The 143,758-nt window shown below is 42.1% G+C and overlaps 5 protein-coding genes and 1 long non-coding RNA gene across 23 annotated transcripts; 2 read left to right on the plus strand and 4 right to left on the minus strand.

Moving 5' to 3' along the window:
• Positions 1–13,405: 13,405 nt before the first annotated feature.
• SPA17 (sperm autoantigenic protein 17) lies at positions 13,406–29,520 on the minus strand. 2 transcript variants are annotated; one of them, XM_081535165.1, is made up of 5 exons: positions 29,463–29,520; positions 28,160–28,340; positions 19,263–19,333; positions 17,391–17,465; positions 13,406–13,728 (listed from the first exon to the last, which is right to left on the minus strand). In XM_081535165.1, exons 2-5 carry the CDS (start codon positions 28,311–28,313, stop codon positions 13,585–13,587), a joined length of 444 nt encoding a protein of 147 aa, XP_081391291.1. In that variant the 5' UTR covers positions 28,314–28,340; positions 29,463–29,520; the 3' UTR covers positions 13,406–13,584. The 2 variants fall into 2 exon arrangements, with proteins under 2 accessions (XP_081391291.1, XP_081391292.1); XM_081535166.1 differs by having other exon boundaries at positions 29,401–29,520.
• A 160-nt stretch (positions 29,521–29,680) lies between these two features.
• SIAE (sialic acid acetylesterase) lies at positions 29,681–65,617 on the plus strand. Of its 17 annotated transcripts, none has more exons than XM_081535094.1 (12): positions 29,681–29,899; positions 31,613–31,703; positions 32,718–32,753; positions 33,711–33,872; positions 42,631–42,806; positions 51,191–51,251; positions 55,086–55,263; positions 56,906–57,015; positions 57,759–57,892; positions 61,675–61,832; positions 62,815–63,007; positions 64,951–65,617. In XM_081535094.1, the coding sequence occupies exons 4-12, from the start codon at positions 33,848–33,850 to the stop codon at positions 65,200–65,202; spliced, it is 1,287 nt and encodes a 428-aa protein (XP_081391220.1). In that variant the 5' UTR covers positions 29,681–29,899; positions 31,613–31,703; positions 32,718–32,753; positions 33,711–33,847; the 3' UTR covers positions 65,203–65,617. The 17 variants fall into 17 exon arrangements, 15 of the variants coding, with proteins under 15 accessions (XP_081391220.1, XP_081391215.1, XP_081391219.1 ...); XM_081535089.1 differs by having other exon boundaries at positions 29,681–29,795; positions 30,815–31,703; positions 51,113–51,251; XM_081535086.1 differs by lacking the exons at positions 29,681–29,899; positions 31,613–31,703 and adding exons at positions 32,507–32,630; positions 62,087–62,212 and having other exon boundaries at positions 51,113–51,251.
• Positions 34,772–36,242, plus strand: LOC145523913 (uncharacterized). Its single transcript, XR_014066959.1, has 3 exons — positions 34,772–34,864; positions 35,384–35,438; positions 35,959–36,242. It is a non-coding gene; the product is annotated as an uncharacterized LOC145523913 (long non-coding RNA).
• Positions 65,618–68,986: 3,369 nt separating the features above from the next.
• On the minus strand, positions 68,987–79,899 carry TBRG1 (transforming growth factor beta regulator 1). The gene is made up of 9 exons (XM_081535129.1): positions 79,546–79,899; positions 77,858–77,928; positions 77,010–77,242; positions 76,289–76,425; positions 75,850–75,996; positions 72,179–72,276; positions 71,837–71,947; positions 71,314–71,456; positions 68,987–69,350 (listed from the first exon to the last, which is right to left on the minus strand). Exons 1-9 carry the CDS (start codon positions 79,693–79,695, stop codon positions 69,205–69,207), a joined length of 1,236 nt encoding a protein of 411 aa, XP_081391255.1. The 5' UTR covers positions 79,696–79,899; the 3' UTR covers positions 68,987–69,204.
• Positions 79,900–80,255: 356 nt separating this feature from the next.
• On the minus strand, positions 80,256–92,679 carry PANX3 (pannexin 3). The gene is made up of 4 exons (XM_081535145.1): positions 92,499–92,679; positions 91,224–91,366; positions 88,230–88,444; positions 80,256–83,775 (listed from the first exon to the last, which is right to left on the minus strand). Exons 1-4 carry the CDS (start codon positions 92,677–92,679, stop codon positions 83,136–83,138), a joined length of 1,179 nt encoding a protein of 392 aa, XP_081391271.1. The 3' UTR covers positions 80,256–83,135.
• A 30,942-nt stretch (positions 92,680–123,621) lies between these two features.
• LOC145522402 (olfactory receptor 8A1) lies at positions 123,622–124,551 on the minus strand. Its single transcript, XM_081531144.1, has one exon. The coding sequence runs from the start codon at positions 124,549–124,551 to the stop codon at positions 123,622–123,624; it is 930 nt and encodes a 309-aa protein (XP_081387270.1).
• Between the last annotated feature and the right edge of the window lie 19,207 nt (positions 124,552–143,758).

Consider the following 143,758-nt stretch of genomic DNA (forward strand, 5'->3'; position numbering starts at 1 on the left):
GGGCAGAGAAGTCCCAGCAAGATGGTAGGAGGGGTGAAATCATGTTTAGAATCAAATCCCATATCCGCCAGAGATGCTCAGAGACCTCAAACATACCTTGTGGGCTCCAGGACCCAGAGACCCCACAGAGAGTGGAACAGAACTGTGTCTGAGTGTCTCCTGAGGAGGGACGGGTCAGCAGTGGGCTGTAGCAGGGGCAGGGGCTCTGGGTGCAGCAGACTTGGGTATGGCATAAGACCTCTTGGAGGAGGTCGCCATTATCCCTGCCATAGAGCCACCGGAATTTACACAGGACTTGGAAACAGACTCTTGAAGGGCACAAACAGAACCTTGTGTGCACCAGGACCCAGGAGAAAGGAGCAGTGACCGAAGAACTGACCCAGACTTTCTCGTGCGTGTCCAGGAGTCTTCGGCAGAGGTATGGGTCAGTGGTGGCCTGCTGCAGGGTTGGGGGCACTGAGTGTAGAGGTGCGTGCATGGGATCTTTTGAAGGAGGTTGCCATTTTCTTCATTACCTCTACCATAGTTTGGCCTCAGGTCAAATAACAGGGAGGGAACACAGCCCCGTCCTTCAACAGAAAATTGGAGTAAAGATTTACTGAGCATGGCTCTACCCAACAGAACAAGATCCAGTTTCCCCCAGAGTCAGTCTCTCCCATCAAGAAGCTTCCACAAGCCTCTTTATCCTTATCCATCAGAGGGCACACAGATTGAAAACCACAACCACAGAAAACTAACCAGTCTGATTACATGGGCCACAGCCTTGTCTAATTCAATGAAACTATGAGCCATCCCTTGTAGGGCCACCCAAGATGGACATGTCATGGTGGAGAGTTCTGACAAAACATGGTCCACTGGAGAAGGGAATAGCAAGCCACTTCAGTATTCTTGCCTTGAGAACCCCATGAACAGTATGAAAAGGCAAAAAGATAGGACTCTGAAAGATTAACTCCCCAGGTTGGTAGGTGCCCAATATGCTACTGGAGATCAGTGGAGAAATGACTCCAGAAAGAATGAAGAGATGGAGCCAAAACAAAAACAGGAGATGGTAAGAGTAAACATCGACATTTTAGGAATCAGTGAACTAAAATGGACTGGAATGGGTAAATTTAACTCAGATGACCATTAATATCTACTACTGTGGGCAAGAATCCCTTAGAAGAAATGGAGTAGCCATCACAGTAAACAAAAGAGTCTGAAATGCAGTACTTGGATACAATCTCAAAAACAACAGAATGATCTTTGTTCGTTTCCAAGGCAAACCATTCAGTATCACAGTAATCCAAGTCTATGCCCCGACCAATAATGCTGAAGAAGCTGAAATTGAATGGTTCTATGAAGACCTACAAGACCTTCTAGAATTAACACCCAAAATAGAAGTCCTTTTCATTATAGGGGACTGGAATGCAAAAGTAGGTAGCCAAGAAATACCTGGAGTAACAGGCAAATTTGGCCTTGGCGGACAGAATGAAGCAGAGCAAAGGCTAATAGAGTTTTGCCAAGAGAACACACTGGTCATAGCAAACACCCTCTTCCAACAGCACAAGAGAAGACTCTACACATGGACATCACCAGATGGTCAATACTGAAATCAGACTGATTATATTCTTTGCAGCCAAAGATGGAGAAGCTCTATACAGTCAGCAAAAACAAGACTGGGAGCTGACTGTGGCTCAGATCATGAACTCCTTATTGCCAAATCCAGACTTAAATTGAAGAAAGTAGGGAAAACCACTAGACCATTCAGGTATGACCTAAATCAAATCCCTTATGATTATACAGTGGAAGTGACAAATAGATTCAAGGGATTAGATCTGATAGAGTGCCTGAAGAACTATGGATGGAGATTTGTGACATTGTACAAGAGGCAGTGATCAAGACCATCCCCAAGAAAAAGAAATGCAAAAAGGCAAAATGGTTGTCTGAGGAGGCCTTACAAAAAGCTATGAAAAGAAGAAAAGCAAAAGGCAAAGGAGAAAAGGAAAGATATACCCATTTGAATGCAGAGTTCCAAAGAATAGCAAGGAGAGATAAGAAAGCCTTCCTCAGTGATCAATGAAAATAAACAGAGGAAAACAATAGATCAGGAAACACTAGAGATGTCTTCAAGAAAATTAGAGATATCAAGGGAATGGACAGAGGTTTGTGACATTGTACAGGAGACAGGGAGCAAGACCATCCCCAAGAAAAAGAAATGCAAAAAAGCAAAATGGCTGTCTGAGGAGGCCTTACAAATAGCTGTGAAAAGAAGAGAAGTGAAAAGCAAAGGAGGAAAGAAAAGATATACCTATTTGAATGCAGAGTTCCAAAGAATAACAAGGTAAGATAAGAAAGCCTTCCTTAGTGATCAGTACAAAGAAATAGAGGAAAATAATAGAATGGGAAAGACTAGGGATCTCTTTAAGAAAATTAGAGATACCAAGGGAACATTTCATGCAAAGATGGGTTCAATAAAGGACAGAAATGGTATGGACCTAACAGAAGCAGAAGGTATTAAGAAGAGGTGGTAAGAATACATAGAACTGTAAAAAAAAGATCTTCAAGACCCAGATAATCATGATGGTGTGATCACTCACCTAGAGCCAGACATCCTGGAATCTGAAGTCAAGTGGGCCTTAGGAAGCATCACTACAAACAAAGCTAGTGGAGGTGATGGAATTCCAGTTGAGCTATTGCAAATCCTAAAAGATGATGCTGTGAAAGTGCTGCACTCAATATACCAGCAAATTTGGAAAACTCAGCAGTGGCCACAGGACTGGAAAAGTTCAGTTTTCATTTCAATCTCAAAGAAAGGCAATGCCAAAGAATGCTCAAACTACTGCACAATTGCACTCATCTCACATGCTAGCCAAGGAATGCTCAAAATTCTCCAAGCCAGGCTTCAGCAATACATGAACCATGAACTTCCAGATGTTCAAGCTGGGTTTAGAAAAGGCAGAGGAACCAGAGATCAAATTGCCAACATCCACTGGATCATCGAAAAAGAGAGTTCCAGAAAAATATCTATTTCTGCTTTATTGACTATGCCAAAGTCTTTGACTGTGTGGATCACAATAAACTGTGGAAAATTATGAAAGAGATGGGAATACCAGACCATCTGACCTGCCTCTTGAGATACCTGTATGCAGATCAGGAAGCAAGAGTTAGAACTGGACATGGAACAACAGACTGGTTCCAAATAGGAAAAGGAGTACGTCAAGGCTGTATATTTTCACCTTGCTTATTTAACTTCTATGCGGAGTACATCATGAGAAATGCTGGGCTGGAGGAAGCACAAGCTCGAATCAAGATAGCCGGGAGAAATATCAATAACCACAGATATGCAGATGACACCACCCTTATGGCAGAAAGTGAAGAAGAACTAAAGAGCCTCTTGATGAAAGTGAGAGAGGAGAGTGAAAAAGTTGGCTTAAAGCTCAACATTCAGAAAACTAGGATCATGGCATCTGGTCCCATCACTTCACGGCAAATAGATGGAGAAACAGTGAGAGACTTTATTTTTTTTGGTCTCCAAAATCACTACAGATGGTAATTGCAGCCATGAAATTAAAAGACACTTGCTCCTTGAAAGGAAAGTTACGACAACCTTGACAGCATATTAAAAAGCAGAGACATTACTTTGTCAACAATGGTCCGTCTAGTCAAGGCTATGGTTTTTCCAGTGGTCATGTATGGATGTGAGAGTTGGACTATAAAGAAAGCTGAATGCTGAAGAATTGATGCTTTTGAACTGTGGTTTTGGAGAAGACTCTTGAGAGTCCTTTGGACTGCAATGAGACCCAACCAGTCCATCCTAAAGGAGATCAGTCACGGGTATTCATTGGAAGGACTGATGTTGAAGCTGAAACTCCAATACTTCGGCCACCTGATGTGAAGAGCTGACTCATTTGAAAAGACCCTGATGCTGGGAAAGAGTGAGGGCAGGAGGAGAAGGGGATGACAGAGGATGAGATGATTGGATGGCATCACTGACTCAATGGACAGGAGTTTGGATAAGCTCTGGAGTTGGTGATGGACACGGAGGCCTGTTGTGCTATAGTCCATGGGGTTGCAAAGAGTCAGACATGACTGAGCGACTGAACTGACTGATATGAAACATACAGATTAGGATAGAGGATCTGCTGTTGTTGTTCAGTCACTAGGTCATGTCTAACTCTGTGACCTCTGCATCACACCAGGCTTCCCTGTTCTTCATCATGTCCTGGAGTTTGCTCAAACTCAGGTCCATTGTGTTGGTGATGCTGTCCAACCATCTCATCCTCTGTCACCCTCTTCTCTTACTGCCCTCAGTCTTTCCCAGCATTAGAGTCTTTTCCAGTGAGTTGGGTTTTCGTGTCAGGGGCCAAATGATGAAGCTTCAGTTAGCATCCATCCTTCCAATGAATACCCAGAGTTCACTTCCTTTGGGATTGACTGGTTTGATCTCTTTGCTGTCCAAGGGACTCTCATGCGTCTTCTATACCACCACAATTCAAAAGCATCAATTATTCCATGCTCAGCCTTCTTTATGGTCTAACTCTCACATCTGCACATGAGTACTGGAAAAAGCATAGCTTTGAATAGAAGATAATATTAAAAAATACTCTCATGTTTCCCTCACCCAGCTTCATTAAATTGTTGTATTGGTTTTCATTCATTGTCTTAATTTGCTTCAGATTAAAGAAAACAGACAAACACAGTGAACGCTCTGTATCCATGGAGGGTGCTGCAACCAATCCCCCATGGCTCCCAAGGGATGACTATACACTCTTGAGATCCCTTTCGTTCCCTTTTCTGTTCTTACTCTTCTCTGATCCTTCCACAGTCATCTCTATCACGGATTTAGTGTTTACCATTCTCACGTACAGCTTTTATACTGAGTAGGAGTTATATTCTGGATACTAATCTTTTGTTAATTTTATGCATTTTGAATTGCAAATATCTCCTCTCGTTCTGCGCTGTGTTTTTCACTTTGCTTATGGTGTTTTTTTTGATATTTGAAAGTTTTAAATTTTAATGTGATCATATTTATCAGCTGTTTCCTTTATGGTTTGTGCTTTTTGTGTCATATTTTAAAAAAATCCTTTCTCTTATCTTTCCTGTACTCATTTTTGGTGGATGTTTTATTTTATTTCCTTGATGAATGTCTGTGGTTCCTTGAGGAAAGACAGAATCATGATTATGTAGGTGTTTCATCCTCTACAATGTTAATAATTCCAGTGACGCCCAAATGGTAGGTGGGAAAGACCAGACTGGTGGACAGTTGCTTGTTGTCTTTCTCTGCAGATCGGGCTGTGGCTGCTGTTCTCTTTAGTAGCTATCTTAGGTTCTTTCCTCTCTTTCCCTTTTTTTCATATCTACATTTCTCCTTCCCATTCTTTTACACAGTACTCAAAAGTTTAGAAGTACATCAGTTGCAGCTGAAAACTACTAAAAATAAAGGGGATTTACCACAAATAGTAAATGCTAGAGAGGGTGTGGAGAGAAGGGAACCCTCCTACACTGTTGAAGGGAATGTAAAGTGGTACAGCCACTATGAAGGACAGTATGGAGGTTCCTTAAAAAACTAAAAATAGAGCTATCATATGACCCTGCAGTCCCACTCCTGGGCATGTATCTGGAGAAAAACATGGTCCCAAAGGACACATGTGCCCTAATGTTCATTGCAGCGCTGTTTACAATAGCCAAGACACAGAGGCAACTTAAATGTCCATTGACAGAGGAATGGATAAAGAAGATGTGGTACATATATACAATGAACTATTAGTCAGACATTAAAAAGAATGAAATAATGCCATTTGCAGCAACATGGATGGACCTAGAGACTGTCATATTGAGTGAACTGAGTCAGACAGAGAAGGAGAAATATCCTATAACATCCCTTATATGCAGAGTCTAAAAAGAAATGATACAAATGAACTTATTTACAAAACAGAAATAGACTCAAAGAATGAACTTACGGTGGCCAGGGGGATGGATGGGGGGAAAGGATAGTTAGGGATTTTGGGTGTTGGGATGGGCATGTACACACTGCATTATTCAAAATGGATAACTAACAAATACCGACTGTAGAGCACAGGGAACTCTTCTCACTGTTATGTGGAAGCCTGGATAGGAGGGGAGTTTGAGGGAGAATGGATACATGTCAATATGTGGCTGAGTCCCTTTGCTGTCCACCTGAAACTATCACAACACTGTTAATCAGCTATAAAGTGAAAGTCGCTAGGTTGTGTCCAGCTCTTTGTGACCCTGTGGACTATACGGTCCATGGAATTCCGGACTGTATACTGGAGTGGGTAGTCGTTCCCTTCTCCAGGGGATCTTCCCAACCCAGGGATCAAACCCAGGTATCCCGCATTGCAGGTGGATTCTTTACCAGCTGAGCCATCAAGGAAGCCCTAATCAGCTATACCTCAATGTAAAATAAAAAGTTTAAAATGGAATAAAAAAGTAAAGGGGATTAATTGGCTCAAACAAATAGAAAGTCCCTGGAGTTCAGCTTTGATTCAGCAGGTCATTGACGTAACACCACCAGTAAAGGAACAGATACCGTGTTTTTCCACCTTTTTGCTCTACTTCCTACTGGGTCAGTTTTATTCTAAACTTGTTTTCCCTCTCAAGTGCATGACATTTTTAATGCCTAATTTAGAATTTCTTGAACTTGACACTAGTGACATTTGGGTTGTCTAATTTGGGGATATGAGGGTCTGTCTTGAACACTGTAGGATGGTAAGAAGTGTGTGGAGAGAGGAGCCTGGTGGGCTACAGTCCATGGGGTCGCAAAGAGTCAGACACGACTGAGCGACTAACTCTAACACTAACAAGAAGCATTCTGGGCTCTACCCACTAGGTACGAACAGCAGAAATCCTCCCCACCCTGAGCTGTGACAACCAAATGTCTCCAGACATTGTCCGATGTCTCCTGGGGTGAAATCACCCCTGGTTGAGAGCTTCTCTCCTAATTAGATAGGCTTAAATCGCATCACAGGTCTGGTCTTGGAATAATCAGAGTTGCCTGAAGGGATGAAGGTGCTAATTGGCTTAAGCAGATCTGGATTTATTTCTAGAGCAGGCTCAGCCTTTGGTCTGTGTTGATGACAGGTAGACACTGAAAAGAAGATCTAGGTGAGAGTAGAAAGGAGGATGGTGGAGATGATACTGAACCGTTAAGAAACGGCTTCCCCCCAAAATCTGATATGAAGCCCAAAGTGACAGCTGAGCGACATTTGCTACTCTTTCCCACTTTAATATAATATTCAATTGTCAGTTAAAGGTAAGCCTTCACCATTAGCTCTTCCAATGCAATAGAAAGAGAGGGAAGATGGATGGATAGAGAAACTGGTGTATACATACAATGGAATATTATTCAGCCTCAGGATTTTCAGAAGGAAATTTGCAACAGCATGGGTAAATCTGGAGGACATTATGCGAAGTGAAATAAGGCAATCACAGAAGGAAAAATACTACATTATTCCACTGGTATGAGGTATTAATAATAACTAAACTTATAGAGCAGAGAATGCAATAGTCATTGCCAGGGGCTGGGAGAAGGGGATAAACCAGAAGTTGTTTAACTGTTATAAAATTTCCATTAAGCTAGATGCGCAAGTTTGAGGGATCTGCTCTACACCACAGTGCCTACAGTTAGCAGTACAGTACTGTGCATGCCAAAATTTAAAAGGGTAAATCTCATGTTAAGTGGTATTACACAAGTAAATAAGAAATAAATTTTTTTTAAGAGACATAAGAAAACTCTGGAAGGTGTTGGTTATGTCTATCACTGTGGTTGTGATGATGGTGCCTCAGGTGTTTGCATATGTCCAAACTATTCAAATAGTACGTGTTAAATATGTACAGGTATTTATATATCAATTGGATGTCAATAAAGCTGCTTATAGCTATATATCTGTATAAATCCATGGTTCAAGAAAGAGAGGGAGGGTTGAAAGGAGGGAGAGAGAGATATCTGGAGTTACTTTTGATAAAAGTACTAATTCCATCATGAGGTAAACCCTTCATTACCTCATCTAAACATAATTATCTCCCAAAAGCCCCAAGTAAATCACATTGCCTGTTAGGGCTTCGACATATGAATTTTGGAGGGGATACAATTCAGTACATAGTGTTAGTGTTTGGAATTTCGGTACTTAGAATTCATTTAGATAATAGATAGAAACGTAGGTTCTTCTGTTACAGATTAGCCTCTGATCAGCAGGTGTGTGCCCATCATAGAATTTTTTAACAGTTAAAGAAGAAGTTTTATTTATTTTTAAAATTAATCTTTGTTGGTGTATAGTTGACTTACAATGTTATGTTAGTTTCTACTGTACAGCAAAGTCAATTGGCCATACGTATACATATATCCACTCTTTCTTGGATTTCTTTCCCATCTAGGTCACCACAGAGCACTGAGTAGAGTTCCTTGTACTTTACAGTAGGTTCTCACTATTATCTGTTTCATACATAGCATCAATAGTGTATACATGTCGATCCCAATCTCCCATTTCATCCCACCCCCATCACTGAATTTTGATACAGATGACATTAGAGGAAGAAAAGACTTTTGAAATGTGCAGATATATCAGAGATTTTCACCTTACAGGTTAGGTGCGCTGGGAATGGTTTTTGAGACCAAACTGTTTGGAGAGGTGGCGTGGAGGGGATTTACAGGAGAGTACATTCAGGACTGATATCTGTTAGGATGGTAGGGACGCAGGACTGGATAGGACTGTGATAAAATTGCAACTCAAGCTCAGTCGAGACTGTGACTGAGAGCTGGGATGGCCCTGCAGGGTTGCCTCATTTTGAGGCAAAAGGCCTAGCCCTTGTACCACTGCAGTGACGAGTCAGTAGATGCAAGCTGCCTTGAGGGAGGGTGTAACCTGGACTGAAGTAGCTCCATACCACTGAGGGCTTAAGTTAGCGAAGCAATCTAAAAGCAAGCAATCTAAACTCACTATCAGGAATTGTACTGTAGTTACTGTGTTTCTTTAACAATTGCTTGTTAGGTCTCCAGGCAAGCATGCTATTGTCTTAAAAGCAAGTTTTCTGATAGCTTCCAAAATTGGTTTAATGCCTGATTTATCAACCTGAGCCCTACTTTTTTAAAAAATAATTTTTATTTATATATTTTTGGCTGTGCTGGGTTTTCGTTGCTCCATGGGCTTTTTTCTAAGTTGCAGTGAGTGGGGGCTACTCTTTCTTGCTGTGCGGGGGCTTCTATTGCGGTGGCTTCTTTTATTGCAGCGCACCGGCTCTAGGGCACATGGGCTTCAGTAGTTGCAGCTCCGTCTCTAGAGCGCGGGTTCAATAGCTGTGGCTCTTTGGCTTCGTTGCTTCACTGCTTGTGAGATTTTCCTGGACCAGAAATCGAACCTGTGTCTCCTGCATTTGCAGGCAGATCTTTTACCACTGAACCACCAGGGAAGCCCTAAGCCCTACTTCTTAGTAATATCATTTCAATGGAATAAAATGCCTTAGTTCTTGGTCAGAATCCTCTGAGACAGAAGCCTTCAGGGGGAGAATGATGGCCAATGTTGACACCTTCTCCTTAAATATGACCCCCTTCGGGTTGTGTTGATATACTTACTCTGGTGATCTCTTGGTTTTGAAGTGTTGACCATCCTTTGCCAAGGTGTGTGGTAATGAGTATGGTGGCTGTCCAGATTTTAGTTACTATGACATCACCACCTGGCAGGCGTTTGCTTTTTTTGCTCCACACAACAGAGACTGGTTGCTCCCAAGCACGGTTCATTCATGAAAATAATCTCACGTTGTGAAATACTGTATTTTGCATGTTAAGTCTCTTCTGAGAGCCTCACGGGCATAAATAACTGTCAATCCCAGTAGCTATATTTGTCTAAAGTACTTCAGATTTGAAATGTTTATCAACATCATAAATTGATACAAATTGGGTCATCATTATATGCTCCTTAGAGACAGATGGGAAAAACAGGATTAAAAATGAAGAGTGAAAGTGCTTGTCCTATGTTTGTAAATTGCGCTTTAGAAATATCCTCATGTCAAGAGAGCTGCATGTGGGAAATGAGTAGCTGGCTCCTGTATGGCCTCTCCTCCTTCCCATAAAATAAGATCATGGGAAAATTTCACAGGAGAAAACCCACAGTTTGAAGAAAATATGGGATCTGCTGAAATGTTTTCAAATGTTAAGAAACTCAAACTCAAGTTGTATTGAGATACAGAGAGGAATGATTGGGTGAATTTTATTGAGAAATTAGGGAAGTGTTTGTTTTGCTTTAGAAAAATGACAAAAGTGAATGATATTGAGTATGGAAAATTATTAAACATTGAAAGAAATGTTGGTTTAATTAGCAAATTTTGACATTGATGCATGTTCTAAAATATTTTTTTAAATGCAGCACTTTAAAATGAAGATTATTTTAAACTAAATTGTTCTGGGAAATTCCCTGGAGGTCTAATGGTTAAGACTACAGGCTTCCACTACAGGGGGCACAAACTCAATCCCTGGTTTGGGAACTAACATCCTGAATGCCATGGCAGGGCCAAATTTTTGTTTTTAATTTAAAATTTAAAAAATTAAAGTATCTTGGACTAGAATAACTGTATGAAAAAGGGAAACATATTTTGTTACAGAAAATCTAATCTGACTTAAAAAAAATGAATGATACCTGTTTAGAGGCAGAATCATAGCAACAATCAGATTCTTAATCTGGGCCTCATTTCTTACAGAAACACTGATCGAGCTACGTACACAGCGCAACAGAGAACATGTCCCTCCAGATGATACTGGACTTGCATTTACTGAAAAGGACGGACTGATGATCTTGACAGAAGACTCTTTTTCTTTAGATACAGTGTTCACATGAAACGTTCATATGAACGTTTTATGAAAAATGCATGATCACAGACTCTCACACGCAGCCTCCCACAGAGCAACATTTTGCATGTGTTTTAAAAAAAAGTTTCCGTTTTTTCTCTCTCACATGATCTTCATCTTCTCCTAGAATCCAAAGCTCTTTCTTTTGGAAGTTTCCCCTGTCTGCATCGCACAGCTCCAAGGAACACCCATTCAGACTGCAATTTCTGTGGCAGGAGATTTAAATCTCTGCAGGTCTGTGTTTGTTAAGCCCTCATTCACTGCTTTAACTATTTCCTTTTTTTCTTGATACTTCCCCAGGCTTTGGTTGTGACAGAAGATTTAATAGGCAGTGCAGTGTAGTGAGAAGCCCTGTGGATTCAAATATTGTGAAGGGTATTTGTTGTTTGCTGCCCAGCATCCACTATTCTTTTCCCCTGACAATATTACACTATTTCCTGTAAGGGACTTCAAACTGCCTTGACTTTCAGCCAGGTGAACCCTTACTCCAGGGAAGTGTTATGAGCAAAAGCCTGGAATATTCTCCTCTGTTGGCTTTTCCTGCTTGTGCTTCTGTGACCACCAAGAGAAGAACATGCCCCAGGTAGTGTTTCCAGCCTAGGCTCTGAATAGGAGACGTGAAACAAAGGGACTGCAGATGACTCTTGGGCTCACCGCCTGAAGCAGACCTTCTACAGCCAACCCACAAAGCCTTAGCCTAGAGCAGACCTGAACCTGCTCTTGAGCCTGAAGTCCAGCCAAGCTCGCTTCCCAGGTGGCTCTAGAGGTAAAGAATCCGCCTGCCAGCGCAGGAGATGTGAGAGACATGGGTTCCATCCCTGGGTCAGGAAGATCCCCTGGAGGAGGGCATGGCAACCCACTCCAGTATTCTTACTTGGAGAATCCCATGGACAGAGGAGCCTGGCAGCCTACAGTCCATGGGGTCACGAAGAGTTGGACACGCCTGAGCATGAGAAAAAAATGTTTGAAATCATTGAATTTGGAGCGGGTTGTACAGCATTAGTGTGTCAATGACCAAGATAGAGGGAACTGCGATGCTTCATGAGAGAGATGACGGGAACTAGAACCAGGGTGGCAACAACAGAAATGGTTAGATACCGGGTAATTTTAGTCATAGAGCCTACAGATTTTGCTGATAGATTGCAAACAAGGACTCCTGTGCCACAACTAAGACCTGATGCAGCCATGAATAAGTAAATAATATACTAAAAAAAAAAAATAAAGCCAAGACTGGATGGGATCCACAACTAAGTGTGATCACTTGAAAAGAGGTCCAAGGACTAAGGCTGGGGGCATTTTGTATTTGGTGGTTGAGGGGTTGAAGGATTAGCAGCAAAGAAGATTGAAAAGGAGCAGCCAGAGAGATAAGAAGAAAATCAAACACATGCTAATAAAGTGTTAATTCATATGCCTTGTCCTAACACCGCCACGATTTCTTTCTTTTGTTCCTTCACCAAAAATATTACCATCCCTAGATGTGTCTGCGTGTACACTGACTATATGGAAGACAGTTTTAATAACTTCCCATGTATAACAGAATTATTGAAAAAGTTAACTGGCATCTTTTTTTTAAAAATAAATTTATTTATTTTAGTTGGGGGCTAATTACTTTACAATATTGTAGTGGTTTTTGCCATACATTGACATGAATCAGCCATGGGTTTACATGTGTTCCCCATCCTGAATAACTGGCATCTTATTTTGCCCTGTTAAATATTCACTAGGGAAAAAGTCTTTGTCTCTTAAAGCAGGCAGAACATTACCTTAGTCTGCTGGTAGATGGCAACAGCACTAATTAAAAGATAAGACTCCATTTTCTCTCCATTTTATTCTGGGAAGGGAACTGCATCTTTTGGCTTAAGACATGAACCCTGCAGTCTTTTTGATATTCAAGGGTGGGGAAGCCTCAAAAAAGGAAAACTAAACTTTCCAAAAATAAGGCACTGAGAGCCTTAGTGGTTCACTGAAAAATAAAAGGCATAGGCTTCTGAGTTTGTGAAACATGTATTATCATTTTACAATTTAAAGAAACTTGGAAAATTTTAGCTAAAGAACAGGGCATCTATGACGTTATGATAGGTCTTGTTTTTTTGCAAATATTATGTATTAGTCTTGTTCTGTGCAGTTCTGGAGAGCAAGACAAAAGAAAAATAACAACAACAAACCGCCAGCTGCATGAGTGTAAGAGCAGATGTTTACTACTGAATCCCAGACCATGAATTGTGCTCAATACATTTTTTCAATAAAAGATTGTCTGCATGCACGACAAATGAAAACCAATGAGTGAAACTTTCAGGGAGACAGGTTTTTGACTCAGTTTATCTTTCTAATAAGTTTGAGTGACTCAAAAACTAAATGGACTATTCTAGAAAGGCAGTGAAATTCTCTACTACTCAGAGTGAAACAAGAGACAAAGGACTATTTTTCAGGGATGTGGCAGAGAATATTTACTCATTAGATAATGGTTAGGTCAGACACTCTAAATCCAGCTTTGTAACTCTAAATCCAAGGGTCTCTAGACATACACTTGGGAGAAGTATAAATAAGACTCATGATATCAGAGAAATCTTCAAGAGGCCTGTGTTCAATGGCATGTTTATTAAACAAATGCTCACGACAGATTTTTCACAACAGCAACAAATGTTATTCCACTACATCAAATCTCACTTACTAAGAAAAAAAGACAATCACAAGGTTGATGGATTTGGATTTTTTTCTTGTTTTCTGTGGGGGTAAAGCCAGTCTCCTCACTCGTTTTCCTCTGTTTTCTCTGCTTCAAGATCACTCGATTTCATTTTCTTTACCTCCTCTCTGGCTAAGTGTCCCCGGAAGGCTGCCTGGATTTTGAGAGCAGCATTCTCCTCCGTGTCCTTGTCTTCTTCAGGAGATTCCTTCCAGGAAAGGAGAACAAGTAAGAGACTTTTAAACATCCCCCATATTTTGATGCCAAAAAAAGGAATGCCTAAATTTAATAAATTTAGGGATGTAACAATCGAGATGGATTGCTTCCTGAGGGAATGTTACATATCATCACATTGTATATGTACCAAATGTTGTCGTTGTTTCGTCACTAAGTTGTGTCCGACTCCTTGCGACCCCATGGACTGTAGCCCTACAGGATCCTCTGTCCACAGGATTTCCTAGGCAAGAATACTGGAGTGGGTTGCTATTTCCTTCTCCAGGGGATCTTCCCAACTTAGGGACTGAACCCTTGTCTCCTGCATTGGCAGGCAGATTCTTCACTGCTGAGCCACCTGGGAAGCCCCTATGTACCAAACAGTGAATGCCGAGATAGTAGGCATTTTGTTTTGTCATTCTTTGATGTGTCTCTGCAATAAAAGATCACTGTCAATTTCTTACCCCCTGAAATAGCTCCTATTTAACAGCTTCTTATTCAACATTTTTTTGGGGGGAAATAACTCAGAATCCTTGAAGCAAGGTAAAAATGCCAAGAAAAATAGTAAGTGTGCTGTTCAAAAGAATGGCAATGACACAAAATGGATTAAAGTATTCTTAAATTCTCAATGATTAGCTAATCAGAACCATACATTTAAAATGAAATGCCACAGAGGAATCCATTTAATTAGACAAAATCAGTTTTAACATGATTAGTTGAATTTTTGTACATAGTTTCTTTCTTTAAAAAAACACAGATATAATTTACAGATAGTGAAATGCACACATCTTAAGTGTACAGGTCAATAGACATATAGCTTTTACTATATTTTTTAAATTTTAAAAATGATACATATACATTTAAAAACTTAAGTACAGTGGTTCAGTTCAGTTCAGTTGCTCAGTTGTGTCCAACTCTGTGACCTCATGAACCGCAGCACAGCAGGCCTCCCTGTCCATCACCAACTGCCAGAGTCCACCCAAACCCATGTCCATTGAGTCGGTGATGCCATCCAACCATCTCATCCTCTGTCATCCCCTTCTTTTCCTGCCCCCAATCCTTCCCAGCATCAGGGTCTTTTCAAATGAGTCAGCTCTTCGCATGAGGTGGCCAAAGTATTGGAATTTCAGCTTCAACATCAGTCCTTCCAATGAACACCCAGGACTGATCTCCTTTAGGATAGATTGGTTGGATCTCCTTGCAGTCCAAGGGACTCTCAAGAGTCTTCTCCAACACCACAGTTCAAAAGCATCAATTCTTCGGCCTTCAGCTTTCTTTGTTGTCCAACTCTCACATTCATACATGACCACTGGAAAAACCATAGCCTTGACTAGATGGACCTTTGTTAACAAAGTAATGATCTGGTCAACAAAGACCAGTGTTACTGGTCGGGGCAAAGACTTGGATTACCATGATATTGAATGGTTTGCCTTGGAAATGAACAGCGATCATCCTGTCGTTTTTGAGATTGCATCCAAGTACTGCATTTCGGACTCCTTTGTTGACTATGATGGCTACTCCATTTCTTCTAAGGCATTCCTGCCCACAGTAGTAGATATAATAGTCATCTGAGTTAAATTCACCCATTCCCGTCCATCTTAGTTCGCTGATTCCTAGCATGTCGATGTTCACTCTTGTCATCTCCTGTTTGACCACTTCCAATTTGCCTTGATTCATGGACCTAACATTCCAGGTTCCTATGCAGTATTGCTCTTTACAGCATCGGAACTTGCTTCTATCACCAGTCCCATCCACAACTGGGTGTTGGTTTTGTTTTGGCTCCATCCCTTCATCCTTCATGGAGTTATTTCTCCACTGTTCTCCAGTAGCATACTGAGCACCTACCGACCTGGGGAGTTCATCTTTCAGTGTCCTATCTTTTTGCCTTTTCATACTGTTCATGGGGTTCTCAAGGCAAGAATACTGAAGTGGTTTGCCATGCCCTTCTCCAGTGGACCACATTCTGTCAGACCTCTCCACCATGACCCATCTGTCTTGGATGGCCCCACATGGCATGGCTTAGTTTCATTGAGTTAGACAAGGTTGTGATCCGTTTGATCAGATTGGCTAGTTAGTACAGTGGTAATGAAGGTTTTCTCTGTCTTACAAAGTTCTATACCTAAGAGGTAACCATTATTATAGATGAAGTATATATAACCTTATAAAATTCTCTATATATCAAATTCTCTATATATCTATATATCTCTATATACACCCATTGACATATGGGTATATATTTGCCTTTTTATTTAAAGAAATGAGATCATGCTAATCACAATGTTTTGCAACTACTTTTTCCATGTGACAATGAATCTTAGCTATCTTTTTCCATGTTATTTACTACATAATTCTGCCCACTTTTTAATGCCACCATTGTATTCCATTGCGTTGATGTACTTTAATTTACTCCTTTTCCTACTAATGGACCTTTGGGTTATTTAAACCCCTTCTCCCCCACATGACAAAGAGGCAAATCCAGCTCTTGAACTTTATTAAAATACAAACAGATTGGTATAAAATTCTCTGAGATGATAGCCTAACATGGGCAAATGAATTATGCTGAAGTCAGAAATCAATGGGACCAAAATTCAAAGTCAAAAAACCTGTGTAAGGGCATCTATTAGAGATGTAAGGAAAGGACACTCCCTGCCTTATTTCCTGACCTCCCAGTGTACCTTATGCTCATGTTAAGCAGATGGAGTTGCTCTGAAATGAATTATAAAGGTTATAAGGAAAAGTCATACCCCACTGGGGAGGGGGATGCCCATTTTGGGTGCCAGTTATTGGGTAATTAACTGGGACATTAATATATGAAAAGAAACTCAGAAGTCTGGCCTTCAACACTAGACAGTGAGTTCTTCTCACTAGGCTTGGTCCTCTTGGATCTGGATGATGAAGCATATAGACAGTGATATGTTTATAGTAAATGTTTAACAACTGGCTCTTCAGGAAAAAACAGTCCCGATCTGTAATATTTATGATGATCTTAATACTCTCACTATAGCTGATTTCAAATATCAAAATGATATTTGGGGTGGTGTAGATATGTGCACAATTGTCTCTTAAGAGCTAGCTTTAGCACATCACTGAATATAAGCCTTTTGAGGGTGGACGGAGCCTAACCCATCATTGCTTGGATGTAGGCCGTCAGGCAGAAAGTCATTTTTGTAGAGTGAAATGCATGGCAGATGAGTAGGGGTCACTGAGTGAAGCCATTTAATTTGACTTGTAATAAGTAATTCCGCATGAGAATAATTTCCCCATAACAAATTTCCTTTGTTATGTCTCAACCTTTGCCACTGTGTGGTGGGGACAGCCTCGATTAGTAAAAAGTTCCCCAACTGGAAGTGGAATCTGAAGGATCAAGGCTGAGACTGTGATTTCGGTCTGTTCTCCTTGGGGAAATTTTCCCCATCTGTTGACAGTCTTGGAAAATAAGATTTTCTTTATAAGCGGAAGAATGAGTTTTCTTTATAAGGGGCAGGGCTAAAAATGATCCAGCAGTTAGTACATCACTGTTGTTAATTATATAGAAAGCAAAATCATTATTTTAGCAATATGGATAAGAGATTGGATTCATATTTGGAGTATAATTTTAAATTGAGTGAAGCCATTTCTTTTGTAGGAACCCAACAGTGCATGGAAAATATAACTTACTAAGGCTGTCTTCTCTTTCATAGATGTCTGAGAATTTTCTTTTCCAGGCTCATGTTTTTCAGGTGATTCTTGCTCCTGGAGAGAGGGGAGAGGTCCAAATAGGTAATGTTTCCAAAACAATAAAGTCTTGGATCAAACTGTTTAAAGGTGATTAAAGATGAAATTATTGATAAGCACTAGAAATTAAATACATATTATTTTTAAACAAGGAAAGTTGGTTGGATAAAAAAAGAAAACTCTCAAGGGAATAGCATAAACAAATATTAAAGACCAAGGAACTAGTTAAAAAAAGTTTGACCTTCTGCTTTTGGAATGTGTGTAATATTGTTTTATATTAAAAACAAACCATTGTCTTACATTAAAACTTGATATGATGCTGTAATGAACCTTGAACAAAGAATGAAAAAGAGATGCCAATAGTTCCTCAAATAGGAATGAAATAAACCCTATTTTGTTCCATAATGTGAGGTCAAGTTGACTTTTTAATGAAGTTTGTAAATTAAAAACTAAGTCAAAGAAGTAAGTTTTGCTGTGGGGAAGGATTTAAATGGAAAAAAAGGAAACCAGTTCTATCTGGACATGGTTACTGAAATCTTCCTCCACAAGACTGTTAATTCACAACCTATGGGAAGAGCTTCTTTAATTCATAAAACATAAATTTAAGGACTTATAAGCTAATCAAATAAAGCCTTTAGAATTCAAAAGAGAAGGAAAAAACACTCTAAAAATGCTACGTGACTTAAGATTTAAAAATTTTCAACATTATTCCTTTGCTTTCAATAAAACAGGAACACAGAGAATCTAGTTAGATGGAAATAAACAGAACACCCCTATATCTGGCAGGCACAAATGAATGGAACTTCACTTTTGAATTCACAGAATAAGTCTCAGTGGGATTTGCCCAGAAAATCGCCCAAATCTACTCTGTAACATCCTCAAAATTTGACTTCTGTTAACTGATTCTAGTACCTGCTGATGCTTCATGGCTAATGTATCATTATGGTTGTCTAAAGTAGTGCTTCTCAGACTACATCCAGACTCTGGTGTACCTACAAGTTACTTTGTGGATCTTTTTAAAATTTAACTTCTGATTTGGTAGACCTGGGGTAGAGCTTGAGATTGAATTTCCACCAAGTTCCAAGTTGGTGCCAAAGATGCTGGATCACACATGGCCTTTCTCAACCAGTGTTCCTCATTGGAGTCACAGAACATAGAATGCTTTAAGTGATTATTTTCTCAATTCTCCCAAGGATGGTACATAAACATAATCATTCTTGATACAAAGGAGAGACATTGATTCCTTCCATTTAAGCCTTAGGGCTTAATTATTTCGAGGAGCTTTGGTTGAGAAAGGCTGGTTCTGAGAATGCTACTGAGAAGAAGATGAGTTCAGAATCTGAACAGATTGGCTTAGTAGAGAAGGCTCTATACCATCTTTAATTCTAATCAGTCTTTTGTAAGATATCAACAATAATGAATAATTGTCTTATTTTATGTGTTTTGTTTTATTTAAAATAATTGTTTTATTTTATGAAATAGCAATAATTAATTCAACCACTGTTTATTGCACATCTGCTATTGATAAGCACTGTGATACTCAATAACATTTGAACAATAAGTGAAAGTAATTATTCTAACTCTTTCAAGTACATTCTTCCTGTTGATCATCTGTGAATTTAAGCTAAGTATGGTACACGATTCAGATACCTTACAAAAGAATTTCTTTCCAGAAAGAATAACACAATTAAAAAGACTTCATAAGATATTTGTAATGCCTTTCACAACATTCATGATTATGGGTGATCCCAAGGATCTCTGTATTGGAGACAGGGAGAGGTATTAACCAAATCCAAAAGCTTATCGGGACCGTACCTTGAATGCATGGTTGTTATAGAAGCGGTCATCAACCTTAGCCCCCCATTCTGCTGGATCAAAGCTGGTTTCTAAATAACAAAAATATAATTCCAGACTTACTTTGAAGTTCATTAAGGTAAATGCAGACTAGTAACATAAAATGCTTTCTTTTTCAAATTATAGGTCCTTTACTGATCCTTGAAAACTTTATTGACATTGTACAGAGCCTAGTTCTGTGGATATAACCAGTGATGATGATGAATTAAATATCAGATGAACCCTTGAGGATATTTAGAAAGGCAGTTAAAAAACCTACTTGGTGCCTTCATAGAGGTTATAATAAAATGGGAGTGGTAGAGAACAAATGCCAATACTTAAATATCAGTAGAGAAATATATTATTATATACTTATAGAAACTTATTATGTATTAGTAAACACAAGAAAAAATGTATAAAAATAAATGCTGAATAGTGAGGAAATTCGGAAAAATGAAAGATGGGAGAAGTTTTTTCTTAAAAAAAAAGTGGGCATATTATGTAGTCAGGTATACAGAAGCATTTATATTTAAATAGAATTTTTCTTTAACTTTTCATTATGAAGTATTTCAGACTTAGAAAGTAGAGAGAATAATATAACAAATTTCCAAGTGCACATTACTCAGATTCAATAATTACAAGCTCATGATTGATCTTATTTGTAACTTCATTCATTTTCCTGCCCTTTATTCTGATTATTTTCAAGCCAACCCCAAGCATCTTACTATTTCATCTATAAATACTTGCATCGGTATGCATCTCTGAGATATAAAGCCATGCCATTATCACGCCTAAAAATAATAGCAATAATCCCTTAATATCATCAACTATCCGAACTCCTCCCATTATCTAGTATTGTTTGTGCTCAGTTGCTCAGTCGTATCCCACTCTTTGCGACCCCACTGACTGTAGCCTGTTGGGCTCCTCTGTCCAGGGATTTTCCAGCCAAGACCACTGGAATGGGTTGCCACTTCCTACTCTAGGGGATCTTCCTGACCCAGGGATCAAACCCATATCTCTTGCATCTCCTGCATGGGCAGTCATATTCTTTACTAATGAGCCACCTAGGAAGCTCCATTATCTAGGGTATTTTTATTCATTTATTTTTACTGTTGATTTGTTCAAATCAGGACGCAAACACACAACCTTTTGTAAGGTCTTAAATCCCTTTTAATTGAAACCTCCCTATCTCCCACCCCACATTTTTTCCTTGCCATTTATTTATTGAGGAAATTAAGTCATTTTTCCTTTGGAGTTTTCCACAGTTTGGATATTTCTGATTCCATTCCCATTATGATTTTTTAACAAGTTCCTCTGCCTTTGAATTTCCTGTATATTTCCGGTTAGATCTACAGGTTTGATCTGATTCAGGTTTGATTTTTTTTTTCCCCAAGAATACTTTATAGGTAGCATGGTATAATTCTCTTAGGAAATGTATATCTGGTTGTTTCTCTTTTTCACAGTTTTTATGGGCCCATTGATAATGAATTGCTTAGATAATTTCTTTAGGATTACAAAATGGCAATGTCCTAATTTGATTATTACTTCTCTATTTCTGGAGTATGCAACAAAAAATACTTTACCTATTTGGCTACCCTGAAATACAGTTCTTACAGTAAAGGCAGGTTAGAGGTTTGACTATTTACCAATTATTAGATTAATAAGTAAGTTCCTTAGGATCCTCTCAATGAGTTTTTTGTTGTTGTTTGTTTTGCTTTTCAGTAAATAATTATGAACTAATGAACATTTAAGAAATGGAATGAATTTCAATCCCCTGCATTTATTCATCTTACTGATGTTCTAATTGTCCAAAATTGGCCAGTATGAGCTTATTCAGGTGTTCAGATGTTCCTGAGTCCTATGGAAACAACTGTAATAATCTTTGATAGTTTTCTTACTTTCTGGTACAACAAGGTGATGAGGCTAATCTTGATTACTTTCTGCCCAGTCCATGGGATTGGTTAGTTCTCCGGGAAGCCCTGGTTTTTGGAAAATGGTAGTTAGAGGCCACAGTCTAGGGACCAAGGGCTCACTGGTACTGGGCTGGTCATTGTTTTGAGGCATTTACAAAAGTGTATAGAGCTAGAAAATAATACTCTCACTTTTTAAAGAGAAAATACACCATGAAGTCACACTGACACTTTTCAATTCAAATTTAGAATTATGGGACTTTATTAACTTCTTTCATTTTTATATTTTGTATGTACTTTTTCTTAAACTAAAAATCCTATTTCTAATACCAATAGGATAGTTAATTATTTGCTATGTCTTACAACGTATAAAAAACTTCAAAATAACTATACTGTAATATTATTAACAGGGATAAATGAAAACAATTTAAGATTTTTTTTAAACTTCATTTTGTTTTTAGGCTATATCCATCAGTTCAGTTCAGTTGCGCAATTGTGTCCGATTCTTTGCAACCCCATGAACTGCAGCACGCCAGGCCTCCCTGTCCATCACAAACTCCCGGAGTCCACCCAAACCCACGTCCATTGAGTTGATGATGCCATCCAACCATCTCATCCTCTGTGGTACCCTTCTCCTCCTGCCCTCAATCTTTCCCAGAATCAGGGTCTTTTCAGATGAGTCAGCTCTTCACATCAGGTGGCCAAAGTATTGGAGTTTCAGCTTCAACATCAGTCCCTCCAGTGAACACCCAGGACTGATCTTCTTTAGGATGGACTGGTTGGATCTCCTTGCAGTCCAAGGGACTCTCAAGAGTCTTCTCTAATACCACAGTTCAAAAGCATCAATTTTTCGGTGCTCAGCTTTCTTTATAGTCCAACTCTCACATCCATACATGACCACTGGAAAAACCATAGCCTTGACGAGATGGACCTTTGTTGGCAAAGTAATGTCTCTGCTTTTTAATATGCTGTCTAGGATGGGCATAACTTTCCTTCCAAGCAGTAAGCGTCTTTTAATTTCATGGCTGCAGTCACCATCTGCAGTGATTTTGGAGCCCAGAAAAATAAAGTCAGCCATTGTTTCCACTGCTTCTCCATCTATTTGTCATGAAGTGATGGGACAGGATACCATGATCTTACTTTTCTGAATGTTGAGCTTTAAGCCAACTTTTTCACTCTCCTCTCTCACTTTCATCAAGAGGCTCTTTAGTTCTTCTTCACTTTCTGCCATAAGGGTGGTGTCATCTGCATATCTGAGGTTATTGATATTTCTCCTGGTAATCTTGATTCCGGCTTGTGCTTCCTCCAGCCCAGCCTTTCTCATGATGTACTCTGCAGAGAAGTTAAATAAGCAGAGTGACAATATACAGCCTCGATGTACTCCTTTCCCTATTTAGAACCAGTTTGTTGTTCCATGGCCAGTTCTAACTGTTGCTTCCTGACCTGCATACAGTTATCTCAAGAGGCAGGTCAGGTGGTCTGGTATTCCCATCTCTTTCAGAATTTTCCACAGTTTATTGTGATCCACACAGTCAAAGGCTTTGGCATAGTCAATAAAGCAGAAATAGATGTTTTTCTGGAACTCTCTTGCTTTTTCGATGATCCAGCAGATGTTGGCAATTTGATCTCTGGTTCCTCTGCCTTTTCTAAGCCCACCTTGAACATCTGGAAGTTCACGGTTCACATATTGCTGAAGCCTGGCTTGGAAAATTTTAAGCATTCCTTGGTTAGCCTGTGAAATGAGTGCAATTGTGTGGTAGTTTGAGCATTCTTTGGCATTGCCTTTTTTTGGGCCTGGAATGAAAACTGAACTTTTCCAGTCCTGTGGCCACTGCTGAGTTTTCCAAATTTGCTGGCACATTGAGTGTAGCACTTTCACAGCATCATCTTTCAGGATTTGAAACAGCTCAACTGGAATTCCATCACCTCCACTAGCTTTGTTTGTAGTGATGCTTCCTAAGGCCCACTTGACTTCACATTCCAGGATGTCTGGCTCTAGGTATCTGGGTCATGATGATCTTTTTTGTACAGTTCTTCTGTGTATTCTTGCCACCTCTTCTTAATATCTTCTGCTTCTGTTAGGTCTCTACCATTTCTGTCCTTTATTGAGCCCATCTTTGCATAAAATGTTCCCTTGGTAGCTCTAATTTGCTTGAAGAGATCTCTAGTCTTTCTCATTCTATTGTTTTCCTCTATTTCTTTCCATTGATCACTGAAGAAGGCTTTTTTATCTCTCCTTGCTATTCTTGGGAACTCTGCATTAAAATGGGTATTATCTTTCCTTTTCTCCTTTGCTTTTTGCTTCTCTTCTTTTCACAGCTATTTGTAAGGCCTCCTCAGACAGCCATTTTGCTTTTTGCATTTCTTTTCCATGGGGATGGTCTTGATCCCTGTCTCCTGTACAATGTCACGAACCTCTGTCCATAGTTCATCAGGCACTCTATCAGATCTAGTCCCTTAAATCTATTCCTAACTTCCACTGTATAATCATAAGGGATTTGATTTAGGTCATACCTGAATGGTCTAGTGGTTTTCCCTACTTTCTTCAATTTAAGTCTGGATTTGGCAATAAGGAGTTCATGATCTGAGCCACAGTCAGCTCCCGGTCTTGTTTTTGCTGACTGTATATAGTTTCTCCATCTTTGGCTGCAAAGAATATAATCAATCTGATTTCTGTGTCGACCATCTGGTGATGTCCATGTGTAGAGTCTTCTCTTGTGCTGTTGGAAGAGGGTGTTTGCTATGACCAGTGCGTTCTCTTGGCAGAACTCTATTAGCCTTTGCCCTGCTTCATCCTGTACTCCAAGGCCAAATTTGCCTGTTATTCCAGGTGTTTCTTGACTTCCTACTTGGACATTTTTTTTGAGTGTTCATTCTAGAAGGTCTTGTAGGTCTTCATAGAACTGTGCAACTTCAGCTTCTTCAGCGTTACTGGTCGGGGCAGACTTGGATTACCATGATATTGAATGGTTTGCCTTGGAAATGAACAGAGATCATTCTGTCGTTTTTGAGATTGCATCCAAGTACTGCATTTCGGACTCTTTTGTTGGCTATGATGGCTACTCCATTTCTTCTAAGGGATTCCTGCCCACAGTAGTAGATATAATGGTCATCTGAGTTAAATTCACCCATTCCCGTCCATCTTAGTTAGCTGATTCCTAGAATGTCGGTATTCACTCTTGTCATCTCCTGTTTGGCCACTTGCAATTTGCCTTGATTCATAGACCTAACATTCCAGGTTCCTATGCAATATTGCTCTTTATAGCATCGAAACTTGCTTCTATCACCAGTCCCATCCACACCTGGGTGTTGGTTTTGTTTTGGCTCCATCCCTTCATTCATTCTAGAGTTATTTCTCCACTGTTCTCCAGTAGCATACTGGGCACCTACCGACCTGGGGAGTTCACCTTTCAGTGTCCTATCTTTTTGCCTTTTCATACTGTTCATGGGGTTCTCAAGGCAAGAATACTGAAGTGGTTTGCCATTCCCTTGTCCAGTGGACCACATTCTGTCAGACCTCTCCACCATGACCCGTCCATCTTAAGTGGCCCCACACGGCATGGCTTAGTTTCACTGAGTTAGACAAGGCTGTGGTCCATGTAATCAGATTGGCTAGTTGTATGTGATTGTGGTTTCAGGCTTTCTGCCCTCTGATCCCCTCTCTCAGTGCCCTCCGTCTTACTTGGTTTTCTCTTACCTTGGATGTGGAGTATCTCTGCATGGCATCAGGAATGCACAAAGCACTGTGTTATAAAGTAACATGACATAATTCTTTTTTCTGTGGTCATGTTACCCATTTAATACTAGTTAGGTTCATTTATTTCATTTTACTTCTAAATTTAGAAATTTGCTGAAATTTCCTAAATTTAGAAATTGCTGAACAATTTTAATTCTATTTTTATAACTACCTTCAACATACATGATTTGATTTAAGATACAGTCAGAGAAGTCTAGCTTCTATGCTTTTCCTTCCACACTGTTCCTTCTCCTGGCAGGGGTAAAAAATAATTTTTATAAAGATTTATTCTCCATTTAAAAATATAAGTGAACAGTTATGTATTCATATCAATAGCCCTGTTAGATAATTGGTAGCATACTAAACATGTTTTCTTCTACCTTACTTTCTTCAATTAATATGCCCTGAAGATCACTCTATAGCATCATAGAGATCTTCCTCATTTCATTTTTGTTTGTCACAGCTGCACATTTATCAGTAGTGCAGACTTACTCAAGTTTATTTAAAAAAATCCCCTATGATGAATATTTGCGTTGCTTCCTAAGTAACAATACAATGAAGTGAATAAAATATGGGTCAAAGGTAAAAATAGATATAATCTGGTAGATATTGCTAAGTCCCCTCCTTGGGATTGTTATCATTTTGCATCTCCTCCAAGCAATGTATATGAGTGCTTATTTCCTCTCTAGTGTTGCCTACAATAAACTGGCACACTTCTGACTTTTTGTTAACTTGATGAGTGGAGTCCTGTTGGCAGGTGGTAGAACTTCATTGTAGTTTTGGTTTGGGCTTCTGTTATTCTGTTATCAAGGATTATTTTGAGTACATTTTCATATGTTAAGGGTGAGTCATTTGCACTTATTTTTGTGCAACTTGTCTGCTCATGTCACTTGCCCAATTTTTAATATACGGTTGTTGTTTTCTTTTCATGATTTTGACAAGCTTTTTATTCAGTACATTTATTAACCCACTGTAATAGAATTTGCAAATATTTTTTTCCATCATTTGTAGTTTTATTTTCCATGTGGTGATTTTTGTAGAAGTAAAAATCTATTTCTATGTTGCCAATTTTATCAATATTTTCTTTAATTGCTTTTGGATTCTTAAAGTATACTAACTTAGCTAGCAAAAATTTTTCCTCTTCTATGTTACAGAGAAATTCATCCATGCTTTCTTCCAGTATTTGTATGGTTTCATTTTTTTAAATATTTAAATCTCTGATCAATTTGGAACTTTATCCTGGTATATGATGTAAGAAATAGATCCAATTTAATCTTTTAACATCTTTATCTCAAGATCATTTAATAAAAGCCCATCTTTTCCCTAGAGCTTTGATACCACTTTATGTCATATACTAAAACATTTCCTGTCACAAAAAAATCTTCAAGATAAAGAAGAGTAATTACCTATGAGGAATGCTGGCAAGGGAATTCTTGCACTCTGTGAGAGACTAGGCTAGAGGACTCTTTTCTGTCTTTTTGGAAAGACTAAATTCTGATCCTTGTATCACCTCGTTTACATGAGTAGAAATGGGTGTGGTACTTACATTTTTCCAAATGGTTTTACCCATTTTTTATCAGTTAGAAAATTTGTATTCTGAGACCATTAATCTGAATCACCAGTTACTTTAATTATCATGATCTGGTGACAAATGACTCACATGTTTTTGTAATGGGATGTTTTTGAGGTCTAAAATCAAATAAACAAAGACTTTTTAGTCATGAGTTTGTAAAATTAATGTTATAATAAGAAAATTAATGTTCATTGTAATTCACCCCTTAATCTAAAGGATTTCTCTTAATAGTTTTTTTAGTGGCATTTAAGTTTCAGATTGGGTAACAAATATTCACACTGACCGGAAATGGAAAAGACCAGCAATTCAGAAAATTGGCAGAGATTCTGAGCTTGGTTAGGGTAGAGCAAAGAGCAGAAGGAGGTGGAGCTACGTAGTGTGTATGGGCGTTGTTTCACTTCAAGCCTCATGGTAGGTTTCCTCCCTCTGTGAAACGATTAAAATGGAATGTTTGTTTATGACTATTTCTTGTTTCTTGTTGCTTAGTCACTAAGTTGTGTCTCTTTGCGACCCCATGAACTGTAGCCTGCCAGACTCCTCTGTCCAAAGGATTTCCCAGGCAATAATACTGGAGTGGGTGCCATTTCCTTCTCCAGGTGATCTTCCTGATCAAACTGAGGATCAGTTTGATCCTCCAGTGAGGATCAAACTGGCATCTCCTGCATCAGCATGTGGATTCTTTGCCTTTGAGCCACACCAGGGGCACCTTTACTACTCTGTTGGAATACTGTTATCAAAAGTAACGATAACAGCTTAAACAAAATGGTTGTTCTAGTCAGGGTTTTTAATAGAAACTTATAGCTGAGAATTTGGAAATTCTATTTATGGAAGTGAAGAAACTCTGCTTTGGCTCTCAGCCAAAAAGTTAGCATGATCTTAGTCTTTGGACAGGATGGGACCTTGGAAATACAGAAAAAGAATGTAAATTACTTTCCCAAGCTGGAAGTTCACTTTTCAAAGCAGTTTTTCTCTGTACCTTTATTGAGGAAGTTTCACACACCCCTATGAATACTAACTTATTTAATCTAAGGAGTATAAATTTTTTTTTTTTTACAACACTTAATAATACTTTCAAGTAAGGAGAGTCAAAATATGAAGAAAACCACAAACCCTCCTCCCAGGAAGAAGAGACAGTCAACCACCTGGGAGGCAAAGGAACAGTATGCAGGAAAAGAGCTAGGCTGGGTATTCTCCTGAGCTCCCGTTCCACCCCATGTGTCCATGAGAAATATAAAGAAGGTCTGGGTGATAAACTGGTAATCTTCAATAATGTGAAATAATGTGATTCAAGGCACCTGCGTGTGTTCTAAGCCGCTTCAGTCCTGTCAGACTCTTTGCGACCCCATGGACTGTAGCCTGCCAGGTTCCTCTGTCCATGGGATACTCCGGGCAAGAATACTAGAGTGGGTTGCCATGCCCTCCTCCAGGGGATCTTCCCAACTCAGGGATCAAACCCATGTCTTTTAACTCTCCTGTATTACCGGTTGGGTACTTTATCACTAGTGAAACCCCAAAGGCTGTTTCAAATAACAAGAACTGTTAGTTGAAAGCTTCCTGCCTCATAAAGGATTTGTGTGGAATGACGTTGATCTTAAGCAAGTCTCACCATAATCAAACGTCTGGTCTCTCTTTTTTAAACGTCTATTTTTAAAAAGCTTACTCTCTCTTTTCTCTAGAAGATTCTCAAAATATGCTGCGGCAAAAGCTGGTATATTGTCCGGTTGCTCCCTCAGAATCTCGCGTGTGAGCCCTTCAAGAAGATTTCCAAATCCTTGTGGAATTCGGTAGTGGGTGTTGGAAAATGGAATCGACATCTCCTTGGGAGGAACTGTCGACTGTACCTAGAGATTCATGAAAGAGTACTGTTTTTAAATCTGTCTCATTTCACTCAGATAATCACAACTAAGACCACAAATTATTTCTGAGACCCCAAATTTCTGGACTTCAATCCTTTTCCCTCCAATACAACCCAAGTCCGTCCATTTCTTACAAAGAGTTTTGAAATTTTCCATTATTAGAACATAAAAAATATTTAATAGGTGAAACCATTTTCAAAAATTACAAAAATCACAGATTTTCACTATGATACTAAGTACTTTCTCTTCTCTCCCTTTCTGTCTTTAAGAGGGTAATTTCTCCTATCCCACAGGAATTTAGAGAATGATTGCTAAAAATTCATCTTAAATTGCCGAAAAAACCCTGTTTAAGGTTTTTTTTTTTTAAAAAAAGAACTAAGTCATTGAAACTACTCTAACTTGTTGAATGAGTATGTTTCAGACTCAGTCCTTCTCCTGTCTTCCACTTCTGAAGGATGGCCTAGGATGCCTCGTCGAAGCATCTCTATACTTGTGGAAGAGGCGGTGGGGCGAGAGAGCTGGGGGCAAGGTCACGACATTGCAATTCCAGCCTCAAAAGGTTTGGGATTGTTACTTTTTTTGTTTGTTTGCTTGTTTGTTTTGTTTTCTCTCTTAGCATACAAGGGCCTGATAAAGGTAGCTTCTAAGCAGCGGGTTGGGCTACTGAGTCTGCAAACAACACTCAGGGACCTGGCCTGTTTGTGACAGCGTCACTGCCGAATAAGGCCGGAAGTCGTGGTAGGGGTCTCGGTGGGGGTCTAGAAGGCCTAAAGAGGCCGAGTCTGTGGGCTTTCTTCTCCTTTTTTTTTGACGGAACAGGAGGTGAGGCATTGAATCATTGGTTGTGAAGAGGAAGAAACCCTGGACCGATGTGGGGAGTGGAGGGCGGTCGGAGAGGGACCATAGGTATCCTGGGGGGGGGGGGGTGTGGGGGTGGGGGGGGCGGGACGTCGAGCATCTGGGATTTCAGACTCGCAGAATGGGCTACTGGGTTCCCAGCCCGACCTCGGCTTCCCAGATTGCGGGTGGGATTCTGAGAAAATACCAGAGACGAAGGGAGAAGGCGAGGTCTCTATTTCGGAGAGGAAATGGGGTAAACCGCCTCACCTCACGATTCTCTCAGAGCTGGAGCCGATGGTTCCGGTTGTTTTTTCTCGTTGCCGGGAAACCGTTTTCCTCCCCGCCCCCACGCTCCCTCATTCAACTACGGTGGCCGAAGAGAGGAACGGGCCCGCCCGGCGGCCGCGGACGGCTTCGCAGACTGACTGGCCTGGGAAGGGCGGAGTCAGGCCGTTTCCGCCCCGCCCCGCGGCCCCGCCCTCGCTGGCGCCCATGCCTGCAGGCCTCCGTGGCGGGGACGGTTTCTTGCCAACATGATTGCGTCGCAGTTTGTCTTGGGTCTGGTGCTGCGGTTATTCTTGCAGGCCCACGTAAGTGCAGGTGAGGCGGCCGCGCTCGGCCCGACCCCTGCCCGTCCGTCGGCCTGCGCGGACTCCGAGATTTCGCGTCCTCCGCAGGACCGCCCCCGGCGCCTCCTTCTTTAGGTCTGCGAAGGATCCGCGGGCAGGAGCCGGGTTCTGCCGCCCGGGCCTAGGTTGCAGGTGTCTGCTGGGCCGGAACCCCGGCCTGTCTGCTTCCTCCACTCCTTTCTACCGCCCTTATGACGCCTCGCGTGGGGCAGCGAGAGAGTTGGGTTTATCTCAGGAGGGGAGGCCCAGGTGTGCCCAGACCGAGGCTCTCAGGGTCTTTAAAGAACCGCGGGTAAACTCGAAGGGGAGGGGGCGAAGCTAGTTAGATAATATTTGGAAACGGGTGACTGAGTCATCCAAAACGTTTCAGTGCTGCCCCCTCAGTGGTACCCTTGGGGAGGGTTTGCCCCGGGCTGGATTCCTTGGGGGAATTAACTTTTACTAGTTTAAGTGGTGATGATGGCTAAGACAGACAGCCCCCTCACCAGCTCGGATATTTAAGACTCAACTTTGATTCCTGCTCGCGGGCATTGATAGTGGGATAATAGGCGTTTTCTTGGGGAGGAGGATGACTCATTTTGACTATTGTCCTGGTCTTAACATGTCGTTTGACCCTGGGCTGGACGCTGGGTCACAAGAAGGTTGAAGTGGGGAACAGACGGCGTGCAGAAAAAGGACTGTAGCTCTATGTATGTAGCTCTATGTCTGAACTGTACACAGTTGCAGACAAACTGCAGCTCATAAGTGGTTTTCAGGGTTTAACAAAGGCATAAACTAGCACTCGGTGTATCATTTCCTGATTCATCCGCACACAGTGACCTCTGAGTCCAGTCTGTGAAGTGGGGAGAAGGGAAAGAGGGCCATTATTAGTTTTTATGTTAAAGGCTGTTAACTTGAACATCAGTATTTTATTTATCTTTGCCTTTGGGTCATATTGTTACATAACCTTCATTAACAATGACCTTATTTTTTTTTTCATTGATGCTCTAGATTTTCTTTCCTTGGTATTTGGTTGCATATCCTGACTTCTCCAAATCATTCCCTCTCTTCCTATGTTTATCATGTAATATTTGAAATGTCCATGAATATATGTAGCAGTGAAGCAATACAATGAACACCCAAGGGCTTTACACACAATTTAAGAGCTAGACTCTTGCAGTTTTATTGAGACTCCAAGGATATTCCTCCCCAAAGGAGCTACTAGTTCTTCACCAGAAGTAACCACTGCCCTCATGTTGTCAGTCTACTTTTAATGACCACTTTTAACTTCCGGAACACTAATTCCTGTTTTTCTACTCTGACACTCAAATGAAGAAAAAATTGAAGCCCTAAAACAAAAAATTCAAATGTTAAGTGTCTTGTTGTTGACAAAAACAACGACCAGTCCCGCCACCTTTCTCGTTCTGTTTTGTCCGTTGCTCCATTCCTTAGTAATGTCTACTGTTGTCAGCTTGGAATGTGAGCTTTATAACGACAAGGAATGTGACTTTGCTTTGCTTTACCACCAGTATCTAACTGTGGCAGAGTAGTGATTGCAGCAATCTTGGAATCAGGTGGCTTGAGTTCTTGTCTTGTCCTGAACTACCTGTGTGATTTGGGGCCAAAGAAGTTTAAGATCTGTCATGTGTGTAGTTCTCTGCCTGCCACAGTTAAGCTCCCCCATAGAATGTAAGCTTCCTGCTGGCAAGGAATTTTGTTTGCCTTCCCACCCTCCCCCCACCACCCGTTCCCACCCCTGCTTCTTTCCCTGTTATCTCCTCGGTGCCTAAAATTGTGCCTGGCTCATAGAGCATGCTAAGTCACTTCAGTCGTTGTCTGACTCTTTGCGACTCCGTGGGACCGTAGCCCGTCAGGCTCCTCTGTCCATAGGATTCTCCAGGTAAGAATACTGGAGTGGGTTGCTATTTCCTTCTCCATGGCACGTAGTGGGCATCTTTAAATGTTTGTTGAAATAAATAATATACAAACTATTTAAAATAACTACCTAATCTACTTGGGTCTCAGTCTGTCGATCAGTAAATAACATGATTCTACCCTAGGGTGTAAAAGATCCTTTCCATCTCTAAAATTCTGTAACTCAGAATAGAGTCATGCACGAAGAGATTCAACGAATGTATGTGGTCAAAAACAGTCTAACCGAGGGGGTGGGGGAAGGTATTTCCCCCCAACGTTTGAGAAGGTGGCTGCACACACCCAGAACCCCCCATTTGCATGGTCTCATGCCTGCAGCCAGCCCCCTCCAGTATTCTTGTCTGGGAAATTCTATGGACAGAGGAGCCTGGTGGGCTACAGTCTAGAGGGTCACAAAAGAGTCTGACACGACTTACTGACTAAACAACAACAATGCCTGCAGCAGCCAGTTTTCGTCAATCCCTTCCCTACCCCATCCTCTTTCTGCTTACCTGTTAGGCCTTGGATTTTCAGGTTTTGTTCCATTTGAAGCACTTACCCAAGACTAGGCCTTCCCACGCATGCACCTCTTCCCTTCCTTCCAGCAGGCTGCCAAAAGTGCTTATGCAATTCTAGACTGCTGTAGTCTCCTCTTAGAGCTTTTTGCTCCTGGTAGCTGTGCATCTCCAGCCCAGTGGGTCTTCTGGATGATCTTTGATTGTCATGTAGATTTTATGATGGAACAAACTCCTAAGAGAGAGCTGAGGATGTCTAGGGACTGGGCTGTTATTTGAAGTGCAGGACAAATAGGCCACCAAGTCTGTGTAGGAGATCCATTAGTGATGCTGCCCTGTTAAGTATAGCCTGAGGGGCTGTCATCATTTGGAGCTTCCTGGGAGGAAAAAATGTCAACTTTGTTAGTTCTGATTCTCTTTCCTGCCTATCATTTTTGTTTAAAACACTTGAAAAAAAAATCTTAATTTTGTTAATTATTTTCTTCTAGGGGGTTTTGGTCTGTTTTCTTCAGATAAAGTGGGATGTAAGTGAAAAAGTTTTTTTTTTCCTTCTCTTATAAGTTTTGATGAGGAATTCACTGAGATAATTTGGATAGATACTTGTTATTAATAAAATACTTCGATATAGGCTGGAGGTTAAAAATAGGAATGATCTCGTTAAAGTGAATTCTTATTCAGCCTTGTTAGTGACTGTCTAGAATAGAATCCACAGTTTCAAGGGCTCTTTCTCTTTTCGTATAATTTAGCTTGCAAAATGGGCGAATTTCAAGGAAAGACCTTTGGTTCCGACACTTTGATCTTCTCTCTCTCACTGACCTTATTTTTTGCATCTTAATTGATTTGAATTTACCTTAGAAGGAGTCAGGCTTGTCACATATACTCATAAAGGTTTATTTAGAATTTTCAGTGGGTTGTCAAAAAACACAATAAGGAGAGTTATTTGAGGGAAATTGACACTGAGAAAATGGAGGAGGGGAGATAAAGAGTGGAGGGGAAAAATTAGAAAGGGCTGTGATGGAGAGAGGCAGCTCCTTTATTCCCAGCTATGAGGAGTGGGAGTGGTAATGGAAAGTAGGGAAAGGAAGTAGTTTATTTTTCTCATAAACACCATCTGTGAGATGCATAAAAAGAGCGTTTTGGTGATTTTGGGGGGAGGGAGTCAAGCTTTAGGGCCAGGCCTGAGAGCAAAGGAACAGGAGGAGCTTTGAAGGGGAGGAGGCACGTATTAAATGGGTTGCCCCAGGCTCTTTGAATTTTCCTTACTGGTCATCTTGTTCTATGATGCATACTGCTGGAAACTGTCCTTGTAATGCTGCTTACCTAACTAGGAGGAATAAGATCTGGTTTTAGAAAATTGAAAGGACAGGGTAACTTGGAATTCTCACGTATTAAGACTGCGTGTTCCTCGCTGTTTCACCAGATTCAATCTGGCACTGAGTCTCTCCAATGATGCTCTTCTAAATGTTTGCTGAATTTTTCAGATGTTGATTTTCGCTTTGCTTCCTACATCGATGACTACGTGGTGCTGCAGAGGGAGCCTGCAGGGGCAGTGATCTGGGGTTATGGCGCACCCAGAGCCACAGTGACAGTGACGCTGTGCCGAGATCAGGAACCCATCATGAAGAAAGTGACCAGTGTGAAAGGTAAGACAAATCAGCCTCTGTTCAGCTTTTGTCTTCTTCTGCCACCTGCTGGATGATGTGAAAATGAATGCTAATAGTCCAGCTCAGGTTATTCATCCATCCATCCATCCATTCATCCAAGTTACCTGAATATTTACCATGTGCAGTGAGGATACAAAGAAAAATAAGACCAAATCAAAGCCCCTGTCCTCCAGGATCTCGTGCAGTAATGGGAATAGATACCAAGCCATATAGTGAGTGTGGTCAGTGCTGATGGGAGGTGGATGTGGAGTGTCATGGGATGCAGAAGAGAAACACCTCACTCAGGTTGGATGGTAAGGGAAGATTTCCATTGGAAGTGACATTTGAACTGAATCATGTGTAAAGGAGAGGTCGTCGTACAGAGAGGGTTAAGAACCTAAGCCCTGGGATTCACCGTTCCCATTCAGATCCTAACTATTTCTTAATGGCTATATGCCCTTGGACATTTTATTTAACATCTCTGCGTCACAATTTCTTTATTTTAAAACAGTGATAAAAATAATATTTAGGATTATTTTGAGGATTAAATGAATTAACACATATCAAGTACTTCGAACAGTGACTGGTGCATAATAAGTAGTGAATAAGTGTTAGCTATTGTTATTTCTGGGCTTCCCACTGGCTCAGTGATAAAGAATCTGCCTGCCACTGCAGGAGATGCAGGTTTGATCCCTGGGTCAAGAAGATCCCCTGGAGAAGGAAATGGCAACCCACTCCTGTATTCTTGCCTAGGAAAGCCCATGGACAGAGGAGCCTGGCAGGCTACAGTCCATGAGGTCACAAAGAGTCAGACATAACCTAGTGACTAAACAACAACAACATTGTTGTTGCTGTCATTATTATTATTAAGTTCTTTAGTCAGTCACTTGGTTATTTATTGAGTTGATACTAACTGTCAGATACAGGGTTAGGTATTGGTCATCCAGTGATGAGCAAAACAGATGTGGTCTCTCCCTTAATGAAGCTTGGAGGTTAGGGGAGGAAACAAAAATAATAATCAATTACAGTGAAGCGTGATGCCACAGTGGGAAAGTATAGATTGCTGTGGGATTGCTTAGGAGGAATAGTTAACTTAGTCTAAGGCTTGTTTCGGAGAAGGAAACGGCAACGCACTCCAGTGTTCTTGCCTGGAGAATCCCATGGATAGAGGAGCCTGGTGGGCTACAGTCCATGGGATCGCAAGAGTTGGACGTGACTTAGCGACTAAACTACCACCACCACCAAGGCTTGTTTTGAAAGATGAGCAGGGCAAACCAAATAGAGGGAGCAACCTGGGCAAAGGCATGGAGGTGTGAGTGAGCCTGGGTTACTGGATAAGTGACAAGTAGGTTGATTTGTCTGGATCGCTAGGGTGTGTGACTGATGGTGGATGGCAGGAGCTAAGGCTGGAAATGTAGGGAGGCTTGTTTGTCATTGCCGGGGAGTATATACACTACTTTGAATAGATGGCTTTTAAGCAGCAAAAGAACACAAGCAGATCTGTATTTTAGAAAGATTACTCTGGCTCCAGTGGGGAAGAAGAATTGGAGATGGATGAAACGAGAGGTAGGTGGGACCTGTTAGTAGGCTGTTATGATATTCAGGAGATAGACAGGGAAGGCCTGACCCCAAGTAGTGGCCGTGAGGATGTTCAACAAGGTGAGAATTAGCAGTTAGCAGACTTCGTGAGCAGAGAGGTCATACAGAGGAGTCTCTGCCTAGAAGAGATAGGATGTATTAGGTAGTGTGCGGAGGAGCTCAAAGTTCCAGCATGCTGGAAGGTGGGCTCAGGGCTGGGTCAAGGAAACCTGGTTGTATTACATCTCAGGTAGAAGTCACTATACAGCTATGGGATGTTGAGGTGAGAGTCAGACAGGTGAGGAGGCTTCTCTAGGGTGGGTGGTGTTAATGTGGGGGTTGGTGGCTTGAGAAGGGACTTGAATATACATGTGACAGCAAAGCTTGTGAAAATTTTATTGGCCCCTGAAAACAAAGATCACCTGATTGGTTTTGTCAATGTACAGGACCAATATTCAATCCAGAGTGATGCAGACGCTGGTGTAGACTTTTAATAATTCATTTCCAGGGCCTTCCCTGGTGGCTCAGTGGTAAAGAATCGCCTGTCGATGCAGGAGACACGGGTTCAATCCCTGAGCAGAGGAGATCCCACATGCAATGGAGCAACTAAGCCTGCACACCACAACTATTGAGCCTGTGCCCTAGAGCCCGTGCTCTGCAACAAGAGAAGCCACCATAATGAAAAGCCCATGCACCACAACTGGAGAGTAGCCTCCATTTGCCGTAACTAGAGAAAGCCCTCAGCAACGAAGACATAGGACAGCCAAAAATAAAAAAATTAATTCGTTTCTTTAATAATGAATTATTATTAATTATTAATAATAATAAAATAATTCTTCATACATAAAAAAATATGTACTAAGTACTAGGCATAGATGCGAGATAAGTGCTTCTGGTTCTTGGATTTTAACAAGACTTTTTAGCAGAAGAAGCTTATTGGGTGAAATTCAGAGAGCTGAAAGGGAGACTTAAGCTGATTGAGTTGTTCTCTGTCGGATATAAATGCTATTGGTGACTTGCACGATATACTGAAAATGAAGAATTTGGGAGACTAGTAGTGCTTTCTTTTTGTGTTGTGTCATCTCAGAAATAAGCAATATGGAGTACAGGCAGTGGTACTCTCAGTAAAATGATGTTGACTTAAAGATCTAAAGAATTGATATAGTTTAATTAAGTTTTGGCTTCCCAGGTGCTTCAGTGGTAAAGAATCCACCTGCCAGTACAGGAGATGCAGGAGATGCAGGTTTGATCCCTGGGTCAGGATTATTTTTAATTAGTCTTAATTATTCTTTTAAAAAATTATTTAAATTTTTTTGACCATGCCCCACAGCATGTGGGATCTTAGTTCCCCAACCAGGGACTGAACCTTCACACCCCCCAACCGCCTCCCCAACCCCGCAGTGGAAGCACAGAGTCTTAACTGCTGGACCCCCAGGGAAGTCCCAAGAATTGATGTAGTTTAAAAATAAGAAATAGGATTTCTTTGGTGCTAATAATTAACATTACCAGTTAATACTTCGGAGACAGAGATTGCACACTGCTGTAGAAATAGAGAAAGCACATAATATGTAGCATTTCAGTCTTAAAAATGTTTTCATGCATTATTTTTAATTTTTTTAGCCATTCATGGCTGTTGCAGGACCAATGTTTGGAGTGGCCAGAGACAAGGCAGGAGAGTAGGTGGTGACAAGAAAAAATAAAAGCTGATAATTGGGAGATGAGCCCCTCTCCTTCTTTAGTGAACTTGTTCACGTATCTTGAGTTCAATTCTGTAAACGTCAACTGAGGGCTCATTATTTGCGATTAGCTAGAAACCCCAGAGGATACAAAGAAGAATGTAAGTAGCGTCCACCCTCCAGGAACTCGCTCGCTCTTGCTGTCCTTTCCTTTCCCGTTTAGCAGTTTAGGTTCAGCTTCAGTTGTATCACTGAAAAGTGATGCATCATTTGGAGTTTGGATGTGCAGCAGCAACTGAAGGGAACCAAGTCGTTCATGGACTATTGATGGGAATTTCACAGGAAAAGAGATTGTTGTTGTTGATGGGCTCGGGAAGGTGGCAGATCTATTTGTTAGGCTCTCCACACTGGCCTGGTAGAAAAGAAAGGTACAGTAGTTTATACAGATCCATAAAATAACTTCAATGGACAGCTTGCTCTGTCCTGCCCATGAAGCAACATAGATAAAGTGTTATTTGGAATAAAAAAGATAGACATGTAGGCTATTTCACTGGGCAGCGGAGAAAATGTGTCTCAAAGGAGACACTGTGGGGCATTTTGAAGGATTGACTCCTATTTAGATTCTGATGGTGACCCTGGGATTTTCAGCCAGATTACCTCATGTGGCCACTCTGTCCATCTCTGTTAATATTTAACTTATTACCTGTAACTGCCGAAGTGCCCACAACAAAGCGGAATTTAATGACATAAAGGGTTTTGTCCAGTAGACTGACACTTGAGCTTTGGGAAAATTGAGACCTGAGGGATGGCTGGGAATATGGTAACGTTCTGGGCCTGTTCAAGGTATGTTGTCAGGTGATGCATAATGCTTCTTTCAGACACAAGGAGTAAAGAGTCTGTATCCTCTCACTCTGACACGCGTCGGGGATGCACCAGCAGGTGATAAAAGGAAGGTGTATCTGCTGGAATTTGTCATCATGATTGAGGTAAACAGGAAAACACAAGAAGCCTAAACCTCTCAGAAAATCAAAAATCTCCTGCACTAGTTTTCTGTGTCCCGTAGTAAGTTACCGCCAACTTAGGTGCTTAAAACAACATACTTTTACTATCTCTGTAGATCTGAAACTTGGCCATCGTTTAGCTGGGTTCTCTATTCAGAGTTTCAGAAGGTTGAAATCAAGGTGCTGGCTAGGCTGAGTTCTCATCTGGAGGCTCAACTAGGGAATGATTAGCTTCCAGACTCTGTTAGGTTGCTGGCGGAATCCTGTCCTTGTGCCTGTAGAATTCATGGCCCCATCTCTGAAGCTTCACATCTCTGACCTCTAGACCCTACTTAAAGGGCTCACCTTCTTTAGGTCAGGCCCACCCAGGACAGTCTCCCTTTGAGTTAACTTCAAGTCAACTGATGAGGGATTTTTCATTATACCTGCAAACACCCTTCATCCTTTCCAGGTAGCATAACCTAATCATGAGGATGGCGTCTAATCCCCTCTGCCATTTTCTGTTGATTGGAAGCAAATCATGAATTCTTCTAGCACTTGAGGAACTCCGCAAGGGTCATCTTTGGCTGTGTCTGCCATAGCAGGCTATAGATTGAGGAACTTACAGGAACAGTTTTATTGATAGAAAAATATTTAAGCTTTTTTTTTTTTTTCATTCATGGTGGTGGTAGAGATGAACTTTATACAGAATAATGCAGGTCTGGAAGGGGTAGTTCGGGCTGTAAGGCCTCCTTTACCTCCAGGTCACTTCCACAAACCAGTGAGCCTGTCTGCGGTTGGTGGGGGAACAGTGACTGGGGGCTTCTTCCCGATCTAGATTTTTCCTCTTGAAAAGGGAAGGGTTGTTGGATAATTTTCCTTTTTCTCTTCTTGGCTACTGAGATTTGGCACAATAACCTGAAAAATAATTAACATCTGATGTGAATGGCAAAGAGGAAAAAAGCAAGATGTGCTTTATGACTAATCATGTCTCTAGACCCATTATTTTCTTTTTTTTCTTGCCTTTGATTTGTTGATTCTTCCCATTTTGAGATGGGGGCTGGTCTGGGGATGGAGGAAACATGGAGAGAGTTCTTTTCTTATGCCTGTGGCTGGAAAATGAAGAGAAGAGGGACAGTGAGAAACAGGCCACCAGGTATGCTAGTGGTTAGGCAGGAAACACAGAGCCCCAGTCAGTTTGCGTGGCTTTCTTGTCAGAATAACCTGGCACTGGGGTTTGCGCCCTGCCCTTACTTGGTGATGCTCCTGGCACATGGTGAGCACAATGAAGTAAGGAACAGATATCCTCCTGGATGGAAGAAGAAAGAATGGAGGAAGCAGATGTTTGATCGCAGCAAAAACGAGCATTTACAGAAACCTGGGCCTGAATTGGTAAGAGATATTACAAGACAGCAAGTGATAGGGGCCTAGAGGAAGGACCCAGAACAGCTGTTGTTCAGAAAGCCCATTGGGTTCAGCAAAAGCTGGCTGAATAGTGAGCTTCAACTCTTGGTGGTCGATCACTCAATTTTATCCCTTGGACTCAACCTAATGGACTTGGAGGGTCAGTGGTTTCTGCAATCTACAGCTGGACTTCCGTGGCCTATGGTCAGCTCCACTTTAAACAGCCAGTCCTAAATGGGTGGGCCAAGGCCGAATCAGTGCTCCTTGTGGACTGTCCCACCCTTGCTTTCAGTCTAAGAAACAGTCTTCACAGGGGCTGCCCTCCTTTGTATATACTTTGTTGTTCAGGTGCTAAGTCATGTCTAACTCTGTGACCCCATGGACTGCAGCATGCAAGGCTTCCCAGTCCTTCACTGTCTCCCAGAATTTGCTCAAACGTATGTCCATTGAGTCAGTGATGTCATCCAACCTTTTCATTTTCTGTCGCCCCCTTGTCCTCCTGCCTTCAGTATTTCCCAGCATCAGAGTCTTTTCCAGTGAGTCAGTTCTTGGCATCAGGTGGCCAAAGCATTGGAGCTTCAGCTTCAGCATCAGTCCTTCCAATGAATATTCAGGGTTAATTTCCTTTAGGAGTGACCCGTTTGATCTCCTTGCAGTCCAAGGGACTCTCAAGAGTCTTCTCCCGCCCATGGAAGTAAATCTGCATTGTTTTAAACTGATTGTTTCTGAGTTAGTTTGACCATTAATAACCTCTCTGTAGTGGAGCTGGTTTCTCCTGGCTTGTGTGGCAGTTAACTTTACTTGACCCTCATTGTGTCAGAGTTTTTCTTTTATGAAGTGGGAGAGGAAAAGAGCTAAAAGAACTCGGGGACTAGAACAGAAGGAAGTTCTCAAGGTCTTTGAGGAAGTTGAGAGGTTTCCTAGTGGGAGTGGTTCTGGAGAACAAGGCTCAGATCTTGATGCCTGGTTCTCTTCAGACGCTTTGGGCTCTAGAGGAGTGCCTCCTCTGGCTGAGGTAGGTGGGTGGTGCTGTGTTTTGCCCAACTTCCTCCCCCTTTCCTTCTTTGCCTTTTTATTGCTGGGCAGCAGAGCTTTTCAGAAGCTCTGGTGAAGGTGGTTTTCCATGCCAGCCATATTGCTTGGATGGAGACTAAGTGTAAACACCTAATTAATAGCAGTGACTCAGAATAGCACGTACCGTAATAGAAGGCTCAAAAAATAGCCCTGTCCTAGGTTTTCCAGGGATTGACCGCATCATCACAAATGAGTAACATCGATGGCAAGAGGACAGAGCTTCGATAAGAAGCTTGGGAAGACCTTGGCAAGGCTGTGGTTGGGACAGATTGGAGAGTCTGCCTGCTCAGATGAGAGCGCCATACGGATCACCTCACACCTGTGCGGTGCAATCTGTGCTCGCTGCCCACTGTTTCCAAAACAGTGGTTTTTGTGCTTTAGGTGCATTGTACATTTAATGTGTTGATGTCTGTGGCTATTGGTGGTGTAAAAAAACAACAACAGACATTCAGTCCTGGGCTCAGTTGACCTCTCACGGGTGGGAGTGGCAGACTCAGTCGGCTCTGCTTGTAAGAGGAGTGACCATGAGCCCTTTCACTGTTGCCTCAGGGTTTTGGATATTCCTCCCAGACTCTCAGTAATCCTTTACCGTTTCAGCCTTTACCCATCTCCTGCCACGTGTCTGGACTTCTCCCCTTAGCTCTTACTGACTAGGAGGACCTTAGCATGTGGTACAGAGTAGGCACTTGGCTCGTATTTTTGTTTTTAAGTATTTTTATAATTGATATTTTTTTTCTGGTTGGTACAATAACCTTGGCTTCCCAGGTGGCTCAGATGGTAAAGAATCCTCCTGCCAAGCAGGAGACGTGGGTTCAATCCCTGGGTCAGGAAGATCCCCTGAGGAGGAATGGCAAGAGAAGGCATGGCGACCCACTCCAGTATTCTTGCCTGGAGAATTCCATGGACATAGGAGCCTGGCGGGTCTATGGGGTCGCAAAAGGGTTGGCCATGACTTAGTGGACTCAACAACAATAACCTTAGGATGCCTCATTTGCAGTTCTTGCCATTCCTTCCCTTTGAATTGACATTGATCTGATGGGCACAAATTATCAATCAGTCCATATTTGTCAACATTATGCCAAGAATATTTCTTTTAAAATGATCATCTCTCTATTTTATCTATTTTCTCCTTCCACTTCTTCAACTTTGTTCGTGTGGTTTGGTTCTCCTAGGCATAATTTTGCCACTTGGAAGATATTCTTCTTAAGTTTCCGAGTATGATGTTGGCAGTGGTGGTGGTATGAGTGGGTGAGAGGTGGGAAGGTGGTAGGGGGGTGGTTCCTAAGGAAAATGCTATGAATTTCTGAAATAGGGCCTTGGATGGCTTTTCGTCTCCTTAATTGAGTCCGAAAACATTAAGACTGGTAAATAACTCTGTGAAAATAATTAATTGGGCAAGTCTAAATGTCTTCTTCAAAGAGAGATGAATTTATTTGCCTCCTACTACTTCTTTGTGTCCGTTTCTCCACTCACCTGTTTAACTGTAGATAGAGGAGCCCAGAACCACTGGTGTTTTTAATCCCCAAGAGCAACACGGTGGGGAGGTGGGGGTGTTGATGACAAGGATGGTGCCATCAAGTAAGTTTCAGATGATGAATGGTTTTCTCTAACCTGTAGTCACATTTGATTGGATAGTTACAAGTTAGTCTGGGGCACTGTAAATCTATTAGATTATGATTATGTTGATTTTGACAGTTTGGTGGTATAGTAAGAATTTCCATCTTGTGTTTTTATATTAAACTCCCTTGCATTTAATATCTGTATTTTTGTCTGTCTTCGCTTAGGATTATAACTGAGTGATTTATTTTTCTTATAAATGCTTCAGTTAAGAGTAAGGAGGGATTGGTACAGATTAAAGAGAGCCACGCTGCTGGTTTTGTTATTTCTGTTGACATGTCTAAAATTTGGCCGGTCTTCATAGCTTTGGGTCCCGTTCAGCACAGAAGAGGGGAGTTGCCACAGATAAGTCTGATGCATGACTCTGAGCTTCAGTTTCATTTTGGTGGATTGATTCATTAATTCCTTGGAGCCTTGCTATTATTTCAGCAGACTCTAACACCTGGATGGTGGTACTGGATCCTATGAAGCCTGGTGGACCTTATGAAGTGATGGCACAGCAGACTCTTGGGAAGATAAACTTCACCCTGAGAGTGCATGATGTCTTGTTTGGAGACGTCTGGCTTTGCAGTGGACAAAGTAACATGAAGATGACAGTTTCACAGGTAATTTGCAAAGTCTCAGTGATAATAATGCTGATGATGAAGAAGAAAAAAAAGGAAGAGGAAAGGGGCGAGGAGGAGAAGGAGGTAGAAACCAAGATCTGTTCTAAGTGGTTTCTCTGCATGTGCTATTTAATTCAGTTTAACAACTTCCTAGGGTGAATACTTAGAAGACATTCATATCTCAGCGATGAGGACACTGGCCTAGCTGAGGTTAAGCTCCTGCCTAAGATCACAGCATAATTGTGGAGCCAGGATGTGAATGCGACCCCAGATCCTGCTTTGTTAGTCACGGCCAGTGTGCTGTCAGTTTGTCGGGCACTACTTCCTCACCTTCCTGGGCTAAAGGCAGAAGCTAGACAGTATCTGATGGTAATGGAGATTTAATAGCAAATCGAGGGCCATGTAGGTTACTCTTCTTTTTCAGTGGTCTTAGAAGATGAGCTTCTGGAGACAGACTAGGAGATCAAAACAATTAGATTTTGTTTTGATGCTGAGCAGCTAACACACTCTGTCTTTCGTTGCCATGGAGATTTAAAAATTGAGACTGAATGTTGGCTTTGCCTCTTACTAGTTGTATGGCTTGGAGCAAATCACTTGGTGTTTATGAAACTTTGTTTTTAAAACATGCCTTTAAAAACTGTGGTTAAAATGAATATAACATAATGTTTATCATTTTAACTGTTGGTAAGCGTACAGTTCAGCAGCATTAAATAATTCACAATGCTTTGTGTACCCAGTCACCACTATCTGTCCCCAGAACTTTATCATCATCCCTAATGTTTACTCTGTACCCATTAAACAATAAATCCCCCTTTCTCCTTCCTCCTGCCACTGGTAACCTCTATCTTGCTTTCTCTCTATGAATTTGCCTCTTCTCGGTACCTCCTAGAAGTGGAATCATATAATAGTTGTTCTTCTGTATCTGACTTATCTTTCTAAGAATCATGCTTTCAAGGTCCATGCATGTAGCCTATATCAAACTTTTGTCCCTTTTTATGGCTGAATTGTATTCCATTGTATAGACCACATTTTGTTTATCCATTCACCTGTGGATGAACACCTGGGTTGTTTCCACCTTTTGGCTGTTGTGAGCAATGTTCATAGCAATATTAAATCAATGCTATGAACATTGATTTACAGATAATCTGTTTCAGTTCCACTTTCAGTTCTTTTGGATATATGCCTATGAGTGGAATTGCTGGGTTAGTTCTAGATTTAACTTTTGAGGACCCCATCAAACCATTTTCCACAATGGCTGTACCATTTAACATTCCTACTAGCAATACACAAAGGTTCTAATTTCACTGCATCCTCACTGACAGGTGTTAGGTTCCATTCTGATTATAGCCACATTAGTAGGCAAGAAGTGGTATCCTAATATGGTTTTGATTTGCATTTCTCTAACAACTAGTGATGTTGAGTATTACTTCATGTACTTATTAGCTATTTGTATGTCTTATTTAGAAAAATGTTTGTTTACCCTTTTGCCCATTTTTGAATTGGGTTGCTTTTTGTTAAATTGTAGCAATTATTTATGTCTTCTAGGTATCAATTGCTTGTCAGATGCATGATTTGTAAATATTTTGTCTCATTCTCTAGTTTGTCATTTCATTTTTTGACGGTGTCCTTTGATACATAAAAGTTCTCAATTTTTATGAAGTTCGGTTTATCTGTGTTTTGTTGTTGTTTATGCTTTTGGTATCCTCTTCTTGATACTGTTGCCAAGTCAAGTGACGTGAAGATTTTTCCAGTGTTTCTTCTGAGAATTTTTTAGTTTTAACTCTTAAGTTTAGGTCTTTGAGTCTTTTTTGATCACTTTTTTATATGTAGTGTAAGGTGAGGGTCTAACTTCATTCTTTTGCAAGTGGACATCCAGATCTCCCAGCACCAGTTGCTGAAAAGACGGTTCTTCCCCTATTGAATGGTCTTGGCACTTTTTTTTTCAGAAATGTGTTGGCTGTATATATGAGGATTTATTTCTTGGCTTTTTAGTCTGTTCCATTGGCCTATATATCTCTCCTTATGGCAGTACCATACTGGTTGAATTACTGTGGCTTTGTAGTAAGTTTCAAAGTTGAGACATGTAAGTCTCCTCCAAGAATTTCTTTTGTTAGTGTCAATTTTTCTCTGTTTTAGTCATGGCCTTGTAGATTAATTTTTCTTAAATTTTGGAAACTAGCATTTTTCCCTCTTATTGTAGCTATAGAGAGGCTTCACTGGGCTCTATTTAAGCCTGATAGAAGGTCAGGAGGAAGAGCACTCCAAGGGCTCCCAGATCGGGATGGGCATACTCAGTAAACAGAAAACCAAGTGCAAATGGGGGGAATGCCAGCCTGTCAAAATGCTGTCAGTGAGGAAACTCAACTTGAAGTGTTCCTACCTCCACTGCTCTTAGAGCAGTGAGTGAGTCTGACACATAATGAGTGAGTCTCTTAAGTGAAGCAGGATAAAGAGGACATCAAAAGGGCTTCCCTGATGGTCCAGTGGTTGAGAATCTGCCTGCCAATGCAGGGGACACCAGTTCGATCCCTGCTCTGGGAAGATCCCACGTGCGTCAGAGCAGCTAAGCCCGTGCGCCACAACAGCTGAGATTGTACTCTAGATCCCAAGAGCCGCATCTAACTTTAGCCACTTGCCCTAAAGCCCATTCTCAAGAGAAGCCACTGCAATGACAAGCCTGAACACCACATACACCCTACTAGAGTATAGCCCCTGCTCGCCACAACTAGAGAAAGCCCGTGCACAGCAATGAAGACCCAGTGCAGCCAAACATAAATTAAAAAAAAAATTTTTTTAAAGAAAAGGACATTGAAAAAGTCATCAAGGAAGCAAGCTTCTTAATTGTTTACTGGTACTCTAGCAAGACAAGAGTAGTAGAACAGAAGCCTTGGGGCTCTGTCTTTAGCACTGAGATTTTTTGGAAACAACTCTGCTTTCTGATTGAATGAAAAACCAGTCTAGAATAAAAGGAATTTCTGGATAGAGTGGGATGGGGTTTTGCTTTTGGGCCCCAGAATTGTCCTTCCTTTGTGTGTTTAGTGTAAGCTATCTGATTTAAAAATAAAAGTAAGGGAAACCATTGCTGTTTCATTTATATTAGGATCAGGGCTGGACAGTAGCAAGTTCATAGTTATATTTAAAGTTTATCAGCTTAAAACACTGCTGAGAGGTTAGAAAATATTTTTTTTACTCACTCTCAGACCTCCAGAGAAATTCATGTGAGTTAAGTCCTTTGACACATTTGAAATTAGGGTTGATTTTCTTTGCTTGTCTTTACTATCTGATTTTTCTATAATGAGCATGAAATAACTATAATTTTTAAGACAAAGTTATAAAAACAAGAAATTGATGTTCATTTAACGGATACCTTAAATATCTATCAAAGGCTCAATTTACAATAAAGAGGCACATTATATAAATAAGAATCTTAGGAACAAACAATTTAATTTGCATTAGGGATCAGAACTAATATGTTTATACTTTGACATGTACTTTTATTTGTTTCCATTAATAGGTTAAGATCTTGAAAAGATTATTATCTTTCCCAGTAGCTCTTTCTCTAAAACTCAGTTCCTCAAGTTGATTTTTATTTTCTTCCTTTTTTCATTATCTACATTTTCATTTTTGAGAGATATTTAAGTTTGAGTTTTAAACAATTCTACAACTAGACCATGATCTCAATTAATCTTTAAAAAAAAATGTATAATATTGAGCCCTTACACATACTTAAGATCTCTTGTTTTGCTTCTGTAGCTTCTGCCCCTTCTGGCTTCTTTTTTTTTCTCTTTTTTTAAAAAATACCAGTTAATAAATAATATTTTAAAAAATATTCTACTTCGGACATATCTATTTCCTTTCATTATTAGTTTTCTAATTTAAAAACCTAAATTCTTGCATTTATGTCTTCCTAACCAATATTTGGCTAAGTCTTGCTTTCTACCCTGGTTAAATATACGGAAACCTTTCTAATTTAAATGTTTATTAAATTGGACTTAACTGGGCTGCATTTTAACATCAGTGAATAGAAGCAAAATTGAAGTTTCATCTCTTGATAGAAAGCATGGTTTTATATAGAAGTGGGATTGCTGTTAACTCATTAAGGAAAACAGTATTTTCCTTAATGCTTTAATTGCAGTTCCCTGTTTGCACAGAGAGGCATGGACCAGATCTGTTTGTATCTGCACAGTCAGGTTCTCAACCACACTCTGTGCCAGGGGATCTCATCCCATTTTCTGTCAAGCTAAGTCACAGTTTGATTGTTAAGACTGAACACATTTTTTCTGCCTGGAATTTACTCTTAAGTGTCTTCTATATCGAACTAAGGCTACAAGCTCTGAGATACAGGAAAATAGAAAAAAGATTCCATCTGAAAAAGCCAAGTGTTAATTTTGTTTGTTTTAAAATCACGCGCTTAGTCTGCAAGACAGCATTTTGGGTGCTGACAGTACCAAAAGCCAAATTTTCTAGTCTCTTAACACTCTGTAGAACTTTGTTTTTGGATCATAAAGATGCTTGACATGACTCCTCCTTTATTCATTTTCCTCCCTTCCCCTGAAGACTCCCAGCACACACACACACACACACACACACACACACATACACACTGCCCCTGAAGACTCCCAACACACACACACACACACACACACACTGCCTCTCTCTTTCCCCTTCTCTCCCTCCATGTGACATTTCTGGGGAGACAAAATTTCCACTATAACCAACCACTCTTCACAGTCAGATGAAGGAAATGGCAGATTGTGTGCCCATCTTGTTGTTAGGGTAAAGTGGAATTTTAAAATCGAGTGTTATTTATAACACCGAGTGAGATGTTTATAAATGGAGGAAAGTCTAAATGCTCATCTGTCACCTTCTAAGTCAGGGTACATCTTAAGACTTGGCTATTTCTAGTTAGGCTCAGAAGAAGATGGCCAGTGTTCGACGGGAAACCCGGTTTTCAGTATCTCAGCAGTCCCCACATTCCTGCTTTACAAATTGGGAAATTAAAATCCAGAAGAGAAGGGCTGGTGCCACAGTACAATAAAAGATTCCCAGGAGGTATGATGACTGGCTTATTTATAGTTATTCTCTCATCTTTAAATCTGCCATATTGTAATGTGGTAGAAGGTGAAGTGGCGCTTCCCTGGTGGCTCCATGGTAAAGAACCCGCCTGCCAATGTGGCAGACACGGATTCAGTCCCTAGGTCGGAAAGATCTCCTGGAGAAGGGAATAGCATCCCACTCCAGTATCTTGCCTAGGAAATCCCAGGGACAGGGGAACCCGGTGTGGGCTACCAGTCCATGGGGTCGCAAAGAGTTGGACATGACTGAGTGACTAACACCCTCACTTCAAAAGCTGATATTGTTTTGTAAACTATTATTATACACGATAATTACACAGTCCATCACTGCCCTTCGGACACAACTGAGCGATTGAACACACACCACCACCCCCCCCACACACACACCCCACACACACACACGAGCCTTGCTCCCCTGTGCAGACCCCATGCCACGACTCTCTGAGGAAATAGATTCTTGACGTTTCTTCATTAATTCAAGAATGTGGTGTAAAGGTTACAAAATGAACACTGGCGAGCAGCTGCTTTGATGGTGAACCGTGGGTCCCCAGAGAGGTGGAGGGCTCTCCCCATCGCTGCAGCCTTAATGACTTCAAATACCTTGGTCTTCATTTACATCCTCATTTCAATACTTGGTAGAAAAATAATTACACCGAGGTGTTTGATGAGATGAAATTTGATCTCAGCAGATGGAGGAAGGCTTCCCCTTTCATCAGCAGGGAAACCAAGTGTCATTTAAATGAAAATCTTCCTGAAATCTCTTTATTCCTAAGTTTGCTGCCAATATCCCCGAGGAAATGCTTCCATCAAAAATGGCTTGGTGAGACCTACTGTAAGCACAGGGAACTGTCTGCTCAGTGTTGTGAGGCAGCCTGGATGGGAGAGGAGTTTGGGGGAGAATGGATACATGTATATGTATGGCCGAGTCCCTTCGTCCTCTGTTCACCTGAAGCTATCACAACGTTGTTTGTTAATCAGCTATACCCCAACACAAAATACAAAGTTTTTTTTTTTTTTTAAAGGCTTGGTGATTCTGGGAAAGGATACCCATTTCAGAAGTAATTGTCATCAGGTCCAGCAAGAATTCTCCCCACCCCCATTTTTTGCTAACACTTTCTGTGGCTTTTGAGTTTTGGCTTGAAATACTGCACACATGTGAGTTTGAAAATGGAAGTTTTCCAGCCAGTGCTTTGGATTCAGTTCCATGTGTGCTGGTAACAATAGGGGACGATGCCACCCCCTCCCCCAGTTCAGTTGGCCTTGCCATACTCGGGAGTGTTAGCGACGGGTCACCGCGCCACCTCTTGAGCTGGCCCTGGAGTTCCCAGTCGGTGTGGAAGCTGGTGTGGGTGGAGGGAGCGAAGGCAGTTTCATCCTCCGTTTCCATGGAAGCAGCATACGATCCTTAGCGCTCGGTGCTGAACTGAATTTCAAGGGAGGTGACTTTTTACAGGTACTTGCCGCTGAAAAATAACTTCCCTGCCAAAATATACTGAGTGCATTAGCCTGTTCTTCATCTTCAGTGTTTATTCTGCATGAAACTTGCCAGGCAAGATCCAGAACGAGCAAGCCTGGACTTCCTGTGGAATTTTCCTGAGATCATGTGTGAAAGCCCAGTAACCCTGGCAGCCCAGAGCCACGTCACCCAGGGAGCGCTACAAGCTGCGGCTCCCACTGGGACCAAAGGGCCATTGCCTTTGCATCTGGCCGGCTTATTGGCCACAGCAGGCTCAGTGGCAAGTCAAAAGGCAATTCCAGGGGCAGCGCATCTCAATGACATGCTCTGTGGGGGCACTGCGGCTGCTCCTGCCCGGTGGGCTGCAGGGCCAGCTGTATTCTCTGTGGTGGGTGGGATGGAAGGCGAGCCAGCTGCACACCCTGTGGCCAGCGGCCAATGGAGAGCGGCCTGGCCTCCAGCAGCCTCAGCAGTCTTGTCTCAGCTGGAGCTCTGGTTCCCTGAGGCCAGTGATAAGTGGCCTTCTTGAGGCTCCTATTAGGCCTTTGTTTTGGAACGACCAGACTGTCCAGAGGGGTGGAGAGGAGACTAGAAAAAACAAACACTCATTAAAAAGCTAAACAATATTTTTATATTCTTTTTTATTAAAAACATTTTTTTAATTGGAGGATAATTGCTTTACAGTGTTGTGTTGGTTTCTGCTGTTAAACAAGGAGAATCACGTATAAGTATACTTACATTCCCTCCCTTTTGAGCCTGCCCCTGCCATCCCACCCATCAGGTCATCACAGAGCAGGGAGCTAAGCTCCTTGTGCTGGACAGCAGCTTCCCACCAGGTATCTAGTTTACACATGGTAGTGTAAATGCTACTCTCTCAATTCATCCTCTCCACCCCATTTTTTTTTTTTAAATAAAGAAAAACATGCCTAGTCAACGATCAGGATTGAAGGAAATAGCACTTATGTGTGAGCCCTGGAGGAAAGATGCTTGATAGGTTAACAAAGAAGCCATTAGGTGTAGCACACCTATTCATGTCCAGAGGAACCCTAAGCTAGTCCTGTCACATTCTTGGTAACTGGTGAGGTTTCATCCTGTGGTTTGGGAAAAAGTGATGTGCCTTTGGATAGACCCTTCTCTTTGTCTGGTTTCTTGGGATTGATTTCAGCAATCACTCTGGACCCCACCTTCCAAACTTCCAGGCACCCTGTACTTTACTTGGCAATTTTCCAGGACTGAGATGAGAAGAGAAGCATTTTGAGGCTGATTTCAGGATGTTTCAGGAGTTCAAAAATCGTTTCTCAATTGTGTTTATTTTTAATACACATCTCTTATGGGGTATGGATTACATAAACCTACCTCTCCATGGCCCTTTTGGCTCCATTTTTTTTTTTTTTTAAAGAAGATAATACCATGGCTTTAATGGGTACTTTTCCTGAATAGAAGTATTTTACTTTCAAGGTGTCGACCTTATTTAGCCCAAACCCATCCACAGCTCTTCTCATCCAATACAGACTTCTCCTTGAGATTGCAGATGTCATGGTGTTCTCACCTTCTCTGGGGATATGGCTTATCATGGTGTCTGTGGGTCAAGGTGGATCCAGGCGATCTGGACCAGCCCATCATTGGCTTAGGTTATGCATTCGGCTTCTGCATCCTGAAGGCGCAGAAGGAGCTGCGGGTGGGGGGTGGGTGCAGTAGCGTTTATGAGGGGGCAGCAGCAGCATCAACCGTCCACTTGGTTGGTGTAAGAAATGACATCCCTGCTTCTTTTCCAGGTATTTAACGCCACAGGCGAGCTGTCGAACACGGCTGCCTATCAGTCTGTCCGCATCCTCTCTGTGTCTTCCACCCAGGCTCAGCAGGAACTGGAGGACCTCGTCAAGGTTGACCTGCGATGGTCCAAGCCCACCTCGAGTAAGTGATGGCTGGAGCACGTGCCAGCTCCTCTTGAGTGGTCGGCGCCCTGTGTGGCATCTGTGAGCCTGAATTGGATTCTGTTGTGTCTGTCAGAATTTGCCCCTCCTTTTACTCATTTCTTATTGACCCCCCTCCCCCCGCTGCGCCCCTGGTTCCTGATAGCTCAGTGGTGAAGAATCTGCTTGCAATGTAGGAGACGCAGGTTCGATCCCTGGGTCAGGAAGATCCCCCGGAGTAGAAAATGACAACCCACTCCAGTATTCTTAGCGGGGAAATCCCATGGACAGAGGAGCCTGATGGGCTACAGTCCACGGGGTCACAAGAGTCAGACACGACTGAGCGACTGGACCACCACCACCCACTTCCTGATGGTACTCGTTTCATGCGTTTCTTCCCAGGACCCCACAGTGAATCTTGCCCCCTTGCTCTGAGCAGATGGCGCTTCCTCCAGCTTCATCGGCCTCATGGAAGCCACTCAGCACAAACTCCACCAGCATCTCCTCAGCGCCCGGCGCTCTCCTCTGCTCTTTCTTCCTCCGTTTCTGTGTCTGAACACAGCTGACTGTTTCCCTCAAGGCTGCCTCTGACGCAGGCTCTTACCCTCTCCAGGGCCTCCTCTTAGCCCTCAGGCTCTCTCCTTTTACCCCACCGTCCAGCCTGCAGGGAACCTTTACTCCAGGCTGCTCTGCGCCGGTCTCGGTTCTGGGTCCCGAGGGTGCAGCTGTGATCAGGACCCAGTCCCCTCTCTCAGGGCTTCACTTACCTTTAACGACACTGGGAGAAGCTGAGCATAACACACCCCCTTCTCCTGGAACCGCTTCTCTCTCCTGTGCTTTGTTAAACCTTCTTAGAACATCTTTCCATTCTTTTCACTGCCTTCCTGCGTGTGCACTCTTTGTTGTTGTTCATTCGCTAAGTCGCGTCTGACTCTTTTCGTCCCCATGGACTGCAGCACACCTGGCTTCCCTGTCCTCACCATCTCCCAGAGTTTGCTCAGACTTACGTCCATTGTGTTCGTGATGCCATCTGACCGTCTTGTCCTCTGCTGCTCCCACTCTTTAACCCTTTATAATCTGGCTTCTGTGTCTAGGTCAACAAGGTTTCTGCTGTTCTTCTGTGATGCGCTCTGGACAGCCCGTGGCATCGGCTCTGCTGACCGCTGCTCCTAGAAGCTGCGCCTCCCTCTGAGCTTGCGAGGTGCTTCCTCTCCCTTGTCCTCCCTCTCTGTCCACACCCTGCCTGTTTCTTTGCTTTCTCCAATACCTTCCTCCCAAAGGGAGGTCCCTTATGCTCTTTATAATCCCTTTTTTCACCTGTATCTGCTTTACCTTGGTAACCTCAGTTACTCCTACATTTTCAAGTATTAATTCATTCAGCAGATATCTGGGTGCCTTTTGTGTGCTCAGCACTATTCTAAGCCCTGGGGGTGATAGCAGAGAATAAAGCAGGCAGGCACGCCTGGTCTCCTGGATGGAGCTTACAGTCTAGTGGGAGAGTACAGAAAATGAATAAGAAAATTAGTAAGTTATATATGAACTTTCCCTTTAAGAACTCGGGAACTGAATAGATTTGGGTAAAAATTTTTTAAATGAATCCTTTGGTCTATGAACTCTTGCTGCATGTCCTCCAAAACTCAGGAATCAGTTAGATTCGGATAAGGTATTATATCTTGTTATTGGTTCCCTTTCAGTCTCTGAACTCAGAGACTCAAATGTTTGAACATCAAGGGATAGGTTAGATGGTGGTACATGCTGAGAAATAAGGACATAAAGTACTTATGCAGGGCAGAGGGCAGTACAGCTGGGGCTGGGGTGGGCTGGTGGTTTCCATTTCAGAGTGGCCGTGGAGGTCCCGCCTGAGAAAGGCAGCATTTCTGTAATAACCTGACAGAGGTGAGGCCACGCAGGTGTCTGGGGAAGAGCCTGGTAGGTCAAGACCCTCTCATATTTCAAGTCTCTCCTGCCTCTTGTACTGTCCTCATATCTCTGACTGCAGTTGGGAAAGGTCTCTGATTTTTATTTTTTATTTTTTTGGCTATGCTGGGTATTCATTGCAGCACACAGGCTTCTCTACTTGTGGCTCATGGGCTTAGTTGCTCTGTGGCACATGAGATATCAGTTTCCCAACCCAGGGATCGAACCCACGTCCCTTGCATTGCAAGGTAGATTCTCAACCACTGGACCAGCAGGGAAGTCCCCAGGGTCTCTGATTTTAAAGACTCTTGTATTGAGCTTGGACCTCTCTGGATAATTCACGACAGTCGCCCCCTCTTCAAGTCCTTACTCTTGAACCATCCATGATGTCCCTTTAGCCACATACGGTTCACTCACAGGGTCCAGGCCTTAGACTGGAGACACCTTTGCTGCCCACCACACATTCTCATTCCCACGCCTTTCCAGTTGACTTTCCATTTTCTTTACTCCAACCTCCCCTCCAGTTGTCTCTTACACTATTCTCCTTTTGTAATTGATACTCGACTCAAATACTCGAGAAACTTTCCAGTTCTGCATATCTCTGTACATATTGTTTCTTCTGCTCAGAATGCTAGCTCTGATTACTGCACTTCTGTCTCCCAAGGTCTCCTCACTTCCCTCCCTTCCCTCTTAATTACCTTCTCCCTCTACCTCCCCATCAGTGAATCCATCCTTATTCCAGCCACCACTGCCACCCAACACCGGCCAACAACATTCATTGACTCTGCACTGGGTCCCAGACAGAGAGGATACAGAAATCCTAATGGTTTAGTGAGGTGAGGGAAACCCCAGGCACAGAGCAGGACTGGAACACAGGGAAGGAGTTATGCCTCCCTTTCCTGGGCATGTTATGATCTGCCTTTCATTTGCTATTCTTTATTTTGCTGTTAGAACCCCTTAACACACTTTTGTACTACTTAAAGCACTAAACCATATTTTGCCATATACTTGACTCTGCTGAATATTTGTCTTATTCTATAGGATAGAAGACCTCTGAGGAGAGGTTCCATGTCTTTCCTTTTCCTTTTCATCACTGTTATCACAATCATCTAGAAGTCCCTGGCACCTGGTAGGTGCTCAATCCATTTTAATTGATTTGAAACTGATTTTCAACTCCTGCTATGACACTTTCCACATTTCGAGAGCCAGAAATGCATCGTTTGGGTCTTTCACGCGCCAAGGCAGTGACGTACACCCCGTGGTTCTTTCACAGTGTTGGGTTGGGTTGATCCCACCAGTGGTGTGTGCGCCTGCTCCCCTGTTCAGCAGCCTTCTTCTGATGCGGAAATCACCCATTCTGGGCTGTGTTGGTTCCTGGGCCATATGGACGAATGAGCGCCATGGTGCCGAACTCTGAAATGCTGGTTTGGGTTTCTGTTGCTTTCCCTTTCAGCCAAACTCCCCATCACTTGTTTGTTCTCATCTTCATTACCGTGGCTATAAGCTTGGATATAAAACCACCCAGGAAAAGATACCTTTCTTCTGGACATTCTCTGTGCTTGCTTGTCCCCTTCCACAGAGCTAAGTGGGGCTGGATGCTGGGTAAGAGTGTAGGTGGGGTGGAATGGGGACCGGCAGCCTTTCTGCCCCTCACCTGTTGCAGAGGGTTATCCATATTCCTAGGTTCTCAGGGCCCTGCACGTGGTGGGGAAGCCTCCTTGCCTGGCTGAATATACATGTATATTCGGCTTTCTGGTAGCCAGCCAGCTGCCTCTCCATCTTCTCGTGCCCTTGGAAAGTCTTAGAAAGGAATGCAAGGCCTGGCCCACACCCGAGCTTCTCACCTAGGCCCAGCCAGGAGCTCCAGGCCCTGTCTACCTACTTTCCCCTGACTGTCTCTATGTGTTTCTCTGAACAGAAAACTTAGGCCATGGCAACTTCACGTACATGTCAGCAGTGTGCTGGCTCTTCGGGCGTTTCCTGTATGACACCCTGCGGTATCCTGTGGGGCTCCTCTCCTCCTCATGGAGTGGGACGCCCATTGAAGCCTGGTCATCTAGAAGGTCCCTGGAAGCCTGTGGGGTCCCAAGGTCAGGGTAAGAAAGCGTCCTCCGGTCCAGGAGAAAGCCTGCCAGGAAATTCTGTGAGAGAAGGATCACGGTCTCCTTGGGGAAGTCAAATATGAGCTTAATGTACAAATATGTGTTAAATGTATGTGACTTACTCAGGTGTTATTTTCACTGTCATCACCACCACAATCATTTGACAATATGTCAAGAAGTAATTATGACTCTTTTCCTTCATAATAGGGATAGCTAATATTTTTTTTTTAAGTTTTTTTTTAATTTATTTTTTTAATCAGATATTTTTAACTTTTTGTATTGGGATATAGCCAGTTCACAGATAATGTTGTGATGGTTTCAGGAAGACAGAAAAAGGAATCAGTATACATGTATCCGTTCTCCCCCAAACTCCCCTCCTGTTCAGGCTGCTTTATAACATTGAGCCGAGTTCCTTGTGCTATACTTTGTTTATCCATTTTAAATACAGCAGTGTGTATATGTCCATCCCAAACTCCCTAACTATCAATAGGGATAAGTTAATACTTAATAGAAGCTTTCTAAATGCCAGATACTGTCATAAGCACTTTATATAATATTAACTCATTTAATGCAACACTCTTTTGAAGTGTGGGTACTGTTAACACATGGGTATAAAGGGACTAATTCGGAGAGAGGTTTGGTGACTTGCTTGGGAACGACTAGTAAGTGATGAAGTCTGGTGTCAGTGTCTGTGCTCTTAACCGCTGTGAGAATAAACACAGTCTAACAGTTTGGAAGAACACGGTATCCATGTCATCAGAAAAAGGTACTGGAAGACTGATGGGGAAAGCGCACTCAGGAAAAGCTGGATCAGGAAGAATACTGGGTCGGGGCAGAGGGAGAGAAGAGGCTAGTTGATAACTTCTTGACACTAATGTTGCCATAGAGATGGACACTATGTGAGCTGCTTTCACAGAACTCGTCTCATCAGTTCTGGCAAGAGCATGGATTTGAGCTCTTGGTGTGTCTTGGGTAAAGGCCTGCCTGCTGGGGAGTGAAGTCATCCTGCTTTGCAACAGAAAGCCTTACTCTGAGTAGAGGTGGAAGAATCTAAAGCCAGGCTTCCCATGGGGAAGGGGGCATGGCAAGGACAATACCAAGGGGCCATGGGGGTTCTCACACACAGCCGTTCCAAGAGAAATTCACACAAGTATTCCACAGAGACAACTTAGGGCCATGTTCCACGTCATCAGAAAACGTGCCTTCTGACCTGGCCATCTCATTTCTGGGAATTTAGTTTAAGGAAATAATGAAGACTGTATGTAATGATTCAGCTCTCAGGAAGCTAATCATGGCATTGCTTATAAAAGCAAAGAACTTAACCTCAGTGTCCATTCAGTGAGTGCTGGTTAAGCAAACTTTTTGCCTGTGTGACAGACTCATTAACACCTGCCTGCTCCTCCCCCCACCCCTGCCCCTGGTCTCAATCACTAGATGGAAACGGGGCTGGTGCCACTGAACTCACAGAGAGCCGACTGACACGTGTTTTCATGGAAACAGAGTGGTTGAATCGAACTCTGAGCTGCTTTCATCAGGGGTTTGCCCTGAGTGAAGCTGGAGAGATACCTAGCTCAGGGATGATCATGGGATCAGTCACTGCTTCTCTCCTGACACTTGCGTGTCTTCCTGATTTTAGGTCCGTGCCATCTGACCTTGAAACTGGTCCTAGTGCACACTCTGTTCTCTGGAATGCCATGATCCATCCGCTCCGTAACATGACACTGAAGGGGGTGATATGGTACCAGGGTGAGTGTTCAGTTTCCTGGTTTTCCATTGTATCAGCTGTTGCCACATAACAAACCAGCCTGGAACTTAGTGACTTCAAACTGTTGTAATTTTATTTGGCTCACTCTCCTTTGAGTTAGCAGGGTAGTGTTTCTGTTGGGGCTGCTTTGGCTCATTTCTGCTGGGATCTCCTATGTGTCTTTGGCAGCCTGGCAGGTTGTCTGGTGGCTGGATGACCTAGGATGGCCTCTACCTCATGTCTGTTGACTGGGGCTCCTGGTTCTCATGTGGCCTCTCGTCCTTCAACAAGCTGTGATAGTGATGGTTTATTGCTCAGTTGTGTCCAGCTCCTTGTGACTCCGTGGACTGTAGCTCTCCAGGCTCCTCTGTCCATGGGATTCTCCAGGCAAGAATATTGGAGTGGGTTGCCATTTTCTCCTCCAGGGCATCTTCCCGACCGAGGGATTGAACCCTGGTCTCCTGCATTGCAGGTGGATTCTTTACTGACTGAGCCACCACGGAAGATCTTCAGCAAGCTAGTTCAGCCTTACTTATCATTTACATGGCAGTGTCAGGCTTCCAAGTGTGTCGGGAGAGAACAAACTCCAGAGTCGATTTGCTCTTGCAATCATGTTTGCTGATGGCCCATCGGCTAGAGCAAACCCAAGGCCTGTCCAGGGAGGCCTCAGGATAGAGGCTAGGGAGCAGTGGGGGGCCATCTTGCATCTACCCCAACTCCTTCTCACAGTTTGGACTGTTTGCAGGGGAGTCCAATGTAAACTTTAACAGGGACCTGTACAACTGTACATTCCCTCTGCTCATTGATGACTGGCGCCAGACCTTCCACGATGGCTCCCAGGGGCAGACAGAGCGCCTCTTCCCGTTTGGATTTGTCCAGGTAGGTGCCGAGAGGAAGAGGGTTTGTGGGCTTTGATGGGGGAGATGCTGCTGAGACCTCTTCCCTGGAATCCATGTTCCTTTTTTTTTTGCCCTCATAGCCTGCCTGCTGGTCAAAAACTGAACATAGCTTAATTCATCTCAGCTCACTGACGGGACAATTAAATCTTAAAAAAATTAATGAGTAACCAGTATTTGGGCTTCCCAGGTGGCTCAGTGGTAAAGAATCTGCCTGCAATGCAGGAGATGTTGGTTCAATCCCTGGGTTGGGAAGATCCCCTGGAGAAGGAAATGGCTACCCACTCTAGTATTCTTGCCTGGGAAATCCCATGGACAGAGGAGCCTGGTGGGCTACAGTCCATGGGGTCACAAAGAGTCAGACATGACTGAGCAACTTAACATGCACACAACCAATTTCGTAAGTGTCTCGCCTTGCCTGTTCACATGACCCCTCCAGGACCCAGACGTCCTAGTGGGGCAGTAGTTCTGACTTTTCTGAAACATAGGAATTAAACAAGTAAGATGTGACAAAAATGAGGCCCACCTCACAGGATAGACACAGGACAGGCATTAGTATTTGAGTTGGACACACCTGTCTGTAGGCGTCTGCCTCTGGTAGCCCACAGATACTTCCCTCTCACCATCCCCCCTTGCCTCCCCCCGCCCCGTTCCTCTACCCTGTCCTAGTTCACAGGCCTTTTTTTGGATAAAAGATTTTTATAGACCTGCTTTCCACTTATAATTACTTTACAATCATTTCCTTTCTCCTTTCTTACATTTGTTTTGACTTTGAACAAGAATATTCTGCTCATTATTTTCAAAATAGCAACGCCTGTCACCACTTCTGTATTACTGTTGGTAGAAACTACATTTGGTCCTTGGAGGTACTTTTTTTGCCTCTCAGCCTGTGTACATGGTGGTTGGAATGTGACTTCAATCAACTCAGGCCCAAAATATGTTTAAGTGTTTATTATATGCCACAGACTGTGTGAGCTACTAGAAATATATAGCAGGAAGCAGAGAGACCTGCTCCTTGTCCTGTACCCCTGATTTAGTAGAAGTGCCTTAGCCTCGGGCGCCAGCTTTATCATCATCAACAGTATGTTGGTTGCTTGTGAAAAACTGGGACTATAAATGTTTAACTCAAAGGGAACTGTCAAATACAATGGTTTAATGGTTCCGAGCGTAGTCTGGGGATTTGAATCTCAGCTCTGGCACTTCCTTAGCTGTGTGATTTCTAATAAGACATCGAACCTCTTTGTTATTTTAAGTATTAAATGAGCTAGTCCATGTAAAGCTTGGCACAAGTGAGAAAATGCCCGTGTTTATTATTATTAATGAGAGACGTCAGAAAATCTGGAGGGACAGTTGGTCTGTAAAGGAAGATGAGTTGGCTTGATGAAAGGGCTGTGTGTGAAACCGTGGTGGCAGTAACGGGGGCACACAGAGAGGGGACGCAAGCTGTGTGGAGAGGGCAGGGCTACACCCACGTGTCTGCAAGTTTAATACTGATGTGTGATCCGAGGCATGGGGAGAGAGAAAGAGGAGCCGGAGTCCAGGACTGCAGAGCCTATTATTGTTATCGTTCAGTTGCTGAGTTGTGTCCGACTCTTTGTGACCACATGGACTGCAGCTCGCCAGGCTCCTCTGTCCTGCACTATCTCCTGGAGTTTGCTCAAATTCAGGTCCATTGAGTTGGTTATGCCATCCAACCATCTCATCCTTTGTCGCCCTCTTCTCCTGCCTTCAATCTTTCCCAGCATCAGGATCTTTTCTAATCTGATCTTTTCTAATCAGGTGGCCAGAGTATTGGAGCTTCAGCTTTAGTGTCAGTCCTTCCAGTGAATATTCAGGGTTGATTTCCTTCAGGGTTGACTGGTTTGATCTTCTTGCAGTCTAAGGGGCTCTTAAGAGTCTCCTCCAGCACCACAGTTCAAAAGCATCAGTTCTTCGGCACCCAGCCTTCTTCATAGTCCAGCTCTCATGTCCGGACACGACTACCCGCTTCTCGAGGGAGTATATGCTTTTTCAGAAGGATTTTGGAGAAACAGTGAACCAGATTACAAACCACAGATGCTATTGTAAAATCCTGCAAATGCAGCCACTTTTATATTTTTTCGCTGTGACATGCCTTCTTTAGCAGCAGTGTTTCTCCTAATCCCTGCAAGTGCCCTGCTTTGTCTCGGGAAAAACACAGGAATTTCTTGTGGGTGTAGAGTCTGCTGGTGCCCCCATGTGGTCAATCTATAGTAGTACAGCTGATGAAGTAGTGGGGAATGACTGCAGGAATTCTCAGCCAACTGCCATTTTGAAACAACTTCCTTGGCTTGAGTGGCTCTTGGTAGCATTTCTTCCTCAGCACTTCAGGCTAGAATCCCCCCCCTAGACTCTTCTAGGTGGTTCTTGCAGGGATCCACATCATGGCGCCTGTTGGCGCACATGGCCCCACTTTCAGCCTTCTCTCTTGGGTGTTGTGTGGGAAGCAGCAGGGTTACTCAGTGGATCTTTTTATTGCCATTTTCTAGTTTTCATGACATTTCATTGCGAAGCTCCACCACCTTTTATCACTTCATGTGTTAAAACCAATTTGCATAGGAGAGTTTAATAAGAATCAGTGGTGGGGAAAATGTACTCTTTCTTTCAGTGGGAGAAACCCCACGACCAGGTGGCAACAGGGCACGGCTGCTGGAACGTGCTAAGGACTGGGGTCTTTGATGAAGTCTGCTGTGTGCTCAAGGGTAGGTGCTGAAGTTGAAGCTCCAATACTTTGGCCACCTGATGTGAAGAGCCGGCTCTTTGGAAAAGACCCTGATGCCACAAAAGATTGAAGGCAAAACGAGAAGGGAGTGATAGAGGATGAGATGGTTAGAAAGCATCACTGGCTCAATGGACATGAATTTGACTAAACTCTGGGAGATAGTGGAGGACAGAGGAGCCTGGTATGCTGCAGTCCACGGGGTTGCAAAGAGTCGGACACGCCTTAGCAACAAGGGCAGAGTCCTCTCCACTTCCCTACAGAGCTTTGCCCAGTGTTGTGCACAGATGTACAATAGGTCAGTGACCTACCGCTTTGTAACAGACGACCTCAGAACTTTGGGGCTGACAATAGCAGCCACTGTGTTTGCTCCTCATTCCATGGGTTGGCCAGGCAGGGAGAGGTGGTCCCCCGGAGCGGCTCATCTCTGCTCTGGGACTTTAGCCAGGCTTGCTCATGTGCCTGCAGTTGGAACTGAAGGATCCAGAATTCACGTGACTGGACCCTCAGCTGGGAAGGCGGGCACATGAACGCCTCTCTCCTCATGACCTTCCAGTTCCCAAGGCCACTGTCTCCACATTACTTCAGCAGGGTAGTGGCACTTTTGTTCCATGGCCATCTCAGGGTTCTGAGAAGACGAAACCAGAAGGCAAGCACTCCTGAGGCAGAGACTCAGTAGCTGCTCACCATCACCTCAGCTGCATGCTGTTTGTCAGAGCAAATCACAGGCTTAGCCCAGGTTCAGTGCGAGGAGAAATAGACTCCAGGTCTTGCTGCAAGGAGGGGACTGGAGGGGCAGAGTTCCACCACAGCTTGTGGGGTGAGCAGTTCAGCCATGAGGGTGAAAGACTCAGTAAGAAGGTGTTGGATCAGCCCGTGGGCGAGTGAGTGAAGCAGAAGCAGGGTCTGCTTGTGAAAGACTCCAGTGAAGGTTTCTTTTAAAAATTTTTTCTTCATGTTTTTCTAGCTTTTTTGAAGTGTAGGTTTCTGATGCAGTGAAGTTCTGATGCACAGTGTCTACTTTCTAGTTATCTTCCTATTTGTTTGATGAAGCCCTGAATGATGGACTTCCCCAGATCCGTTGGCATCAGACAGCCGACTTTGGCTACGTCCCCAACCAAAGGATGCCCAACACTTTCATGGCTGCCTCCGTGGATCTCTGTGATAGGAACTCACCTTTTGGCAGGTGGGTGCTTCTCGGGCTTTGCTTGAGCAGTAATAAGTGTTCTCTCTGGCCTTCTCTTGATGTTCACTTGTGAGAGGGCCTAAGGAATGGACCCTAGAAGCATGATTTATCCATCATTCACACCCTGAATGTGCTACAGTAACTAAAACCCCTCCCCACCCCAGGGCCTTGATGCCACCGAACCTTATTTCGTGTTGACACTCCATGTCCAAAGAAGGTCCACCAAGGGGCTTTGCTGTTGTCGTCATTCACAGATCCAGAGCGACAGAGGCTCCGGGGGGATCTGCGCTTCCACAGCTGCCTGACGGTCTCATATTCGCAGCTGGATGCTTCCACCCGAAGCAACACAAGTCTCTTCTGCTCACATTGCACTGGCCACGGCAAGTCCCATGGCCACGTCTATTTTTAGTAAGAGCAGGGAGTGGAATTCTACCACAGACTCAGAGGAGGACTACTGGGACGTTGGTGAACAGCCCTGATGACTACTGCCTACTAGCTGTAGGATACCAGGGACTGTCAGTGTGACATGGAACCCAATGCAGAGTGTCCCAATTATAGTAGGAGCTTGAATGAATATTTGCTTTTTGAATGAATGAATGTTTGTTGAGTGAACACATAAAACCTGGAGGGGGCCAAGTAATGAAAAACTGATTCAGACGAAACACTTTGAGAACTTTGAGTGCTTGCGACAGTCTTACGAGAACTCTTCTAGGTAAGTTCCAAAGTCTGCCCTCCCTCCCTGCTCCTCTTCCCTTATGCCTTCCTTCCAAGCCATCAGTTATTTCAGGGTTGTAGAAGACCCGTCTGTGGTTACAATTCACCATTTCTCTTAGGCTGACTAGTCACGGATCACTGGCTATTAGATTCAGTCTCACCTTCTTAAAGGGTGCTTTGTATAAGATTTCCTTTTTTTTTTAATAAAAAAAATGTGACTATTGTTGAGCCCAAACCCGAAGGTCTCTCCCTGTTCTTCGTCCTGTAGCATACACCCTCGAGATAAGCAGACGGTGGCCTACAGGCTGCACCTGGGGGCCCGTGCCTTGGCTTACGGGGAGAAGTTGATCTTTCAAGGACCACTGCCTCAGAAGATAGAACTCCTGGCCAACACGGGGCTGCTAAACCTCACATATTCCCAGCCAATCAAGGTGCAGAGGCGTGACGACAAGATATTTGAGGTAAGAGCTGCAGAAAACAATAGGGATTCATCCTGTGTGGAGATCAGGATTTCCTCCACACCGAGGCTCATCTCATTATACACGAGGCAGGTCTTGGTTGGTCAGGGGCTAAGTTTATCTCAGAGTGACAAGCAAGCAGGTCTTAATTCATTCACTTAGAGGCAATTTTGATGGGACAAAAGCTAATTTAAAAATTAAATCACTATTAAATAAAAATATATAGAAATGTTATGAAATAAATATTTTTATTTTATAAAATATATAATTTTGTTTAAAATTTATAAAATAAATTGAACAATTAAATTAATTAAATAATAAAAAATAAAAAAATTATTAAAATTAACAAATTAAGAGTCCGTATTAAAAAGACATTCCTTTTGTATTTTCCCTCCCAGAGCAAACATTTTTGCTCAGGACAGGTAGCATTATTTGTGGGTACCTATTTGAAAGGAAAGGATCCTGGCTGCAGAATATTTCCCTCATCCTTGGACATCTTTTTTGGTCGCACTATCCTAAATTCTGATTTTCTTCTGAGTTTAATCTCTCCTTTAAGAGATTTAAGTGTGGTGATTTGCAGCTTAGTTTGAATTACTGTAATGGGCTTCCCTGGTAGCTCAGCTGGTAGAGAATCCACCTGAAATGTGGGAGACCTGGGATCCATCCCTGGGTTGGGAAGATCCCTTGGAGAAGGGAAACACTACCCATTCCAGTATTCTGGCCTGGAGAACTCCATGGACTGTAGTCTCTGGGGTCGCAAAGAGTCAGACATGGCTGGTGACTTTCACTTTCACTGTAATGGAACTCTGTACTTGCTTCTAATACCTGGTGAGGATCATTCCATTGTGGAACTGGGGCTGTTGATGAAATAGCTTATTTAGGAGTCTCCTAAGGTTGAGGCTTCCCTGGTGGCTCGGTGGTAAAGAATCCACCTGCCGATGCAGGAGACTCGGGTTCAATCCCTAGGTCTGGGATTCCGATCCCCAAGAGAAGGAAATGGCAACCCACTTCCAGTATTCTTGCCTGAGAAATCCCACAGACAGAGGAGCCTGGTGGGCTACAGTCCATAGGGTCACAGAGTTGAACGCATCCGAGCAACTCAACAACAACAAGGCCAGGGTGGTGGCTGGAGGCATCCCCAGGTGGAATATTTAGATGAGTGTCTTTGCGAGTCCTGAGGCCTTTTAGGCAGTGAGGGGCGGTGAGTGAAAAGAGGGCATTGGAGGGACAATGAAAGAATGTAGAAGACAAACTGTAATTACACAAGAGTCCATGGGGCTGTTCCTCCTCTGGAATCCCCCTGCCTCAGGTGTTTACTTAGCACCTAACTCCACTTAGCTTCCCTGGATGCTGGGTTTTAGGTGAGTCCCGGCTCCCTGGAATCTGCATTCTGAGTTCCCCTCTGTAGTCAGCTGCTGGCAATCTGTCCACTGCCTGGCCCTGGAGTCTGAGTTGGGGCCAGGACAGATTTGAACCTTTGGGAACTGGGTATTTTAACACTCCCTTCACCAGAATCACTTTCTGACTTGAGAACAGCTTACCATCCACAGTTCCGTGTGCCCCTTCATCTTCCCCCAGCTCCACTGGGAGCCAGAGAGCAGCCCAGAGGCTGGCTTAACTCACCCAGATTCCTGCCTGATTGGCGGGAGGATCACAGGAAGACTGTTCAGCGGAGCCTTTCTTAAGTGCTTCATGTCTCCATGCTGTCTTGTCTCTCTCAGTAATTTACTGTTTTATTTCTTGATCTCAGCTGTTTATCTTGTGAACTTTTATTATCGATCTGTGGCTGTGATAACCAGACCCAGTTTGTCCTGGTTATTGTAGAAAACCCGTCCTTGGCCAAGAGCAGCCCCTTCTCTCCCTTCAGTCTGTCTGCAGAGCAGTCCCATCTCTTGGCACATCCTCCCAACTGTCCTAACCGTCCCCGTTCGTGACCTCCTGTTTAGGTCTCCTGTTGCAGCGACCGCCAGTGCACGTGGCTTCCAGCCCCCATGGACACCTTCTCCACCCAGACCCTGGCCCTGAACATTGCGTCTTGTCGTGACACCCCAGCTGCTCTTCGGTATGCCTGGACGCCATGGCCTTGTGAATATAAGCAGTGCCCCCTGTACCACCCCACCAGTACCCTGCCCGCTCCTCCCTTCATTGCTCTCATTACAAACCTGAGCCCTGGGTATCGCAGCAGGACTGCTAAATGATCTCATAGCAGTGTAGTCACGTCTTAGACATAAGTGTGGATCCTTTAGATTTGGGCATTTGAGTTTAAATGACAACTACTGATTTTAATGGAAATTAATCAAACTGCCTCACTGACAGCACCCGGCTAGCACGTGGCTGTTTCCATATTCTAAGATGCCAGGGCTGGTAGGCAAATGGAACGAAAGCTTGCCTTATGTCCTCAGCCAGGCCAGGTATCCATTAGACTAATTACCAGCTACAAACAAGTTGAACTTGTGTCACTCACTTCCTTCATTATTTGGAGTGAACAGTCTTTAACACTTTTGTGTTACCCCTAGACTGTGGAAACTCAGGATTGGAAGCGATTTTAAGGCCTTGGAGGCTGACTAGCATTTATGTGTGTTTTTTAATAAAATTTGACAAGTGGTTATCAAATTTCTGTAGAGTTTCCATTCTAAACTTCCCAACAATTTTTCCTCATGTGGAACTGAAATGTTTTCTTCTGGTACACGACAGTCTTTCAGAGAATTGAAGATGGCCCTGTTTTGTGCTAAGCTAAAACCAATTCTATTCCTTCAGTCTAAATGATAATGCGGACGTTTAAAACAAAGAAACCACAACCATGTGCAGGGACTTGGGGAGGCGCGCAGGGATGACCATGAGGTGGCACGAGAGACGGCGAGGTGGAGCAGCCCGTGCGGGAACCACATGACTGCAGAGGTCACGGATGGGTAGATAGCAATATCGGGCTCTTGACAGGTAAGAGGTTTAACAAAGAAAATAATCCAGATGGGAGAACAAGGAGAGTCTGAAGGTAAAGCTACATGATAAGCATTTAGAAAAATAATCCAGCTGGGACGAATGTGAAAGAGGGCTTTGGTGTATACTGTTGAGAACCATAATGGTGTTTACTGGCTGATTGAAAACAGCTGAAGGCATTTGATAACTGTCATCTATTAAGCTGGAAATAAAAGTATCATCCTGAGTCATGGGTACACATTGATCTCTAGAGAAAACTGGGTTTGGAACAGGCTTGCAAATTGTCCTTTGAAACTGAGAAAGGAGCAAGATTTATCTGCGAGTAGTTTCTACTGTCTTAATGTGAAAAACAAGCACAGAAGCACACGCATCCCTCTCCACACCTGCCCTGAGGGGTCCTAGTGTAACTGAACAGCAGGAATGCTTTGTCAGTGCCAGGATTTTATTTAAAATTTTATTTATCTTTTAATTTTTTGGCTGTACCACACAGCAGGCAGAATCTTAATTCCCCGACCAAGGATTGAACCCATGCCCCTGCAGTGCAGTCTTAACCACTGGACTACCAAGGAAGTCCCAGTACCAAGATTTTAGTTAGCAAAAACCAAAACAGCTATGCAGCATGCAAGGAACTTGGGCTCCTTTGACTACTTCTAGCGTACAATTAACTTCTCATACCTGCACCTTGGACTCTGACTCATCTGACCTCACAGAAACCATGAACCCTGCACCAACTCCTGAGGAAAAAAATGAATCTACTGTCTACCCCCAACATACAGGTGCTCAGTAGCTGTTCTAACCTGGAAGGAGCAAGAGATGGCCAAGAGCTCTAGGCCTATGTTCCCTTCACTCCTAGTAACCTAGGGCACAGCGTATAACTAGTTAGGTTTAGGTAGTGGGTATCTTAATGCAAGTCATGTGAAAATTAATTTTTAATGGTTGAATAATTTAAAACATTCTCTAGGAATTCAGTGTATTTCCCAAATGAAAATAATAATACAGTGAAATTTATGATCACTGTAGAAGACTTGGATGCTAAAGAAGAGCATAAGCAAGTAAAAATGATCCCCAAATTCATCATCTGGACAGTGTTTTGGTGAACATCACTTGATTTGTTTGGGTCACATTTTACATACCACTACATGGGTATATTATTTTGTTATTGGTGTTTTTGACTTATTATAACAAAATAATTTTCCTAGGTAAAGTGAAAAGAGATTTCATTTGCTTCAGTTTGTGGGTGCCCCATACTTGAACCAATTTGCTATTAGTGGACATAGAGGGTTTTAAACTAATACTGTGATAACTGTTACATGTCAACATCATTCTGTGCTTAATCTCTTAGGGTCCCTAATGTGGACTAACAGGTTTAAGGATAAATACGTTTAACATTTTAATACCTACAGCTTAACCCTTCCAAAGGATTCAACAGTTGACATTCCCACCAAGGCAGAGTCCCATATTTCCCCCCTATTCTCACTGACACTGAATGTTGTCAAACTTAAGAAATCTTTAACAATCCAATAGATGAAAAAAATTTTAAGTGTATAGCTACAACAGTGTTTTTCAAGTTATTTAAAACAATGGTCCATAGTAAAAACACTTTGTATCATATATCCCCATGTGCATTGTGAATGGGAGATAAACACCTATATACACAGTATCGTTGAATTCAACCTTTCAACATGCAATGCATTCCAGTATGTTGTCTTCTAACTTAATTTTAAAAGATGTGGGTCTTGACTGCCAAAGTTGAAAACAACTAATAAGGTTGAGCTTCTAGGGAAGCTACAAACGAATACTTATTAAGTAAACCATGCACTAACTTATGGGCTTCCCTTGTGGCTCAGCTGGTAAAGAATCCATCTGCAATGCGGGAGACCTGGGATTGATCCCTGGGTTGGGGAGATCACCTGGAGAAGGGAAAGGCTACCCATTCCAGTATTCTGGCCTAGAGAATTCCATGGACTGTATAGTCCGTGGGGTCGCAAAGAGTCGGACACGACTGAGCAACTTTCACTTCATGCGCTAACTTATAAAAACTCTTTAATGTCTTTCTTAAAATGAAGCTCATTGTGAACTTGTGATTAACTTGGACTGTAACAGAATGGAAAGATATAGGTTATGCAGCAGATACCATTTCTGTGTTAAGTGCAAATGGGTTTTGTCATCTGATGCAGAGAAATAAGAAAAATGAAAAACATGCAACAGTTTTGAGTGATCTCCTTTCTATCCTCAATTTGCTATTATCCAGATTTTATTATATTTTTGCACTGTAAAAGTTATAAAAACTTGTAAGACCATAATTGAAAGTCATAAAATTAACATTAGTCACTTTAGCTTCTGACACTTTATGGTGGCCAGTGTGACGTGCTCTAAAGGCTGCATTTGATCCGTCCCTCGGCTGTCCAGATATAGTCCCATAAGATGCCAGGCCCCGTTTGTTTTCTCCGTTAGTGGCTGTGGATCGTAGCACAGTGACAACCCAGTTCTCACCACTCCCTCCCCATCCTTCTGCATCTGGGCTCCTTTGGTTCCTTCCATTCCAGCCAGCCCTGGTTCCTGGCTGGGTGACAGTGAGTCATCACACAAAGTACTGTGGAGTTGAACTGGCTGGGCTTCAGTGATAGGTTAAGCCTCTACCTTAATGCTGTAAGTGGAGTCCAGAAAATCCTGTTATATAGAATGCAGTGTTATTACACGACTAATGAACTGATGGGGTAAGTCTGTTATGGAGGATGGGAACCAATTATGTTGTGTTAATGTGTGGCTTCAGTGTATTCAGTGGAGCCACAAAGGGGATGCAGACAAGGCTAGAGATGATTTTTTGTATCCTCTTGTGAAATGTGAAAAAGATGAACAGTGGGCTTTGGACTGGACCTTCCAGCTTGGGGATGAATAGGATCTGATTCTGATCACACTGACATGAAGATAAAGCAGCTGCAGGGGCTGAGACTTACAGTCAACGACCCAGGCTCAGAATCAAGGGTGGAGGGTTGTCAGAAGGTGTAAGATTCTGATTATATAGTGATGACAACAAGATGAAAATAAGCAGAACTGTCAACAGAAATTTATTACTAAAAATAAAACAGCTGAAGTTTTTCCCAGGAAAGCTGTCACCATGGGAACCTCTGTGACAAAATGTGTTAATTTACTATCTTCTTCACCCCTGAGTTGCTGCCTTCTTCTCTATAATCTAAGTATTACTTAGTTTAAGCTAAAATACCCATCCTGATGAGAATGATGTGGCATCGATCCCTTTTACTTCAATCCGGAGATTGAGATGGGCTACACGGTGACGGAGATTTCAGGTGACGAAGGTGAGCATCTACCAAGGGTTCATGCGTCAGGAACATGGGTTGGTAAGAAGACACAAAGGCTGTAGGCTGAAGCTCAGGGAGGTCCAAGGATCCTGGAGAAAAAAATGCCTTGAGTTCCACTGCTGCCTGGGAATCTTAGGAGACTGGCTTGATCAGACAAATACATATCCTTTTAATTCTTTCAACTCCTTCTCATGTGTCAGCCCAGTTCTGCCCTTGTTTGATGAGACAGGACAGATATTTACTTTTACAATGATGCAAACTGGCTGAAATACAGCAAGTGGTGCTGGGAAAGCTGGAGAGCCACATGTAAATCAATCACAACCCCACACCCTACACAAAAATAAACTCAAACTGGCTTAAAGATTTTATGTAAGACATGACACCATAAAACTCCTAGAAGAGAACACAAGACAAAACATACGACATAAATCGTATGTTTTATGTTTTCTTAGGTCAGTCTCCCAAGGCAAAAGAAATAAAAGCAAAATAAACAAATGGGATCCAATCAAACTTAAAAAGTTTTTGCACAGCAAAGGAAACCATAATACGAAAAGACAACCTATGGACTGGGAGAAAATATTTACAAATGATGCAACTGACAATGGTTGTGTTTTGAAAACATACTAATAGCTCATACAATTAAAAAAAAAAAACCCAACTGAAAATGAGCAGAACATCTAAACAGACATTTCTCCAAAGAAGAAATACAAATGTCCAATAGGCACATGAAAAGATGCTCATCATCCCTAATTATTACAGAAATGCAAATCAAAACTACGAGGCACCACCTCACATTAGTCAGAATGGTCATCATTAAAAAGTCTACAAAATAATAAATGTTGGAGACGGTGTAGGGAAAAAGGAACCCTTCTACACTGTTGATGGAATTTAAGTTGGTGCAACCACTGTGGAAAACAGTATGGAGGTTCCTCAAAAAACTACAGTCATAAATATGATCCAGCAATCCCACTCCTGAGCATATACCCAGACAAAACTATAATCCAAAAAGATATGTGCACCCCTATGTTCATAGCAACATAATAGCCAAGTCACTGACAGATGAATGAATGAAGATGTGGTATGTAAACATAGATACACATACATACATACAATGGGATATAACTCAGCAATAAAAAAAATGAAATAATGCCATTTGCAGCAACATGGATGGACAGAGGTTATTATACAAAGTGAAGTCAGTCAGAAAGAGAAAGACAAATACCATATGATATTGCTTATATGTGGAATATAAAATACAACACAAATGAACATACCCACAAAACAAAAACAGACTCATCGACAGAGAACAACAGACTTGTTGCCAAGGGAGAGGAAAGGATTGGGAGTTTGGGATTAGTAGACTAGACATGCAGACTAGTACATACATGAACAAAATGTATGGATATTTATGGATGGATGGATAAAAAACAAGCTCCTAGTGTATAGCACAGGGAACTATAGTCAATATCACGTGACAAAACATAAAAGACTATAAAGTATATATGTATAACTGAATCACTCTGCTGTACAGCAGAAATTAACAGTGTAAATCAACCATACTTAAATGTTAAAAAAAAAAAAGGAGAAAACTGTGGCTGAAATAGATTAAGTAACTTGTCTAAGGTTACAGAGCACAGTAGGCAAAGACAGAGAAGTTAATTCTGTTTTCTCATTTCCAGTCCAGGGCTCTCCCTATATGACTCCCATGCTGGAACCCCTGATCACTCCACTCATTTGTGGGGGGAATCCATGGAGCATAGGCAGGACCAAGGCCATGGATCTCCTCACTACATGTGCCCAGAGTAAACTTCCCGAGAGTTCTGCTGAGGACTTATCTAGCTTAGAAAATGAGCTGCCCTAAGTTCTTGGTGAGTCACCCCAGGATCTCAGCCATGCCTTGAGACTTCTGCTATGGATACCTTGTGGCTGGAGCAGGGAAAGCCTTTGTCACTCACTGCCCAGGTCAGTGGGATACTCGGTGATGAAGGAAGAGGGAAGGGTAGCCTAAAAACAGTCAACTTTCAAACCAGAAGGGAAAAATAAAAAAGATACCTTGTAGAATGGGATCACTATGATCTTCATCGAAGCTGTGTCTCTGAAAGGCTTCAAAGCTTGTAGCTATGTCATTCTCTAGCTGTTCTTGTGGTGGCGGGCTGTCTCCAGGTTTGCACACGTCAAACTTCACCCACTGGTAACTGCAGGACCAAAGGGAACATTATTGAGTCATCTTTTGGCTGTTAATCCATTCGTCCCTCCAAAGGCATCAGGTCTTTTTTCTTTAGGTCTCTCCCACATACATCTGAAAAACATATTAACTAACCAAAATTGAAAAGCACGCAGACAGGTGTCTCTAGTGACCCTTATTCTGCAGGACTTCCCCATCCGTTTGCTGTCATGATGCACACAAATGATAAGACCTCCAGGACAGCGGGGTACCGTCCACAGGCCGCAGAAGACAACACTGTGCCTTATGTACAGAAGCAGCGCAATAAACAGATGAACAGTGACCACCAGTTTAGTCCCTGCCCACGGAGCACGGAGCTTCCTTCAAGGAAATGGATTCGACTCCACTTACTTGACACATTTTCGAGCTCCTGGACAACTCTGGATCAGGTTGTGGATGGTTGGATGAGAAAACCCAAAAAAGTCGGCTCCAGACGGTTGCAGGTTGGGTATTAGTTTTCCCCTAGGTGGGAAAGGGAGAATTTTTGCTTGAGAGCTGAGAGCTGAGTATGAACACACAGAGCAGTCTTTCCTGACTTGGAGAGTCTGGAGAGTGTAGCTGCCAAGATACGCCAAGGACACAGGCTAGCTTTCTATACTATAAGGGATCTCTACTCATTAAAAGCAAGAGAGAGGGTCTCACTGTACCCCAACTGACCTTTCTAGCCTGCCTTCCAGTTACCGGTCAACTTACATAGCCGTACTGATGGTCTTGAGCAGCTCTGCATGACAGGCATCAGCGGAAGAGCTGATGATAGCATTCTGGGGGTCGTCTTCAGGAACAATTTCAAACTGAGAAAGATAAAGGAGCAATGAGCCCAGCCTTCAGGGAGAAGGTGGCAGAGTCACACTGCTGCTACTGCTATTCTTCACTCTGGAACCTGAAGCAAGGTGTACCTCTTGTTTACCAGTGTCCTGGCTGTTAGACACTCCAAACCATAAAACAAAGAAAGGCTTTCAACTGTTTGATTCTACACCCTTTGTTTAACTATTGTCCAGAGGGCAATGCTTAATTTGTTCCATACTTTTCCAGATGCTTTCTTATCCACTAACTTATATTTATAAGCTATAAATATAGATGATATTTTAAAACAAATGAGATTGTTCTCCACATAATATTATGTTGATTTTACAGTATCTAGGAAGAGATTTAGGCCATTTTGACTACAAATCCCCATTTCACTTTATTTGTAAAATACCTTGTTTATAAAAAGAAACTGTTAGATCAAAATTCTACTAATACTGAGGAATTTTTGCCAGCAAAGTATTTTGTAACAAGTGCAATCTAGCCAACAATTCCCTGATGAGTTTTCTATACTGTTTAAAGATTTCTGGCAAAAAAAAAAAAAAAAAAGAAAATTCTTTTCTGTAACAGGTTCTATATTTAGTCAGTTAAATCCCTTGACCAGTTTTCTATAAAGTTCAATTATGCAGTTTCCAGTCTTTCAGAGTTTAATCAAATTATTCCACACAGGATTAATCTATTTTCTGTATACCTATATATATACACCCACACACATACACACTATATATATTTATATATAGTATATATGTGCTTACAATGATGTGCATTTATCATTTTTTTTTTAGAATTCAAAACAGACCTTACTGAGTAGCTTCTACTACTGTTAAGTTTTCTTCTGTGGTTATTATTTCATTTGATTCAATCTTCCTGTGTCAAATTTCAGAGCTCTTTCAATTTTGTCAGTAATAAATTATCTTGAGTAGTTTCAGTCAGAATGGTTTTGTTATTTCAATGACATATGTTGCAAATTTAACATTCTGATGGTTTATATTGATTTCTCAGCTAATTCATGAAAAAACTGTGAACAATTATCTTCAAATATTTCAGGGTTGCTCTTCTATTTGATATTGATCACGCCAATTCCAATCTTTTATATTGTGTGTACACTTATATATCCTCTCGGAGCAAAGCACAGTTAAAAGCCTAAAATGTATTATTTTGGTCTTGGGATCTTTCTCTACTTCATTCTTTTAACTGTTGTATAATATTACACAAGGTGGATATATCTTAATTTTTAACCATTCTCCTACTGATGGCTATTTAGGCTACTTTTAAATTCTTGCTATTGCAAACAATGTAGCAATTATACTGTTATATGTAACTCTTCTGTTCACATTTGCACATTTCTCTAAGACATTCTAGAATATCTAGAAGTATCCTGGATCAAAGATTCACACATTAAAATTGCTGATACTACCCCAGCAGCCTCCAAAAAAAGGAACTTTACAATTGTCACTCCTACTAATGCCCTTTGTACTTGTCTTCCTACACGCTGGCCAACATTTGCTATTATCTATCTGATATTTGTGTATGAGAAAAATAAGATCTTTTTGTTTTATTTTCATCTCCCTAATTACGAGTGATGTCTGTTCTCATCGACCATCTGCACTGTTTCTGTGAAATACCTATTTTTTTTTCATCTGATTGCTTTTATATCTTAAGACTACAAGAGCACTTTATCTGGATTTTAATCCACTGTGATATATTTTATTCTTGTTTGTTGCTTGAGTTTTAACTTTGATTATGGTAGTTTTGTCATTCAGAAGTGTTTAGATTTTTAATAGTCAAATCTGTTACTATTTTCCATTATGGCTTCTACTTCTCACATCTTGCTAAAGAAAACCTTTCACCTCACCCTAGGACTATAAAAATATTGTTCTATGTTTTAATATTCTATGTTTATGTTTATATTACAGTATAGAACATTCTATGAAGCTAAAGTAAAAGTCATATTGGCATTTATAGTCAAATAGATGAAATAGAACTGTCTGGAAACACAACAAAGTATTGCATGTATTTAGTATACATTAAAGGTGTCACTTGATGTCAGGGGAAAAAAATGAAAGCTCAGTCCATGGAATTCTCTAGACCAGAATACTGGAGTGGGTAGCCTTTCCCTTCTCCAGGGGATCTTCCCAACCCAGGGATCGAATCCAGGTCTCCCACACTGCAGGCAGATTCTTTACCAGCTGAACCACAAGCGAAGCCCACTTCAGTTCACTTCAAAGGTGTCACTTGATGTCAGTTAGGGGAAAAAATGAAAGCTCACAAGGTACCTGAAAATTGGATGGATTAATGGCTTAAAAAAATAAATTAAAAAACCCTACAGAATGTGTGTTTTCAAAAATATTTTAGCATTTGTCTTTCAGGGCTCCCTTGGTGGCTCAGATGGTAAAGAATCCGCCCGCAATGCAAGAGACCCAGGTTCAATCCCTGGGTTGGGAAGATCCCCTGGAAAAGGATATGGCAACCCACTCCAGTATTCTTGCCTGGAGAATCCCATGGACAGAGGATCCTAGTGGGCTACAGTCCATGGGATGGCAAAGAGTCGGACACGACTGAGCAACTAACACTTTCAGAGGAAATTAAGGACCAGCTTGTTGGTTGCCATTTACATTCTATTAGGATTCTGATTAGATTTTCCTTAAATATATAGATTTGTTATAAACACTGCTACAACATCAAGTCTGTCTGTTAGAACACTTTCTAAAGAGAAATGCTGCATGGCCAAGGTCATCAGAACTCTCAGCTGCGTTTAAGAGCCTTCTAACAAGGATACGAGCCATACAGTATTATCCATAAGTGGCAGGCAGGGAGGGTCTCAGCTTCTGCTCAAAGCTTCCACCCCATCTTCCAGCCATCTGCAACATCATCAGACAGCGAAGCCTGCAACTCTGACAATAGTCTATCTTCCCCAAGGATCAGAGGACGTGGTGTGGGAAAATGAACCATCTTGAACCACAGCATTGAGAGGAGGCACAGTCAGGGACTTCCCTGGTAGTCCAGTGGTTAAGAGTCTGCCTGCCAATGTAGGGGACATGGGCTCAATCCCTGGTCCCAGAAGATCTCACATGCCATGCAGCAGCTAAGCCCATGTACCACAATTATTGAGCCTGCACGCCTAGAGCCTGTGCTCCACAAGGAGAAGCCACCACAATGAGAAGCCCGCACGCAGCAATGAAGACCTAGTGCAGCCGAACATAAATGAATACATTAAAAAAGAAAAAGAGCATGTGCAGTCAAAAATGAATATGTAGTTTCTCTGCTGCCTCCATTTTGGTTCCACCTGAACTGGCAGAGTGTCACATTAATCTTCCCTGAGTGTAAGCCTGCACTTCACACATGAGCAGTTTGGTCAGGCCTCACACGGTCACCACTAATGTGAGGAGCAGAACGGTTCAGGGGAAGGGGTGTCAGTCGGGGAAGTCACATGGATGCAGATTCACACCCTGGCTCCATCACTTATTGGTAGAGTGCCTGTCACAGAGAAGATTCTCAGAAAAAGAGGGCAAAAAAAAAAAAAAAGAAAGAAACCCAGCAGTTATCCTTAGGGTGGGTACCTGAGGCTGCGTGCCACCGTCCTTGATCTGACAGGTGTACAGACACTCCTGGTCTGGACTCCGCATGCTGGCATAGACCCGAGTGCTGCAGTAGCCCACGGGGTAGATGGCAGTCTCGTCATGGAAGCCAGGTCGGTCGGTGATGATCTAGAAAAGATCCCCCCAACTTGCCACTGAGGTCGCTGAAGAACTGAAAAGCCCAGGGTACTGTGGAAGCCTCTAGAACCACCTTGGGGCTGCAAAGAGTGACTCAGATCAGAGAGACAAAGAGCGCAGGATGTGCAGCCGATGAAAACAATCTGCTTTCCTAGGGACTGGAGGTTTTCAGGGGTTGGTCTGGATCAGAAAGACACTGCTGCTAATGGGAACAGGGAGGGAAGGCTCAACCCCACTCCCGAGTCTCTGCTTCTCCTCTCTCCTGGCCGCTGGGCTCACTCACCTCCCCCAGGCTATACACTGTTAGGCCCCCCAGTCCGATGGGGAACACAGGCCGTCCTGAGGGGTCCAGGGCAATGGGCTGAACCGGCTTGCGGGCACCTGCCTCCATTTTCTTTTTCTTGGATGTTTTCTTCAGAACTGAAACGCAAATCTGGGGTCACCCACTTTAGGCCCCTCGCAATGCTGAGGGGAAGGGAAAAAATTTACATGATGCAGAGCAATGAGCCAATCCTGGTTCTATGCACGCACTGAAAGGGCACATGGGGCTCTTCCCCAAAGCCCTGTTTGTCTTTCTAACCCGCCCACCTGTCTGTAACCAATTTCAGCATCAGGGCTTAGGATCTAAAAGCCTTATATTTTGTAAGGTCTCTGGCTTCATTTATAAGGTCAGCAATTTCCCAAGCCCTCTGTGTGCTCAAAGGCCAACGAGCCCATTTCCCTGCCTCTAGGAAAGACTGAACTGGAGGCTCCCAGACAGTTGGGAGTGTAGGAGAAGTGGGGGAGGCCCTGAACTGCTCCCGTTACGTTTAATCAGGTCTAACTGTGATTCCTCTACCTGGAATGGCTGGAAGACACTTGGTTTTCAAGGGCTTTTACCAGGGTTGCTTAAGGACCAGTGAGAATTACATCATCTCTGTGGCCGAGTGTCTACCAGTCAGGACCAGGTTCTTGTCATTAGTTGCTGAGCCACCAGGACAACTGATATCCTCTCCCCAAGGTACCTTCCAGTTTGTTGTTCTCTTTGCCTTTTTCTTTTTTCTCTTTCTTGGATTTCTTCCCAAATGGTTCCTCAGCCCCAGTGCTCGGCCCAGAAACTGGCCCAACTCCCTGGAGGGTTCCCACAGAGCTGGCCACACTGTAAGTCAGGGGCAAACTGGAGCTGTGGGAAGGAGCTGCAGCCTGAACGTCCCCTTCGGTTAGGGCCTGTAGCTGGAGGAGCTTCTTTAGCAAGTACCTGAGGTTGGGGAGGAAAGGGAACAGGGATATGAGCTTCTGTTTTGTCTCAATTCCATATTTTATTCAAGTACAAGGAAAAGTCAGAAGTACACGCAAAGATGATCACATTCACAAAAGTAAAGTTTTTATTGAACCCTGGGAAAAATGAAGCTCCAGAGGATAACACCTCAAGAAGCTAAGGATACAGGACTACAGTGCATCCTTTCTGCATATGGAGAACCCTTCTAACTGGATGCTGCAAGATGTTAGGCTTCCAAAGGGCACATATCATGAGCTGCTCACTCAGAGTACTACATGCTGAAAAAATATTTGTAGGAAAAAAATGCAGTTTCTTTTATTCCTTGGCTTTTATAACAGCAGAGTTATAGTAAAATTACTTATTGGATGTGGTCAGAGATTTTAGTCAGAAAGATGAAGAGAGCTGTTTCATCATCACAGTCTAACATGACCTGGGTTGCTATGAACCAGTAGCACAGGCTGTGAGTTTCTCTGGACCACACTGGTGGCTGGTGCAAAGTACAAAAATCTTGATGGAGGAAAAAACCCTCAAGAGCACCAACACCATATCAATCACCAAAAATGTGATTCTGAACACAAAGTGACCCCAGCTCACCGTCTCTCTTCTTTTGCTTTAAGAAATTTTTCCTCAAGACGAGCAATTTCATCACAAATAGCAGCATTTTCCTTGAAGAAAAATTTGAAATATAATCACACAAAAGGAATAGAAGATCAAAGTACGCTGAGAAGAGGAGCTATATTCCAAACCAAAGAGGTATGTGTTACTAGGGAGAAGAGCCAGTCTACATTGCAGACAAACTGTAAACAAACCTGTAAGTTAAAGGCAGGGCCAATTTCTACTATGGGCACAGTAGTAATTGGGAAACTGCACCACCTTTGAGTGAAAAGGGGGAGTTAGTAATGATTTTGCCAGAACAATATGGCAAAGTAGGGCTGTCCCAGGAAAATCAACACATATGGTCACCTTAATTAGGGTAGCCTTCAGCAGCGAGAAGGCCATACTGCTCAAATCTATAGATACTTTGGCTCAACCCTTATAACCATGGGGAGCGTCCTCACTCCCAAGTGCCTTGACTCTTAGGGAGCTTATAAAACCAACCTAACCCAAAGCAAACCATGCAGTAATGAACCTTAAAGAGAAACATCTGGATGGAACAAAATCAAGTCTAGTCTATAAAATTTTAAACTTCACAACCTATTTACATGTATTCAAGCATCATCTTTCTTTACTGATGACTCCACTGATCTCCCAAACATCACTCCTGAGGGGACTGTTTCAATCCGGATGTTCCACAGTTGGGACCTCAGACGTTGAACGATCAAAACAATACCTTTTTTCTTCACAAAACCACCTTCATGGGTCTGATGGAACCAATAGCCTAATAATACAGGTGCCAAGCTTTAAGTACCGCTGATATTTAGGGATAAAAGGCAACATCAACTAGATACCAAATCCTTTTAATTCTGCTTTTCTTACTTCTCTCCAGTGCACATAGCAGGTGCCAAATAAACGTCCTCAGAATAAAAGTTCTAATTTCCAAACCTTTCCCTGTGCGTCCAAAAAAGCTAAGGAATGTTCAAATTTTGGTATAAGAAGAGGTTAAGGTGTTGATTCACATGTGGGAAGACATTTGAGATACTTGCTATCTCTAAGCACTGAGCTGAGCTTGAGCAAGCCACAATATCGTCTAACAGTTGTGGCTGGCAAACCAGACAGAGTTCATTCGTTCAATAAACCCGGTGCATCTACAATAAAAGATAGGTAGAAACACTTGGAAGACTCACAAGAGATCAGAAGCGGGGACTACTGAAAAGTTTCATGTACCTGTTCAGGGAAGGGGTCGGCTGTGGGTGTGCGGAGTGCGTGGGAAGCAGGCTGCGGTAATGGAAGTAATAAACTAGAATCAGGTGTTCGACTTGTTGGAGTCAGGGCTCTGCCATAGTTCTCAAGTTTCTCTGGAGAACCAAAGGCATTTCCAAGAATTCTGTGGCAATAAGGATAGTGACTAAAGCTTACTGACACATCTTCTAGGTACTGACCCCTTAACTTTTCTCATTTAATCTTCATTAACTCAGCAAAGTAGTTATTAGCTTTCATTTGCAGACGAGGAAACAAATTACAGCAATTACGTAATTCGCACAAGGCTAACAACAAGTAATGTACCCTGGAAGAGCTAACATTCTATTAACACTGACACTCTGGGAAGGGGAACAGTTCGGGGAAAGATTTCGGGAGTTAGGAGGGGCTCAAGGTGGAGAAGGCCCGAGCGCCGGCATACTTACAAACACCGTGGCTTTGGCCGCTCTGCGCAGCCGCAGGTACTTGAGCCGGTACTTCTCGTTCAGGCTCTTCTTCGGGAGCTTTTTCATCCTGGCCTTGCTGGACTGCAGAGGGTCTCGCGGCGAGGAGGCCAGGTTGCCCAGCAGGCTCATGGTCCGGCCCCGCTATGGGGGCTCCAGAGCGCGGCCTGCATCGGCCCTTCCGCTAAGGGGCGGCCCTTAACGCCGGCTTGGTCTGGTCTGGGCTGGCGGGAGCGGGCCTCTAAAAAACGAACTCTCTGGGAGGTTCACCAGACGCCTGGCTTAACCGAAACGACTCCAGGGACCTCCTGCACTTCCGCTTCTGCCTCAGAAGTCGGCGGCGACCGGAGGTTACGTCACGACGTCAACCTCACGTAACTTCCGGTACTGGGAGCCGGGCGGTCTCGGCAGGGCGGATCCGCGGCTCGGGAGGCGGGGAGGAGGGAGGAGGGCGGAGGGCGGGGCGGAGGGCGGAGGGCGGGGCGGAGGGCGGAGGGCGGGGCGGAGGGCGGAGGGCGGGGAGGAGGGCGGGGAGGAGGGCGGGGAGGAGGGAGGAGGGCGGGGAGGAGGGAGGAGGGCGGGGAGGAGGGAGGAGGGCGGGGAGGAGGGAGGAGGGCGGGGAGGAGGGAGGAGGGCGGGGAGGAGGGAGGAGGGCGGGGGCGGGGGCGGGGGCGGGGCCTGGTGAAGAGGGAGAGCGGCTGGAAACGACCGTTCGAGACGTTATGTACATGTGTGTGTTTAGCTGAGGCTTGTTATTGTTGAGATAAAGACCCAAACACAAAAATCACATGGTTCCTAAGCCTGAAGTGTTTCAGCACCTCTTTTCCACATTCCTGACAGACTGGCCTTCCCCGATTGTACGACGCGCTGGAGCGCCATGCGGGGGTTTGTCTTTGCTTCTTTTCTTCATACAGCTCGCATAGATGTTTCCTGAGGGCCTAGTACGCTGTCATTTTACTGAGATTACAGTGGTGAATTAAAAAAAGAAGTCCCCTGCTTTCAGATTAGAATCTAGTAGGGAAGATGGAAGATTTAACTGGCACTTTTAATAAGGAGCTTGCACTAAGTCGGCACTCAGTAAATACTTGCGTAAGGAAACCAAAAGGATGTTTCCGTGCTTAAGCTTATATAGCTCTAACTCTGTAACCAAGGCCTGCCTAAAATCATCAAATAAGTAGAATAGACAGTTCTTTAGAATGCTGTGTTGGTAACTGTACTGTATTGGAAGGTAGAAGGCTTGCAGTATTCTTCCCCTCCCTGCCCCCCCCTGCCAGCCATGACACTAACTAGAGTGAGCCTCTGGGTACCAGGCTTCTCAAAACTGAGTATGCTCTTTAGAATGATGATGTGAAAGAGAGTTATAAACGGAAAGATTCTGTACTGATACCTAATTACTGTTGTGTATACTCAAAATTTAGACTTCTAGAATTGTATATGGACATTAAGAAAAATATGTACACGGTCAAAACAGTAAGTTACTGGAGAAAAACCTGAAGCTTAAATAAGAAACTTATGGTCAGTTAAAAAAAAGAGGTTTAGAGTAAAAAATCCAGGTACTTCATTTCTGGAAATTGTAAGAATAGTGGCAAGAATCCTGATAAAATGGCTTTCCCACAGAGAGAAAGTTTATGAGTCCTTTATGTCCATCCACAGTGTAAGCTGCCCCATTGGACCTCACGTTTCTAGTGTGCTTTTACAAACATACCCAAGGCAGCCTTATAGTTTCATGTCCGAAAATTGCCAGGAATACTTTCAGCCGACCAACTATCCATACTCATGCCTTTCATACTATAGATTGACACTTTACCTTGGAACCTGAAAATAGGTAGTTCTAATTGACAGGAAGAGTTTTCTTTCTTCTTTTTTTAATCCTTATCTGCTAACTGCCGGATTTATTTGATGTTCAGCTGTATTTTATCCTTGCAGGTTTCGTGATCTGACTTTGTTTTCACTATTCCTCCGCATATATTGCATGTATCCTACCTAGTGGGAGGGAAAGTACTGTCATTTATCTTAGTTTGCAAGCTGCTCTGGCCAATGGACTTCTGTGGCATTTACATTAACATTTTATTTTTCATTAGAAACACTTCCTTATGACTTATAAAACAGTTCATGCAAAATTCAGAAAATATAAAGATTTTTTAAAACTTATACATCTGCCACAGGAAATGAATCACTTTTAACACGTGTTTAATTTTTTTAATTGAAGTATAGTTGATTTACAATATATTAGTTTCAGGTGTACAGCATAGTGATTCAGTATTTTTTGTAGATTATATTTCATTTAAAGTTATTACAAGATAATAGCTATGATTTCCTGTGTTATACAATACATCCTTGTTCTTATCTGTTTCATATGTAGTAGTTTGTATGTTTCATATTTTAATGCATATTTACATAGGTTAATGATACTGAATATAATATTTCCTCTTTTGTTCACTTACCACTGTTATAGTCATTTTGTAGTGTTATTATAACTTCTTTATAAACGTAACTTTAGATGGCTGCTAAATACTCCAGTTGTGGTGTAATAATTTTACATAATTATTTATTTCCATGTTTGACTTTTTTTTTTGTTTCAAACTAGTTTATTTAAGGGTTCCAGTTTCACTCCTCAACGAAGTGAAAGTGAAAGTCACTCAGTCGTGTCCGACTCTGCGACCCTGTGGACTGTGTAGTCCAATAGATCTTATGTATTTCTCACATGCTTCTTTTCTCTTTAGTTCATCTAGTTCTGAAGGGTTACCAAGTGTCATCTTCATCAGTCAACCATCTTCATAACAAGATTTGTTGACACACCCTGGATTTTCTGCTAGAGCTTCATTCATTTCAATTATTTCTCCTGATGGAGAAGAATAGAACTCTCTAGCAGCAGCTTTTATGCTTTCCAAAGCACCAGAGTCCTCTTGTTCAATTTTTTCCCTGACTTCAGGCAGACTACAGCAAAAACACCTCCTAGAGCTTCTTGTTCCCTATGTATTCAGAAGAATATTTATTACTGCCTATGATGACACAGCCTTTAGGTAACTTATTTAGGAGGAAAAGACAAGTATATGGGCTATATTAATACAGTGTAATAAGTTTTATCTCAGAGGTAGGTATCAGATGATATGGCAACACTCAGTTAGGGCAGGAGCATGGAGATGGGGATGGTTTCTTGAAGGAGGAAACCCTGGGCAGACTTTGAAGGAGAGCATGGTAAACTGAGTGTTTATCCTAGAAAGGTCATGGAGTAAATACAGTGGGAAAAACCTGCCTCTATGAGTAGCCTATAGAACTTTCTCCTTTTTTACAATGTCTAGACTTCTAGTTTCAGTGTTCTTCTTGTCTTCATATTATGCTCTAGACCTAATATATATATATTTTTTATTCTTCAGCTCCAAGTTTCAGATTTGCTTCCATATGATTTTACCTTCTCATCTTTGAGACAACATAACACAGGATGTTCGACTCAGCTAAATCCAAGCTTAGCCATCCTAACATGGGTGTTTTTGTATATTACTGCATGAGGCTTGTGAAAAAGGGGAGAGATTTTTACTTTCCATAGGACTTCTTGCTTCACAGTTTCTTAACTATGGATTTTCATCACACATCCCGTGGGTGAGATGTTTAGGTTTTGAGGGTTCTAAGCCAGCCAATAAAGTCATGAAATCAACCATGGTGTCAATGTTGTGCTTCTGGGTGGCTGTGTCCTTCAGTGCACAAAGGACACTCAACCAGCTAAAAGAGATGAGCTCAGAGATGTTGGCTCGGAGGAAAAGAAGGATCACATTGAGGTCATTGATGGGACAGCCCAGCATTTTTCTGCTGAGGAGATCAAACGCTGGGAGCATCTCGTAGATGGAGAGGAGCCGTTTGTCCCACCGGCAGAGCCGTGTGAGGTTGTATAGTATCACTGGAACCAACAGGGTGTAGATGGCTACGCTGGCAAGACTGACAATCTGGAAGATAGACAAAGAGGTCAGCCTGCATGTGATGAGGTCGGGGATGTGGGTCTCATCATGTAGCAGCCCCGTCTTGATGGAACAGCTGAATTCCTCTTGGAAGAAGATGTCCAGGTGAAAGTGGCCCAGGTACAGGTAAGTGGCAGAGGTGAAGAGGAGCAAGAGGGCGTTCCTCAGGAGGTAGGTGGCCACTAGTGAGTGTGAGCGCTGCTTACAGGCCAGGTACCGCTCCAGCAAGGGGAATTCAAAGTACCGTTCTTTCCGAGCCCTGGGCAGGGGGAAGAAAGTGGCCAAATTTAGGAAGAAGCATTTAAAACTATATCCTGAGGGGGTTCCCTGGTGGCTCAGTGGTAGAGAATCCACCAGCCAATGCAAGAGACATGAGTTCAATCCCTGGTTTAGGAAGCTCCCACATGCCAAGGAACAACTAAGCCCCTGTGCCACAACTACTGAGCCTGTGTTCTAGAGCCTGGGAGCTGCAATTACTGAACCCACGTGTTGCAGCTGCTGAAGCCCATGTTCCCTAGAGCCTGTGCTCCACAACAAGAGAATCCACTGCAGTGAGAAGCCTGTGCATCACAACTAGAGAGTAGCCGCTGCTTGTCACAACTAGAGAAAAGCCCATGCAGCAACGAAGACCTGGCACAGACAAAAAAAAAAAAAAAAAAAACCAACTATATTGCCCAGTGGTTAAGATTCCATGCTTCTAATGCAGGGGTCCTGGGTTCGATCCCCGGTCGGGGAACTAGATCCCACATGCCGCAACCAAGACACAGCACAGTCAAATAAATAAATAAAATTTAAAACAAAGTTAAAAACAAAGAAACTATATCCTGAGAGCTGCGTGGGAGAAGTAACAATCTGTGTATCCAGCATGGTATTCTTGGCTCACAGGAACATCTGTCTTTTTTGAGCATAACCACTCCTCTCCCCCAAAACAGGTATGTGAGTGTATCTTAATTCTCCAAGTTATGAATGGAATGTAGTAAACCCAGTGAATGATCAGTGAGTAATAAATGACCGATCACTCTGGATTTCTGCCCAACAGGGCAGACTAAATCTCTAAGCTGAAGCAGGATTCTTAGGGAGCACTGATTTATTAAATTAGCACTGGCCTGGGATTCTAAATTACAATGTTCTGGTTTTCAGTCTGCTTACTTTGTGGGTGATTTTTAGGCCAGTTCATTCACTTTATAAAAATAAGTGTGCTTACAAGTGTTTGTTGAGAGTTGTATTTAGGTATATGTATTTGCAGCCAAAGATGGAGAAGCTCTATACAGTCAGCAAAAACAAGACCAGGAGCAGACTGTGGCTCAGATCATGAACTGCTTATTGCCAAATTCAGACTTAAATTGAAGAAAGTAGGGAAAACCACTAGTCCATTCAGGTATGACCTAGATCAAATCCCTTATGAGTATACAGTGGAAGTGACAAATAGATTTAAGGGACTAGACCTGATAGACAGAGTGCCTGATGAACTATGGACAGAGGTTCGTGACATTGTACAGGAGACAGGGATCAAGTAAATCCCCATGGAAAAGAAATGTAAAAAAGCAAAATGGCTGTCTGAGGAGACCTTACAGATAGCTGGGAAGAGAAGAGAAGTGAAAAGCAAAGGAGAAAAGGAAAGATATTCCCATCTGAAATGCAGAGTTCCAAAGAATAGCAAGGAGAGATACGAAAGCCTTCCTCAGCGATCAGTGCAAAGAAATAGAGGAAAACAACAGATTGGGAAAGACTAGAGATCTCTTCAAGAAAATTAGAGATACCAAAGGAACATTTCATGCAAAGATGGGCTCGATAAAGGACAGAAATGGTATGGACCTAACAGAAGCAGAAGATATTAAGAAGAGGTGGCAAGAATACATAGAAGAACTGTACAAAAAAGATCTTCAAGACCCAGATAATCACGATGGTGTGATCACTCACCTAGAGCCAGACATCCGGGAATCTGAAGTCAAGTGGGCCTTAGAAAGCATCACTACAAACAAAGCTAGTGGAGGTGATGGAATTCCAGTTGAGCTATTTCAAATCCTCAAAGGTGATGCTGTGAAAGTGCTGCACTCGATATGCCAGCAAATTTGGAAAACTCAGCAGTGGCCACAGGACTGGAAAAGGTCAGTTTTCGTTCCAATCCCAAAGAAAGGCAATGCCAAAGAATGCTCAAACTACCGCACAATTCCACTCATCTCACATGCTAGTAAAGTAATGCTCAAAATTCTCCAAGTCAGGCTTCAGCAATACGTGAACCGTGAACTTCTAGATGTTCAAGCTGGTTTTAGAAAAGGCAGAGGAACCAGAGATCAAATTGCCAATATGCGCTGGATCATCGAAAAAGCAAGAGAGTTCCAGAAAAACATCTATTTCTGCTTTATTGACTATGCCAAAGCCTTTGACTGTGTGGATCACAATAAACTGTGGAAAATTCTGAAAGAGATGGGAATACCAGACCATCTGACCTGTCTCTTGAGAAACCTGTATGCAGGTCAGGAAGCAAGAGTTAGAACTGGACATGGAACAACAGACTTGTTCCAAATAGGAAAAGGAGTCCGTCAAGGCTGTATATTGTCACCCTGCTTATTTAACTTATATGCAGAGTACATCATGAGAAACGCTGGGCTGGAAGAAACACAAGCTGGAATCAAGATTGCCGGGAGAAATATCAATAACCTCAGATATGCAGATGACACTACCCTTATGGCAGAAAGTGAAGAAGAACTAAAGAGCCTCTTGATGAAGGTGAAGGAGGAGAGTGAAAAAGTTGGCTTAAAGCTCAACGTTCAGAAAACTAAGATCATGGCATCTGGTCCCATCACTCCATGGGAAACAGATGGGGAAACAGTGGAAACAGTGTCAGACTTTATTTTTTTGGGCTCCAGAATCACTGCTGATGGTGACTGCAGCCATGAAATTAAAAGACGCTTACTCCTTGGAAGGAAGGTTATGGCCAACGTAGATAGCATATTTAAAAGCAGAGACATTACTTTGCCAACAAAAGTCCATCTAGTCAAGGCTATGGTTTTTCCAGTGGTCATGTATGGATGTGAGAGTTGGACGGTGAAGAAAGCTGAGCGCCGAAGCATTGATGCTTTTGAACTGTGGTGTTGGAGAAGACTCTTGAGAGTCCCTTGGACTGCAAGGAGATCCAATCAATCCATCCTAAAAGAGATCAATCCTGGGTGTTCATTGGAAGGTCTGATGTTGAAGCTGAAACTCCAATACTTTGGCCACCTCATGCGAAGGGTTGACTCATTGGAAAAGACCCTAATGCTGGGAAGGATTGGGGGCAGGAGGAGAAGGGGACGACAGAGGATGAGATGGTTGGATGGCATCACCGACTCGATGGACATGGGTTTGGGTAGACTCTGGGAGTTGGCGATGGACAGAGAGGCCTGGCGTGCTGCAATTCATGGGGTCGCAAAGAGTCGGACACGACTGAGTGACTGAACTGAACTGAATCCAGTCTCTGCTCTGAAGAAGCTTACAGTCTGGCTTTCAGGGAAAGGGCAGATGAGACATGCAAATATGAAATGAAAATCATGCTTGATTTGTTGCTAAAAGGATGGATACAAACCACAGTAGTTGTAAAATTTAGGAGACAGACCACAGTGTGAGCTGGAGTGTTCAGAAACATCTATGGAGAATATTGTTTTAGATTGGTCTTCCAAAGGTAGATAGGGTTCAGAAAGATGGACAGAGGAGGAGCTTTTTTCAGAGGATAGAAATGTGCACAAACTAGGGTTTCAAATCTTAGCTCAACTGTGCTTAGAGGGGGCCTGCCCTGGCCACCCAAATTAAAACTGTGCCTCCCTCCACCTCCCAGCCTTTCTGAGTCCCTCACCCTGGCTCAGTTCTCCTTATACCACTTATCTTCTACCATATAATTTATTTGTGTGTTATGCTCATTCGTTGTCTGGTTACCCTCAATACAATATTACCTCTTCCTCCCTCAACACACATGTACACACACGTCTCCACAGCACCCAGAGCTGTGTCTGGTGCTCCATTTAAGCACAGATGAGTGCTTAAATGAGTGAATGGCTTGTTCAGGAGAAAGGAAGGAGACTGCCCGGGGGGCGTGGAAGGTTTCTGTTACTTGGAAGTTTGAGAGAAGCTTGACAAAGTAGTTGATGACAGTGTGTGGAGGGCCTAGGAAAAATACTGGGGAGAACTTGGATCTTTTTTCCTGCAGGCCTGGGAGAAGCCATTCAAGGTTCTGAAAAAGTGGTCTTTTAGGACTTCTCTAGTAGTCCAGTGGTTAAGAATCTGTCTGCCAATGCAGGGGACACAAGTTTGATCCCTTGTCCAGGAAGAGTCCACGTGCCATGGGACAAATAAGCCCTTGTGCCACAACTATTGAGCTCATTTGCCCACCCTAGAACTTGTGCTCCACAACGAGAAACCCTGCAATGAGAAGCCCGCTTGCTGTGCAGCCAAAAACTAAAATAAATAAATAATTTAAAAAGCCTCAGTAGAGATTTTTTAAAAAGTGGTCTTTTAGAGGTTAACCCCCGTGTGACACTTTGGGTTCACCTGTAAACTGGAGGCACACTCCTTTTCCCTCTCCCTGTACAGAGATGATAACACATTAAAGAGGTGATGTGTTAAGCACTTTGAATTCTAGAGAAGGATGGCACAGAGGAGAGTTTTAAGATTACCCTGCAAGGTACCATTTTAGTGCTCGACGGGGTCTTTCGGAAAGGAGTGGAGGAGACAACTCACTTCTCCAGCTCGTCCCAGAACACATCAGGGTCCAAGCTCTCCTGTCGGATTTTCAGCATGTGCTGCACCAGGCGGATGGCGCGGTTGTAGGACTTGTCCAGCTCACTAATGATGAACAGCAGGTCTGAGCTGAGGGCTGGCACGGCTGCATACTGCCACAGCAGAACCGGCAGGTACATGGCAACGGCCAGGGCCAGCAGTGAGTAGGGGAGGGCCTGCAGGGTGAGAGAAAGCTGAGGAGGGCGGCCCAGGGTTGCCCAGACCTTGCAACCTTGCAGAGAGAGGGCTGAGTGAGGGATCTCATTCGCTGATTCCTGCCTCGGAAGGGGAAGATAGAGAGAGACAGAGAGAGAGACAGACAGACAGAGACAGGAAGGAAGGGAGGGAGGGAAGAGAAAGCGCTAGCTGCCTGTTCCCACTCCCCATGCACGTTATCCTGGGTAGCCACCTAGAGGTCATGGCCGTGGTCATTATGGCATTCTACGGGAGAGCGTCTCATTCTCAATCTTCCACTTTTCTTGCTCTGACCACTCCAGATTCTTGACATCAGACATCCAGAGTTCAGTAGCCTTCAAAATGCTGCCAGGGGCCCTGACATGGCTTTTATTTCGACTCTCCAGAGAGGAAGTCAGAGCCCATTTCCTCCATATAGTCTGCCCTCCACCCCTCCACCCTCCGCTCCCCGTGTGCGCCCCACCCCCCTCCCCCGCCATATGCAGTGGCTTTTTCTCCTCTCTGGATTCTTGGTAAGACCAAACTACACATCAGGCACTGTCTTGGATTCCTTGGGTCCCGTGTCTGGTCTCTGTGTGTGGAGCTGATATTGAGGTGTGTATAAATTTGGTGTTCTTCACTATAATGTTTGCTCCTTGAGATGAAGGATTTTTCCTTATGGTTCCTTTTCACACTCACCACACCTAACAGATTGGGCCCACTATTTTGCACACAGTAAAAACTCTACTTATAGAGACTTAGTTAAGGACATGTGTGCTGGGTACTGAATATGCGTTTTTCATTCAGGGTCAGGTACTATCAGTATCTCTGTTTTATAGACAAAGAAATCGAAGCATGAAAATGTTGAGAAACCCCCACAGGGTTACATGTCTAGTAGGTGAGTGAGCAGGATTTGGATCCCATTTGATTTTGGAGTTTAATCCCTTAATATATGGGCTTCCCAGGTGGCTCAGATGGTAAAGAATCTGCCTGCAGGAGATGTGGGTTCAATCGCTGGGTCAGGAAGATCCCTTGGAGAAGGGAACAGCTACCCACTCCAGTATTCTTGCCTGGGAAATCCCATGGACAGAGGAGCCTGGTGGGCTACAGTCCATGAGGTTACAAACAGTTGGACATGAATGAGCAAATAACACACACCTTTAATAAATACTTAAGTATAGCTTCTCCAAACTATAGTTTGAAGAAAAAGAAGGAGGGTGCACATTTGGTTGTGTGTGTGTGTTTCTGAACTAAATGAGAGACAGGCTAGGAAAGTCATATTAGGCCATGAGAGAAAATGGGGACATTTTCACTCCTGTCTAAGAAATTATATTTCTTGAAAATGAACTCTTCACCCTAGAGCTTCTGTTTCAATAGGTTTAAAGTGGAGCCAGAGAATATGGGCTTAAAGAGCTCTCAGGACATTTCATGATTGACAATTTGATTCTTTTCTGACATGTAAATCCCTGCTGCAGTACTTGTTACTGTCTAGATCCTGCTTGAACACTTCCAGAGACAGACACCTCATGAACTCTTTCTATGAAGTCTGTTTTTTTTTTTTATTAAACTTTTTATTTTATATTGGAGTATAGCCAGTTAACAATGTCGTGATAGTTTCAGGTGAACAGCAAAGGGACTCAGCCATACACATACCTGTATCCATTCTCTCCTAAGCTCCTCTCCTATCCAGGCTGCCACATAACATTGAGCAGAGTTCCGTGTGCTATACAGTAGGTCCTGGTTGGTTATCCATTTTAAATATAGCAGTGTGTACACATTGCTCTTAAACTATCCCTTCCCCCATCTTTCCCCCCTGGTAAAATCTCTGGTTTTGTCTGGGTCCTAGAACTGTGGCATTTTGAGGTGTAAATTGTTATAACTGTCATAAGCTGTAAATTGTCATAACTAGAAAACGCTATGAGTGACCTCTGATTAAAATTGTAAATTGTACATGCATATTACTTCTGCTCCCTCATGAAACTGCACTAGAATGACAATAAAGGGATCCCCATAATCCTATAAGGACAAGGAAAATAGGAGAGGAGACAAGAGTGACAGAGTGTTGGACGCTGGGAAGCAGTTGTGTAATAGAGGGTACCAGCCTGCAGAGAGGATGCGGTGTTGAGGTGTGGGCCACAAGCTGCTTTTCACCACACACAGAAGCAGAAAGGCTCAGGAATGGGAAATACCAGATATGTCTGAAAGTGGGGATGCAAATGGAGCTGGAAACAGGAATACTGAGAAAACAGATCCTTTCTGAAACATGATGCCCTCAGCCAATCACCCTTATGATTTATTGTTTGAAAATGTTAAATCAGAGAGATTCTGCACTTGGGTCCATTGAGGGCAGGGGGCCATACTGAGAATGGGGGCAGGGGGCAGTGAACTGTGTAAGTACTGGATGCAGACATCCACAGTTGAGTTCTAAGAGGGTTCACAGACAAGCTTGATGCCAACTGCCTGCTGCCCCCTCTGCACAAGTTAGGGACTGACTGATTCTTCTTGGGAAAACTGACCAGTCGAGAATATCAGATTGCTGCTGTTATCAGCTGATATTTGAGGTTTTCCTAATGAAATGGCCCAAAGGGATCCCTTTAAACTGACTGCTTCAACCCAAGGCAGTCAGGTAGTAGCGGGCGAGCAAATATGACCAGATATTTGAAGAATGCCTGAACCATGAAAATCAATGACCAAAATAAAATGGCAGGGGCAGGCAAGGAGAGAACTTAATGATTCAATTCCTCCCCCTCCACCCAGCTGAGAGAGCCCCAGCCACTTTACCTTGTGAGGCCAGAGGGATTTCGTCTTGGACTGGCCAGACTCATCCTGTTCGTGGTGAACCAGGGAGTCCCAACAGGAACTGTCCACGTAGGCAGCCTGCCGGATGCTGAAGTTACTGGGACAAAAGCAGCTGATGGGAGACCCTGAAACAGGAACAAAGCTTGAGGCAGCCCCGGGTAGGGATGGAGGAACAGGGAGCTGGGGAACAGTCAGTTAAGAGCTTTCCAGGGGTCACTTCCAGAACTCTGACCATCTCTGTATCTGTCAGGCACTGTCTTTTTCCTAGGCCCTAGCTTTCTGGGTGAGTGAAGAAGTAGGAGGAGGCTGACACATCTCCCTGGGAAAGGTAGGGAGCTCACTACACAATCGGAAAAGAGAGCCAGAAATCCCAAATCTGAGGGACTCCCCTGGTGGCCGTGTGGCTGACTCTGTGCTCCCAATACAGGGGGCCCAGGTTCAATCCCTGGTCAGGGAGCTAGATCTCACATGCTGCAACTAAGACCTGGCACAGCCAAATAAATAAATATTAAAAAAAAAAAACAAAACCAGATCCCGATTCTGAGAAAGCCCTCATTGTCTTTAATAGAGGTGGCAGATTTGCTGAGTTAATCTAGCACCTAGACCACTTGGTATATGTATTTGTTAGTGTTTGTGCACAGGGCTGGGGTTCTTGAAGATGAAAGAGTGGATTTATTGAGCACCCGTGATGCTGTCAGTCTCTGTCAGGCACTTAATATGTGTTCTCAAGTCAATAATTCAGGAGGTGGGGAGTAAGAAAAGGCCCCAAGAAGATAAGAGATTTATCTAAAGCTTGGCTAATTAAAACCCTTAGAGGTCCTGAAAAGACGATACGATTCTAATGTCTTTCGTCCACATGATCAAAATAAAACTAATTACTGCGACTTCACTTTCATTTTTCACTCTCATGCATTGGAGAAAGAAATGGCAACCCACTCCAGTGTTCTTGCCTGGAGAATCCCAGGGACAGTAGAGCCTGGTGGGCTGCCGTCTATGGGGTCGCACAGAGTCGGACACGACTGAAGCGATGCAGCAGCAGCAGCAGCATTGCGATGATTTAAAGCATACTGGAATTAAGGCTATTTTTATTACAAAATTTTGGGAATGACTTTCAAAGTTTTTTGCATCTCAGCTTTGCTGGCATCCTAAACAGATGCATAATCTGCCTTTTGGGTGATGCCTGGCCCAAGTCATGCGATCTGGACAGTGTAGGAGCTGTCTTGCTTCAGGGCCCACTGGGGCTTGGAAGCCACTTACCGGAGGAGAACTCCTGGGCAAAGGCCAGTGACACCAGCAGCAGGGGGAAGCCCACAGCTACAAACTTGACCATTCGGTCCAGGGGAAGCTCCAGGCGCAGTCCTTTGAGGCGGGGGCCCTTACGGTCTGGCAGCAGGGCATCCGAGAGCATGTACTCTGCAGCTGTGTGTGCGAGCGACATGCTGCTGTCGAGCTTGGGCCCAGGGGCGGCAGAAGGGGGTCCCGGAGAGTGGGGTCCCGGAGAGGGGAGTCCCAGTAGGTGGCAGCTTCAGGCAGCCGGCTCTCAGCAGACGGCGCCTGCAGCCCGGGCCTCAAGAGTATCTGTGTGAGGAGCGGGCACTGGTTCTCTAAATAACTGGCCAGGCCCTGAGCCAGGCACCTGGTAATTAGAGGGAGGCATCGCCCAGTGGGTTGTTACTGGAGGAGGGTCGGGTGTCAGCTGGGGTTGGTGCCAGACCACCCTCTGGACCGTCGAAGGCAGACTCAGTCCCGTGGCTTTAAGCTGCCCTCTCATTAATAATGTATTTTTGGTGGGGCAGTGGAGAGGAGGAGGGCTGTCAAGCAGGCCCCCCATGTAATTGGTGTGGAATCTGGGTGGAGACTCCTTAAATGTGTAGAAGGCCCTCATTTTGTGGTTTGGGGTGGGAATGGAGCCCCCAGGACTCCACTAGGGTTGCCGCTCCTACATAGTATTCTCTGTCCCAGTGATGATTTCTGCTTCGGGCCCAGGCTCTTTCCCGAAACGGATCTGTTTTTGGCATCACATCCCCTGCCCTGCCTCTGGTCTTTTTCTAAAATGTTTCAACCACGTATTTACAATTTCCTTATGTTTACATTTTTTTTTTAAAGCTCCAGTTAGTTCTCTAGAAAGCTGAGGGATGGATGGGAGTGTTGACGTGCAGAGAGAACATGACTTGTGAAATCTGGAGGGAAAGTCTTCACTGGACACCTAGCAGCACTGTTCTTTTTTTAAATTTATTTTTATTGAGTGACTGCAGGAATCACTTTTGGCTCAGTATTCTCATCTATCAAAAGGTACTGTATTGGTTGCAAAAAATTGTAAAGATCGATGAAGAGTATTGTATGGGAAGATGCATTGTAAACTGTAAAGTGTAGTGCAAATGTCAACGTTTTATTTATTTGTTTAAAATTTATTTAGCTGCGCTGGGTCTTCATTGTTGTGCATGGGGTTTTCTCTAGTTCTGGCGAGGAGGGGCCACTCTAGTTGTGGTGCTTGGGCTTCTCCTTGTGGAGGCTTCTCTTATTGCGGAGCACAGCCTCTAGGGGCATGGGATTCAGTTGCCCTGTGGCACATGGGATCTTCCTGGACCAGGGATTGAACCCATGTCCCCTGCATGGGCAGGCAGATTCCTAACTACTGGACTACCAGGGAAGTCCAACTCTTACTTTGATTTGGTAGGATTGGATGGATACTTGGAAAAGCAAACACTGGGGCCTATGGTAATTGTTGAGGCAGTCTGAGCGCGGGTTGGAAAAGAATTTCCAGACACAAAGCATTTCAGAAGGGAGTGAGGTTATTAAGAACAAAGAGCAAAGGTAAAGTGGGCACTGTGAGCCCAGCGGGCCGACCTCCTGACCGACCAGGGAAAGCCGACAGTTTTCATGGGTTAATAGCCAATTTTTATAGCTTCAAGACAAATTTTCTTCTGGAAGGTTGGTGTTAGGTGATTGGTTGGGGCACTATGGGGTGTTTACTGGAGTGGGCATCTCTGCCTAACTGGGAGACAGGAAGCTGGTTAGTGATGATCAGGGAGCTTTTGACAAGGTTACAAAGGGGCTTAGTCAGCTTTAGAGGTGACCTTGGTTCTAGGCTCCGCTTCCGTGGCCTTGGTGCAAAGCCTCACATCTGTGGCCTTGGGGGCAAGACTCAACAGTAATCTCTCTAGTACCGCCCTTAGACTTGGCAAGAGAGGCCTTGACCTTGGCTTTCAGGCTGGTCCCCTTTGGCCGTGGTCTTCCCACAAAGCAAGGAGTGCATGGGGTCACGGGGATGTGCCTGTTCAGAGCCCATGCATCTGCTCTAGACCATTCTTCTCACACCTGGGGTGCTGTCATTCCCTGCTCTGATGGCCCCCATCTGCCTCTGGGGCTTGTGCAGGCCTTTTCCTTAGGTACACCACCCCATTAGCAGATTATGCTGCTGGTGTGCACTCCCTCACTGAGGGGGTGTGGACGGAATTTAGAAGTCCTAGGTGTCCACATGTGCAACTGTTAGGCTTCTTACAATGTGGGACTTAGTTGAGCGGGGGAGATGGGACCTGAGCAGATTGCTTATGTAATTTTTTTTTCCCTTTGGCTGTGCTGTGAGGCTTGTGGGATTCTAGTTCCTGAACCAGGGATCGAACCCAGGCCCCCTGCAGTGGAAGCACAGAGTCCTAAGCACTGGACCGCCAGGGAATTCCCAGGGACTTGGGCAGTTTGAGGATTCTCAATCTTTTTTTTTTTTTTACTGCTTTCATGGCAAGGATGCCTTTATTATTTTTTTTTCCCTTTTTAAAAAAATTTTAATTGGAGGCTAATTACTTTACAATATTATGGTGGTTTTTGCCATACATTGACATGAATCAGCCATGGGTGTACATGTGTTCCCCATCCTGACCCTGCCTCCCACCTCATTCACCATCCCATCCCTCAGGGTCATCCCAGTGCACCAGCCCTGAGCACCCTGTCTCATGCATCGAACCTGGACTGGCGATCTGAATTTGAATCTGACATTCCTGGTCATTATGAAGGGCTGTGTGTGTGTGTGTGTGTGTGTGTGTGTGTGTGTGAAGGTAGGTAGATAGAGCATATTTTATTTAAGTTTGCTAACTTGATTTATAACTTCTGATCTTTTAGATACATGGCATGTGGGCTGGCACTACCTCTCTCCATCCCCAGGCTAGAGGCCAACTCTGATTCAGAGATGCCCTGTGTGTGCTAACTACGGTGATCCTGGCCTAGGAGCTAGAGAAACGATCCTTTATTTCTGTTCCTCATTGGCCTCTCCACACTATGTATTTTTGCCAAACATTATTGATTTGTATGCATGCATTTTCTTTTGTCTTTTAAAAATAGTTTACATTTCAAAAATAGATAGCCAATGGGAATTTGCTGTATGACTCAGGAAGCTCAAACCAGGGCTCAGTAACAATCTAGAGGGGTGGGATGGGGAAGGAGGTAGGAGGGATGTTCAAGTGGTAGGGGACATGGGTAAACCTACAGCTGATTCATGTTGATCTTTGGTAGAAATCAATGCAATACTGTAATGCAATTATCCTTCAATTAAAAATAAATAAAAAATAGTTTATATTTCAATGGCATATATAATATATATTAATATACACATATCCCATACATTTTCATCTGATCAAGAAATAGAACCTCAGTTAACACCCCAGAAGCCAGATTTGTGCTCCTTTCCAATAACCATAATTTCCCAAGAGGTAACCATTATCCTAATTTCTAATAGCATAGATTAATTTTGCCTTCCTTATGCTTTATAGAAATGGAATCATGGGTGTATATACTTCTGTGTTTGGCCTCTATTGCTTTATATGATATCTAGGAGAATCCATTTTATTGCCTGATTTTATGCTCTGTGTAAGTGGAATCATATGTATGTATTTTTTTGTGTGTCTGGATTCTCTGCTCAACTTATTTCTGAGGTTCATCCACATTATTGTGTGTGTCCGATTCCCATTCCTCTTTATTGCACAGAAATACAACAATTTGTTTGTTCATTCACCAGTCAATGGACATTTGAGTTTCTCATTTATGGTTCTTATAAGTAATGTTACTGTAAACATTCTAATTCTTGGAGTCTTGTGGGGAATATATGTATGCATTTCTGTTGGTTATATACCAATGAGAACTGGTATATTAGAATTGCTGGGTCATAATGCTTTGCATATATTTGTTTTCAACTGATTGCTTTTATTTACATTTTCATCAATAGTTTGATGAAAGTCCTATTTGTGAGAGTCCTATTTGCTACATATCCTTATGTTTTTGCAATTAAAAAAGTTTGGCCATTTTGGAAGGTGTGTAATAACATTGAATTGGGGTTTATTTTGCATCTCTGTGATGCTGAATGAAGTCGGTCACTTTGACCATTTGGAAATTTTCTTTTCTGAAGTATATGTTCAAGCCTTTTACCTGCTTTTCTCTTGGGCTGTATATATTTTTGAATATTTATTTGAGAATTTCTTTTTACATTCCATATATGAGACCATCATCAGATATTTGTTATATTTTTACCTTCTGAGAGTCTCAGTTCCTTGTTGGGTATTGGCAGGAGGCCTTAGTTCCTCAATAGGTAGACCTCTCCCTGCCTCCCAACCTCTCAAAGAGAGAGAGAAAAGAGGGAGCCACCGTGCCTTTAATGACCTAACCTCTGAAGTTGGATTTATATTTCTATTTTTTTTCCTATTCAATAAAAGGAAGTCATGAAATCCAGCATGTTAAAGGTGATGGGAATTGGGCTCCACGTTTTGAAGGGAGTGTCAAAGGATTTGTGGAATATTTTAGGCCATGATTCCTGAGGAAATTTTTTTTCATCCAAATTGTCAAATCTTTACATCCGAATTGTCAAATTTACTTGCATAACATTATTCACAATATTCTCTTATCATATTGTATTACTATCTTATTTTGGAAAAAAATCTTAAAAATACAGCAAAGTTGAAAGAATTTTACCGTGAACATCTGTAATAGTTAATTCTATCAATAGCATTTTGCTTGGCTTGCTTTGTTAGTTACTTGTTTAACTATCCACTCCTCTGAAGAGTTAGTCACTCAGTCATGCCTGACTCTTTGTGACCCCATGAACTGTAGTCTGCCAGGCTCCTCTGTCCATGGGATTCTCCAGGCAAGAATACTGGAGTGGGTTGCCATTTCCTTCTCCGGGGGATCTTCCCGACCCAGGAATCAAACCTGGTTCTCCTACATTGCAGGCAGATTCTGTACCACTTGAGCCACCAGGGAAGCCCTTCCACCGCTCTATCCATCCATAAACCATTTAACATTTTTTGGATTCACTTCAAAGTAAGTTGCAAATACTGATATACTTCTCCCTAAATACTTCAGCATGCACATCACTAACTGTACTTCAATATTTGCTTACAGTTTATTTCTCTTAAGGTAAAAGTTATGTGCAATAAAATGCACAAAACTTAAGTATGCATACATAGATTCTGACAGATGCAAACACCTGTGTAATCCACACCTCCTCGGGACTAGGACATCATCACTCCAGAAAATTCCCTCTTTTTCTTTTTTAGAGGCCCTGGTTTTCTGATGACAATCTCCACACTTTCATCTAACTCACTAATCTTCTATTTTCTTTCTAATTAATTAATTAATTAATTGCCACACCACATGGCTTGTAGGATCCTAGTTCCCTGACCAGGGATTGAACCTGGGCCCTCCGCAGTGAAGCACAGAGTCCTAACCACTGGACTGCCAGGGAATTCCCATCTTCTATTTTCTTAATCATATTAATCAGAGTTATTTTAAAATCCTTATTGCTAACTCCAGGATTGGAGTAATCCATAGATCTGCTCCTATTATCTACTTTTTGCAAAGATTACTGTTTGGAATTTGCACTGTGTGGTGAAAACCAGGGCTAAAGGACCAGAGATGCTCTGGGTGATGCTGTCTTTCACCAAAGATGGTCCCCCTTTCTTCTATTAGGTGTACAGGGAGAGGAGCTGACCCCTGAATCCTGTCAGGGTCTGAGCTGAGTTAGGTCTGTGCTGGAGTTTAGTGAGAGTCAGCATACATTTAGTTTTTCCTGTTCCTAGAGTCTGATCGTTCTAGGATTTTGACTTGAGCCTGTGGCTCAGACAGTAAAGAATTTGCCTGCAATGCAGGAGACCTGGGTTTGATCCCTGGGTTGGGAAGATCCCTTGGAGGAGGGCATGGCAACCCATTCCAGTATTCTTGCCTGGAGAATCCCCATGGACAGAGGAGCCGATCCCTTGGAGGAGGGCATGGCAACCCATTCCAGTATTCTTGCCTGGAGAATCCCCATGGACAGAGGAGCCGATCCCTTGGAGGAGGGCATGGCAACCCATTCCAGTATTCTTGCCTGGAGAATCCCCATGGACAGAGGAGCCTGGTGGGTTACAGTCCATGGTGTCGCAAAGAGTCAGACACAACTCAGCAACTAAGCACACACACAGCACAGTTGAATCTTTTTCTCCTTAAGCTTTGAAAGACTGTGAGAGGGTCTATTTTCCTCTTCAGAGGATTTCAGTTTAGCTCGTTAGCCTCCTGCTGCATTTAGCCTCCGATCTGGCTAGTGCTTTGAACAAGAGACTGCCTGGGTGAGTCTGATCAGTGAGACCCTTCTCTTTGCAGTGTATTTGTTTCCTAATTAGCACAGAGTGGAGGAGATTTCATTTTGCATTTTAGAGGCTTTTAGTCTAGTCCACACCTCCCCAGCATTCAGGAAATGTCCTGCAGGGAAGACTGGGCATGCATTTGAAGTCTCTCAAATTTCCAATTGTTCACTCCACCCTTGTGACAACCACTAACAGCTTTGATGGTTCATTTTTCCCTGACAGAGGGCTTCTGCTTGGACCAAGACCAATGGGTGAGTTGGCACCCAGAAGCAGAAAATTCCTCCAAGGGAAAAGTTGCAGGACAATGTTTCCTTACCCCAAATGGTTCTATCTCCTGTGAAATTTAACTTCATCTTGTCTTCATTCCTTCCACAGCTTCCCAATTTCCACGAAACATACTTTTTGTAATCAACACAGCCTTTTGTATTTGTTGCTGCAGAAGCGTTTGCCTGCTATGACATACTGCACTTCAAAGTCTGTCCATGATAATTTTAACACACTAAAGTGATTTTATGTTTTATATTTTACTGTTTCTTACTTTTTAAAACTCAGCTCTGTACCTCTCAAGTCCATTCACATTGCTACATACACAGATAGAATGAACTGTTTCTACGGCTGCAAAATATTTCACTTTATCTACTTGCTTCCCTGTTGATGAGCATTTATCTCTCCTGTATTCCTTGTACCACACATCATGTACATTTTCCCTTATGGTTCCACAAAAGAATTCAGTTGGGATATACATCAAGGACTAGAATTTCTAGCTTGTAGGGCAGCATATACTTAGCTCGATTTGCTCATATTCTAGCAGAAAGTGAAAATCGTTCAGTCGTGTCCGACTCTTTGCTGGCCCATGGACTATATAGTCCGTGGAATTCTCTAGGCCAGAATACTGGAGTGGGTAGCCTTTCCCTTCTCCAGGGGATCTTCCAAACCCAGGGATCAAACCCAGGTCTCTTGCATTGCAGGCAGATTCTTTACCAGCTGAGCCACAAGGCAAGCCCAAGAATACTGGAGGGGGTAGCCTATCCCTGCTCCAGGGGATCTTCCCGACCCAGGAATTGAACCAGGGTCTCCTGTAATGCAGGCAGATTCTTTACCAACTGAGCTATCAGGGAAGCCCTAGCTCCGTTTGGGTGGTATCGTATTGTTCCTAGAATGGCTGTGGTGTGCAAAGTTTCTTATATTCCCACACTTTCACCAGGAGTTGTTGTTGTTCAGTTGCTCTCGTGTCTAACTCTTTGTGACCCCATAGAATGTAGCACGCCAGGCTTCTGTGTCCTTCAGCATCTCCCAGAGCTTGCTCAAACTTATGTCCACCCAACCATCTTGTCCTCTGTCGTTCCCTTCTCCTCCTGCCTTCAATCTTTCCCAGCATGAGGATCTTTTCCAATGAGTCAGTTCTTTGCATCAGGTGACCAAAGTATTGGAGCTTCAGCTTCAGCATCAGTCCTTCCAATGAACATTCAGGACTGATTTCCTTTAGGATTGACTGGTTGGATGTCCTTGCAGTCCAAGGGACTCTCAAGAGTCTTCGCCAACACCACAGTTCAAAAGCATCAGTTCTTGGGTGCTCAGTCTTCTTTATGGTCCAACTCTCACATCCGTACATGACTACTGGGAAAGCCATAGCTTTGTTAGCACCATCTAACTTAATATTTTTGTCAGTCTGTTGGATGCTAATTAAGGGTTCTCAAAGTGTGATCTAGGAACCCCTGAGAGTCCTTGAAGCCCTTTTAGGGGATCTGCAAGGTCAAAACTCTTTTCATACCAATATTGGCACTATCTGATCTTTAACTCTCATTCTTGCATGAACGTAAACTTTTCTGGAGGCTACAAGATATGTGATATTTCAGTGGGTTGAGTGCAGAGGCAAATATGAGATTCCATCTGTTTTTAAATTAATATTAAGCTAGATATTACAAAAGAAAGTGAAAGTGAAGTTGCTCAGTTGTGTCCGACTCTCTGTAACCCCATGGACTGTAGCCTACCAGGCTTCTCCGTCCATGGGATTTTCCAGGCAAGAGTACTGGAGTGGGTTGTCATTTCCTTCTCCGGGGGATCTTCCCGACCCAGGGATCGAACCCGGGTCTTCTGCATTGTAGGCAGACGCTTTACCCTCTGAGCCACCAGGGAAGCCAGATATTAGAGAGACATGCAAAACTACACAGGAGTGTCACTCATATTACTAAATTTTTGTTTTATTTTGGAATATATAGTTACTTTTCACAAAAATATTTATGTTAACATGTAATAGATTTGTTATTCTTACTTTAAAGATTTTCAGCTTTAATTTCTAATGTGGTAAATATAAATTGATGTCTCTCTCATATGTAAAATCTCTTTGATCCTTGATGTTGTTTAAGGCTGCAGGGGGATGCTGAGATTAAATGTTTGAGAGCTGTTGTATAAAGTTGGTATAAAGCAGGACCTGATGAAAATATGATGATACACTGTATATGGGTCAGCATCAGGTGGCCAAAGTATTGCAGCTATTTTAACGGTAAGACCCTTAAAATATGGATGAACTTTGTGTCAGAGGAGATCCTCTCCTTTGAGAATGGTTTGTCATAGCTCTACTTCTTGCTTGTATTGGTCATGGCTAAGGGTTACATGTTGACCCATGACCAGTGTATCATCATATTCTTATCAGGTCCTGCTGGTAGTTGCAGTATTTGTGATGGGGTTGGTTGGTTTGAACCGTAGACATTGTGCCTTGTATTAACATTGTCCTTTGTGAGTTACTCATCAGTCTTTACTTCTCTCATCCGTTAGCACAGATGACACCACCCTTATGGCAGAAAGAGAAGAGGAACTAAAGAGCTTCCTGATGAAAGTGAAAGAGGAGAGTGAAAAACCGGCTTACAATTCAACATTCAAAAAACTAAGATCATGGCAACTGGTCCCATATCTTCATGGCAAATAGATGGAGAGACAATGGAAACACTGACAGACTTTATTTTCTTGGGCTCCAAAATCACTGCAGATGGTGACTGCCACCATGAAATTAAAAGATGCTTGCTCCTTGAAAGAAAAGCTATGACCAACTTAGACAGCATATTAAAAATCAGAGACATTACTTTGCCAACAAAGGTCCATCTAGTCAAAGCTATGGTTTTTCCAGTGGTCATGTATGGATATGAGAGTTGGACCATAAAGAAAATCGAGTGCCAAAGAATTGATGCTTTTGAACTGCGGTGTTGGAGAAGACTCTTGAGAGTCCCTTGGACTGCAAGGACATCCAGCCAGTCAATCCTCAAGAAAATCAGTCCTGGCTGATTCATGTCAATGTATGGCAAAAACTATTACAATATTGTAAAGTAATTAGCCCCCAACTAAAATAAATAAATTTATTAAAAAAAAAAACAAAAACAAACAAACAAAAAAGAAAATCAGTCCTGAATATTCATTGGAAGGACTGATGCTGAAACTGAAGCTCCATACGTTGGTCACCTGATGCAAAGAACTGACTCACTGGAAAAAACCCTGATGCTGGGAAAGATTGAAGGCAGGAGGAGAAGGGGATGACAGAGGATGGAGATGGTTGGATGGCATCATTGACTTGATGGACATGAATTTGAGCAAGCTCTGGGAGATGGTGAAGGACAGATAAGCCTGGCATGCTGCAGTCCATGGGGTTGCAAAGAGTCAGACGCAACTGAGTGACTCAACTGAACTGAATAACAGAGCAGCTGCAGAGATCCACAAATGATGAATTTCTGAGGAAAGCAGTAGATTCGAGTGTGACGTTGAGGATTAAGAAAAGCTGGAGCAGTCAGGACTGGGCGCCCCACTGTGGTGCTCCCTGGAAGAGAGGGAGCTGGACCCCTGGTTGTCTTGTTGATTCCCTGAGAATGAAATCTGTTTCTGTAGAGCCATTTTCTGCAGCCGTTCCCTTCCAGGTGAGAGGCCTATGCCAAGGCCAGGTATGAGCATCGCCCCCACAACTGTTTCATGTGCTTTATTCATCGTACTACTGCTAATGTTTGTTAGGAGTCAGACCAGGTGGGCAGTGTTTCAGAGACCAGCATGGTTAGAGGAAATGGGCAAGGCCTGGAGTTTTTCCTGCCTACAACTTCTTCATATATTTAGAGATAAAAGTTTCTGTTTTATTTCTTGGACATGCATTTTGCTTCAGAAATGTAATCTCCCCTTTCCTATAGCCAGTTCCAAAATATTCACCAGAACATGATAATGTAAAGCTGACATTATCCCAAATCCAGGGAATACAGTGTGGTGTTTTTATACTACTTACTGAATGACAAGTCATGTCCTTATCTATAAAATGAGAAATAAAAATATCAACTCCCATCGTGTGTTATAAGCACAAAATGGGATAATGCATATGGAAATATTTTTTTCAAATGCTCAGTTGCTATGGAAATATGAATTGTCATTAGGCATCTGGAAATTGACCTTAGTTTTCCCCGGGAATTGAAGCTCTATGATTTAACTCAGCAGGTATCTTCCTACTTTGAGGAGGTTGAAAGTGAAAGTGAAAATGTTAGCCCCTCAGTCATATCTGACTCTTTGCAACCCCATGGAATACAGCCTGCCAGCCTCCTCTGTCCATGGGATTTCCCAGATAAGAATACTGGAGTGGGTGGCCATTCTCTTCTCCAGGGTGTCTTTTTGACACAGGGCTCAAACCTGGGTCTCCAGCATTACAGGCAGATTCTTTACCATCTGAGCTATCTGGGTTAGATACTGGCTAAACTGGAGGACGGCAGCTGGGGTGAGAGCATCACGTGGTGTTTCCTGAGAAACCATCCCCAAAAGGAGGACAGTCTGCACACCCCCAGGCCATGTATTATTAGTGTTAATGAGCTTGACTAATTGAATTTTAATGTACACAGATATCAGAGAACCATAAAGAAACTGTGTGTTAGGTGCCTGCATATGGCCTGTCTGTAGTGTGGCCCGAGGTAGCCAAAGAAGAGGAAAAGGATAAAGAATAAGGGATTATAGACACCCACAAAAACTTGCATGTTGTCACAGCTGAGTATTTGTGAAAATATTGTATATAAGCTTGTGGGCATAAGTACTGAAAATAAAGGATGAAGTAGGCTATAGTACTTGGTGTATTTATGCCAATAGCTGGTTTTACTTTGCATATGAAGTCGAATCCAACAAATTGGTGATTGGGCTTAAGTCCCATGATTGCTGAAAAGTCAGCATCTCTAACTCTAGACCAAAGGCACTGTTCTACTAAAGAAAGATTACATTATAGCAGATGAGAGTTTTTTAGCTTGAAAAATTGGGGATTCAGAAAAGTTTTGTAGCTTAAAAAATTGAGCAAATTAGGCTTGGAATTTAGTTTATTCTGAATAAAATAAGGGAACTAAGAAAAAAAGATGTGCTCAGAGGAGCTCAGGAAAATTCAGGTTAGATGAGGTTAGAAGTAGGTGGAACCAGAAATGGAATATGACACTCACAGATCAAAAGAGAAATGATTCACGTGGGGAACCAAAACACTCTCTGCTCTGTGCCCTTGGTACTGGGATCCCAAGAAGTCTGTCCTTGACTTTCTCTTCTATTCGCCCCCTGAAATTGGAGTATGTGGAAATATTAAGGAGAGGCACATAGAAAACCATGGGGACAGTATCTACTCTGGGAAAAAATAAAGTGGAGCAAGTAGGGAAATATAATCACAGTACATAGTTAAGTGCTGAGAAATGAAAACTGTGATGTACCCATATTGAGAGGAGAGGAGAAGGGTACTGAGGGTGGGGAATACAAGAGGACTAAATCCCACTCAAATTGAATTGGCAGTAATTCCCCAAGCAGATAATGATGAAAAAACTATAACTACTATTCTAGGCCCTGAATTATGTCTCAATTAGACGAATCAATAAATAGCATTGTAAGCATATTAGTTAGAAAACCCTGATTTTAATCTTTGCTGTGGGACCCTGGGCAAATTATTGGGCCATCTGAAGCCCAAACATTTTTAGTTACAAATTGGGAATTATTCAGGCTTCTCAAGTAGTGCTAGTGGTAAAGAATCTGCCTGTCAATACAGGAGAGGCAAGAGATGCCCGTTCGACGTCTGGGTCAGGAACATTCCGTGGAGTAGGGAATGACAACCCATTCCCATTTTCTTGCCTGGAGAATCCCATGGGCTGGAGCCCGTCAGGTTCTTTTGTCCAAGGGACTGCAAAGAGTCAGACATGACTGAGCGTGTGCGGACACACACACACACACACACACATATACACACACTTGAAAACTACTGTTTCAATAAATTTAAACTCTTGTGTTATTATTATTATTTACATGTTTCTATCATGGCTCTTAAGCAAGGCACTCACCTCCATAGGCAGTGGCAAAGGACTCACATTTTCACACAAGCTTTCTAGAAGCATGGATCTTTACTGTTGGGAATCTAAACTGACAGACATCTCTGTGTCTGAGATGTATTTCCTAAAATAAAAATAATTTAAATTCTCGCTACTTTAGTTGCCTAACTTATATAATTAATGCTATTTGCATAATTCAGTAGAATTTATGCATTCTTTTCACAAGTTTAAATTTTTAATCCTCATAAAAAATCTTGGGGGCAGATGGTATTTATTAGCAGGAATTATAATATGCTTTTTTTTTAATTGGTGAAGAAACTCATGTGCAGATAGATGAAAAGAGTTGTTCAAAGTCACAGAACTAAGAGAGGTGGCTTGAACTTGACCCTGAAAATTTTGTTCTTTTCTCTTGCCTGTAGTTAAGTGGTTCTCAATGGGTGGTCCCCAGACCAGCATCATCAGCATTGACTGGGAATTTATAAATCCTTGGGCCCCACTTCAGACCTATTGGAAACTCTGGAGAGGGGGCTTGGCAGTCCGAGTCTTAGTTTTTCTAGGTGATTCTGATGTACGTTAATATTTGAGAAACACTGCTCTAGTTTGTGGGCTTCCCAGGTGGAGCTAGTGGGAAAGAACCTGCCTGCCAATGCTGGAGATGTAAGAGACGAGGGTTCAATTCCTGGGTTGGGAAGATTCCCTGGAGGAGGGCATGGCAACTCACTCCAGTATTCTTGCCTGGAGGGTCACATGAAAAAAGGAGCCTTGTGGGCTACAGTCCATAAGGTCACAAAGAGTCAGACACTACTGAAGCAACTTAGCATGCAAGCACGCTCTGGTTTGTAGCCTTTTAAATCTTCACACTTGTATCTCTCAGGCATTTGCTTTACTCTTGATGTCTTATTATCAGCATTGCATAGTGAAAAAAGAGGAATGGTGTATTGTTGTTTTTGTCTTCTAGGAAACAGAATCTCAAGAAGTTACTCAAGGACTTCCCTGGTGGTCCAGTGGTTAAGATTCACCTGCCAATGCAGGGGACACAGATTCAATTCCTGATCTGGGAAGATCCTATATGCCCTAGGGTAACTAAGGCCATGCTCCACAACTACTGAGGCTGCACTCTGGAGCCTGTGCTCTGCAACAAGAGAAGCCATTGCAATGAGAAGCCCATGCACTGCAACTAGAGAGTATCCCTCATTTGCTGCAACTAGCAAAAGCCTGTGAGCAGCAACAAGGACCCAGTGCAGCCAAAAACATAAATAAATGCACAAATAAAATCCAAAAAAAGGTTACTCAAGTTACTCAAGGTCACACAGCTAGTAAAGGGCAGACCTGGGTGTGACCTAGAACCCAGGACTTCAGACACCAGCCTATCCTGTCCTCTCTGTTAACATACTGTTTTGCTATAATTTACTTTTACATAGGACTTTGGTTTTTCAAGTTAAATAGGGTCATTGAATTTCTGGGGACAAATGGGATATTATTGCTGTATCTCATAAGCATTTTTTAAGGTTTCAAAAGCAAGATATGTGCATGAAGCAAATGAGAAAATATAAGTGGATGAGAAAAAATGAGAAATTAAAAACACCACATTTCCTCTGCATTCTTAATTACTTAATGTCTGTCCTTCCTGATATTTTTGTATGGATACATATGCCTTTCTTTTTTCTGAAATGAGATCATATTACATATACTGTTTACAGCTTGCTTTATTGGGTTGCCTTTTAAGATACGTGGTTTTATATGATTCCCTTCCCACTGAACACACACACACACACAAACACACACACTCCGCTAACAATACCTGTCCCAACCATGCTTCTTCAGGCTTCAGATTACAGTGGTAAAGACGGGAAATCCTCATTGCATGGTAAGCTTTATACCTTCAATTGTAGTACCAGAATGGCTCTACTTATGCATGACTACAGTTCTGAGTTGTGTTTATTATCCACATTTCAAGATAGGGGATTTGAAGTTTAGTGAGAGGTTAAACAAATTTTCCGCTGTCATCCAGCTAGGAAGTGGCAGAGCCAGGGTATGTACTGAGATCAGACTAATTCCAAAGTTTATTTTCTGAATACTTAGCAGGGCCATATGATTTGTAATTCAAGTAGGATGCATCAGCTTTGAGAGAGGTTGAGTCTAGAGCACCGTAACAGCCAAAATGGCAGAATAGGGAACTTCCAAAGTCCTTTCATTGACAAAAAGCAACAAATAAAAGTGACAAAAATGTTCAAAATAGACTTTCTTGGAACTCTGGGTACTAACCAAAAGCTTGTAGCAAACAGGGGAACACATACTCAAAAAAAAAAAAAAGCTGACTCTGGGTAAGAGAGCTTTGTGGCATTGTAACTTACCCTGCCTGCATCTCCTGCTCTCAACCCATTGTGGGCCTTGGAGACAGCAGGCAGTATTCTTGGTATGTAAGTACCAGTATTAGAAGGAGCGTGACAGACCTTATTCTCCAAGAACTAAGGTTATTTGTTTGACCTGCCTGGGGCCTCTGAGAAAGATAATAAAAGGGCTTGCCTCTATTTTACCTGACCTGGTCACCTCCTTCTCCCCGCTGGCTGGTGGGACTACTGGGAGAAGCGACTGAGTGTGGAAAATGTTTAAAGGCAAATGTGTCCAGGTGGCACAGCGGTGAAGAATCCGTCTGCCAATGCAGGAGACGCAAGAGACTTGTGTTCAATCCCTGGGTCGGGAAGATCCCCTGGAGGAGGAAATGGCAACCCAGTCAGTATTCTTGCCTGAGAAATTTCAAGGACAGAGAAGCCTGGCGGGCTACAGTCCACGGGGTCGCAAAGAGTCAGACACAACTGAGGACTGAGCACGCATGCGCGCACGTATTAGCACCCGTCGCCCGGGGCAAACACACGATTAACCAAAAATATTGGGCAGAATGGCTGGAGAATGATGTGTTTTTGAAAATAAGGGCTTTAGAAAGAGCCCACACGTTCCTGGGAACCTAGAAGACCACACACATCGTTAAGGCTGGGCATATGCTCAGAAAAGACCTGAGAAGAACCACAGCTCTCACCGCTGGCTGACCTTCAGACAGCGTTGTTTACAATGGCCCCCCAAATGGAAGCAACCCAAATGTCCACCAACTGTTGTACGGATAAATAATTAAAATGTGATATATCTATACAATGCAATATCATTCAGCCCCCCCAAATGCTGTGGTTATATATGTTACAACATGGACAGACCTTGACGACATTAAGCTGAGTGAAAGAAGCCAACATGAAAAGCTGCATGTTGTCTGATTCTATTTATACGAAATGACCGGAAGAGGTAAATCAGTAGAGATGGAAAGCAGATTACTGGTTGCCAGGGACCACGAGGCAGAGGGAATAGGAAGTCATGGGGTTTCTTTTTGAGCCAATGGAATATTCTGGAATTAGTGCTGATGGTTGCACATTAATGTGAGTGTACCCAAACCCACCGTATATACCTCTTAAAATGGTACATTTTATGTTTTGTGAATTTTACCTCAAAAACAGTAAAAACAAGGGGCTTCACTGGTGGTTCAGATGGTAAAGAATCCACTCATATTTCAGGAGACATGGGTTCAATCCCTGGGTAGGGAAGATCCCCTGGAGAAGGGAATGGCAACCCACTCCAGTATTCTTGCCTGGAGAACTCCATGGACAGTGGAGCCTGGTGGGCTACAGTCCATGCGGTCGCAAAGAGCTGAGATTTTACCTCAAATTCTACCTCAAAAAAATTTAAAATAAAGCAGAAAAACCAAAAGCACAAACACACAAAAAGGGGGTGCTCTAATAGCTTTGAAATGCATTTGAAACGATGCTTCCATGGCAACAATTTCTGAAGTAACTTCAACTCAGAGGAACTTTTCCTGATGTTGCATCATTCAGACAAGAGCCCTCAAAGGATTTTAGAGAAAAGTCAACTTTTAATGAACCCCTGAGGTCTTATTTGCTCTTGAGTCCCAGGGAGAGTCTGCCTTCTGGGGTATATTTGAAGTTTGTGATAATGAATTGTTTTTCCTCTATTTGTAGCATATGTGTTGCTGAAGCTAGTGCCACTTTTCTCTAATGTAAATTTCATGCAGTGGGATTGAGGACAAGGATTGGGATTTATTAGTAATCCTGATGGAGGCAGCAAAATTCTAAGTGAAAAATCTATAAATAAGTCACCATTACTTCTGAGTCTTGGTTGAATATTGGCCACAGAGAAATGTAAGCAGTCATTGATAAGTGTGTTCATACCCTCATAAACATAAACAGGCCTTGAGGAAGATGGGTTTTGGCCTCTGTAGTATGATTTAATAACTTCTCCAAGAAAACTCTAGCATTTAACACTGACCAAGAATATGTCTAACCTACCCACTCTCTGAGATTTGAATTTTTCCCATATTGAGATTTATTGCTCTGGCTGAAAAGCCTGTCCTCACTCAAATAACAGTGATCTGAAATGAGAAATGTGGAGTACAGGTGATCACATACCAGCTTTATTAGTCCTTGAAGAAATGGCTTTATCCTATCCCTTCCTGAAGTCAGTTGTATAGTGTATGGAATTTAGAGGTGCCAGGGCTGAGTGTTTGGTGTACAGAATTAGGTATACATAGGTACCTTCATGAAATGACTTATGATTTCTTAAATCATAAGAAATCTGTTCCTCTAAACTCTCACTATATCTAAATTTTTCTTTGCTTTGGGTTTAGGCATGTTTACTGAAGTGCGTGATAGAAATATATTGCTGAGGGGTGTTGTTTTACTGAGGCATGTTTACCCAAATGAACATTAGAATAGCTGATATAACCGAGGACAACTTCAGCCATGTCTTTTCCAAGTCTTTGCACAAGTATTACCTCCACAACGAGGCCTAACCTCACCACTCCACCTAAATTTGCAGCCCATGCTCCTCATTTTCTATCATCTTTCCTTCCTTTATTTATGATCATATTAAAAATTGAGAAAAGTATCTTTCATATTTATCCACACATTTTTACAATTTTAGGTGCCTCCAAGTTTATACTTACTTTATATCTCCAAGGTTAATTTTTACAATGTTAGGGGCTCCCCAGTCTTCCATTTTTTTCCCTTCTGCCTAGAGAACTTCCCTTCATGTTTCTTGTGGTACAGTCAACTGGCAGCAGATTCTCCAAGCTTTTGTTTATATAACTTATTTATTTCACCTTCAATTCTGGAAGATGTTACCACTGAATATAGAATTCAAGATTGACATTTCTTTCTGTACTGTAAAGATGCCATTCCATTATCTTTTTTGCTTATGTCTTTCACATTTCTGATGAGAAGTCTAGTCATCCTTATTTTGTTCCTCTGTATGTAATGTGCTGTTTTTCCTCTGGTTGCTTTTAAAACATTCTCTTTATGTCTGATATCCATCAGTTTGATTGTGATGCAGCTTTGTGCAGTTTTATTTTTGTTTATTCTGCTTGTAGACTCATTGGGCTCCTTGGAAGTGTGGGTATATACTTTTCATCTAACTTGGAAAAATTCTGGCCATTTTATATATATATATATAGGTTTAAAATATTTTTAATTTAGTATTTTTCTTTTTTGATTTCCCTCTTTACTTTTATTGGCCACCATATATTTAAATATTTTTCATTTTCCCCTTTTCTCTTGCTAGGACTCAAATTTCATCTATGTTGAACTGCTTGATATTGTTCCATAGGTTACTGAGGCTCTATTCATTTTCATACCAGTCTTTTCCCTGTGTTTCAGTTTAGATTCTATAGCTATGTCTTCAAGGGCGTTGACATTTTCTTCTGCAGTGTTGAATCTGATATTAATACAATGAAGTGATTTTTTTCTTTTCAGATACTATATATTTTTAAGTATTAGATGTTTCACTTAAAATATCTTTCATTTTTTTTTTAGTGTGCTTAAAAAAGCACACTGAAAAAGGTATATTTAAATTATTGAGCATATTGAGTATATTTATAATAGCTAATTTAAAGTTTCTATCTGCCAATTCCACCATCTCTGTTATTTCTTGGCTGTTTCTGTTACCTTCTATTTACAGGCCACATTTCTCTACTTCTTCCATATCAAATACTTTTTGACTGGATGTGGTCATTATAGATCTTATGTTGTTGAATGTTGGATTTTACTCTATTCCTTTAAAGTGTGCTGGGCTTTCTTCTGGAAGGTTTTACTTATCTTTAGAGTCAACTTGACCCTTTGAAATTTGTTTTTGAGCTCTCCTAGGGTACATCTAGAGCAGCTTAGGGTATGTCCCCTGGATTTATTGAAATCTCTTCTCTCTTGTTAGTAAGAATTTGGATGATACCAGGCTGTGTGAGCTCTGGGAGTTGTTCTGCTTATTGATCTTTGGTAATTGGTTTTGTCCAAGATGTTCTTTTTGTTCTTCTTTTTTTAAACCTGGCCTCATGGAATTTAACTGTACATTAAATCCCCTACACATGAACCTTCAAGTTGTGAACTTTCAAAGATGTGAACATGCACTCGCATGTCCAATCACCTAAGTTAATGATTAACTAACTTAGGGTTTGCATCCTCTACATGCTTGCATCTCTACGAGTGGTTATGCTTTTGTGGAATTATTCTGTACAATGCTATGTAGAGGTAAATAGTGCAGTATCTTTATTTCAAGCCCAGGATGTCCAAAGCAAGCATAAAAGCAGGAGTGATGTAACTGGTATATACTATTAAACTTGTCAAGTAATTGTACTGTAAGGTTAAACATGTTTTCTTTTTGTTTTTTTTAAATGTATTATTTGTGTGAAAAGTATTGTAAACCTATTATAGTACAGTACTATGCGGCTGATTGTGTCAGTTGGGTATTTAGGCTAACTTTGGGGGACTTGTGGACAAATTGTTCATAGGAACATGCTCTCAGAATGCAACTCATTCGTATGTAGGGGACTTGCTGTACTCAGATATGGTATCATCAAGTCCAAGTCTCAATTAGACCTCTATGCAGGTTTGTGGAATTTTTGCTTGCATAGTTCCCTCTGCTCCCATATTCAGGTCCACAGATTCTGGCTGCTTTGGACTCCCTGAAAGCCAGCATCTGTCTCCTCAGTTAGAGGGGCCGCCAAGCTTGGTTTGCTTCTCTTTTCTGGCACCCTTGTTTGGAAATTGCTTCTAGGAAGAAAGTCAGAATGATCACATTTGGTTTTCTTTTCTTTTGCCAGAATTAGATTCTTCTGCTGCCTTTTGTCAATGTCTGAAAACACCTGTTTCATGTATTCTATTTTTCTAGTTGTTTAAAGTATAAGGAAAATCTGAACCCTGTTGCTCCATGAAGGTTGGAAAAGAAAAATCTCAACCCCAGTTTTTCTTGAAGTATCTTTTCTGTAATTTTAATCTGAAATTCTTATATGAGAAAAGTTGAGCATCTTTTCATACGTTTAAAAACCATTAATATTTCTATTTTCTTGGAAATCTCTTCATATCTTTTGCCCAATTTCTCTTGGGTTGTAGGTGTCTGGGTTCTCAATTTATAGAAGCTCTTTATTTTTAAGACATTAGCTTTTTATCTGTGATGTAAATATATATTTGGATAGATTTGAAATTTATACTGCTTATGGTGTGAAAAAGGAATCTAATTTTATTACTTTTCATGTGGTTGTATCCAGTTGTAACATTACTATTTAAGAAAATGGGAACCCATTTTTTTCCCTGCTGATTTGAGATGCCTCATTCATTATGTATTCCATCTCTATTGTTCTCCAGTCTATAAGTGAGTTTTACATTCTATTTCAACATTCTACCACTCTATTAATGTGTTAACACCAACCTGTTTTAATTATAGAAACTTTGTAATGTTTCCATAACTATTAAGGTTACTTCTAAACAATGTGCATGTTCAGGAGTTTTCATGCTATTCTTGCTTGCTTCTTCTTTCACATAAACTTTATAATCAGTGTGGATTTCCCTGAAAAAAGCCTGATGCTATTTTTATTGAAATCCTATTATAAACAAACTTATAACTGATATATTCCGGTTGAGTATTCCACTCCAAGGGCTTGAAATGTCTTTCTATATTTCTTTGTGTTTGTTAGGTGTGTTTATATCTTTAGTCACATAGGTTTTGTTAAAAATTCTTGTTAGATTTTTGCTTAGGAATTCATCTTACTTTTCTATTGAAATGAGATTTATTTTATATGTTCTAACAGGTTATTGTTTGTATATGAAGTATACTGGTTTCTAATTTTATTCCTGCAGTTTTCCTGGTATTATTTTTAGTGTATTTTCATTGATTCTTTTGACATTTCCAGGTGTATAATAATACCATCTGCACATAGCGGTAGTTTTACCACTTCCATTCTGATTCTTCTGCCTCTAAATCCTTTCTCTTGGTTAATGGCATTTTCTTTTCCCTTCTACACAATATTAAGTAATAGAAGAGGTGGTGGGCAGCTTGTTCTTGGCTCAGGTTTAATAAGAACGCATTAGGACTTCCCCAGTGGTCCAGAGTGGCTAAGGCTTTGTGCTCCCAATGCAGTGAGCCTGGGTTTGATCCCTGGTCAGGGAACTAGATCCCACATGCTGCAATTAAGGATGCTATAGGCCAGAACTAAGACACCTAGCACACCCACATAAATAAACAAATAATATGTATTTTTTAAAAAAATCTCAAAATAGGAATGCATCTGTATTACTTTGCTAGGGCTGCCATAACAAAATACTACAGAATGGGTGGCTTAAACAACAGAGATTTATTTTATCGCAGTGTTGGAGGCCGGAAGTACAAGATCCAGGTACCAGTATGTTTGGCTTCTCCTGAGGACACACACCCTGCCTGGTGTGCAGATGGCTGCCTTCTCCCTGTGTCATCACGTGGCTTTCCCTCCTTGTGCACGCACCCCTGGTGTCTCTCATTGGGTCTGAATGTCTTCCTTTTCTAAGGACATAGTCTGGTTGGATTAGGGCCCACCCTAGTGGCCTCCCAGTTGGTTCAGACAGTAAAGAATCTGCCTGCAAAGCAGGAGACACAGGTTCAATTCCTGGGTCCGGAAGATTCCCTGGAGAAGGGAATGGCAACTCACTCCAGTACTCTTGCCTGGAAAATTTCACGGAGAGAGGAACTTAGCAGGCTACAGTCCATGGGGTGGCCAAGAGTCCGATGGGACTGAGCTACTCCCAGTTCACTTTCTTTCACTAGTGGCCTCATTGTAACTTAAATACCTCTTTAAGGGCCTTATCTCCAAACATTCTCATATCCTGAGATACTGAGGGTTAGGGCGTCAACATGTAAATTTTCAGGGGACACAATTCAGCTCATTACAGCAATGGATATTTTAAAATTAAGAATGGCCCCAATTCATCTATAGAATAGTCTATCAATGTAGAGAACAAACATATGGACACCTGGGGGGAAATGGGTGGGGTGGGATGATTTGGGAGTTGGGGATTGACATAGACACACTATTGATACTATATACAAAATAGTTAGCTATTGAGAACCTCCTGTATAGCACAAGGAACTCTGCTCAGTGCTCTGTGGTGACCTAAATGAGAAGGAAGTTCAGAAAAGAGGGGATATATGTTTACACATAACTGATTCACTTTGCTGTACAGTAGAAACTAACACGACCTTGTAAAGCAACCATACTCCAGTAAAAATTAAAAATAAAAGAATTGTCTATCAATTCCTGCTTCATTTAGTATTTACAATAACGAGTGATACTGCATATGGTCAAAAGCTCTTGATCCCACTCTTTCTCATCCCCTCAGGGATTTCAAATCCTCAAAGTTCCATTTTCTTCCTTGTACCTTCAGTATAGTTTTCTCTACTAATTTTTTTCTTCAGTTTACAAACATAAGGGTACCTTCATTACCCTAAAAATGTGGCCCCCCCATGACCTTTCTCTCTCTTTTCCTTTAATTGTAAAAAAATTTAAGAATAGTGAGGCATACTTAAGACTTCTTGTGTACCTTTAAAGGCTGGTGTTCATTTCTAAATGTTATACCATCTCTCCTCATACCCACTGCAACTCCTGTACAGACGTACTTGTAAATCAAAATCTGGGTTTTCTTTGTGGTTTGGAACTTGCTGTGTAAAGACCAGGTGTTTCCTGGTCTAGAAGATGAATCCTGAGCCCCTTTGATTCCTGTCCTTGAATTTTAGGCATGTCGCCACTAGGTGGCAGTAGGCGTCATCGTCTGAACTGACACTGAAGATGTTTAGGCCTTTGCTGATTAAAAAAAACATTTTTTTTTCTTTTTTTTTTTAAAGTAGGTGATAATTTTTTTTTTTCTTTTCCATGCTGAGCAGCATGTGGGAAATTAGTTCCCTGAGCAAGGATCGAACCTGTGCTCCTGCAGTGGAAGCATGGAGTCTTCATCACTAGATTGCCAGGGAAGTCCCCTTTGCTGATTTTTAGACGCTGCTTTTTACTTTTAAAAGTGGAAATACATTATATATCATGTATATATGTAAGTATATATATTATACGTATACATGTGATTTATTTAATTGAGAGAATATATAAATATATACATCCAGGACTTTCCTGGTGGCTCAGATGGTAAAGAATCTGCCTGTGATGCAATTTCGATCCCTGGATCAGGAAGATCCCCTGGTGAAGGAAATGGGTACCCACACCAGTATTCTTGCCTTGAGAATTCCATGGACAGAGGAGCCGGGCGGGCTGCAGTCCATGGCATCGCAAAGAGTGGGACATGACTGAGCGACTAAATACATATATATAGTATCCAAATATTTATATATAATATATATGTATATTTATTTTCAAAAGTAAAATGAAAGCAAGCACTAGAGTTTGTCGTGTAGAGACTGTTAAACCTCTGCCTGATTTCCAGGTTCACAAAATGTGTGCATGAATTTTGGTCAGCTCCGTAGGGATCTAGTGCGGAGATTCCCACCTGCATCAACCCTGGTACCCAGGGCCAAATGGGGGAGGGGGACAGAGTAGGCTCCTCCCTCCACTGTTCTGGGGTAAAGCAGTGCCAGGGTGGAAGTGAAGTTGTGAGTGGTAGTGGCTGAAATGTGGAAGTTCGCGTGAGAACTTGAAGGCCGTGATTTCTGGTTTTCTGTAGTAACTCTGGGAGAGTGTTTGAGGGAACTACCTCTTGATTATTACTTAGACCTCTGATATAATTACATGTCAAGTAAAACTCGTTAAAAAATAGCATCTTATGGCCACAATGACATGGACACATGATGTTTCTCTCTGTCATTTGGCGAGGAGCCTTAGGCATAGCCTTAAACATGGTCTTTAGCTCAGAATTCCTGCCAGGATAACGTAGAAGCAAAGTGGAAATGAAGTTGCTCAGTCGTGTCCGAGTCTTTGAGAGGCCATGGACTGTAGCCTACAAGGTTCCTCTGTCCATGGGATTTTCCAGGCAAGAGTACCGGAGTGGGTTGCCATTTCCTTCTCCAGGGGATCCTCCCGACCCAGGAATCGAAGCTGGGTCTCCTGCATTGCAAGCAGATTCTTTACTGTCTGAGTCACCAGAGAAGCCCGTAGAAAGAAAGGGACCAGTCTTTTCTTTTCTTATCGTAATAGAGAATGGAAGGATCTAGGTTCAGGACTGTTCTTTTGTCCCTAATTTGAGCATTTTCCCTTACAGGAGCAGGAGAGAAGGGACTATAGGACCCTCTCTGATGACACCAGTGGGCGAGCGGCTGTATCTCATGTCTCTTCAAGTCCTTTCTAACCGAGAGCTGTGCACTGGAATATTTTGGATTAGGATTTTGGTATGGCTTTGTCCCCTCCCCTTGTTTGATCTGCGTGAGTGGAGGAGAGACCATAATGTCTCTAGATCTTTTTCAGGGCTCAGTCTTTGGACCTGGTTAAAGGCGGAGTTCTGAGTAGCTTGGGCAACAACTGACTTTCTCTGAGATGCTGTGTGGATTGGATTCTGGAACAAAGCCTGGAGCAGCCCATCCTGGACTGGTTATGTTGTAGCCACGCGTTCCGGGAAACAAACTCACTCAGAAGGACAATGCAGATAGTGGAGTGCAATTTATTACACCGGCAGGCCCAAGGCAGAGTCTCCTCTTAGCCAAGGACCCCGACCAGTTTTTGTGAAAACCTTATATACCCTAAGTGTACGTGCTCAAACCCACCTCCCCAAATTCTCTGAAACTAGCCTGAACAAAGGAAAAGAAAGATACAAAGTTAACCCATGATTCGTATGCCTTAAACCCATGGTATGCCTTAAGCTTTTAGGTAGTTAACAGTGGACAATTATCAATAGGCCTGTGGTCGTACCCCAATAAGCATAATAGAATTTATGATTCTATTCTGTTACACAGATAATTAGAGTATCCTTGTAGGCGATGGAGAGTCTAGGTATGAGCCCTGGGGCTCTTCCATGCAGGGGGTCTGGTTTTCCAGTTGGTATGTCATCTCTATAGATACTGGGCATATAGCTCAAAGTCCACAGTGTGGCCCAAGATGGAGTCCTGCTTTCAAGATGGAGCCTGTTCTGTCTCTTTCCTCCTTCAGTGAGGAGCCTTGGGTAGGGGCGGAGGTGGGGTTTGGAGCTGGGGCATGAGGACATATAGACAATGCACACCTATCCAGGTGAATTTACAGGGGAAGGGTACACTTAAGTGTGGAAGGGAGAAGAAGAGATAGCCACTGCTACCTTACTCCTCTTCCTCTGTGTGGGATGGAATATCTCCAGCCATATCAATAAACAAGGATGCCACCGTCATCAGTGATTTCAAGCTTCTGAATGTGAACGAGGGCTCCCAAAAGGGAACACAGGCCCACGATCCAGCAGACGCTGCCATGCCCCAATGGTGATTGCTGAAGAGCTGGCGCAGGGAAGGAGACAGTGGGATATGAGAAATCAAAGAAACAGGATTTGGCCCCAGATAGCTGAAGTGCATATGAAAGGAATGAATTCAGCTAGCCCAGAGGCTTGCATCTTCCCATACAAAGAAGAGCACTAAAGTCCTTACTTGATATTTAGGTTTCTTTACATAACAATAATCTTTGATGTTCAGACTTACTTGTTCCCTCTGTTGCAAACTTGTATATAGCCTGACTTCCTCTCCTGCCTCCTTGGAACAGTTTTCTCAGGGCTGCTGAGATGCTGTCCCCCTGCTCGGAGTCCTAAACATTCCCACCAAATAAAATAACTCTACTTTCAGGCTGTGACTAATTTTTTAGTTGACATCTACACGGAGAATAGCCATTCTCTTGATACAGAGAAAGAAATTCTCATTCTGGAGGTAAGGAACAGGTTCTACCTCTAATGTTGCGTGTTGTGTTGTGTGTTAGTCGCTCAGTTGTGTCTGACTCTTTGCGGCCCCGTGGACTGTAGCCTGCCAGGCTCCTCCCTCCCTGGGGATTCTCCAGGCAAGAATACTGGAGTGGGTTGCCATTCCCTTCTCCAGGGCATCTTCCCGACCCAGGGATTAAACCTGGGTCTCCTGCATTGCAGGTGGATTCTTTACTGTCTGAGTCACTAGGGAAGCCTGTCTACCTCTAATGCAGTTCTTCTTTTCTAAACCTAGAGCTCACTACCCATGAGACGTGGCTCCGCCGTGATTGCTAGTCTGGGCTGACTTCACACACACAGCAGAACTGCTGCCAATCGCTTCCTCCTGATCTTAGGGAAGCCAGGGCTCCACCACTTTAACTGCTGAGGCTCTCAACTTCCCACGTTCTTCTTCTTTTATCTTATCTTTACTTTGTCCTTCAGAGCTCTCTTCATCTTTCAATTCACCCAAAATGATAACAAGGTTTAGGTCTTTTATTCATTTTGTGGTTGGTGGTGATCCCTGGGTTTGGATACTAGTGGCCTGTGGTCACTACTGAGGTTCTGTTCTCTAAGGATTCCTTCCTGCTCATGCTTGGTTCCAAGCTGCTGCATTTTCTAGAGCCATGACTTGACCGGGAGATGTGGGCTGAATAAGTTTTGTGATCACAAGAGCAACAGCCCTCACGAGTGTGCTGTGCAGCTCGCTTCCTCCGACTCTCCTAGATTAGCACCTGAACACAGCAGCGGGGTTTCATGTCACTGGCGTGAGCTCCACATTTCCCAGTCTCGGCACTGTTATCTCATGTTTTCACTCACTTTATCACCTTAGGCATCATCTTTTTTTCTTCTTGTTTATTAAGCACTGATATTTATTTTTTATTTATTTACTAAGCCACACCATGCTGCGTGTGGGATCTTAGTTCCCTGACCAAGGATTGAATCTGAGCCCCTTGTGCTGGAAGGACAGAGTCTTAAGCACTGGATGGCCAGGGAAATCTCAAGGCAGCATTTTTTTTTTTTTTAATTTTTTTTATTTGGCTGTGAACTCTTGACTGCAGCATGTGGGATCTAGTTCCCTGACCAGGAAACGAACCCTGCATTGGGAGCATGGCGTCTCAGCCACCAGACCACCAGAGAAGTCCCACCAAGGCATCATCTTTGATGAGGACTTGTCCAAAGTTCCAGTATCTGCAGACTCAACTCAGTCCTGATCACATTCTCTTTCTCTTCTTCTCTCTTTTCACCCTCCCCTTCCTCAGCATTCAGAGCAAACCATGCAGTTTGAGTGCTGCTCTTTTTATGGGACTTTGAAGGAGATTGTCTTAGTTTTCTGGGCAAGCCCTCCATTTCCTTGACCTGGACTCCAACCTTGCCTCTTACTAGCCTCCTCCCCAGGAACTGAATCTGACTGCGGCCCTGTCGTATATGGAAGGAGCCCCAGGAAGCAGGAGAACGTGTTCCCTCCTGCCTTTCCTCTCCTAGTTCCTGTGCCTCATTCACCTATGACTCCTTACCCTCCCTGCCTTACCAAACACACAGGTTCGCTCTTCTCCACAGAGCCTGTGCAGTAAACCTTCCTCTGTCCAGGTCAGGTGTACCTTCCAGTCCCAGCAGCACAGGGCAGGGAAGGACAGGACCCAGGAGAGCTAGGATTAAGATTGGCAGGGACACAGCTTCACCCACCTCCCCCATATGTACCTGTAGAGAGATTTGTTTTAAGCAGTTGACTCACATAATTGTGGGGCCTGGCCAGTCCAAAATTTGTCGGGCATCCTGGCATCTTGAAAATTCAGGTAACAGTTGATATTTTAAAAAATTTTATTTTATTTATTTTTGGCTGTGCTGGGTCTTCTTTGCTGAGTGGGCTTTTCTCTAGTTGTGGCAAGCGGGGACTCCTCTCTAGTTGCGGCGTGCAGGCTTCTCATTGCGGCGGCTTCTCTTGTTGTGGAGCATGGACGCTAGGGTGTGCCAGCTTCAACAGTTGCAGCACGTGGCCTCAGTAGTGGTGGTTCCTGGGCTCTAGAGCACAGGGCCAATAGTTGTGGCACACAGGCTTAGCTGTTCCAGGGCATGTGGGATCTTCCTGGATCAGGGATCGAACCCATGTCTGTTGCTTTGGCTGGCAGATTCTTTACCACTGATCCTCCAGGGAAGCCCTGACAGTTTTTGTTAGTTTTGAATTTCAATCCCATCAGGTAGGCAAGCTGAAAACTCAGGCAGGATTCTATGTTACAGTCTTGGGGTGAAATTCTTTCCTGTCCGAGAAACTTCTTTGCTTTTTAAGGCCTTCAACTGTTTGAATGAACCTACTCACCTTAGGGAGGATAATCTACTTTACTTGAAGTCAACTGGTCATGATGTTAATCACACCTACAAAATACTTTCACAGCAGGATCTAGACTAGCATTTGATCAAACAGCTGGACCCATAGCCTAGCCAAACTGACACATAAAACTAACCATCATGGTCTGCCCTTTGTCAACTAGGCACCCACACACATCTCCCTTAATCATACTGATGTCTGTATAAAGATAAAGATAATAACAACTCCAACTTCCATCTAACACTATATGACCAAGTTGACACATGAGATGAACAATCACACCACTCTCCCCCAAAGCTCTCCCCAAAGCTCTTCAGTAGACTCAGTGATTTATCCATAATCTCACCCGTTGTGTTGTTTAGTCACTCTGTCGTGTCGGACTCTTTGTGACCCCGTGGACTGTAGACCACCAGGCTCCTCTGTTCATGGGATTCTCCAGGCAAGAACACTGGAGTGGGTTGCCTTTTCCCTCTTCAGGGGATCTTCCCAACCCAGGGATCGAACCCAGATCTCCTGTATTGGCAGGTGGATTCTTTACTGCTGAGCCACCAGGAAACCCTATAATCTCACCTACCTTTCCCTAAATATACTTGGGTTTTCTGCACCTCCATGTCTTTTTTCATGCTGTTTTCTCGGCTTGGGTCCCTCCCCCATCCTACGCGATCACCTACAAATCATTCAGGACTCAGAGCAATGAGTTATCAGCACTTCATAAACCTGACAGGACTTGTCTCAGTGAAGACTGAGATTAAAATAAAGGTATTGCCAGTTATCTGTCATGAAAGTAAAGACATACCTTAAGCATTTAATAATTTGAAAACAAAATCATAAAATAAATTTTACAAAATGGATAATGGACTGCTCCTTGTATTGATTACATACAGCACCTTAACAGACAGCAAAGAGGGTGTGTGTGTGTGTGTGTGCCTTCCTCTGCTATAACAGTGACTCTTTAAAAAATAAATGTTAACTATGTTGCATGTTAAATATTTAAACAATAATGATGCCATTAGCTTCATGTAGCTTTGGAAATTGGAGAAGGAAATGGCAACTCACTCCAGTGTTCTTACCTGGAGAATCCCAGGGACGGGGGAGCCTGATGGGCTGCTGTCTATGGGGTCGCACAGAGTCGGACACGACTGAAGCGACTTAGCAGCAGCAGCAGCAGCAGCTTTGGAAATAATTTTGGGGATGTAAAATTATTGTAAGACATTTTCCACCAAAATTGAGGCCCCCATGGTGGGGGCTTCCAGTGCTAAAAGAGGTAAAGCGGCAGGCAAAGCTGGTGAGCTGGACACTCTAGTGTCATCTTTCCTTAGTTATACTGAATAAGTTGCCTATAAATGTGGAGATTAGGGCAGAGGAGGAAAGGTAAGGATCTGAGGAATGGGTTTCAAGAGGTATTTGAAATTAGAAGAGCACAATTAGGGCGGGATTAGTAACACTGTTCAGAGGGAGCACCAGCCTAAAGCAAAGGGGATGACTGAGAGCCAAGAGTGGGGGCTCCAGAGTCACTTAGACTTGGGTTTGAATCCCAGGGTCTTTGTTTACCAGCTGTATGACCTTGGGCTAGTTACCACACTAAATACCACAGTAAACGGGGAAACAATGGTACCGAACTGTTGTGAAGTGTAATTGAAATATGGCATAAAAAGCATTTAGGAGAGTTGTGTGGCTAAGAATAAGTGTCCAAAAACATGTTAGTGGCTGGCATTATTATTATTGTGACTAAGAAAGTCACATAGAGGGATAAGGTAGAAGTTCTTGGGGGAGGAATAAGTAGGGAGGAGTCAGGAGTCAAAGAGAGGAGAGGAGGAAGTCTGGATGAGAAAGCTCTGGGCATCGCTTCTTGGTCACTCTCAGATCCACCTCTCTGCCTTGTGTACTCCCAAGTGCAAAAAAGTGGCAACTAGGTTGAGAAATACCTTCTACACAGAAGAAAACTAAACAGTGAATGACTCTCAAACTCACTGCTGAAAGTTTAATTTTTATTGATATGTAGTTGATTTACAATATTATATTTTTTTCCAGATGTACAGCATTTTTATAGATGACTCCAATGGTGACCCACTCCAGTATTGTTGCCTCAGAAATCACATGGACAGAGGAGCCTGGCAGGCTACAGTCCATGGGGTCACAAAGAGTCGTACCTGACTTAGCAACTAAACCAGCATTTAAAGTTACTATAAACTGATGTCTTTATATCTCTGTGCTATAAAATACATCTTTGCTGCTTATTTACTTTATACATAGTAGTGTTTCTTAATCCCATTGCCCTAGTGTCCCTCCCTCCAGTAGCCACTGTTTATTCTCTTTATCTGTGAATCTGCGAAAGTTTAAAATTGATGTTAAATTACAATTAAGAGAGTAGAGTTCTACCATAGGACTTAGGATAGAGAAAATGTTTCCTAAATGAGAGAAATGACATTAAAATCATCTGGTTCTAAATAGATCTGAGAGTAGAGAGAGGGAAGGAAGGAAGAGGGAAGGAGGCAGGAGAAGTCACCCAGACATTCAGAGAAGGGACTGTATCTCATCCCATGTGGCGAGCATTCACAGGGGTTCCCTCTGGGATTCATAACAACTTATTTTTTTTTCTTTTTTTTAATTTTAAATTAATTTATTTGTTTTAATTGGAGGCTAATTACTTTCAATATTGTAGTGGTTTTTGCCATACATTGACATGAATCAGCCATGGGTATACATGTGTTTCCCATCCTGAAGCCCCCTCCCACCTCCCTCCCCATCCCATCCCTCAGGGTCATCCCAGTGCATCAGCCCTGAACACCCTGTCTCACACACTGAACCTGGATTGGCAATCTATTTCACATATGGTAATATACATGTTTCAATGCTATTCTCTCAAATCATCCCACCCTCGCCTTCTCCCATAGAGTCCAAAAGTCTATAACAACTTATTTTTAAATTTGAACAAGAATGATGACATTTGCATCAAAGCAATTTTCCCCCCAGAGTTTTCTGCATGGCAGCCTTTACCTCCTTATTCCTCAAGCTATAGATCAGGGGGTTAAGCATGGGGATCACTGTGGTGTAGAACACAGAGGCCACGTTCTCCTGGGCCAGGGAACTGGCCGTGGAGGGTTTCAAGTACATGAATGCGGTCGTTCCATAGAAAACCCCCACAGCTGCAAAGTGGGAGCTGCATGTGCTGAAGGCTTTGGACCTTCCCTCTGTGGTACTGATGCGGAGGATACTGGACAGGATGAAGGCATAGGAAATTAGGACTGTTAGGCCAGTAACTACAATGTTGAATCCAGCCAAAAAGAAGACTGTCATCTCAATGTCATAGGTGCTAGAGCAGGAAAGTTTCATCAGGGGAACAATATCACAGAAGTAATGACTGATGAGGTGTTCACAATAGGGCAGATTCAACATGAGGCCAGTCTCTATGGTTGAGCCAATGAGCCCCATGGTATAGACCCCAACCACCAGCAGGGAGCAGACTCCATGAGACATGACGATGTTGTAAAGCAAAGGTCTGCAGATGGCAACATAGCGGTCATAGGCCATCACTGTCAGCATGTAACACTCAGCAACAACAAACACAATGAAGAAGTAAAGCTGGGACATGCACGCTGCATAGGAGATGGCGTTCTTCTCTGACACAAAGTTCACCAGCATCTTAGGGGTAGTGACAGAGGAGTAGCAGAGATCCACAAAGGACAGGTTGCTGAGAAAATAGTACATGGGGGTGTGAAGCTGAGCGTTCAGACAAATCAGGGTTATCATGCCCAGGTTCCCTACCATGGTGATGGAATAGATCCCAAGGAAGAGGAAGAAGAGGGGGAGCTGGAGCTCTGGTTGACTTGTTAAACCTCCAAGAATGAACTCTTTCACTGTAGAGTGATTTTCTGCAGCCATTCTACTCTGGTTGGGGGACCTGTGTGAGGTGAGAGAAGAACTACATGAAAGGCTGCTTCTTGCACTGCTTGATGAAGCTAGTTTTGAGAATATGGGCCAGCTGAGCGATCCTGGTGTCTTTCCTGATGAATATTCCCTCATCCTGCTGTTTGTTTTGGGAAGAATACAAGACACTGAGTATTTCAAAGATGAGCCAAAAAGAGGGCAAGATCTGGAGCTGCTGTCACTTTCACGTTTCTCAAATAGCCTAGCACAGTGGGTCTGGCAACCCACTCCAGTATTCTTGCCTGGAGAATCCCCATGGGGCTTAAAGAACTTAATGCAAAATAGAACCAAATGTTAATATTCTGTATCAACAACATTTGATGCAATATGATCAAAAGATTGAAGTCCAACACTTAGCATAGCATCTGGTGTTTAACAGGTCCTGCTCAGTAAGTATTTGTTGAATACTCTAGGACCAGATTTTTTTATGCAACCCAAACTTTCAGATCCAGTATGAGATATTATTTGAAAATCTGTGTTCTCACTTTCTTGCTGACTTTTAAAGTTTTTCCTTAGAGATGGAAAAAGATTCCTGAGGATGGAAAAAATTTTTAAAGTATCGTACCCCGTGCCAATTCACTGGTCTGGTAAGGACTGTATCAATCTAGTCTCATCAGCCCTGGTTGAAAATCTATGTGGATACATGTATGGGCCTGGACTTTAGCACAACCCATCCACCCAAAGCATTTGTGGGTCCAGCAGGCAGATCTTACTTCCATTGGCCTCTTGAGTCCTAAAACGACAGTGTGAGGCTGTGGTCCCTGGAAGCCTGACTCCTTAGCTACAACATAGCTCCTCTGACAGAGATGTCCAGGCCCTCCCTTGGAAGCTGATCCCATTTACTGTCCACCTGCTCCTTCTGCCCTTTCCCCTCCCTCCATCACTATTTCCACACTAGCATAGTGTTATCTTCTACTTCTACTTTCCAGGCTTGGCTTTCTTTTTTTTTTTTAATAAATTTATTTATTTTAGTTGGGGGCTAATTACTTTACAATATTGTAGTAGTTTTTGCCATACATTGACATGAATCAGCCATGGGTTTACATGTGTTCCCCTTCCCGGACCCTCCTCCCACCTCAGGCTTGGCTTTCTTAAGAGGAATCATCACTTAGATACTAAAATGTCATTTACAACCATATACAGAGTTAAGGTAAAAGGCTAGTTCTCCAGGCTTTTTACTCCCAAGCTCTCTCTAAGAATTCTGGGTACATACATCTTACCAAAGAATTGCATGTCATCTTCAAAATCCCCTAGAAATTTCTAAATGCAAACCGAAATGCAACTAGGCCCCTAACTGCGCTAACACCTGGACTCTTACAAGGTCTTCCAGACTCCTCAAAGTTCCACTTCCTTCCTCAACTCCAATTTATTCTACATACCTACATACCTACATCACTTTCATTGGAGAGAAAAGACAGAACAAGACTTAAAGCATTTCGTATGCCTCCCTATCATTCTGAATTTAAAGTCTTCAAGATAATGTTCAAGATCCTCCAGGATCTTCACCTTATTCAGCTCATCATATCTCCCATGAATCTCTCATACAACCCTGTTGATTCAATTAGGCCTAATTTCCATCCTAATTTCTATCCCACACAAGCCAAAATCACTGAGTAGAGGAAAAAGAATTGACTTAACAATCAAAATATCTGGATTCCAGACATTTTTGGCATACACTAGCTGTGTACCTTTGGACACGTCTTTGCCTCTCTGGGCTCAGTCTCCATATCTATAAACAGAAAGATTGAACCAGATCATCTTAATAATCCTCCCAGTTTAAGAAAAATTACTCTATGATTGCTATAAAACCAACCAAATCCATCTCTTCTTCAAAAGTAAGTCCTCCATGGATTCTTTCTAAGCACTCCAGACCACACTACTCCCTCTCTTCTCTCAACTTCCATGTCTGGAATTCAAACCATATCAAACAGTGCATTCCTGGACCAGCATCATTGGCATCACTTGAAGACATTAGAGATGCAGATTCTCAGGCCTCACCCCAGGCCTATCAAGTCAGGAGCTCTGGGATAGGGCCCAGTGATCTTATCACACTGTCTCCAGATGAGGCTGAAGAAGGTTCAAGTTTGAGAATCTCAATCCTGTAGGTAATAAGCAGTAGAGTTAATATTGGAGACATATTTTGTTTCAGAAATGAAATTCTTCTATCATTTATGCAAGTCCTAAATATTGACTGAATGTGAACATACAGTAACCTACCTCAGACTGATGAAGCATCAGGGGGATATGGTAGTTACAACAGTATTATTGAGTTTCAAGTCAATTTCTGTGTCTGAAAGATGGAGAGATGAGTGATAACAATTTCTAAGGTGGTTGCAGAAATAATATGGGATAATGCAGTTTGAATTTTTTTTTTCAAGATGTCATTTCTTCTACAAATGTGAGTTGTCAGTAGATGTCTGGAATGTTTTCCCAGTTTTTCACTGGCCTCAGGCCCTAAGGCAATGGTTCTCAACATTGGCTGTACATTATAATCACCTGCAACATTTAAAAAATGTTGATATCTATGTTCCACCAGAGATATTCTAATTGATTCATCTCTGATGAAGCCTGGGCCCTGACATATAGGTTATTCCAGGGTAAATGCTCACCAGCTACTTTTATTATTGTTCTTATTTTCATTTTTTGATCATGATATCAAACCATCATCTCCCTAATGACAAAGTACTTAAGTTACAGACATGTCCTAAGAAGCATGGATCATCATTGCTGGATATGATACCTATAGATATCCCTTCTGTGACAGGTATTCTTTAAGTTAAAGTCTTAAATTTGTATTATTTTAATTGGTTACTTATACAGTTACTAACTTTTGTATACTGCTCTTCAAAAGTCATTCTCATTAACTTCTCTGAAGAATACCGCATATGAGGAGAAATGTGTTTAGAGTAGAATGTTCATTCCCATGTTTACATGGAGAAAACGGAAGTGCCAGACACTCAGTGACTTTCCAGAGACTTTCTCATTATGAAGGACTTGAAACGGAAACTGCTTTCCTCTGGTCATGAACTCTTCCCTTTGCCCAAGTGCGTAGCCTTACAAATTGACGCACCTAGAGGTCTAAGCAATGTTGTGATTGAATGTGTTTTATCCTTGATGTCTTACTTTGTGCATAGCATATAAAAAGGGGAATGCTGTATTATTTTCCTCTTCTCTAGGAAACAGAAGCTCTAAAATTTAAATAAGTTACCAAAAGACGTAAAAGTAGGAAGACACAGAACTGGGTCTAACTAAACCTTAGGACTTCTGACTACCAGTTTGTTATTTGTCCACTAAGCTATGTTACCTTGTTCTAGGTTATCTTTTTTGTAGCAGTTTTTTATTATTTAGTGAGGTTAATTTATTGAATTTTTGGACAAGGATGATAGATTTTATGGCCAATTTCAGATGCATTAAAGAAAAATTAGCAGGACTTCCCTGGTGGTCCAGTGGTTAAGAATCTGTCTGCCAGTGAAGGCGACATGAGTTTGATGCCTGGTCTGGGAAGATCCCACATGCCACAGAACAACTAAGCCCGTGTGCCACAACTACTAAGCTTGAGTTCTGCAACTACTGAAGCCTGTGCCCTAGATCCTGTGCTTTGCAACAAGATAAGCTGCTGTGAGAAGCCCGCACACAGCAACTAGAGAGTAGCCTGTACTTGCCGCAACTAGAGGAAGCCTTGTGCGACTCCAAAGACCCAGTGCAGACAAAAATAAATAAACTAATTAATTAATTTAAAAAATAGAAGAGAAATATTACCAAACCAGTATACAGGCATTGCAGAAAATCAGGAATACAAATAAGCAAACATAAAATGCCCTTCCTGCTCCTTGGAGACAAGCAGTGGTCATCATGATTTTTTAGGTTTTTTTCCAATGCTTCAGTGCATATATACATCACTGATTCAAGGGACATGGACTTCCACAAACTCTGAGAGATGATGAGGGACAGGGAGGCCTGGCATGCTGAAGTTCATGGGGTCACACAGAGTCAGACACAACTTGGAGACTGAACATCCAAAAAATATGTATCTAGGCTTCCCTGGTGACTCAGATGGTAAAGTATCTGCTTGCAATGCAGAAGACCCAGGGTTCTATCTGGATTGGGAAGATCCCCTGGAGGTGGGCATGGCAACTGACTCCAACATTCTTGCCTGGAGAATCCCATGGACAGAGGAGCCTGGTGGGCTACAGTCCACAGGATCCCAAAGAGTCCAACATGACTAAGCATGTCATTTCACTTTCATGTATGTATCTATATGTGTGTAAGCATACATGTATTTTAAATAATTTTTGTAACCTGCTTTTTTAATGTATCACTTTATAATTTTATCATGCATTGTCTCGTTCCTATAATAATAGTAACTTTAGCACTAACTATATTTCTTTTTCTAGGTGTAAAAATCCTTGATTATATTGATAGCATGAAGACAAGAAAATCTGAATTGCACTATAAACACTACATGTTAAACTACTGATGGTTAAATTGTTAACTTATAATAATTACTATCAGAGGTAACTAAGATTTTTTGAGTATTATTTCCGTTCATTGTAAAAAACAAAAAAATTCTTGCAGGGAGCAACAATAGATTACAAATATCTTACAAATTCCCTTCTACTCAAATTCCTCTTAAAACTTAAGAAACATAGAAAATCCACCTAGAATATACCATTGCCAGAAATCACAGGGCAATGCAGAGTGAACAGTACTTAGTGAGGTGCAGATGGGAAAGTCCTAGACAGAATTGACTTAATTATTGATTTCCAGAATCATCTAATAATATAAAATAAGAAAACATTACCCCATATTTGATATCAGTCACTACAATTCCTACCTCCAGTTCTACCAGACCATCAGGGGCTCAGGATTGCTGCCCACAAGAACACAGCACACAAAGGAAAACCACCTGGAGATGAAGGTAGACATAGGGTTGAAAATAGCTTGCATTAGACACAAGAGGTGATGAAAGAAATATTTTTCTCATAGAATTGTTTAAATTGTATTTAAATACCTCTGCCGATGTACAGCTGTACACAGTCTCCTCGAAGTATTTGGAAATGCCTCGATTTTGACGGTTAAGAAATCGATATCAGGAGATGAGAGGACCAAATAGATTTACATCTAGTCCTAAATTTACTAAAAGGGGCCAGCACCATCATGAAAAAAGGGTCCATGAGGTTGGGAGATGTGTGGGTTTGTTTATATGTATATGGGCAGAACTTCTCCTGGGATGCAGTCACTTCAGAGACTGGGGCCCTTAGCAAAGGACAATTAGAGTTTTGATTTACACTTGGTCTGTGAATTATTTTCTTGGGTCCCAAGTGTGTTAATTTTCCTTTTATTGAGGAAGTCAACTTGCTGTTTAAGAAACTACAGTCTAATGCCTCCTTTCAAGTAATTTACCATCAATGAGTCCATCACCATCCTCATTATCATCATTACAAGCAGCACCACCAGCCCCACAACCCCGACGGTTATTATTATCAACACCATCATCAGTCACTGTCATTATGGTGACTCAGAATTGACTATTTTAATAAAACTGTGTAATTTCACTAAAGGAGTGTTAATTCATAAGGCGTGCTAAATTTGTCACCTTGATGTTGGATCTCTAGATTGACTGTGTAGAATGTCAGGAGGTTGAGGGCATAAGAAGGTAGATTTGTAAGAGTTCTTCACTTGTATATTCTCATTCACAAGGAAAATACATTGATAAGAATGTGCCCTTTTCAAGACTATTCAGTAATATATTATCTGTGAAAATGCTGCTAGTGAAGATTTTTAAATTAAACTTTTTCTTTTGAGTTAATTGTAGACTCACACAGGGGTACAAGAAATAATAGAGAGAGATCCTGTGTGCCCTTGAGCAGTGTCCCTCAGTGGGAACAATTTGCAAAATTGTAATACAATATCACACCCAGGATGTCCTTGGAATTTGCCAAGCAAGAATACTGATGTGGGTAGCCATTCCCTTCTCCAGGGGATCTTCCAGACCCAGGGATCGAGCCCTCATCTCCCACATTGCAGGAAGATCTTTTCCATCTGAGCCACTGGGGAAGCCCCACGTGTCGATTGATCTTCTTCAGATTTCCCCATTTTTATTTATACTCATCTGTGTGTATGTAAATTAACCTCAAAGCAATTTTATCACATGTACAGATTGTGTATCCATCACCACAGTTCATATAGAAACGTTTACCTCACCTTCATTTTCTAATTTTCAAAATAATAATTTAGTTTCTTATTATCTACCAAAGAAAGCTAGTTATTTTTCTTTAGTATCTTTATATTCTTCCCAATTTAACCATATTTTATGTGTTTCAGTCCATTGCAATCATTATCCTTCTACAGCTTAACATTTTCTTGCCTGGAGAATTCCATGGGTAGACAACCTGGCTACACTACATGGGTTGCAAAGAGCCAGACCCGACTGGGTGACTAACACTTTCACTATGTACCCACTAGAGATGTTAACACTTGAAAATGTGACAATATCATTTTGTTGAGAATGGAGAGCAAGTGAACTTCTTATACAGTGCTAATGGAAAATAAAATTAAACAACCTCTTTGTAAGATTGTATAGTGGTTTCTTTTAAACTTGCCTGTGGCCAAACAATTCTTAGATATTTATCTAAGGTAAATGAAAACATCGCTTCACAAAGAGTTCTGTACATGAATGCTTGTATATCCTTTATTCATAGTAACTCAAACTGGAAACTACCAATTGTCCATCAGTTCAGTTCACTGCAGTCGCTCAGTTGTGTCTGACTCTTTGCAACCCCATGGACTGCAGCACGCCAGGCCTCCCTGTCCATCACCAACTCCCGGAGTCCACCCAAACCCATGTCCATTGAGTCAGTGATGCCATCCAGTCTTTCTCATCATCAGGGTCTTTTCAAATGAATCAGCTCTTCGCATGAGGTGGCCAAAGTATTGGAGTTTCAGCTTCAACACCAGTCCTTCCAATGAACACCCAGAACTGATCTCCTTTAGGATGGACTGGTTGGATCTCCTTGTAGTCCAAGGGACTCTCAAGAGTCTTCTCCATCACCACAGTTCAAAAGCATCAATTCTTCTGCGCTCAGCTTTCTTTATAGTCCAACTCTCACATCCATACATGACTACTGGAAAAACCATAGCCTTGACTCGACTGACCTTTGTTGGCAAAGTAATGTCTCTGCTTTTTAATATGCTGTCTAGGTTAGTCATAACTTTCCTTCCAAGGCATAAGTGTGTTTTACAGGTGGGAAAAAATTTGTGGATCTATATAGGCAGTGGATTACTACTAATAAAAAAGAAATATATTATTAATACACACAACCATATGAAAGACTTCACAAAAGCATTGTGCTGGGCAAAATATATCAGACACCATAGGGTATGTATTGTGTACTCTGATCAGGGAAAACTAATCAATTGTTATAGAAAGTAAGTCAGTGTCTGTGTGAATTTAGGGATAGAGGAGAGATCCAACACTGTGGACTTGTGACTTAGACCCATTTCTTTTATCTGAAAAAGGTATATATATGATCTCACATCCTGCGATTATTGATTGATTTTAAGTGTTAAGATGCACTCTTTTTTTTTTTAAAGAGACCCATTTTATTGTAGTATAATTGACATAATGTGTACAGTATTATTAGTCTGAGACAAGTATACACTAGTGAGGGCTTCCCAGGTGGCTCTAGTGGTAAACGACCTGCCTGCCAATGCAGGAGATATAAGACATGGTATCTAACTGTTGTGAATTGTATTTGAAAGAAGGCATATAAAGCATTTAGAAGAGCTGTGTGGCTCAGAGTAGCTGCCCCAAAAACATGGTAGTGGCTAGCATTATTATTACTGTGACTAAGAAATTCATATAAAGGGATCAGGTAGAAGTTCTTGGGCAGCAATAAGTAGGGAGGAGTGGAAAAGAGGAGAGGAGGAAGTCTAGATGAGAAAGACTCTGGGCATCACTTCCTGGTCACTCTCAGATCCACCTCTTTCTGCCTTGTTTACTCCCAAGTGGAAAAAACTAGGAAGTGGGTTGAGAAATATTTTCTACGTAGAAGAAAATTAAGCAGTGAATGACTCTCAAACTTAGCTAAAGTTTAATTTATTCAAAGGTAGTTGATTTATAATATTATATTTGTTTCAGATGGACAACGTTTCTATAGGTGACTCCACTTAAACTAACTATATAGTAATGGCTGTGCTTATTTATTTTATGCATAGTAGTTGTATGCTTAATCCCCTGTCTCTCTTCTCCTCCAGAACCCCGAGTAATCACTCTTTTTTCTCTATCTGTGAATCTGTGAAACTTAAAAAAATTATATTAAATTACAATTTACCTAGTAGAGTTTACCAAAGGACTCAGGATAGAGAAAAGGCTTCTGAAATAAGGAAAATAAACATAATATAAGTTGGTTTTAAATAGAGATGAGAGAAGAGAGAGGGCAGGAAGGAGGAGGGAAGGAGGCAGGAGAAGTCACCCAGCCATGCAGAGAAGGGACTGTTTCCTATTCCCGGTGGGGAAGGATTCAGAGGGCTTCCCTCTGGGATTCATAGCAACTTATTCTTAAATTTGAGGAAGAACGATGACATTTGCCTGAAAATAACTTTCCCCTCAGAGTTTTCTGGATGGCCACATTTGCCTCCTTATTCTTCAAGCTGTAGATCAGGGGGTTCAGTTTGGGGACCACTGTGATGCAAAACACGGAGGCGTTGTTCTCCTGGGCCAGGAAACTGGCTGTGGAGGGTTTTAAGTACATGAAGGCAATAGTTCCATAGAAAATCCCCATGGCTGCAAAGTGGGAGCTGCAGGTGCTGAAGGCTTTGGACCTTCCCTCTGCGGTGCTGATGTGGAGGATGCTGGACAGGATGAAGGCATAGGAAATTAGGACTGTTAGGCTTAGGATTTTATTTTATCACGATTGTGCCCCTCCTACCATTTCTTTGCAGCTTCTCCTTTGTCTCTGGATGAGGGGTATGTTTTTCTGGAGAGTTCCAGTGTCTTCCTGCCGATGGTTGTTGAACAGCTAGTTGATTTTGGTGCTCTGGCAGGAGAAGGTGAACGGGACCTCGTAGTATAAAGCTGGCTTTGTCTGCCTCTTCCTCCTCTGCGGCTGCCTAACTGCTGCAGAATGTTCTAATAGTTAAATGTGCTAAATTGCTTCAGTTGTGTCTGGCTCTTTGTGATCTATGAGCTGTGGCCCACCAGTTCCCCATCCATGGGACTCCCAAAAATACTGGAGTGGGTTGCCATTTCCTACTCCAGGGAATCATCCCAATCCAGGGATCAAACCTACGTCTCTTGGGTCTCCCGTACTGGCAGGCAGGTTCTTTCCCACTAGCTCCACCTGGGAAGCTAGAAGTTAAATAAGTCATCCAAAAGTACAAAACCAGCAAGACACAGATCTGGGTTTAAACTCCATGACTTCTGACCACCAGTCTGTTTTGTTTTCATAAAACTATGTTGCTGGGTGTGTATTAAAATAAACATCATCTTCTGCCTAGCGCTTGCTGTTATGTAGCAAACTTAATTTACTGAATTTTTGGACACAGGATCAGTTTTATTGCCAATTTCAGATGCATTAAAGAAAAATGACTAAATCAGTAAATGTGCGTTGTAGAAAATCAGACATATAAATAACAAAAATATAATCTCCTTGTCTTTAAACAGATGCAAATATTTTAATAAAAAACTTATAATTTCAGTAAAGAAATGCCAATTTATAAGGAATGATGAATTTTTCACTTTGCTCCTGCACCTTTAGTTGAGTAGTGTTAGAATTGCAGGAGGTTGAGGGGCACAAGAAGGTAGACTTTTAAGAATCCTTCATAAGCATTTTGTCCTTCATAAGGGAAATATATTTAAAAGAATATATACTTTTTAAGAATACATTCATTTATCTATCATTTATGAAAATGCTGTTAATTCAGATTGTAAATTAAACTTTTTCTCTTGAGATAATTGTACAATATATTCACATGGAGGTACAAGAAATAATATATTAATAGATGCTATATATCCTTTAAATAGTTAACCCAATGGTAACATTTTATACAATTATAGTACAATATCACATGTGGAATATTGCATGTTGCAATATTACACAATTATACACAATTTTACGCAATTATAGTACACATTTTACACAATTATAGTACAATATCACATGTGGAATATTGCATGTTGCCATAGAAGGTCCACTGAACTCTGATTTCCTCTGTTTTATTTATACTCATTTGTAAATGTACTTCAAAGAAATTTTATCACATGCACAGATTGAGTATTAACCACCACAGTTCATATAAAAACACTAGAATCACCTTCACTCTCATTTTCAAAATAATAAATTGGTGTCTTACACTCCAAAGATGATGAGTTAGTTTTCTTTAGTATCTCTATAATCTTATTAATTTAATCATACTTGATGCATTTCAGTCCATTGCGTTTATTCTCATTTTATTGCTCAAAATTTTCTCTCTTTGGTCTGAGGAATTCTCTTCAGTTTGCTTCTTGAGTCTTTTGGACACAGTACTATTAGTCTCTAATATTAACTCTTACTTGATATGACAAGGTGTTCTGAGCTCCTCTCATCAGTTCCCTTCTTTAGACTGGAAATCAGCCATGTCTTTAAGAGAGTCATTTTCTTTTAGTCGTGAAATGGTGTCTCAAGGTCAAAAGTGGATTCCTACAGGGGCTCATTGCTTCTGGGTTAGTCACTGTTTCTAGTTCTTTAAGAAAGAACTAAAAAAAAAAAATCCATACTCCATGGTTCTTAATTTTTTGAGGATATGTTTTGATATTCATTCCTCATTTTTTTAGTTATGATTTTTTTCAATATGTCATTTCAAATATCTAATTCACAGTAAGCAAATTTCCTTGCATTATTGTTTTTATTGTTTGTTCTCTCCTGTGCTTTGGTTTTCTCCTTTGTGGCTCCTACTTACAATAGATTAAACGTTCACTGCTGTTGGAAAATTACTAAACCATCTCTTTGTAAAATCTTTTGGCAGTTTCTTATGAACTTGTGAATGGTCAAACAATTCCACTGCTAGATATGCATCCAAGCTAAATGAAAAAATATGATCATAGAGAGTTCTTTACATGAATGCTTGTCTCTGCTTTATTCATCAGCCCAAATTGGAAATAACCAACTTTCGAGCAAGAGGTGAGGAAACAAATTTATGAATATATTCGGCAATGCATGACTAGTAACCAACAAAAAGTATAGTTTTGATACACACAAAACATTGGATATAGAAAATGTCTCTTCTCCGGAGATCCTGTGCACTAAACCCTCACCGGCCCAGGTCAGGTGTACCTGCCTGTCCCAGGGGCACAGGACAAGGAAGGTCAGGACACGGGGGAGCTAGGATTAATATTGGCAGGAACATGTTTCTCTGCTTCTCTCCGCCACAAAGAGTGGTAGAGCAACGAGTCTCATCCTTGCTCTGAACTTCAGGATCTCATAGAAGTAGGACATGCTGGTGAACACTGCCAGGGCACATCTACTTTGTCTTCTAGAAGGTACTCAGCCTGTGGGAGAGCAGGCTCTCCAAAGAGCTCCCAACTGGGTTGGGAGATCTCTGGGTTGCTCTTGACTTGAGGCATGCTTTGTAATCATTTTTGTTTCATGTTTGTTTCCTTGCGACCCCATGGGCTGTTGTCCGCCACCATCCCCTGTCCCTAGGATTCTTCAGGCAAGAATACTGGAATTGGTAGCCATTTCCTCATCCAGGGGATCTTTCCAACCCAGGGATCAAACCCAGGTCTCCTGTATTGGCAGATGGATTCTTTACCGCTGAGCTGTCTGGGAAGCCCTTCTCCCTGAATACACCAACCAAAAGAAACTGGGAGGAAAAACAAACAAACCAAGTTTAAATACATGAGTATTCTGTAGAAGAAAGAGGGAAGGGCCATTTCCACTTCATCAGGAAGATGATTCAGGGGCCGTGACTCCTCACAGGGAGTGAGATCGGTGCTCCCCAGTGTGGAGTGCCCTTCTCCCCAGGAAAAGTTGTTAGAGTAGATAGTTGGGAGTGGCTCTTTCCGTATGCATTCTACCCTCCTTCTACTCAGGTAAAAAGCTTAAAATTACATATCCCATATCCCTATATCTAGAGCCATGGATATGAATTAGTTCCCATCTAATTTTTAAATGCATTTTTTTGTGAGATTTGAAAGGTGGGAGTGAGGTGGTTCTCACTCTTTAATGTATATTGGAATCACCAGGAGATCTATTACAACACAGATTACTGGGCTCCACTCAGTAACTTTGTAGGTGTGGAGCAGGGATCCCAAATTTGCATCTCTAACAAGATTGCAGGTGATGTTTGATCCCAGGGTTCAGTTGTTTACTGATTTTTGTGTGGCTTTTATGAGAGGCTTTATTTACGGTGGCAATGGTCACAGTAGCAGCTGGGAGTCACATCAATTTTGAAGTCACTTTGCGGGCATCCTCACCCTTTCTTTAGTCATTAAATCAACTGTAACCAAGTCATTCACTGTATTTATTCCTTTTTGCTGCAGAAAAGTAGAGTTATATGTGTTTCTCATTATAAATCACTGATTGATAAAACAGAATACCAAAAAATAGCTAGAGATGAGAAATGTTATAAATTCATTGCGCTGTGTCAAGTTACTGAGTCTGAAACATGTATCCTTGATACTACAAAGCAACGGGGATTGGGGGGAAATTGTGTCGTATTGCCACTGGATTTACTGAGCAACGTTGGCAGTAGATCTCAAAGTTAATAAAGCAGAAAGAGATTTTGCAGCAATGTATAATCTGGATGACCAATCATCCTGGTTTGTCTAGGTCTGAGTGGTTTCCCCAGGTGGTTCTGGTATGAAACGTGGTGAAGTGCCAGGAAACCTGGTGAGCTCATCACTCTGTTTCCTTATTTATTCTGAAGAAGTTGCCTATAAATGTGAGGTGACTAGGGCAGATGATAAAAGGTGGAGATCTGAGGAACTGATTTTAGGAGGCATTTGAAATTGGAAGAGCACAATTCGGGCAGGTGTAATTGACTGTTCAAAGGAGGTGCCAGGTTAAAACAAAGGGGACATTTGAGAGTCAAGAGTGTGGGCTCCAAAGTCACTTAGACTTGGGCTTGATTCCCAGTGCCTTTGCTCACCAGATGTGTGACCTTCAGCAAGTTACTAAACTGCATTTCCATAGTGAAATGTGGAAAACAGTAGTACCTAACTGTTGTGAGGTGTAATTGAAATAATGCGTATAAAGTATTAGAAGAGTTTCAGGGCTCAGGTAAACGTTGAAAAACATGTTAGTGGCTGACATCATTATTATTGTTACTCAGTTAGTTACATGAAGGGATCAAGTAGGAGTCCTTGTATAGAGATCATTAGAGAGGAGTGAAGGAGAGAAGAGGAAGATGTCTAGATGAGGAAGTTTCTGGACATCACTTGCTGGAGACTTTCATTTCACCTCTCTCTGCCTTGTGTACCCACAAGTGCAAAAAGTAGATTGTAAATTAAGTAATATTTTCTACATAGAAATTAATAAAAAGGTGAATTTCAAACCCACTGTTGAAAGTTTAATGTTTTATTGAGGTATAATTGATATACAATGTTATATTAGTTTTGGATATAGAACATACTTATTCGATATTATTTATAGTATACTCCACTTACAGTTAGTGAACTGTAACTCCACTCAGAGTAAAGTAAGTGACTCATTGGAAAAGACCCTGATGCTGGGAAAAGATTGAAGATAGGAGGAGAAGGAGATGACAGAGGATAAGATGGTTGGATGGCATCACCGACTCAATGGACTTGAGTTTGAGTAAGCTCCGGGAGTTGGTGATGGACAGGGAAGCCTGGCATGCTGCAGTCCATGGGGTCGCAGAGAGTTGGACATGACTGAGCGACTGAACTGAACTTACAGTTAAAGAGACATAAGAGATATGTATTTGATCCCTGCATCAGGAAGATCCTCTGGAGGAGGAAATCACAACCACTCTAGTATTCTTTTTTATTTATTTATTTTTTTATTGATGGATAATTGGTTTACAGAATTTTGTTGTTTTCTGTCAAACCTCAACATGAATCATCCACAGGTATACATATAACCCCTCCCTTTTGAACCTCCTTCCCATCTCCCTCCCTATTCCACCCCTTTAGGTTTATACAGGGCCCCGTTTGAGTTTCCTGACACATACAGCAAATTCCCGTTGGCTACCTATTTACATATGGTAATGTAACTTTCCATGTTACTCTTTCCATGCATCTCACCCTCTCCTCCCCTCTCCACATGTCCATAAGTCTATTCTCTGTGTCTGTTTCTCCCTGCTGCCCTAGTTCTTCAGTACCATTCTTCTAGATTCTGTATATATGTGTTAGAATATGATATTTATCTTTCTCTTCCTGACTCACTTCACCCTCTATAGTAGGTTCTAGGTTCATCCACCTCATCAAAACTGACTCAAATGCATTCCTTTTTATGGCTGAGTAATATTCCACTGTTTATGTGTACCACATCTTCTTTATCTATTCATCTGTCAATGGACATCTAGGTTGCTTCCACGTTCTAGCTATTATAAATAGTGCTGCAATGAACAATGGGATACATGTATCTGTTTCAAGTTTGGTTTCCTCAGACTATATGCCTAGGAGTGGGATTGCTGGGTCATATAGTGGTTTTATCCCTAATTTTTTAAGGAATCTCCATATTGTCTTCCATAGTGGCTGTATCAATTTACATTCCCTCCAAGAGTTCAAGCGAGTTCCCTTTTGTCCCCACCCTCTCTGGCATTTATTGTTCATAGACTTTTTCATGATGGCCATTCTGACTGGTGTGAGGTGATATCTCATTGCAGTTTTAATTTGCATTTCTCTACTAATGAGCGATGTCAAGCATCTTTTCATGTGTTTGGTAAGCCATCTGTATGTCTTCTTTGGAGAAATGTCAGTTTAGATCTTTCCCCCATATTTTGATTGGGTTTTTTTGTCTTTCTGTTATTGAGTTGTATGAGCTGCTTGCATATTTTGGAAATTAATTCTTTGTCAGTTGTTTCATTTGCTATTATTTTCTCCCATTCTGAGGACTGTCTTTTCAGCTTGCTTATAGTTTCCTTTGCTGTGCAAAAGCTTTTAAGTTTATTGAGGTCCCACTTGTTTACTTTTGTTTTTATTTTTGTTATTCTAGGAGGTGGGTCATAGAGGATCTTGCTTTGATTTATGTCATCGAGTTTCTGCCTATGTTTTCCTCTAAGAGTTTTATACTTTCTGGTGTTACACTTAAGTCTTTAACCCATTTTGAGTTTATCTTTGTGTATGGTGTTAGGAAGTGTTCTAATTTCATTCTTTTACATGTAGCTGTCCAGTTTTCCCAGCACCATTTATTGAAGAGGCTGTATCTTCCCCAAGGTATATTCTTGTCTCTTTTGTCAAAAATAAGGTACCCATAGGTGCGTGCATGGGTTTATTTCTGGGCTTTCTGTCTTGTTCTATTGATCTATATTTCTGTTTTTGTGCCAGTACCATATTGTCTTTATGACTGTAGCTTCGTAGTATAATCTGAAGTCAGGAAGGTTGATTCCTCTAGCTCCATTCTTCTTTCTCAAGACTGCTTTGGATATTTGGGGCCTTTTGTATTTCCATATGGATTGTGAAATTTTTTGTTCTAGTTCTGTGAAAAATGCCATTTGTAATTTGATAGGGATCACATTGAATCTCTAGATTGCATTTGGTCATATAGTCATTTTCACAATATTTATTCTTCCTACCCAGGAAAATGGAATATCTCTCCATCTGTTTATGTCGTCTTTGATTTCTTTCATTAGTGTCTTATAATTTTCTCTGTACAGTTCTTTTGTCTCCTTAGGTAAGTTTATTCCTAGATACTTAATTCTTTTAGTTGTAATGGTGAATGGGTTTGATTCCTTAATTTCTTTTTCTGATTTTTCATTGTTAGTATATAGAAATGCAAGTGATTTCTGTGTATTGATTTTATATCCTGCAACTTTGCTAAATTCACTGATTAGCTCTAGTAATTTTCTGATACTATCTTTAGGGTTTTCTATGTACATTATCATGTCATCTGCAAACAGTGAGAGCTTTACTTTTTCTTTTCTGATCTGGATTCCTTTCTTTTTCTTCTCTGATTGCTGTAGCTAAGACTTCCAGAACTATGTTGAATAATAGTGGCAAAAATGGACACTCTTGTCTTGTTCCTGATCTTAGGGGGAATGCTTTAAGTTTTTCACCATTGAGACTAATGTTTTCTATAGGCTTATCATATATGGCCTTTCCTACGCTGAGGTACATTCCTTCTACGCCCATTTTTGACGAGTTTTAATCATAAATGGGTGCTGAATTTTGTCAAAGGCTTTTTCTGCTCTATTGAAATTATCATATGGTTTTTATCTTTCAATTTGTTAATATGGTGTATCACATTGATTGATTTCCCTATTATAAAAAATCCTTGCATCCCTGGGGTAAACCAAACTTGATCATGGTGTGTGAGCTTTTTCATGTGTTGTTGAATTCTGTTTGCTAAAATTTTGTTGAGGATTTTTACATATATGTTCATCAGTGATATCAGCCTGTAGTTTTCTTTTTTTGTGTGTGTTGTCTTTGTCTGGTTTTGGTATCAGGATGATGGTGGCCTCATAGAATGATGTTTGTCTCTGACAAAAAGTTCACCGGCTTCTTAGGGGTAATGACAGAGGAGCAGCAGAGATCCACAAAGGACAGAGTGCCGAGAAAATGGTACATGGGAGTGTGAAGCTGAACATTCAGACAAATCAGTGTTATCATGCCTAGGTTCCCTACCATGGTGACCAAGTAGATCCCAAGGAAGAGGAAGAAGAGGGGGAGCTGGAGCTCTGGTTGATTTGTTAAACCTACAAGAATGAACTCTTTCACTGTAGAGTGATTTTCTGCAGCCATTCTCATTTGGTTGGGGAACCTGTGGGGACAAGAGTGAAGAACTGCATGAAAGGCTGCTTCTTGCACTGCTTGGTGAAGCTAGTTTGAACTTCTGAGGCCAGCTGAATGATTCTGGGATCCTTCTTGATGAATAATTCCTCATCCTGTTGTTTATTTTGGGAGGAATATCAGACCCTGTGTATACTGGGGATCATGGAGATGTGAGGAAAAGGAGGGCAAGATATAGAACGTTTACCTCTTTCTTGTTTTTCAAATATCTTAGATCAATAGGTCTTAATGTCTAGTCCATGGATCAGCATCATTGGCATCACCTGAAGATATCAGAGATGCATATTGTCAGGTCTCACCCCAGAGCTACCAAATCATAAAGTCTGGGATGGGGCCCAGTGATCTGTGTATCATACTCTCTCCAGGTGAGGCTTATGCAGGAGCAAGTCTGAGAGTCTCAATCCTGTAGGTAATAAGCAGTAGACTTAATATCGGAGATATGTTTTCTTTCAGAAATGAAATTCTATCACTTCTACAAGTCCTAAATATTGACTTAATGTGAATATATGGTAATCTGTCTCAAATTGATGCAGTGTCAGGGGGTTATGGTGGTTACAACAATATCATTGAGTTACAAGTCAATTACTGTATTGAAAGTTGAGGAAATGAATGATATCAATCCCTAAGGTGGTTGTAAATGCAATATGGGACAATGCATAATTATTAGTTTTCAAGAAGTCAGTTCCTATAAAAATGTGAAATGGCACTACATTTAGTCGCTCAGTCATGTCTAACTCTTTGGGACCCCATGGACTGTAGGCTCCCAGGATTCTCTGTCCATGAATTCTCCAGGATAAAATACTGGAGTGGGTGGCCATTCCCTTCTCTAGGGGATTTTTTTTCTGACCCAGGGATGAAATCCAGGTCTCCTGCATTGCAGGCAGATTTTTTACCCTTTGAGCCACCAGTGAAACCTCTAGGCATCTGGAATTTGTTCTTTTGTTCTTATTTTTTTATTGGACTTCAGGCCCTAAGACAATCGTTCTCAACATTTCTTGCATATTATAATCTCCTGGAGCATTTAAAAATTATTGGTGGCTATGTTCCTCCCATAGAGGTCCTGATTAATTCATCTGTGGTGAAGTCTGCACCCTAGCACCTTGAATAGTCTAGAGTAAATGCTCAATAGCTGCTTTAACTATTATTATTGTTAGGTCTATTTTCAGATCATAATATGAAACAATGGCCCCATTATCTCCCTAATGACAAAGTACCTAAGTTACAAACATGTCATAAGAAGCACGAATCATCATTGCTAAGTATGATACCTATAGATATCCCTTTTCTGATATGTATTTCTTAAGCAAAACCCTTAAATTTGCCTGTTTTCACTGTGTACTTATACAGTTGCTAACTTTCATATGAAGCTTTTCAAAGGTCATTCTCATTAACAACTCTCATAAGTTTTGGTATGTGGAGAAAGGGGTCTAAGAGTAGAATTTTCATTCCCATGTTCCTATGAAGAAAACTGCAGTGCCAGACAGGAAGTGACTTCCCCGAAGCTTCCTAAGTATCAAGGACTTAGAACTGAAACTGCTTTCTTCTGATCATGAGCTCTTCCCTTGGTCTAAGTGTGTAGCCTTACAAACCAGCATGCCTACAGCTCTAAGCAATGCTGTGATTGATTGTGGTTTATCCTTGATGTCTTAGATTGTGCATAGCATATCACAAAGAGGAATGTTGCATTATTTTCCTATTCTCTAGGAAACAGAAGCTGTAAAAGTTAAATAAGTTACTTGAAGTCATAAAACTAGCAAGACTCCGAACTGGGTCTAAAACCTAGGATTTATGACCACCTGTCTATTTTGTTTTCAGTAAATTATTTTGCTTTGCTCTAGGTTGTCTTGTGTGTAGCACTTTGTTGTTATTTAGTAACTTAATGTATTGAATTTTGGACATAAATGATAGATTTTATTGCCAATTTCAGATTTATTTAAAAAAATTACCAAGACAGTATATGTGCCTTGTAGAAAATCAGAAATGCAGATAAGCAAAAATACAATACTATTTTCTCACTCCTTGGAGACTAATAGCAGCCATGACTATCATCTTAGATATTTTCAAAGCATGTGTGTACTTACATGTGTATAAGCATGTATATATTTTTAAAAATATTTTATAACATGCTTTTTAATTAGTACTTCAAAATACATTCTCATTTGAGTCCTATAATAGTAATAACTCCAGCACTAGTTATATATGTTTTTCTAG

The sequence above is a fragment of the Giraffa tippelskirchi genome, chromosome 10 (assembly GCF_054371585.1).
Source record: "Giraffa tippelskirchi isolate mGirTip1 chromosome 10, T2T-mGirTip1v1.2.pri, whole genome shotgun sequence".
In the NCBI taxonomy this organism is placed as follows: domain Eukaryota; kingdom Metazoa; phylum Chordata; class Mammalia; order Artiodactyla; family Giraffidae; genus Giraffa; species Giraffa tippelskirchi.

Bases quoted from the DNA above. Each gene is read 5' to 3' on its own strand.
- SPA17 (XM_081535165.1), bottom strand. From the start codon at position 28,313: ATGTCGATTCCATTTTCCAACACCCACTACCGAATTCCACAAGGATTT. The intron at 19,334-28,159 runs GTAAGCTTTTTA...TTTGTTATTTAG, and splicing joins TCTTCTAGAGAAAAGAGAGA to AAACCAGCTTTGATCCAGCA. The intron at 13,729-17,390 runs GTAAGTTATATT...CTTTCCTGGAAG, and splicing joins TGAAAGAGAAGACAGCCTTA to GAATCTCCTGAAGAAGACAA.
- SIAE (XM_081535078.1), top strand. From the start codon at position 29,729: ATGATTGCGTCGCAGTTTGTCTTGGGTCTGGTGCTGCGGTTATTCTTG. The intron at 51,252-55,085 runs GTAAGTGATGGC...TTCTCTGAACAG, and splicing joins ATGGTCCAAGCCCACCTCGA to AAAACTTAGGCCATGGCAAC. The intron at 63,008-64,950 runs GTAAGAGCTGCA...CCTCCTGTTTAG, and splicing joins GTGACGACAAGATATTTGAG to GTCTCCTGTTGCAGCGACCG.
- TBRG1 (XM_081535129.1), bottom strand. From the start codon at position 79,695: ATGAGCCTGCTGGGCAACCTGGCCTCCTCGCCGCGAGACCCTCTGCAG. The intron at 77,243-77,857 runs GTGAGCTGGGGT...CCCCAACCTCAG, and splicing joins AAAGCAAAAGAAGAGAGACG to GTACTTGCTAAAGAAGCTCC. The intron at 69,351-71,313 runs GTATCTTTTTTA...TTTTTTCTCCAG, and splicing joins TAGTGATCCCATTCTACAAG to GATCCTTGGACCTCCCTGAG.
- PANX3 (XM_081535145.1), bottom strand. From the start codon at position 92,679: ATGTCGCTCGCACACACAGCTGCAGAGTACATGCTCTCGGATGCCCTG. The intron at 91,367-92,498 runs GTAAGTGGCTTC...TTCCTGTTTCAG, and splicing joins TGCCCAGGAGTTCTCCTCCG to GGTCTCCCATCAGCTGCTTT. The intron at 83,776-88,229 runs GTGAGTTGTCTC...CCCCCTGCCCAG, and splicing joins TTCTGGGACGAGCTGGAGAA to GGCTCGGAAAGAACGGTACT.
- LOC145522402 (XM_081531144.1), bottom strand. From the start codon at position 124,551: ATGGCTGCAGAAAATCACTCTACAGTGAAAGAGTTCATTCTTGGAGGT.